Source organism: Ranitomeya imitator, chromosome 5 (genome assembly GCF_032444005.1).
Source record: "Ranitomeya imitator isolate aRanImi1 chromosome 5, aRanImi1.pri, whole genome shotgun sequence".
In the NCBI taxonomy this organism is placed as follows: Eukaryota; Metazoa; Chordata; class Amphibia; order Anura; family Dendrobatidae; genus Ranitomeya; species Ranitomeya imitator.
In genome coordinates, this window is record NC_091286.1 from 449700791 (window position 1) to 449844969 (window position 144179).

A 144179-nucleotide genomic window follows, 5' to 3' on the forward strand; every position below is an offset into this window, starting at 1 on the left:
CCTCTTGGAGTTGGTTTCTAACCGTTTGTGCAGACACATGCACATTTGTGGCCTGCCGGAGGTCATTTTGCAGGGATCTGGAAGTGATCCTCCTGTTCCTCCTTGCACAAAGGCTGAGGTAGCGGTCCTGCTGCTGGGTTGTTGCCCTCCTACGACCCCCTCCATGTCTCCTGGTGTACTGGTCTGTCTTTTGGTAGCACCTCCAGCCTCTGGACACTACGCTGACAGACAGAGCAAACCTTCCTGCCACAGCTCGCATTGATGTGCCATCCTGGATGAGCTGCACTACCTGAGCCACTTGTGTGGGTTGTACAGTCCGTCTCATGCTACCATGAGTGTGGAAGAACAACCAACATTCAAAAGTGACCAAAACATCAGCCAGAAAGCATTGATATTGAGGTCTGTGGTCCCCACCTGCAGAACCACTCCTTTATTGAGTGTGTCTTGATAATTGCCAATAATTTCCATTTGTTGTCTATTCCATTTGCAAAACAGCATGTGAAATTGGTTGTCAAACAGTGTTGCATCCTAAGTGGACAGTTTGATTTCACAGAACTTTGATTTACATGGAGTTATATTCTGTTGTTTAAGGGTATGTGTCCACTTTCAGGACGGCCGGCGGTATCGTCGGAGCGGCTTTGCCGCTCTGCGCTAAGCCCCGCCCCCTTCTGGGACACGATGATGCCAGATGTGTTCATAGCACACATCCGGCATCATCGCACCCATCGCATAGGGCCCTGTGCTATATCTTGCGGCGACGCAGCGTCGCCGCAAGATATACGGACATGCTGCGATCTGAAAAGACGCGCAGTGTGTCCGGAGTCGCAGGGCCGGCGCGTGTGTGTTACCACGCATAGTGGAGACGGGATTTCATTCAATCCCCTCCACTATGCTGTAACATCTGGACGCTGCGTGTCTGACGCTGTGGCTCTATGCAGCGTCAGACACGCAGCGTTTCCTGCACGTTGAAACATACCCTACAATGCCTACAAGTAGTATTCAACCCCCTGCAGATTTAGCAGGTTTAATAAGATGCAAATAAGTTAGAGCCTTCAAACTTCAAACAAGAGCAGGATTTATTAACAGATGCATAAATCTTACAAATCAAAAAGTTTTGTTGCTCAGTTAAATTTTTATAAATTTTAAACATAAAAGTGTGGGTCAATTATTATTCAACCCCTAGGTTTAATATTTTGTGGAATAACCTTTGTTTGCAATTACAGCTAATAATCGTCTTTTATAAGACCTGATCAGGCCGGCACAGGTCTCTGGAGTTATCTTGGCCCACTCCTCCATGCAGATCTTCTCCAAGTTATCTAGGTTCTTTGGGTGTCTCATGTGGACTTTAATCTTGAGCTCCTTCCACAAGTTTTCAATTGGGTTAAGGTCAGGAGACTGACTAGGCCACTGCAACACCTTGATTTTTTGCCTCTTGAACCAGGCCTTGGTTTTCTTGGCTGTGTGCTTTGGGTCGTTGTCTTGTTGGAAGATGAAATGACGACCCATCTTAAGATCCTTGATGGAGGAGCGGAGGTTCTTGGCCAAAATCTCCAGGTAGGCCGTGCTATCCATCTTCCCATGGATGCGGACCAGATGGCCAGGCCCCTTGGCTGAGAAACAGCCCCACAGCATGATGCTGCCACCACCATGCTTGACTGTAGGGATGCTATTCTTGGGGTCGTATGCAGTGCCATCCAGTCTCCAAACGTCACGTGTGTGGTTGGCACCAAAGATCTCGATCTTGGTCTCATCAGACCAGAGAACCTTGAACCAGTCAGTCTCAGAGTCCTCCAAGTGATCATGAGCAAACTGTAGACGAGCCTTGACATGACGCTTTGAAAGTAAAGGTACCTTATGGGCTCGTCTGGAACGGAGACCATTGCGGTGGAGTACGTTACTTATGGCATTGACTGAAACCAATGTCCCCACTGCCATGAGATCTTCCCGGAGCTCCTTCCTTGTTGTCCTTGGGTTAGCCTTGACTCTTCGGACAAGCCTGGCCTCGGCACGGGAGGAAACTTTCAAAGGCTGTCCAGGCCGTGGAAGGCTAACAGTAGTTCCATAAACCTTCCACTTCCGGATGATGCTCCCAACAGTGGAGACAGGTAGGCCCAACTCCTTGGAAAGGGTTTTGTACCCCTTGCCAGCCTTGTGACCCTCCACGATCTTGTCTCTGATGGCCTTGGAATGCTCCTTTGTCTTTCCCATGTTGACCATGTATGAGTGCTGTTCACAAGTTTGGGGAGGGTCTTAAATAGTCAGAAAAGGCTGGAAAAAGAGATAATTAATCCAAACATGTGAAGCTCATTGTTCTTTGTGCCTGAACTACTTCTTAATACTTTAGGGGAACCAAACAGAATTCTGGTGGGTTGAGGGGTTGAATAATAAATGACCCTCTGAAAAGACTTTTCACAATTTAAAAAAAAAATAAACAAAGAAATAACATTCTTTTTTGCTGCAGTGCATTTCACACTTCCAGGCTGATCTACAGTCCAAATGTCACAATGCCAAGTTAATTCCAAATGTGTAAACCTGCTAAATCTGCAGGGGGTTGAATACTACGTGTAGGCACTGTAAGTGTTCCATTAATTTTTTTGAGCTGTGTATATATATATATATATATATATATATACCAATTTATGCACAAATAACTGTTCTACTTATGCACCTCCTTGTCTTTCATGCAAGAAATCACAGTTATTTTTTATGTTGGCTATTCCCTCTGGCTACTTCACAGTGTAACACTTAGCAGTCAGCAGGGGGAGCTTCTCCATTCTGGCTACAAGAAGGTTCCGCTTTTCTATTCAATCCTGTCACAAAACGCTGCCTCCTGGCCTTTCATATAGTATCGCGTAAATAATTCATTTATCACCGATGTGTTTTTGATTGCGTCAGTAAAGAACAGGGACAATCTGTGCCTCAGCTGCTCTATTGGATTGTCTTTGCTGCTGATGCAGACTAGGATGGGGATAAACGTGAGTGGATTGTCATCCTCTAAGGCTCTCCCTGGTCTTCAGCATCACAATGCATATGTAGTTTTTATATTACTATTCTGCACTCATTCATTGGATCATCCCTTTTCTCCACAGCCTTGTTGTTGGTAGTTCGGTGGCATGGAAGTCATGAATGGAAATGTAGAATAATGAAATGCACTTAATTCAAGGACAAAGCTTAAAGGCAGAGCACCGACGGTATTACTGAAATGGAGATAATGGACTGTTCCCACGTCCATTAACACACTGGAGGAGGTAGGCAAAAAGATTTTGAAGGAGTCACATAAAATATATTCCTATGTACAGTTGTACACACGAACAAATCATGTATATTTAGGGATAGATTTATGTCAATGGTGATATCAGTGAATGTGTTTGATGTACATCACACAGCATCAAATGCATAGTACAATTGCTAGAAGACCCAGCATAAATGTGGTTAAAACCTTCCATCTGTATCTCCTGTGGGATTTGCAGCAACCTCTAGTGGTCAAAATTAAGTATAATCTGATTTAATCTTGTTATCCTCTAACACCCCCACTAATACTAACTATTTTATGTTTATTGCCTGTTACAGTGAAGATAGATAGATAATAGATAGATAGAATATAATGACATTATTGTACAAATAATTGATACTGTACTAACAATTATGTTTTAATCATATTATAAATCAGAAGCTGCGACTTTGAGACCTGATTTATAGAAGGACATATGGCTGCTAAGATGATTATGCTCGATAATTAACTCCAGAGAAAATTCTTTGGGGCGGTTTTACACACGTTATTTTTTTGGTTTGCAATTTTTGATGCATTTAGATCACAAAGCGGATACAAAAGGAATGGGAGCTAAAAATAAAAAATATATATACTTCTTTTGGCTCAAAAAGCTACATGTAAAACATGCTGTGTGTGTAACCACCCTAAAGTTGTATTTTTCCACAATAACCATTTTGATGATTGGATCCGAGGTCCCATCATGTTCCTCATTTCTTTTTAAAATTCCATCATCTCATTTGAAGGCATTGGGGAATGATAGAAGTAACTGAGCTGTTTTCTTAAAGAGATGATCCACTGCAATGTATAATGCGCCATTAATTTAAACCTTTTAAATAAGTTACATGACCCCCTGCTGCAGCCGCTGCCGACATCCGCTGATGTCAGCTTGTTTGCGGCCAATGAGAGCAAAGCAGAGTGGGAAAGCGCACGCTGGCTACTGGGTTGTGACGTGAGGTGAAACACCACCCACAGCCCAGTCAATCAGGGGGAGTGCGTGCGACTGGCTAAATGCCTCGGTGATACAAGGGAGTCCAGAAGTTGACATGACATTTGTGGATGTCAGTGGTGGTTGCAGCCGGGGGGGGGGGGGGGTGGAGTCACATGAGCAGGACTAAGCAAGCACCGCTCACAGGCAAATATGGCAACATAACGTATTTACAAAAATACTATAGGAGCATTATACATTGTAGTGGACGAGCTCTTTAACTTCCATAATATTATTTAATCATTTTCGAAAGCTTGGATGTTTCCAACACCAAAACATATCAAGGTGGTTTGTGAAGTATTTGCACCTATAATCTTGGGGGTCCCTGCCTGTTTCATCTTTACGATTATTGTGTATTCTATGGATCTACCAAAATATGGCAATGGTCAGCATACCCTTTATGCTTGAAATATTTTAGACTAATGTGATGATTAGGCTGTATATGGGAAGGTGAATGTGTTTACACGGCCTCATTCAGACATACATTTTTCACGTAGAGGTTCTATCCGTAGGTTTCCCAGATAGAACATGTACCCATTGTGATCTGTGCTGATATTCACATGTCCTTATTTTTTTCACGGATTGTGTGTCTGAGCAAAACTCAGAGACAAGTCAAAGAGTCATCCATATGCAGTCCTTGTTTAACATTGCAAAGGGTAGGAGAAGCTTTGTAATTCATTTATTTATCCATATGGGAAAAATACTGATTACATACTAACCAAACACCGATGACACTCGGATCAAAATCACTGATGACAACTGTATTTTTTTTGAGTACATGAAAAATATTCCCATTTTTCCCAGTGGACTAGGTCCCATTATTTGTGACCTAGTCCACTATTTGTATTTAGATACAGTTGCATACTTATATGTGTGTATACCACTTAATACCTAAAACAAGTGTGCCTTCCACATTTTAAATGCACATATCCTATATGTTATAAAACAAAATCACACCCTAAACCCCAAATCATAAAATGCTTAAATTAACCCCTTAACCCCCAAGCGTGGTTTGCATGTTAATGACCGGGCCAATGTTTAGAATTCTGACCACTGTCCCTTTATGAGGTTATAACTCTGGAACGCTTGCATAGATCCCAGAGATTCTGACATTGTTTTCTCATGACATATTGTTCTTCATCTTAGTGGTAAAATTTCCTTGATATTACTTGCGTTTATTTGTATTAAAAAAATGGAAATTTGTCGAAAATTTGGAAAATTTTGCAATTTTCAAACTTTGAATTTTCATGCCCTTAAATCTCAGAGATATGTCAAACAAAATACTTAATAAGTAACATTTCACAAGTCTACTTTACATCAGCACAATTTTGGAACCACATTTTTTTTTCTTAGGGAGTTTTAAGGGTTAAAAGTTGACCAGGAATTTCTCATTTTTACACTACCATCACATTTGAAGTCACTTTGAAGGGTCTATATGATAGAAAATACCCAAGTGTGACACCATTCTAAAAACTGCACCCCTCAAGGTGCTCAAAACCACATTCAAGAAGTTTATTAACCCTTCAGGAGTTTCACAGGAATTTTTGGAACGTTTAAAAAAATGAACATTTTTTTTTTCACAAAAAATTTACTTCAGATCCAATTTGTTTTATTTTACCAAGGGTAACAGGAGAAATTGGACCCCAAAAGTTGTTGTACAACTTGTCATGAGTATGCCGATACCCCATATGTGGGGGTACGCCACTGGTTGCGCACATGGCAGAGCTCGGAAGGAAAGGAGCGCCATTTAACTTTTCAATGCAAAATTGGCTGGAATTGAGATAGGACACCATGTCTCGTTTGGAGAGCCCCTGATGTGCCTAAACAGTGGAAACCCCTCAAAAGTGACACCATTTTGGAAAGTAGACCCCCCACAAGTGACCCCATATTGGAAACTAGACCCCCAAGGAACTTATCTAAATGTGTTGTGAGAACTTTGAACCCCAAGTGTTTCACTAAAGTTTATAATGCAGAGCCGTGAAAATAAAAAAATCTTTTTTTTCCACAAAAATGATTTTTAGCCCCCAGTTTTGTATTTTCCCAAGGTTAACAGGAGAAATTGGACCTCAAAAGTTGTTGTCCAATTTGTCCTGAGTACGCTGATTCCCCATATGTGAGGGGAAAACACTGTTTGGGCGCACGGCAGAGCTCGGAAGGGAAGGAGCATCGTTTTACTTTTTCAACGCAGAATTGGATGGAATTGAGATCGGACATCATGTTGCGATTGCAGAGCCCCTGGTGTGCCTAAACAGTGGAAACCTCCCAATTCTAACTCCAACCCTAACCTTAAAACATCCCTAACCCTAATACCAACCCTAACCACACCCCTAACCCCACCACACTCCTAACCCCAACACACCCCTAACCCTAATTCCAACCCTAACCACACCCCTAACCTGAACACATCCCTAACCCTAATCCCAATCCCATCACACCCCTAACCCCAACACATCCCTAACTCTAATCCCGACCCTAACCATACCCCTAATCCTGAAACACCCCTAACCCAACCGTAAACGTAATCCAACCTTAACCCCAACTCTAGCCCCAACTGTAACTTTAGCCCCAACCCTAAGCCTAAGGCTTCTTTCACACTTCCATCTTCCAAATCTGCACAGAATCCGTCAACACGTTGAAATGACGGATCCTGTGCAGATTGTGGAAAACGTGTGCACTGGGCCTGTCTTTCTGACGGACCCGTCGAGGCTATGTGCACCTGTTGTGTATGCGTCTTCGTAGCGGTTTTCCGCAGTGCACGACGGATGAAATGGATGGCCATCCGTCACAATCCGTCGCTAATACAAGTCTATGAAAAAATGCAGGATCCTGAGGTGCGTTCTTTCTCTTCTTTCCGCAGGAGGTCCGGATTCATCGTCGGTGAAGGGTGCAGTTCTTGCAGGCCCTGGCTGGGAGAGTCCTCGTGCTCCATCCCACGCTCCGGGGTCCGCTCACCTCTCTCCGCCATGTTGCTTTTCGGCACCTCCTCCTTCCTCACATCACAGTCTTGGCAGGGGTCGGGCATTTTTTTTTTTGCGCCTCTCAGCTGGACTCACACACGATGGCACGCCCTTCTTCGTCAGCAATCCTCGTGGTGCTGTAATGGAGGCAATTTTGGCGGTATTTCACAGTGCACAATCTCACAGCATAAATCATGGTTAGGCACAACACAGTCTCTAAGGCACACATGACCCGATTTACGGGGTTTAGTCCATCCTGTTCATGATGCCAAAGTTTGGAGCGCCCCGTCAGGGCAAGGGGTTACTCAGTACCGGGTCCGGTCTGCTCAAAGGGGGATGTCACGGTGGCTGACCCGGTCCGTGGCCCTGGGATGTCCGTATAAAAGGGAAAGGTCTTTAAAGTGATAAAGCTTATGTTCGTGACGCCACCTGTGGTATTCGGTCAGGGTGACCGATGCTGCTTTAAGGGGTCTGCTGGGGTGATGTTATGGCAGCTAGATGGTATACCTTCCCACAGGTGAAGTATATCTCCAGGGTTTCCCAGTGTGGAGATGGTGAATAGTGAATGGCGTAGTGAAGAACGAGGACACAAGGTTGCAGTCTCTTTACCTTTACTGAAGACTTCAGCATCCACAGTCCAGGGCACCAGACCACAGGGCAGGCAGAGTCCGGCCGGTTCGGAGCCAAGTCCAGAGTCCCCTTATCCAGGTGGAAATCAATAGCCTTCCCTTGCGCGGTAGTGGTGTAGTCTCTTAGGCTGGTTTCACATTTGCATTTTTTGGGGTGCGTTTTTGCGGTAAAAAACGCAAAAAAATGCATGGTGAAAAAATGCGTTTACATGCGTTTTTCATGCGTTTGCGTTTTTTAAACGCATGCTGAGAAATGTGTGACAGCTGCCAATCATCAAAATAAAGTAAAAAACCCACTATAAACAGAAATAGTTAGGGTTAGGGTTAGGGTTAGGGGTAGGGATCATAACGCTAACCCTAACCCTACCCCTAACCCTAAGTGATCCTAACCCTAACCCTACCCCTAACCCTACCCCTAACCATAAAGGGATTAGGGTTAGGGGTAGGGTTAGGGGTAGGGTTAGGGTTAGGGGTAGGGTTAGGATCCCTTAGGGTTAGGGTTAGGGGTAGGGTTAGGGGTAGGGTTAGGGTTAGGATCCTTTAGGGTTAGGGGTAAGGTTAGGGTTAGGGGTAGGGTTAGGGTTAGGATCCCTTTATCACCTTTATGTTGGGGGGTGGCATATCAGTGTGTTTTCTGTTTTTTTAATACAAAAACGCATGCGTTTTTAACGCAAAAAAACGCATGCGTCCCCATTGACTCCAATGTATTTTTTGACCGAAAAAAAACGCATGAAAACGCATGCGTTTTTTTTGGTCCAAAAAACGCCTCTCAAAAATACTACAAGTTGCATTTCTGAAAATGAACGCATGCAGTAAAAAAATGCATGCGTTGCAAAACGCGACCAAACGCGTACAAACAAAAACGCATGCGTTTTCAATGTTAAATATAGGAAAAAAAACGCATGCGTTTTTTTGAAAAAAAACGCTGCAGACAAAAACGCAAGTGTGAAACCACCCTTACTGCATAAGCTTCAAATACGGTCCTTACAGATGTAGTGTCTCTCTCTCTGTCCCCCGTATAGGATAACGCAAAACCCGTATGACTGGTGACTTGAGCCTGTTTATAGGGTCTCTTAGATAACCCGGCTCTGTGGGGTGTCACCGTGCCTCCTGGGTGTAGGTGCGGACAGGTAACATGCACTAGGCAGTCTTACTCATGACTAATGGTCAAATAACATGCAGTCATTTATATATTCTTTTACAAGGTATATCACAGATGTTCTTAAATCACTTAACAATTGGGTGTTACATTTAGCAAGCGATGTAGCAAATACTAGAATTACATTACAAAACTGCAAATTATTGATGTCCATGAATTTTTCCACGGCGCAGGTGAAAAAAATTATATATAAAAATAAAGTCACACACCAAAATTTAAAAAAAACAAACAGATGCAATAGTGTGATGTTGAAATAAGAAAAATGCAATCATATTCCAGAATAAAAACCCCAAAGTGTATTTAATAATGACATGATATAATTATACCATGTTATGAAGGGGAATGTGAATTCTACCAAATATTTTTTTTTTAATAATTAAAAAATTATTTTTTATTGTAAATATATAAAAAATGTGTACCTTTGGTGTTTCAATTATTATTGTAACTTTTCTAATTCCTTATTTCAACATTATTAAGAAAGATTATAAATTGAAAACATAATACAAGCATTTATAAATAAATATGAATGCCTCCCATCAAAAGGAAAACATTCTTACAAGGCAACATGATCAAGGAACTTTTAGGCTATGTGCACATGTTGCAGAATTGCCGTGGAAATTTCTGCGGCAATTCTGCAACTTCCTGCAACGGGTATAACGCATTCAGAAATGGGATGTTTATTCCCGCTAAACACTAGCGTTTTGCAAGCGTAATTAGCTTGCAGAATGCTAGCGTTTTCCAAGCAATCTGTAGCATCGCTGGGAAAACTGATTGACAGGTTGGTCACACTTATCAAACATAGTGTTTGACAAATGTGATCAACTTTTTACTATTAATGCTGCCTATTCATCATCAAAAGTAAAAAAAGATATAATGTTAAAAATAATAATTAAAAAAAAATTGTGATATTCTCACCTTCCGGCAGCTCCCGTTCCCAGTGATGCCTCGCGATAATGACCCCAGATGATGTAGCATCACACGAGACAGCTACGTCATCACAGGTCATTGTCGCAAAGCATCACTGGTAATGATACCTGCCGGGAGCATCGCTAAGGCCTGGGCTGGATTCGGGGGCTGTCGGAAGGTGAGTATATAACTATTTTTTATTTTAATTCTTTCTTTAACAGGGATATGGTACCCAGGGAATGGAAGAAAGTCTCCTCTCTTCCACCCTGGGTACCATCCGCACATGATCCGCTAACTTCCCGCATGGTGGGCATAGCCCCATGCGGGAATTAAGCGGATCAATGCATTCCTATGTGTGCAGAATTGCCGTGATTCCGCACAAAGAATGAGCATGCTGCGTATTTTTCCGCGATGCAATTCCACCGCGGAAAAATACGCAGCATTAGCACAACATTGCAGAATCCCATTTAATTCAATGGGCTGTGTTGCCTATGCGTTTTCACAGTGAAAAAACGCGCTAAAAATGCATACAATCTGCAACATGTGCACATAGCCTTAATACACTAGCCGCAAAAAAAAAAAACTTGCTGAAGTACCTTATGCAATAAATGTATCATATACAGTATATATATGCTATTGAAACATACAAAGTTGACACTATGCTTTTCAATATTGTTGAATTACACAAATGTAACATAACATACTGTACATATAATACTGCTCTTTAAAACACAGTTTAGAAATTATTTACATCTTTCTCAAAAAGCTTCATGATTCCATACTCGACTTAAGACGTGCCTTGTAAAAGGTTGCAACATCTCATTTACTATGCCGTTCCAGCGGATTTTTAAAGAGAATTGCTTCTACACAGAAAAAAAGAAAAGAAATACAAATTCTGTCTCATATTTTAAGGTTAAAAAGTGATAAATTAGCAAGCTTAAGTTCTATAGACCGTAATTGAAAAAATCAAAAACAGGAGGAAAGAAGGGGATTTTGAGAAAATACTGCGGCACAGAGAAGCTTGGTGGATATTTCGATTGGACACACGTTCACCTAAGGGATTCAATTTACGAAAGGATATTATATTCCACTATTGAGAGGAAAAAAAAGGGGGGGTAATGTTTTTTTCTTTCTTTTTTTTGGATGGCACATATGGCATTAATGTTTCATTGATACGCAATGCACAATTTTTGTTTAAGATAATGTTATGTCATTTAATTATTTATGACGCAATTGTGTATCAGGTTAATTTGTAACACTTACACTAATTTTTGAACAATAAATTTTTATTGAAAGTTTACATTTTACAAATAAGGTGATAGCAAATCCCAATACAGAGCTGTATTTGCAATATGCATAAGAGAGCATGTAAACGGTTGACAAACAAACAGACAAACTAACAACAGGGTAGGAGGCAAGGGAGGGGAGGAGGGATGCCCAAGGAGGGGGGTATGTTGTGTCCAAATATTGTTAATGATTTAATCAGAATCAGGGGGATCTGGGTTGGTTAGATGAAATACTGGTGTGGCAAAGGGGGTGTGGTTGGTGTACTCCGCCCAAGGAAGCCATATTTTCTCAAATTTACCGACTTTATCTGTAAGTATGGCAGATAATTTTTCATTGATCATATACCAAGAAAGGCGTGTTTTAACCGCAGCTAAATTTAAATTTGTTTTTTTTCCATGCCAAAGCTACAGTTTGTTTGGCTGCCAGGAATATGAATGCAATGAGGGTTTGAGTGTGTTTAGGGATGTTTTTTTAAGGTTTATATTTGTTATAGAGGAAACCAAATAGTAGATTCTGATCCAAAATCTACGTACAAACGGGCATAGCCACCATGTATGAAACATATCTCCTGTGGAATTGCACCCTCTAAAGCAATTTGGAGAGTAGTTAGCGACTGCCTTAGCCACTCTGGCTGGGGTCAGGTACCATTGGGTTAACACCTTATAGTTAGTTTCCAGCATAAGGGTATTTAATATTCCTCCAGTAGAGGAGGACCAAATTTGGGACCACTCCGAATCTGTCAAGGTGGAACCAATATCGGACTCCCAGCGAGAAGTGTAATTTAAGCAGCGCCTATGAGAGGAGGAGTTGATATGCGAGTAGAGGAGAGTTATAGTACCTGGAGCATGTGGATTTTGACAGCATTTTTGTTCGAAGGGAGTAAAGGAGTAGGAAGGGGTAGAATTTTTTAGTAACGAGTTGACAAAGTTTTGAAGTTGTAGATAGCGAAATACCTCTCCAGGGGGGAAATTATATTTTTCACTCAGGACCAAGAATGGAATAATCCCATTGACGTTAAAAATATGGTGGACTTTGGTTATCCCTGCAGCCACCCATAAACGAAAATTCCTAAGGGATTCCATGCCTGGGGGAAACTGGAGATTGCCCCAAAGGGGGGCGAGGGGTAAAAATGGTGAGATTAGCTGCGAGGAATATTTCAATGAGTCCCAAATCCTAAGAAAGTGCGTTATAATAGGATTCGAGATGTGTTTACACTGGGCTGGGAGAATCCATAGTAGTGTGTCGAGGGTACTTGAGTGAAATTCAGGGGCCTTTAGACATAGCCACAGTGGGGGTTCGGAGTAGGCATGATATAGGGTCAGTTGCCCCAATTGGGCTGCATGGTAATATTTAGAAAGATTGGGAACTCCCAAGCCTCCTTTCAAACGGTGACAGTAGAGGGTAGCGCTATTAACCCTGGGGAGGCCACCCCTCCAAACAAAAGCATCCTCTAATCGTTGGGTAATTTTGAGGTAGTGTGAAGGGACAGGGACTGGCAAGATACAAAATAAGTAAAGTAATTTGGGGAGAATGGTCATCTTTAGTGCACGTACCTGGCCGAGCCAGGAGATGTAGCTTCTCCCATGACTGAAGTAGTAGACGAAGTTTGCGGAGCATGTGAGGATAATTGGCTGCATAAAGGGAGTCTAAACTGTCAGTCAGTTTCACCCCTAGGTAGTCCAGGTGGTTAGTGGCCCACTGAAATGGAAAGTCGTGTTGGAGCTGTGAAACAATAGGTGAAGGGAGGGATATATTCATGACATAAGATTTTGAAGGATTAACCTGCAGACAGGAGAGATTCAAAATTACTGAGGGTTTGAAGTGGGGCCAGCAAGGATGTCTGAGGAGTTGATAGAAGACGTAGCATGTCATCTGCGAACAAAAAGAGCTTGTGAGAAACTGACGCTATTTTTACACCCTGTATATTAGAGTTGAGGCGAAGATGAATAGCTAATGGTTCGAATGCCAAAAGGAATAATAAGGGTGAAAGAGGGCATCCATGCCGAGTGCCTCTACTAATGGGGAAAAGCGCAGAGGAAAAGCCGTTGTAGCATACGTAAGTGGATGGGGAGCTATAAAGAGCATAAATCCAAGAAAGAAAGTAGTCAGGGAACTTCCACTTCCGCAAGACCGCAAACGGATAAGGCCAAGAAATGGAGTCAAAGGCTTTTTCAATATCCAGTGACAGTAACATGCTTGATATGTTGCGTTGTTTGCAGAGGTGCAGCAGGTGGGAGACCCTCCGTATGTTGTCTGAGGCTTGTCTACAAGGATCTCTATGTATTAGAGTTCCCAAACCTGAGTTCAACCGCTGAGATAGAATTTTAGCTAGTATTTTAAGGTCTATGTTAATAAGGGATATTGGTCTATAATTAGACCAGAGTAAGTGGTCTGAGTTGGGTTTTGGTATCATGGATATAGCGGCTATTAAAGAGGCTCCTCCTGATTTGTTACCATCCCTTAAAGAGTTAAAGTAGTTAGTGAGGTGGGGAATTAGTACTGATGCGTATTTTTTATAATAGAGGGCCGTAAATCCATCGGGACCTGGTTTTTTATTAATTTTCAGGTGCTGAATAGTTAGTTCTATTTTACTAGGAGTAATGGCTTGATTTAGGAGTTTGATCATGTTAGAGCTAAGGGCTGGGAGGGGGTAGAATCTAAAAAAGCATCTAACATTTCTGAGTTTATAGTGGTAGAGACGTTATATAACTGCCTAAGTTGTTGTTGGAACATATGAGCAATCTGTTGTGGGTTGGATGTAATGCCCGAAGGTGTACGTAAATGTATGGGGGGTCAGGGTAGGGGTAGGCATTTTAAGCAACAAGCTAAGTTACAATTATTCTTACCATTAAGGGCATAGAAGCGATGTTGTGACCAGCGTATGGCCCGTTCCGCGTCCTCAGAAAGACAGAGGTCAAGTTCTGTACGAACGTGGGAAAGGTCTTGGTACGTAGCAGGTGAGGGCGAGTACTTCATCCGGGACTCTAAAACTGATACCTTGCTCTCTAATTCAGCTACACTTGCACATCTTTCTTTTTTCTTGCACGAGGCCTCTTGAATACAGAAGCCTCTTAGCACTGTTTTGTGTGCTTTCAATAGGGAGATTGGCGAGGAAGCTGATTGTTGATTCAAGGAGAAGTAATCATCAAGATGATTTTTCAGTTTTTGAGCGATATCAGGGTAAGAGAGCAATGAATCGTTCAGAGTCCAGTTGAATGATCGGGGCCGTGGGTGGAGAGTAGAGCATGTGAGTTGAATTGGAGAGTGATCTGACCATGGACTAGATTGAATAGAAATATTTGACACATTTGGAATGAAGGGTGGATGAACAAAGATATGGTCAATTCTAGTGTACACTAAGTGGCGTGAGGAGAAATAAGTGTAGTCTTTATCTGAGGGATGCAAGTCTCTCCATAAGTCCACCCAATGATGTTGGGAGAGGAGCTTGTTAAGGGCAGCTGAGTCCGCAGAAGAATATAATAGCAAGGGAGTAGGGGATTGAGGGCTTGTGGACTTGTCAAGGCTGGCTTTAAGTATACAATTGGAGTCTCCACATAATAGCGTGGTCCCTTGGGCATGTTCGGAAACTAGTTCCAATAATTGGGAAAAAAAAGGCAGCTTGATGAGTGTTAGGAGCATAGTAGGAAACAATAGTCACCAATTCATCTGAAATTGAGCCCGTCACCACTAAATAAAGGCCTTCTTTGTCTTCGACCAAGGATTTGAAAATGAAGGGAACGGATTTTTAAAGCAGATAGCGACGCCTTTGGTTTTGTTTGGGGCGTTCGCTAAATAAAAAAGCGGGTAAGAAGTGGACATTAACTTAGGGTAAGAGCTAGTTGAGAAGTGTGTCTGTGTGTCTCTTGGAGACATACCACGTCTGCTTGTTGAGATCTGTAGTAGCGGAAGGCCTTAGTGCGTTTGTGCGGAGAATTGAGGCCTCGCAAGTTGTGTGATAAGATTGTTAGTGGCATGGTGAAAAGATGTTAGACACACCTTTGATAGCTGTTAAAAGGAACCTGTCACCTGAATTTGGCGGGACCGGTTTTCAGTCATATGGGCGGAGTTTTCAGGTGTTTGATTCACCCTTTCCTTACCCACTGGCTGCATGCTGGCCGCAATATTGGATTGAAGTTTATTCTCTGTCCTCCGTAGTACAGGCCTGCGCAAGGCAAGATATGTAGGTAAAAGTAGAGGTATTAATATGGAATGGACTAAATTGGTGGAATTCACTCGGGCAAGTAGTAGGAATGGGAGATTGGGTAGATGGAACAATACATGTAGTTTGAATAGGACAGGAGAAACCTATAGGGGAAAAAGGGGTAACTTTAACATTGGCTAAGCACGACGTGCTGAGCGGCAGTGTGTAAAAACACTGTGGGGTCTGTTGTGAATTCTGTGGCTGAGTTCACTTCTGTGGTCACAAGTGGTATTGCAGTCTCTGGGCTTCCTCCCTCAGGTGTTTTGGTGAGCTCGTAGCCTGCCTTGCTATTTAGCTCCACCTGAGTCTGTCTTCCTTGCTCCTTGTCAATGTTCCAGTGTTGGATCTGAGCTACTGCATCTTTCCTTGGGCCTGCTGCTCTGCTAGATAAGTTCTTCTAGTTTGTTTTCTGTTTTTTCTGTCCAGCTTGTTATTATCTTTTGCTGGAAGCTCTGAGAAGCAAAGGGGTGCACCGCCGTGCTGTTAGTTCGGCACGGTGGGTCTTTTTGCCCCTTTGCGTGGTTTTCGTTTTAGGGTTTTTTGTAGACTGCATAGTTCTCTTTGCTATCCTCGCTCTGTCTAGAATATCGGGCCTCACTTTGCTGAATCTATTTCATTCCTACGTTTGTCTTTTCATCTTGCTAACAGTCATTATATGTGGGGGCTGCCTATTCCTTTGGGGTATTTCTCTGAGGTAAGTCAGGCTTGTATTTCTATCTTCAGGCTAGTCAGCTCCTCAGGCAGTGCCGAGTTGCATAGGTAGTTGATAGGCGCAATCCACTGCTGCTTCCAGTTGTGTGAGGATAGTTCAGGTACTGCAGTCTACAGAGATTCCACGTCTCAGAGCTCGTCCTATTGTTTTGGGTTATTGCCAGATCTCTGTATGTGCGCTGATTACTGCACGCTGTGTTGCCTGATTGCCAGCCATAACAGTACAAGGAGCCATTCAATGATTTCCAATAGAGGGAAAAAAGAAATCCTGACATCATTTTTTTTTCTTAGCTCTGTCTTCAGTCTTTTTTTTCCCCTAGACATTAGAGTGCTTCAGGACACAGCTGTGGACATGGATATTCAGGCTCTGTGCTCCTCAATGGATAATCTCGTTGTAAATGTACAAAAGATTCAAGATACTATTGATCAGAAATCGATGCTAGAACCAAGAATTCCGATTCCTGATTTGTTTTTTGGTGACAGAACTAAATTCCTGAGCTTCAGAAATAATTGTAAGCTATTTTTGGCCTTGAAACCTCATTCTTCTGGTAATCCTATTCAACAGGTTTTGATTATTATTTCTTTTTTGCGCGGCGACCCACAGGACTGGGCGTTTTCTCTTGCACCAGGAGATTCTGCATTGAGTAATGTTGATGCATTTTTCCAGGCGCTGGGATTGCTTTACGATGAGCCTAATTCAGTGGATCAAGCTGAGAAAAATCTGCTGGCTTTATGCCAGGGTCAGGATGATGTAGAAGTATATTGTCAGAAATTTAGAAAATGGTCAGTACTCACTCTGTGGAATGAATCTGCACTAGCGGCTTTGTTCAGAAAGGGTCTCTCTGAAGCTCTTAAGGATGTAATGGTGGGATTTCCTATGCCTGCTGGTTTGAATGAGTCTATGTCCTTGGCCATTCAGATCGGTCGTCGCTTGCGCGAGCGTAAATCTGTGCACCATCTGGCGGTATTGTCTGAGAGTAAGCCTGAGCCTATGCAGTGCGACAGGACTATGACTAAAGTAGAACGGCACGAACACAGACGTTTGAACAGACTGTGTTTCTATTGTGGTGATTCTACTCATGCTATTTCTAATTGTCCTAAACGCACTAGGCGGTTCGATAGCTCTGCCGTTATTGGTACTGTACAGTCCAAATTCCTTTTGTCCATTACCTTAATGTGCTCTTTGTCATCATATTCTGTCATGGCGTTTGTGGATTCAGGCGCTGCCCTGAATCTGATGGATTTGGATTATGCTAAACGTTGTGGATTTTTCTTGGAGCCTTTGCGGTGTCCTATTCCGTTGAGAGGAATTGATGCTACACCTCTGGCCAAGAATAAGCCTCAGTACTGGGCCCAGCTGACCATGTGCATGGCTCCTGCACATCAGGAAGTTATTCGCTTTTTGGTACTGCATAATTTGCATGATGTGGTCGTGTTGGGGTTGCCATGGCTACAAACCCATAATCCAGTATTGGATTGGAACTCTATGTCGGTAACCAGCTGGGGTTGTCAGGGAGTACATGGTGATGTTCCATTTTTGTCTATTTCGTCATCCATTCCTTCTGACATCCCAGAGTTCTTGTCTGACTTTCAGGATGTATTTGAAGAGTCCAAGTCTGATGCCCTTCCTCCGCATAGGAATTGTGATTGTGCTATCGATTTGATTCCTGGTAGTAAATTCCCTAAGGGTCGTTTATTTAATTTGTCCGTACCTGAACACACCGCTATGCGCAGTTATGTGAAGGAGTCCCTGGAGAAGGGACATATTCGCCCATCGTCGTCACCATTGGGAGCAGGGTTCTTTTTTGTAGCCAAGAAGGATGGTTCGCTAAGACCGTGTATTGATTACCGCCTTCTTAATAAGATCACTGTTAAGTTTCAGTATCCCTTGCCATTGATTTCTGACTTGTTTGCTCGGATTAAGGGGGCTAGTTGGTTTACTAAGATTGATCTTCGTGGTGCGTATAATCTGGTGAGAATCAGGCAGGGAGATGAATGGAAAACGGCATTTAATACGCCCGAGGGTCATTTTGAGTATCTGGTGATGCCGTTCGGACTTGCCAATGCTCCATCTGTTTTTCAGTCTTTTATGCATGACATTTTCCGTGAGTATCTGGATAAATTCTTGATTGTTTACTTGGATGACATTTTGATCTTCTCAGATGATTGGGAGTCTCATGTGAAGCAAGTCAGAATGGTTTTCCAGGTACTGCGTGTTAATTCCTTGTTCGTGAAGGGATCAAAGTGTCTCTTCGGTGTGCAGAAAGTTTCATTTTTGGGGTTCATCTTTTCCCCTTCTACTATCGAGATGGATCCGGTTAAGGTTCAGGCCATCCAGGATTGGACTCAGCCGACATCTCTAAAAAGTTTGCAGAAATTCCTGGGCTTTGCTAATTTTTATCGTCGCTTCATCTGTAATTTTTCTAGCATTGCCAGACCATTGACCGATTTGACCAAGAAGGGTGCTGATTTGGTTAATTGGTCTTCTGCTGCCGTGGAAGCTTTTCAGGAGTTGAAGCGTCGTTTTTGCTGTGCCCCTGTGTTGTGTCAACCTGATGTTTCTCTTCCGTTCCAGGTCGAGGTTGATGCTTCTGAGATTGGTGCAGGGGCGGTTTTGTCACAGAGAGGTTCTGGTTGCTCAGTGTTCAAACCATGTGCTTTCTTTTCCAGGAAATTTTCTGCTGCTGAGCGTAATTATGATGTGGGCAACCGAGAGTTGCTGGCCATGAAGTGGGCATTCGAGGAGTGGCGTCATTGGCTTGAGGGTGCTAAGCATCGCGTGGTGGTTTTGACTGATCATAAGAACCTTACTTATCTTGAGTCTGCCAAGCGCTTGAATCCTAGACAGGCCCGTTGGTCGTTATTTTTTGCTCGTTTTGATTTTGTGATTTCATACCTTCCGGGCTCTAAAAATGTGAAGGCGGATGCTCTGTCTAGGAGTTTTGTGCCCGACTCTCCGGGGTTATCTGAGCCGGCGAGTATCCTCAAGGAAGGAGTCATTGTGTCTGCCATCTCCCCTGATTTGCGGAGAGTGTTGCAGAAATTTCAGGCTAATAAACCTGATCGTTGTCCGGCCGAGAAACTGTTCGTCCCTGATAGGTGGACTAGTAAAGTTATCTCTGAACTTCATTGTTCGGTGCTGGCCGGTCATCCAGGAATCTTTGGTACCAGGGAGTTGGTTGCTAGATCCTTCTGGTGGCCATCTCTGTCACGGGATGTGCGTGCTTTTGTGCAGTCCTGTGGAATTTGTGCTAGGGCTAAGCCCTGCTGTTCACGTGCCAGTGGGTTGCTTTTGCCCTTGCCGGTCCCGAAGAGGCCTTGGACACATATTTCGATGGATTTCATTTCTGACCTTCCCGTTTCTCAAAAGATGTCTGTCATTTGGGTGGTCTGTGATCGTTTTTCTAAAATGGTCCATCTGGTGCCCTTGGTTAAATTGCCGTCCTCCTCTGATTTGGTGCCTTTGTTCTTCCAGCATGTGGTTCGTTTACATGGCATTCCTGAGAATATTGTTTCTGACAGAGGTTCCCAGTTTGTCTCGAGGTTCTGGCGAGCCTTTTGTGGTAGGATGGGCATTGACCTATCTTTTTCCTCGGCCTTCCATCCTCAGACTAATGGCCAGACCGAACGAACCAATCAGACCTTGGAAACATATCTGAGATGTTTTGTTTCCGCTGACCAGGATGATTGGGTGTCATTTTTGCCGTTGGCTGAGTTCGCCCTTAATAATCGGGCCAGCTCGGCTACCTTGGTCTCTCCATTTTTCTGCAATTCTGGGTTCCATCCTCGTTTCTCTTCAGGACAGGTTGAGTCTTCGGACTGTCCTGGTGTGGATTATGTGGTGGACAGGTTGCAGCAGATCTGGACTCAGGTAGTGGACAATTTGACCTTGTCCCAGGAGAAGGCTCAGCTTTTCGCTAATCGCAGACGCCGTGTGGGACCCCGACTTCGTGTTGGGGATCTGGTTTGGTTATCTTCTCGTCATATACCTATGAAGGTTTCCTCTCCTAAATTTAAACCTCGTTTTATTGGTCCGTATAGGATTTCTGAGATTCTCAATCCGGTGTCTTTTCGTCTGACCCTCCCAGACTCCTTTTCCATACATAATGTATTCCATAGGTCGTTGTTGAGGAGATACGTGGCACCTATGGTTCCATCTGTGGAGCCTCCTGCCCCTGTTTTGGTGGAGGGGGAATTGGAGTATATTGTGGAGAAGATTTTGGATTCTCGTGTCTCTAGACGGAAACTCCAGTATCTGGTCAAATGGAAGGGTTATGCTCAGGAAGATAATTCCTGGGTTTTTGCCTCTGATGTCCATGCCCCAGATCTTGTTCGTGCCTTTCATGTGGCTCATCCTGGTCGGCCTGGGGGTTCTGGTGAGGGTTCGGTGACCCCTCCTCAAGGGGGGGGTACTGTTGTGAATTCTGTGGCTGAGTTCACTTCTGTGGTCACAAGTGGTATTGCAGTCTCTGGGCTTCCTCCCTCAGGTGTTTTGGTGAGCTCGTTGGCTGCCTTGCTATTTAGCTCCACCTGAGTCTGTCTTCCTTGCTCCTTGTCAATGTTCCAGTGTTGGATCTGAGCTACTGCATCTTTCCTTGGGCCTGCTGCTCTGCTAGATAAGTTCTTCTAGTTTGTTTTCTGTTTTTTCTGTCCAGCTTGTTATTATCTTTTGCTGGAAGCTCTGAGAAGCAAAGGGGTGCACCGCCGTGCTGTTAGTTCGGCACGGTGGGTCTTTTTGCCCCTTTGCGTGGTTTTCGTTTTAGGGTTTTTTGTAGACTGCATAGTTCTCTTTGCTATCCTCGCTCTGTCTAGAATATCGGGCCTCACTTTGCTGAATCTATTTCATTCCTACGTTTGTCTTTTCATCTTGCTAACAGTCATTATATGTGGGGGCTGCCTATTCCTTTGGGGTATTTCTCTGAGGTAAGTCAGGCTTGTATTTCTATCTTCAGGCTAGTCAGCTCCTCAGGCAGTGCCGAGTTGCATAGGTAGTTGATAGGCGCAATCCACTGCTGCTTCCAGTTGTGTGAGGATAGTTCAGGTACTGCAGTCTACAGAGATTCCACGTCTCAGAGCTCGTCCTATTGTTTTGGGTTATTGCCAGATCTCTGTATGTGCGCTGATTACTGCACGCTGTGTTGCCTGATTGCCAGCCATAACAGGGGTCATGTGGAATTGTTAGGGACAACGCAATATAATATATAATAAGTAAAATTAGATGCAGGGGGTGTATAAGAGTGAGGTGGGTCAAGGTGAGCTGGATATATAAGTCAACGGACTTAGGAGTATTCAAACAATTACCAGGATTTTGGACTAAGTATGTTTATAAAGTAGGGAATGTGGTACGGGTAAATGAGAGAGTGGATCTAGTTATGGTCTAGTGTCCATGGAAAAAGAATTAGACAATGCAATTGCAGAAGAGGGGTAATCCTATTGAGTAGTTACGTACCCAAAGTGGAGTGTAACATAGCATAGCATATTACTGGATTAACAAGAGAACAATAGAATTAGAAAAAGTCACAGAGAGGTAACATTATTAATTACAAACATAACCAAAGTAAATTGTTATAAAGCATTGTATATTATTTGGTTTGCAACAGTATAGTAAAATATAGAACAAATCTCTATATAATGGATGGAGTAAAAACCATCGACATGTATATTGAGCATAGTCACTTATCCTTCTTGGAGATCGAGTCGAGGGGCAATCACCAGTCCAGATCGCCAGAAAAAACGAAGAACTCGACTACCTCCAGTGGAATGAATGTTGGAACTGCGTGCTCTGAAGATATCTGAAAAAAAATAAACTGAGAAACCATATATAACGACTTTGTCAAAGAGGACGTTGAGATATTTCTAGAACTCGGGTGCATGTGCACAGTCAAAGTTTCTAAGCAAAAAAGAAGAATAGGCTGACAGTTTGTATATAAGGCCATAGAGACATCATGTAAAGTAGCCTATTAAATGTCTTAAACTCAAAGTAGAACTAATGTTTATATAGATTATCAAGGGGGAATAGGTGGATCTTGTGGACTGGGCCGAGGCTGTGAAGAAGATGGTGGGGGGGGGCGAAGGGGAATCCATGAGCTGTAGCTTAGTGAGGCAGCAGCTCGCCCCTTCAGGGGAGAGGACTGTGTGGACTATTTCGAGATGAGTGAACATCAGTTTAAAGGGGAATCGATACTTAATGTTCTTGGAGCGGAGAATGTCTAGGTATGGTTTCATAGCTTGCCTTTTGGCGATGGTAGTAGGGGCCAGGAGTTGTGAATTCCGCTCTTGGGCTCCCTCCGGTGGTTGTAAGTGGCACTTTTGTGAGTTCTGCTCTTGGGCTCCCTCTTGTGGTTTCTAGTGGTATGGCTGCTCCTTGGATTTAGCTGTCTTCAGCTGCTTCCACTGATCGTCTTTTCTGCTCAGCTATTTATGCCTGGCCAGTGCCACTTGTAAATGGTTTCTGGTTGGATTCACATTTCTTTAGATTTCCCTGTTATCCTGACCAGTTCAGCAAAGCTAAGTTTTTGCTTGCTCTTTTCTGTCCATAGATTGTGGACTTATCCGTTCTGTGCTTTCTATGTTAGTCCAGCTTATCAGTATGAATTAATTCTGTATTGCTTGAAGCTCTGGGAAGCAGATTTACCCTCCACACCTTTAGTCAGGTGTGGAGATTTTTTGTAAACTCTGCGTGGATTTTTTGTAATGTTTTATACTGACCGCACAGTATTCCTTCCTGTCCTATCTATTTAGCTAGACTGGCCTCCTGTGCTCATCCTGGTTTCATTCTGTGTATGTCTTTTCCCTCTCCACTCACAGTCATTATTTGTGGGGGGCTAATCTATCCTTTGGGGATTTTCTCTGAGGCAAGATAGTTTTTCTGCTTCTATCTTTAGGGGTAGTTAGCTCTTAGGCTGTGACGAGATGCCTAGGGAGAGTTAGGAGCATTCCACGGCTAGTTCTAGTGTGGTGTTGAGCTTAGGGACTGCGGTCAGTACAGTTACCACTTCCTTCAGAGCTCGTTCCATGTTGCTCCTAGACCACCATATCATAACAGTACAAGTGGCCGAAAATGAATTAAATGCATCTCAAAAGAAGGAAAAGAAAGTTCTGAACCATTTTTTTTCTGTGCGCTGGTTTGTCTTTTTTTTTCCTCTTGATATCTGGGTGGTTCAGGATATATGCTTTGGCATAGATGTTCAGGGTTTGCTTTCCCGTGTGGATCAACTTGCTGTAAGAGTACAGAGTATCCAGGACTATGTTGTCCAGACTCCGGCTTTAGAGCCTAGAATTCCTACTCCTGATTTGTTTTTTTGGGACAGATCCAAGTTTTTGAACTGTAAAAATAACTGCAAATTGTTTTTTGCTTTGAAACCCCGTTCTTCTGGTGATCCCATTCAGCAAGTAAAAATCATCATATCCTTGCTGCGTGGTGACCCTCAAGACTGGGCTTTTCCTCTTGAAACAGGGGATCCGGCATTATTGAATGTAGACGCATTTTTTCAAGTGCTCGGATTATTGTATGACGAACCTAATTCTGTGGATCATGCAGAAAAAACCCTGTTGGCCTTGTGTCAAGGTCAGGAAGCGTCAGAATTATACTGCCAGAAATTTAGAAGATGGTCTGTGCTCACTAAATGGAATGAGGAGGCTCTGGCTGCTATTTTCAGAAAAGGTCTTTCTGAAGCCCTTAAAGATGTTATGGTGGGCTTTCCTACGCCTGCCGGGTTGAGCGAATCTATGTCTCTAGCCATTCAGATTGATCGGGAGCTGCGCGAGCGCAAATCTGTGCACCATATGGCAGTGTCCTCTGAGCAGAGTCCTGAACCTATGCAATGTGATAGGATTTTGACTAGAACAGAACGGCAGGAATTCAGACGTCAGAGTGGGCTGTGTTTCTACTGTGGTGATTTTGCTCATGTTATCTCTGATTGCCCTAAGCGTACTAAGAGAGTCGCTAGGTCTGTTACCATTAGTACTATACAGCCTAAATTTCTCTTATCTGTGACCCTGATTTGCTCATTGTCGTCCTTTTCTGTCATGGCATTTGTGGCATCTGCCCTGAACTTAATGGACTTAGAATTCACCAAGCGCTGTGGTTTTTCCTTGCAGCCTTTGCAGAGCCCTATTCCTTTGAGGGGTATTGATGCTACACCCTTGGCCAAGGATAAACCTCAGTACTGGACGCAGATGACTATGTACATGACTCCTGCACATCAGGAAGATTGCCGTTTTCTGGTGTTGCATAACCTGCATGATGTTGTTGTACTGGGTTTTCCATGGTTACAGGAGCATAATCCGGTGCTGGATTGGAAAACTATGTCGGTGACTAGTTGGGGTTGTCAAGGGGTACATAGTGACGTCCCTTTGATGTCAATTTCCTCTTCCCCCTCTTCTGGGGTCCCTGAGTTTTTGTCGTATTTCCAGGATGTATTTGATGAGCCCAAGTCCAGTTCCCTTCCACCACACAGGGACTGTGATTGTGCTATTAACTTGATTCCTGGTTGCAAGTTCCCTAAGGGCTGACTTTTCAATCTGTCTGTGCCAGAGCATGCCGCCATGCGGAATTATGTTAAGGAGTCTTTGGAGAAGGGGCATATTCGGCCCTCCTCGTCACCATTGGGAGCGGGTTTCTTTTTTGTTGCTAAGAAGGATGGCTCCTTGAGACCCTGTATTGATTATCGTCTTCTTAATAAGATCACGGTCAAATTCCAATACCCCTTGCCTTTGCTTACTGATTTGTTTGCTCAGATTAAGGGGGCTAGTAGGTTTACTAAGATTGACCTCCGAGGGGCATATAATCTTGTTCGTATTAAACAGGGTGATGAATGGAAAACTGCATTTAATACGCCCGAAGGCCATTTTGAATACCTTGTGATGCCATTTGGGCTCTCTAATGCTCCATCTGTGTTCCAGTCTTTCATGCATGATATTTTCCGCAATTATCTTGATAAATTCATGGTCGTATATTTGGATGATATTTTGATTTTTTCCGATGATTGGGAGTCTCATGTGAAGCAGGTCAGGATGGTGTTCCAGATCCTTCGTGATAATGCTTTGTTTGTGAAGGGTCTAAGTGCCTGTTCGGAGTTCAGAAGGTCTCTTTTTTGGGTTTTATTTTTTCTCCCTCGTCTATAGAAATGGATCCTGTTAAGGTCCAAGCTATTCATGACTGGATTCAACCCACATCTGTGAAGGGCCTTCAAAAAATTTTGGGCTTTGCTAATTTCTATCGCCGTTTCATTGCCAACTTTTCCAGTGTGGTTAAGCCCCTTACTGATTTGACGAAGAAAGGCGCTGATGTGACAAATTGGTCCTCTGAGGCTGTTGAGGCCTTTCAGGAGCTTAAACGCCGATTTACTTCTGCCCCTGTGTTGCGTCAGCCGTATGTTTCTCTTCCTTTTCAGGTTGAGGTCGACGCTTCTGAGATTGGGGCAGGGGCCGTTTTGTCTCAGAGGGAGTCTGATGGTTCTTTGATGAAACCGTGTGCTTTTTTTTCCAGAAAGTTTTCGCCTGCGGAACGCAACTATGATGTCGGCAATCGGGAGTTGTTGGCTATGAAGTGGGCGTTTGAGGAGTGGCGACATTGGCTTGAGGGAGCTAAGCACCGCGTTGTGGTCCTGACCGATCATAAGAATCTGATTTACCTCGAGTCGGCCAAGCGGCTGAATCCTAGACAGGCTCGATGGTCCCTGTTTTTCTCCCGTTTTGATTTTGTGGTCTCGTATCTTCCGGGATCTAAGAATGTTAAGGCTGATGCCCTCTCTAGGAGTTTTTCGCCTGATTCTCCTGGAGTCCTTGAGCTGGTTGGCATTCGTAAGGAAGGGGTGATTCTTTCTGCCATCTCCCCTGATTTGCGGCGGGTGCTTAAGGAATTTCAGGCTGATAGGCCTGACCGCTGTCCTGTGGGGAAGCTGTTTGTTCCTGATGGATGGACAAGTAAGGTGATTTCTGAGGTTCATTGTTCAGTGTTGGCTGGTCATCCTGGGATTTTTGGTACCAGAGATTTGGTTGCTAGGTCCTTTTGGTGGCCTTCCTTGTCGCGCGATGTCCGTGCTTTTGTGCAGTCCTGTGGGACTTGCGCCCGAGCCAAGCCTTGCTGTTCCCGTGCTAGTGGGTTGCTTTTGCCTTTGCCGGTCCCTGAGAGGCCCTGGACGCATATTTCCATGGAATTTATTTCGGATCTTCCTGTTTCCCAGAAGATGTCTGTTATCTGGGTTGTTTGTGACCGGTTCTCTAAAATGGTCCATCTGGTACCTTTGCCTAAGTTGCCTTCCTCCTCAGATCTGGTTCCATTGTTTTTTCAGCATGTGGTTCGTTTGCATGGCATTCCGGAGAATATTGTGTCTGACAGAGGTTCTCAGTTTGTCTCTAGATTTTGGCGGGCCTTTTGTGCTAGGATGGGCATTGATTTGTCTTTTTCTTCGGCGTTTCATCCTCAGACTAATGGCCAAACTGAGCGAACTAATTAGACCTTGGAGACCTATTTGAGATGCTTTGTGTCTGCTGATCAGGATGATTGGGTGGCTTTCTTGCCGTTGGCCGAGTTTTCCCTTTATAATTGGGCTAGTTCGGCTAATTTGGTTTCACCTTTCTTTTGTAATTTTGGTTTTCATCCTCGTTTTTCTTCGGGGCAGGTTGAGCCTTCTGATTGTCCTGGTGTTGATTCTGTGGTGGACAGGCTGCAGCAGATTTGGACTCGTGGTGGACAATTTGATGCTGTCTCAGGAAAGGGCTTAACGTTTTGCTAACCGCCGTCGGTGTGTTGGTCCCCGGCTTCGTGTGGGGGATTTGGTTTGGTTGTCTTTTCGTCATGTTCCTATGAAGGTTTCTTCCCCTAAGTTTAAGCCTCGGTTTATTGGTCCTTATAAAATTTCTGAAATTATTAATCCGGTGTCTTTTCGTTTGGCTCATCCAGCCTCTTTTGCCATTCATAATGTTTTCCATAGATCTTTGTTGCGGAGATATGTGGTGCCCGTTGTTCCCTTGGTTGACCCTCCTGCCCCGGTGTTGGTTGAGGGAGAGTTGGAATATGAGGTTGAGAAGATTTTGGATTCTCGTTTTTCGAGGCGGAGGCTTCAGTATCTTGTTAAGTGGAAGGGTTATGGCCAGGAGGATAATTCTTGGGTTGTTGCCTCCACTGTCCATGCCACCGATTTGGTTCGTGCTTTTCACTTGGCTCGTCCTGATCGGCCTGGGGGCTCTGGTGAGGATTCGGTGACCCCTCCTCAAGGGGGGGGTACTGTTGTGAATTCCGCTCTTGGGCTCCCTCCGGTGGTTGTAAGTGGAACTTTTGTGAGTTCTGCTCTTGGGCTCCCTCTTGTGGTTTCTAGTGGTATGGATGCTCCTTGGATTTAGCTGTCTTCAGCTGCTTCCACTGATCGTCTTTTCTGCTCGGCTATTTATGCCTGGCTCTGTCCTTCAGCCAGTGCCACTTGTAAATGGTTTCTGGTTGGATTCACATCTCTTTGGATTTCCCTGTTATCCTGACCAGTTCAGCAAAGCTAAGTTTTTGCTTGCTCTTTTCTGTCCATAGATTGTGGACTTATCCGTTCTGTGCTTTCTATGTTTGTCCAGCTTATCAGTATGAATTAATTCTGTCTTGCTGGAAGCTCTGGGAAGCAGATTTACCCTCCACACCTTTAGTCAGGTGTGGAGATTTTTTGTAAACTCTGCGTGGATTTTTTGTAGTGTTTTATACTGACCGCACAGTATTCCTTCCTGTCCTATCTATTTAGCTAGACTGGCATCCTGTGCTCATCCTGGTTTCATTCTGTGTATGTCTTTTCCCTCTCCACTCACAGTCATTATTTGTGGGGGGCTAATCTATCCTTTGGGGATTTTCTCTGAGGCAAGATAGTTTTCCTGCTTTTATTTTTAGGGGTAGTTAGCTCTTAGGCTGTGACGAGATGACTAGGGAGAGTTAGGAGCATTCCACGGCTACTTCTAGTGTGGTGTTGAGCTTAGGGACTGCGGTCAGTACAGTTACCACTTCCTTCAGAGCTCGTTCCATGTTGCTCCTAGACCACCGTATCATAACAGCCAGGTCAGGGAAAAATTCGTAGGGGTGGCCTTGGAATACCAAAGGTGCTAACTTTCTCGCCGCCTGTAAGAGTTGTTCTTTTGTTTTGTAGAAATGCAGCTTAAGAATTATGTCCCTTGGTGGGTCTTCTGGCTTGCGTTTGCTCAAAGCTCTGTGGATGATTCTAATGATACTCCGAAGGGCTCGATTTTCAAAATCTTCCAATCTATTATTGAGGGTGCAGATCTCATCATGGAGCAGCTCGATATCTTTTTCATGAGTGGCAAGATTTGTGAGGGTAGAGTCCATCTTGTCTTCAAGGTCGGAAGTATGGGAACTTAGCTCTCTGATCTCTTTAGTTAGGTCTTTAGTCAATTTGTCCGACATTTTGAGTCATTCGGAGTGTAAAATAGACTGGAACTGTGAGAGTAGAGCTGTTTGGTCTGAAGTTGGGGTGTTAGGGATTCTGGTTGTAGAAGCTGGAATCAGACACTGTGCAAATTGAGATTCTGGTTTGGCTATTATCCTAAGTCATGTGACAAGGCTCGGTAAAGGGTCGACATTGACTGTTAGGATTGCTACTTCCAATAGGTGGCAATAGAGTTCTAGTTCTCTTCCTCTCTGAAGAGACAATTTGCATATTTCCCAGAGGAGCATTGCGGCTTTAAGTCTCCTCACCTCGACATGCTTATCATGTCACTCTCCGCAAGGAGAAACGATACTTCTTGGATCCCGGTCAGACGCCTCTCAATCAGCCAAACCAGATCTCCACTTTGCACTGACGAATGGCAGTACCCCGAAACACAGTGTCTGCAAATTGAGATTCTGGTTTGGCTATTATCCTAAGTCATGTGACAAGGCTCGTTAAAGGGTCGACATTGACTGTTAGGATTGCTACTTCCAATAGGTGGCACTAGAGTTCTAGTTCTCTTCCTCTCTGAAGAGACAATGAGCAAGTTATATGGAATGGACACTAGGTGTTGCTGTAGAATCATTGGAAAGGGATATGAATGCCGATCTTGCAAAACAAATAAGATGCAGGTATAATGTTTTTAAAATCTTTGTATCCAAAAGATAATATAGTCTGTCCTTCTGCAATAATAAAATGACTTTTATATTTCACAGGTTCTGTGAGTCTCTCCTGCTCAGAGCCTGAGGCAATATGGCTTCACAAACACTGCAGGGACTTTATTTTTAATTTTTTTGTGTGTGCAGGGGAAGCGCTACTCAGCACTTAATAATACCCTTGTTTTAGCTGTGTCTCTATGAGAGCGGCTTTGTGGCTAATTTAATTCAGGGATTCAGGGGGGATGCTGATCTTGTCCCACTGCCCTGTATGGATGGCACTACTGGTCGTTACAGCAGAGGATACAAGGAGAGAGCTTGTGATGCTGAAAACGTCCGGAACTATGTATATCCCTCCGCCTGTAGATACAAAGCAGCTCACCAAGTTTTGCAGGTAATCCCTTGTTGGTGCCACCCCCGGTCAGTTATCAGAGGGTCTCGCGAGGTTGGGGTAAGTGCCCACAGGTACCTTAATGTGCCAGTAGGGTGGCACACCTCGTTTCTCACACTTACATTAATTAATCACTTTTTAACCTTAACTCCTCCTAAAGTTGGATAAGAAATGCATGAAAGAGAGAACACACATTTTTTTTATGAGTATGTATCAATTAACTGCTAGTGTTTTACCTGTGAAAATGTGCAGCTGTTTGCTAATTTGTTATGCCTTATAACTAACTCACCATGGTCTCATAGGAGACAGAAGGTTTTTTTCTCTTCTTTTTTTCTGTGTAGAAACAATCCTCCTTAAAACGCCACTGGAACGGCATAGTAAATGAGATGTTGTAACCTTTTGCAAGCCACGTCTGAAGTCGAGTATGCAATCATGAAGCTTTCTCAGAACGACGTGAATAATTTCTAAACTGTGTTTTAAAGAGCAGTATTAAACTTCTGTGAAATCAAACTGTCTACTTAGGAAGCAACACTGTTTGACAATCAATTTCACATGCTGTTGTGCAAATGGAATAGACAACAGATTGAAATTAGTGGCAATTATCAAGACACACTCAATAAAGGAGTGGTTCTGCAAGTGGGGACCACAGACCACATCTCAGTACCAATGTTTTCTGGCTGATGTTTTGGTCACTTTTGAATGTTGGTTGCGCTTTCACACTCGTGGTAGCATGAGACGGACTCTACAACCCACACAAGTGGCTCAGGTAGTGAAGCTCATCCAGGATGGTACATCAGTGTGAGCTGTGGCAAGAAAGTATACTGTGTCTGTCAGCGTAGTGTCCAGAGGCAGGAGGCACTACCAGGAGACAGGCCAGTGCACAGGAGACGTGGAGGGGGCCATAGAAGGGCAACAACCCAGCAGCAGGACCGCTACCTCAGCCTTTGTGCAAGGAGGAACAGGAGAAGCACTGCCAGATGACCTCCAGCAGGCCACAAATGTGCATGTGTCTGCACAAACGGTTAGAAATTGACTCCATGAGGATGGTCGGAATGCCTGACGTCCACAGATGGGGGTTGTGCTCACTGCCCAACACTGTGCAGGACGCTTGGCATTTGCCACAGAACACCAAGATTGGCAAATTTGCCACTGGCACCTTGTGCTCTGCACAGATGAAAGCAGGTTCACACTGAGCACATGTGACAGATGTGACAGAGTCTGGAGATGCTATGGAGAGCGATCTGCTGCCTGCAACATCCTTCAGCATGACCGGTTTGGCAGTGGGTCAGTAATGGTGTGGAGTGGCATTTGTTTGGATGGCCGCACAGCCCTCCATGTGCTCGGCAGAAGTAGCCTGACTGCCATTAGGTACCGAGATGAGATCCTTAGACTCCTTGTGAGACCATATGCTGGTGAGGTTGGCCCTGGGTTCCTCCTAATGCAGGATAATTCCAGACCTCATGTGGCTGGAGTGAGTCAGCAGTTCCTGCAAGATGAAAGCATATGACTGGTCCACCCATTACCCAGACCTGAATCCAATTGAACACATCTGGGACATCATGTCTCGCACCATCCACCAATGTCACGTTACACCACAGACTGTTCAGGAGTTGGCGGATGCTTTAGTCCAGGTCTGGGAGAAGATCCCTCAGGAGACCATCCGCCGCCTCATCAGGAGCATGCCTATGCATTGCAGGGAGGTCATACAGGCACATGGAGGCCACACACACACACAACAGAACATAATTTCCTTGTCTTGAGGCAATTCCACTGAAGTTGAACCAGCCTGTAATTTGATTTTCCACTTTGATTTTGAGTATCATTCCAAATCCAGACCTCCATGGGATATTAATTTAGATTTACATTGATCATTTTTATGTTTTACTAGATGGTAGCCCGATTCTAACGCATCGGGTATTCTAGAATATGTATGCGTAGTGTGTAACAGCCCACGTAGTGTATAGCACAGCACACGTAGTATATAGCACAGCCACGTAGTATATTGCACAGCCCACGTAGTATATTGCACAGCCCACGCAGTACATTGCACAGCCCACGCAGTACATTGCACAGCCCATGTAGTACATTGCACAGCCCATGTAGTACATTGCACAGCCCACGTAGTACATTGCACAGCCTACGTAGTACATTGCACAGCCCACGTAGTACATTGCACAGCTCACGCAGTATATTGCACAGCCCACATAGTATACTGCACAGCCATGTAGTATATTGCACAGCCCATGTAGTATATTGCACAAGCCACGTAGTATATTGCACAGGCCACGTAATATATTGCCCACGTAGTATATTGCACAAGCCACGTAGTATATTGCACAGGCCACGTAATATATTGCACAGCCCACGTAGTACATTGCACAGCCCACGTAGTACATTGCACAGCCTACGTAGTACATTGCACAGCCCACATAGTACATTGCACAGCCCATGTAGTATATTGCACAGCCCACATAGTATACTGCACAGCCATGTAGTATATTGCACAAGCCACGTAGTATATTGCACAGGCCACGTAATATATTGCCCACGTAGTATATTGCACAAACCATGTAGTAAATTGCACAGGCCACGTAATATATTGCCCAGCCCACGTAGTATATTGCCCAGCCCATGTAGTACATTGCACAGCCCACGTAGTACATTGCACAAACCACGTAGCACATTGCGCAGTCCACGTAGTACATTGTGCAGCTCACGTAGTACATTGCGTGGCCCACGTAGTACATTGCTCGGCCCATGTAGTACATTGCGCGGCCTACGTAGTACATTGCGCGGCCCACGTAGTACATTGCGCGGCCCACGTAGTACATTGCACAACCCACGCAGTACATTGCGCAGCCCACGTAGTATATTGCGCAGCCCATGTATTACATTGCGCAGCCCACGGAGTATATTGCACAGCCCACGGAGTTTATTGCGCATCCCACGGAGTATATTGCGCAGCCCACTGAGTATATTGCGCAGCCCAAGGAGTACATTGCTCAGCCCACGTAGCATATTACACAGCCCACGTAGTATATTGCGCAGCCCACGGAGTATATTGCGCAGCCCACGGAGTTTATTGCGCAGCCCACAGAGTATATTGCGCAGCCCACAGAGTATATTGCGCTGCCCATGGAGTATATTGCGCAGCCCATAGAGTACATTGCTCAGCCCACGTAGTATATTGCACAGCTCACATAGTATATTGTGCAGTCCATGTAGTATATTGCGCAGCCCATGGAGTATATTGTGCAGCCCATGGAGTATATTGCGCAGCCCACGGAGTATATTGCGCAGCCCATGGAGTACATTGCTCAGCCCACGTAGTATATTACATAGTCCATGTAGTATATTGCACAGCCTTCGTAGTATATTACATAGTCCATGTAGTATATTGCACAGCCCTCGTAGTATATAGCAATGTGGGCATCATATCCCTGTTAAAAAAATAATTTAAATAAAAAATAGTTATATACTCACCCTCCGTTGGCCCCTGGATCCAGGAAGCGGTTACCGACGCTCCTCGTGCACTTTGGTCTCAAGACTGCATTGCGGTCTCGCGAGATGATGACGTAGCGGTCTCGCGAGACCACTACGTCATCATCTCGCGAGATCGCAATGCATGGCGCGGTCACCGGAGCATCGCGAGGAGGGGCCGACAGACGATGAGTATTTAACAATTTTTTATTTTTTTTTAACTATTTTTAACATTAGATCTTTTTACTATTGATGCCGCATACGCAGCATCAATAGTAAAAAGTTGGTCACACAGGGTTAATAGCAGCGGTTACGGAGTGCGTTACCCGCGGCATAACGCGGTCTGTTACCACCGGCATTAACCCTGTGTGAGCGGTGAGTGGAGGGGAGTATGCGGGCCCCGGACACTGACTGCGGGGAGTAAGGAGCGGCCATTTTCTTCCAGACTGTGCCCGTTGCTGATTGGTCGTGGCTGTTTTGCCGTGACAGACAGAGGCCGCGACCAATGAATATCCGTGACAGACAGACTGACAGAAGGACAGAAAGACGGAAGTGACCCTTCGACAATTATATAGTAGACTAGACGGTGGCCCGATTCTAACGCATCGGGTATTCTAGAATATGTATGTCCACGTAGTATATTGCACAGCCCACGTAGTATATTGCCCAGCCACGTAGTATATTGCCCAGCCACAAACTATATTGCCCAGCCACGTAGTAAATTGCCCAGTTACATAGTATATTGCCTAGTGACGTAGTATATTGCCCAGTTACGTAGTATATTGCCTAGTGACGTAGTATATTGCGCAGCCACGTAGTATATTGCCCAGTTACATAGTATATTGCCCTGCCACGTAGTATATTGCCCAGTCACGTAGAATATTGCCGAGCTACGTTGTATATTGCGCAGCCACGTAGTATATTGCCCAGTGACGTCGTATACTGCCCAGTCACGTAGTATATTGCCCAGTGACATAGTATATTGCCCAGTGACGTAGTATATTGCACAGCCATGTAGTATATTGCCCAGTCACGTAGTATATTGCCCAGTCACGTAGTATATTGCCCAGTCACGTAGTATATTGCCCAGTGACATAGTATATTGCCCAGTGACGTAGTATATTGCCCAGTCACGTAGTATATTGCCCAGTGACGTAGTACATTGCCCAGTGACGTAGTATATTGCCCAGCCACGTAGTATATTGCCCAGTCACATAGTAAATTGCCCAGTGACGTAGTATATTTCCCAGTCACATAGTATATTGCCCAGTGACATGGTATATTGCCCAGCCACATAGTATATTGCCCAGTCACGTAGTATATTGCCCAGTGACGTAGTATATTGCCCAGTGACGTAGTATATTGCCCAGTGACGTAGTATATTGCCCAGTCACGTAGTATATTGCCCAGTGACGTAGTATACAGCACAGAGCCACGTAGTATATTGCCCAGTGACGTAGTATATTGCCCAGTGACGTAGTGTATTGCCCAGCCACGTAGTATATTGCACAGTGAAGTAGTATACAGCACAGAGCCACGTAGTATATTGGCCAGTCACGTAGTATATTGCCCAGCTACGTAGTATATTGGCCAGTCACGTAGTATATTGCCCAGCTATGTAGTATATTGCCCAGCCAGGTTTGTCACAGGTGAAAAAATAAAAAATAAACATAAACCCACCTTTCCGAGGGAGCCTTTGTAGTCCACGGCAACTTCCGGTCCCGGGGTTGGTATTAGCGCAGGACCTGTGATGACGTCATGGTCACATGACCATGACGTCATGGCAGGTCCTTGTCGCACAGGCGCGCAGGGCCTGTAATGACGTCGCGGTCACATGAACCACCGGAACCTGCAACGGAAGATGGCGGCCGGTGCAAGCTGCTACGGAGGGTGAGTATAGCAGTTTTTTTTTTTTAATTATTATTTTTAACATTACATTTTTTACTATTGATGCCGCATAGGCAGCTTCAATAGTAAAAAGTTGGGGACACACAGGGTTAATAGCGGCACTAACGTAGTGCGTTACCCACGGCATAACGCGGTCCGTTACCGCCGGCATTAACCCTGTGTTAGCTGTGACCGGAGGGGAGTATGCGGGCGACAGGCACTGACTGCGGGCGCGGGGAGTAAGGAGCGGCCATTTTCTTCCAGACTGTGCCCGTCGCTGATTGGTCGCGGCAGCCATGACAGGCAGCTGGCGAGACCAATCAGCGAATGAATAACTGTGACAGACAGACAGACAGAAGGACAGACGGAAGTGACCCTTAGACAATTATAGAGTAGATTGTTCTCAACACGTTCTACTATGTAATGAATAAAGATTTGCAACTGAAATATTTAATTCAATGATATCTAGGATGTGGTATTTTAGTGTTCCCTTTATTTTTTGAGCAGTGTATATGATACATTTATTGTATGAGGTACTTAAGCAAGTTTTTTTTGCAGTTAGTGCATTAAAAGTTCCTTGATCATGTTGCCTTGTAAGAATGTTTTCCATTTTATGGGAGGCATTCATATTTATTTATAAACGCATGTATTATTTTTTCACTTTATAATCTTTCCTAATAATGTTAAAATAAGGAATTAGAAAAATTACAATACTAATTGAACACCAAAGTTACACATTTTTTATACAGTTATTTACAATAAAAAAATTATTTTGTAGAATTCACATTCATCTTCATAACATGGTATAATTATATCATGTCATTATTAAATACACTTTGGGATTTTTATTCTGGTGTATGATTTAATTTTTCTTACTTCAACATCACACTATTGCATGTGTTTTTTTTATAATTTTGGTGTGTGACTTTATTTATATATAATTTTTTCACCTGCACTGTGGAAAAATTCATGGACACCAATAATTTGCAGTTTTGTAATGTTATTCTAGTATTTGCTACATTGCTAGCTATATGTTACACCCAATAGTTAAGTGAATTAAGAACATCTGTGATATACCTTGTATAAGAATGTATAAATGACGGCATGTTATTTGACCATTAATCATGAGTAAGACTGCCTAGTGCAGTCGAAACGCCTCGACTGGCTCATGTCGACCATGTAAATTTTTCTTTTGTATGCGCTATAGTTTCTTCTGAAATATAAAAAGAAAAGGAAAATCCAGTCCTGTTGAGCCGGACTCCAATTTTTTCTAGTTTCCATAATGGCAACCCACTGAGTATAGTGGTCCATTATAGTAAGGGCATATGTGTAGCCTGAACAAGTTGGAGCTAGCTTCACGTGATCAAGAGCAACTATCTTGTTCAGTTTCTGAGAATGGATTGGATGAAGAGTAGCTCTGGCATCTTTCTTACCAGATTTAGTGAGGTTGCAAGCTGAACATGCGCTACACCAATTCTCTATGTCCCAATGCAATAGAAACGTTGACGTATGGTGGCTTCAGTTTTCTGTACTCCAAAGTGCCCAGACTGGTCGTGGTAGGCATCGAGAACAATTCTGACATATCGCCGTGGGATTAGAATCTGATATAATCTTTCACCTGAAACGGGGTCCAGAGAATTGCACAAGATCCAGCCCTTTTGAATGAAGAGTCTTTTGCGCTGTCTCCATAGACAATTAAGCTCAACATCAGGACATCGTCTGCATCGTCGGGCAGGTATTCTCCTAATATTCAGGTATTTATAGATCTCTTCTAGGACACGAGACTCATTTTGAAGGGTTTGCCATCTCAATGGATCTTGGGACAAATCCGGTTTTGGTTGAGAGGCTTCATCAGTTTGTGTAGCAGCAATGGTGTTCTGTGTAGCAAATCTTTGATAGAAAAGAGGCATCTCAACATCCTCCCACAGATCTTCCTCTGGAGTCTCTTCTCCTATGGGCAAACAAGATAACACATCTGCATTGATGTTGATCTTGCCACTGTGATACTTAATGTCAAAGCAGAAACTCACCAATCTTGATGCCCATCTCTGTTCCAGAGCACATAGCTGTGCAGTATTAAGGTGAGTGAGAAGATTATTGTCCGTGTAAACAGTGAAGGGGTAGCCGCGAGGTAATCTTTGAACCTCTTGGTGACTGCCCATACAAGAGCTAACAGCTCTAACTTGAATGAGCTGTAATTGTTATCGTTCCTCTCGGCGCCTCTCAATGCTTCGGCTGGCATAGGCAATGACTCTCTCTTTGCCATTCTGGACTTGTGATAATACCACCCCAAGGCCTTGATAGCTGGCATCCTTGTAGAGAAGGAAAAGGTGAACATGGTAAGGATACGCCAGAATTGGAGGGGAAGTTAGTAAGCCTTTCAGTATCTGAAAGGCAGTTTATTGTCATTCAGATCAATCAATTGGAAGTCTTCTGTCGTACTATTCTCTAGGGCAACCTCGTAGCAGTTCTGTAAGGGGTTCTCCTATCTGCGCAAAATGAGGGATGAAGCGGCAGTAGTAGCCCGCAAAACCTAGGAAACTCTTGACTTCTTTCACGGTTCTTGGAATATCCCAGTCGTTCACAGCAGAGATTTTGTCAGGATCAGGCTGGATGCCTTTTTCACTTACAGCATCAACCAGGTATTTGACCTTTGGCTTGAGCAGATGGCACTTGGATGGTTTTAGTTTCAGGCCATGTTCAATGAGTACCTGGAATACTTCTGCAAGATGGAGTAAGTGCTCTTCATAAGTACGGGAATACACAATCACATCATTGAGATATAACAGAATGCTTTGGAAGTTGAGGTGACCAAGACATCTATCCATGAGTCGCTGAAAACGTAGCAGGGGCAGTGCATAACCCAAACGGCATACCGTCGAACTCGTAGAGTCCCATAGGGGTGGTGAAGGCTGTCTTCCCTCTATCTTCAGGAGCCATGGGTACCTGCCAATAGCCACTGTCAAGAGTAGAGAAATATGCAGCTGAGCCAAGAGCCGTGATGGATTCTTCAATCCGTGGAAGAGGATAGGCGTCTTTGTGCGTAGCATTGTTCAGCTTTCTGTAGTCGACACAAAACCCTATGTTATCATCCTTCTTCTTCACCAGGACGATTAGTGCAGCCCACGGGCTTTGACTTTCTCGAATGACTTTAGAATCTTTCAACTCCTTTAACAGCGTCTTTACTTGCTGATAGTTAGCAGGAGATACTGGACGGTGTCTTTCCTTGATAGGAGGATGATCACCTGTTTCGATTCTGTATTGTATCATGGAAGTCCTGCCAAAGTCAATTTGGTGCTTGCTGAACGCTTGGCTGTGTCGTTTAACAACTTTGGTGACACCCTGGATGTGTTCGATGGGAGTGTTAGCATCTCCAACATTAGGTTAATTCCACCAGAAGGTAGTGCGTGTATAAGTGCCTTTGGGAGCGGCTTTCATCGACTTTTGATGAGCGAGTGTCTTGTCATCTAGGATGTCTTCAGGATCAAGGCTCTACAGTTGAGCGACTGAATTAAACTTGTATAGCTCGATGGGTGCATCACTCAGATTGATTAGCCGTATGGGTACTCTACCATTTGAGCCAGTGATGATACTTCTGGCAGCTTTTACCAGGGGCTGTCATTCAATTGGGATGGAGTCGAGAAGTGCTTCATGGTGTTCATTGTTAATTCCTGGTGGGGCTCAGCACCAAACTAAAGTCTCGTTGTTGGCCGACAGGGCAACTGGCCATGCGTCGGTGATATGCACATGCAAGATCTCACCTTTACAGTTGGCAAAGTTCTGTTGGGCGCAGAGCAGTTTGATGGTCCATTGAATAGCTTTCCTGTAAAGAGAAGAAGCAGAAGGGAGAGAAGCATGCAAGACAGTGGGCAATTCAGGAAACACATGTCACATAACATTCATGTCTAGCACTACTGCTGTTGTATCTCCCTTAGCCTCAGTAGCAATTACGCCTTGACCTGGTAACTTACAATCCCCAATTTGGATGATGGGTTCTCAGTAGCCTAGCTGGGAAACAGATTGACCATCACTTGCAATCACACGTAACTTCGCTTCGCCCACTGGATTTAGAATATCATAGTCCCAATTCTTCTTAAAGGATCGGCGGTCACTGGTGTTGACTTGTGAATCAGTGTCTAATAACGCTTCCAAGGGTACACCATCAATCCATATGGTTATATACGGGCATTTGGAGATGAACCGGGAGACCCATTGTGACGGTCCCTCTGGGCCCTTGGATTCACCACCCGGGGGGTGGCCCTTGGCCTCAGGGGTGGCCCATTTAACCTATAGCATTGATACTTATAGTGCCCATGACGCTCACAGTAAGTACAGTAGACACAATCTCCAGATGGAAGCCCTCCAGCATATGGTGACCAGAACGTGGTTCTGGGGACACTGCCCGACTTATGGATGACTCGCGTGGTGCAGGGGATTGGCTTTTTAGTTCCTTCAAGGTTTGACATACAGAGTCAAGGACTTAGACAAGTGCATCTGTGGTTATAGAAGTATGACTGAGAGTAGGGGCTGGCTTGCACTGTGTGGCCTGCATAAGTGGAGCAGGTGAAAGTGGAGATACTGTGGATATTCCGGTAGCCAGGTCTAGCGAACAAGGAGCATAGCGGGGACAAGGTGAGTCATTACCCACTAACTGCAAGGCTAGAGCTTTAAAGTCTAAGAAAGTCATGTTGGTGTTTTGTGCTGCTAACATGCGGAGTTGACTTTGTACGAGTCTGGAATCCACACCTTCTAGGAATCTGTCAGTGATTATGTTTTCTGTAGCAGCAGGATCTAGATTGTCTATTTGCTGTAAAGCCCTGTATGCAGACTGAAGGGCTAATGTGTAGTCCCGGAGGGTCCCACCTGGTTCCTGACGTCAGTTGTAAAATTTTAGACGAACTCCGGTTGGCAACTGGTGCTCAAATTCTTTTCTCAGGTGAGTGAAGATCTGTTCTATGCAGGTCTTTTCAGTAGATGGCCAGGAATGGACCCACTGATCGGGGAGTGAGGTGAGAGTGAGGTGTACATTAGCTTTTCTTTGAACCCAGCGAGTGTATGGGGATCTCCTCTGTAGATTGGGAGACTAGAGGTTCCTATGAAGAATGGCATGCCAGTGGCCATGACAGGGGCTGGAACCGGGTTGTCGCCATTAGCCTGTGAAACTGGAACACTAGCTGATGATGATGATGGTGCAGAGTTAGTGGTCTCTGCCTGGTCATAATCTTCCCTGACGAAGCCTGGTCCGCCGGGCGATACGCGTGGGGCATCACCACACCAGGTTGTATCTTTGTGGGAGGTTATCTCCCGTTTACCTTCTGTGACCCAGTGATTTCACCATATATAGGTTTCCCATTAGCCATTGTTTGGGCTTGCCTCTTTTTACTTCTGCTTGGGACATATTGTTGTGCCTACTATTGTTTTGTTGGCCTGGCACTGTGTGCATCCTGGCTTACTATTTTGGCACCGTCCCGCTATTTACAATTTTGCGCTGTACCCCATGAGCCATTTGGGTTAATTTTGGGTTACCTTATTACACTGTATTATGGTCCGTTTTTCCTGTGTGTTTTTGATGGTGCTTATATGTTTTTAATTATGTTTTTATTGTTTATGGTGTGTTTTTTCTTTGATTTGTCAATAAAATCAGCTTGTATTTTATGTATTTTGTTGCTCATTAATTGCAGGTGTGCGACTTGTTGCAGTAATGCTTTTCTCTTTGGATTCTCAGTATAGTGTTTATTACTGTTACTGCACCCTCATAAATGTCTTTATATAATTATATGGCAGTGCGCCCAATCCCCTTTTAGCTCTGCCTGGTCATTATGAAAAGGGTCAGACATTTTGGTGTTAATATCGGTACTGTCTCTTTAAGAATAAGGACGACACTGTAGCTTTAAGAAATGCACAATTATACAGCAACACAGTTTGTGAAATGGAGGGCTCCCCCTCTTGAATATAGCACTGCTGGAAATGAGAATTTGCACTTATCTTGGTGGGCAGGAGAGGAGATAAGCTGTTGCAGAAGTTGGTCGCAGTGTGTTCCAAGAGCTCGGTTTTAACCTGCGAGACTCGGCCGTATCTCGCTGTAGTGTGATCCCGGCCTTAAAGTAGGAACTCAGGCTCTTAGGCCTGCAGGAGATCTTGTAGTGAAAACAGCCTCCACGTGTATTCTGCTCTCCCTGAAGGCATCCCTCAGACTAAAGAACATTCTAGACTTGCCTGTAAAACAGCTCCTCCTATTGACCATGTGACCAGCAGCTGGCCAATAGGACACCGAATTCACATCTTAGATCCTTACAAAACAATAATTCTGAGTCATTGTACACTCTCACCATTAGATGGCGCCAGAATACAGCAAATGAGAAATACATTGCATCTAAAATGGAGGTGACTTGAAGTGAAGAATAACAGCTCACAAATGCAGGGGATAATGTAGAGGGGCAGTTAGAGAGTGAGCTGTAGTGCACCGAAGCTACTCAAAATTCAGGATTACTTAAAGGGAAGGACACACTCTGGACTGGGTCACTACACACTAACCCAGTAAAAATGTTTCAAATGAAAAGGGACTTAACTGTAGCATTAAAGCATAGCTTCCAACAGTCCCCTCATTTAGCGGGACTTTCCTTCTTTAAGGGCTCAGTCCTGGCTTCTATACTCACCTCTCCGACATTTTCATCACTCCTCCTCCTCCAGGAGCGGGACACATCCTCTCTGCTAAGTGCATAAATTAAATTTAAATTATTCACTCCTCCTGCCATCAAATCTTCTGTGGACTTGGAACTCTCTTTTCTATGCTAGCAGTTGGCAGCTTTAGCTAGAAGCCAAAGCACATATCTCGCGGTTGAAGAAATCACAGCACCAGGGGCTAGGTGAGTCAGGGGTGAATCGCACCACCTTTCCCAAATTCTATGAAATTTCTGGGGACGTCCTCTGTTCCTGTATAATATGTTCTCATATGGAATTATATCGTTCACTAATTTTTTCCACTGATTGATTGAAGGAGACTTTCCCCCATCCACCTCAGCGCTACCGCTTTCCTAGCCATAAACATAGCCTCTCTGAGAAATATTCTGTCATAATGAGTGCACATTTCTTCATCCACAACACCCAACACATAGTTTTTAATGCTTTTTTTAACCTCTTTACGCCCTATGACATATACGTATATCACAGGTATCCTCCCCTTCTGTGATACGGGCTCTGGCGCTATTGATTATGGCATTTAGAGAATGAAACAGTCAGTTATTGGTACTGGCATGGGTGTTCAATAAGCCACTATTCTTTAAATCAACTTTTGGATTGACATTTTCATACTATCAGCAGCGCGGAATCACTCTACAGAAATCCTCCTGACATCAACATTTTCTACAGGAAAATAGATGCAAAAAAGTATTGTTTCATACAATGGTCCAGTCATTTTTAACTCCTTCACCCCTGGGTGATTTTCCATTTTTCATTTTTTCCTCCCCTTCCTCCAAGAGACAAAACTTTTTTATTTTTTCATCAATATGGCCATATGAGGGCTTATTTTTTGAGGGACAAGTTGTACTTTTAAATGACAACATTGACTTTACCATATAGGGTACTGGAAAACCGGAACAAAATTCCAAGTGCAGTGAAATAGCAAATAAAGTTCAATTCCATAATTGTTTTTTAGGTTTTTTTATTTACCATATTCATTATATGGTAAAGCTGACATGTCATTATGATTCTCCAGGCCAGGACGAATACGCAGATGTCAAATATGTAGAGGTTCTTTTTTACTTAAGTGTGGGGAAAAAAATCTGAAATTTGTATGAAAAAAAGTTTTTCATTTGTCGCCATTATCCAAGATCTGCAGCGTTTCCATTCTTCGGGATCTGGGGTTGGGTGATCGTGTCAGTGTATAGGTAACCAGTGACGTCTCTAGGTGAAGTCCTTCATTTTTCAACTTTCATCCAGCACAGACCGCCGTCACTTCTTCCAGCCAGGACTTGTCTCTGCAGGAAATAACAAGCTCTGCTTGCAGAACACATTACTTAATTTTTCCCAATTTCTACATTACACCACATGAAGAAAAAAAGGCGACATAGTATCACTCTACACAATAACAGGACCGCCCCCCCATTTAAAACAGTATACTCAAAAAATGAAATAAATACGTCACTGCAGTAATAATATCCCTTAATTAGCCCCTATGGTAATAATATCACCCATCCTGGCCCTGGTGTGTCTCATTCCTGGCTCCAGCCATATGTTCTCACATCCTGCCCTCATGAGTAACCATTCTGCCCCATATGATCTCCCCATCCTGCCCCATATGATCGCCCTATCCTGCCCCATCTGTCTCCATCGTATCCATCCTGCCCCATGATCCTGCACGATCTGTCTCTAATCCTGCCCCCAGTGTCTCCAATCATGTCCCCATGTCTTTCATTCAGCCCCATGTCTCCAATCATGCCCGTATCTCCATTCCGCCCCCAGTGTGTCCAGCATCTCTGCCCCGTGTGTCCAGCATCTCTGCCCCAGTGTGTCCAGCATTTCTGCCCCAGTGTGTCCAGCATTTCTGCCCCAGTGTGTCCAGCATCTCTGCCCCAGTGTGTCCAGCATCTCTACCCCAGTGTGTCCAGCATCTCTGCCCCAGTGTGTCCAGCATTTCTGCCCCAATGTGTCCAGCATCTCTTCCCCCAATGTCCATGTTGGCCTAATGCATATTGATCTGTATGTATTGCAACAACTATTGTTTGTTTAATATGATGTGATTTATATATCTGCATGCATATTGTTCACATGTCAACAAAGTTAAAAAAAAAAAGAGTCCTCATTTACAGACAGGATGTTCCTCCTCCCCTTCCCTGTGAGCACATTTCTTGTGTGTAGCTGAAGCAGAAGGACTCACAGCAGATCTCTCTCTCTCAGAAACCAGATTGATCCTGTTCTCATATTTTAAGCTGGATATTCTTAATTCTTAATAAATGAACATTCTCTGTTGCTTGTTGTGGACATCACGCTGATTAACCAGCTGCTAACAGGTTATGGGCCCAGGAGTCAAAGCAATCCCAAACCTCCAGAGCACAGAGATAGAAAGACAACAGCAAACTGAGAAGAAGTAAAATGGCCACCAGCAGCAACTCAACAAAGTTTACAGTGCCAAGCCTAAATAACCAGAACTACCAATCCAGGAAATTCAAGTTGAAGATGCTGCTGATAAGAGAAGGTATGTGGAAATACACTCAGGACCCTAAGCCTGACCCAGTACCACAGGAATGGCTAGAAATGGATCAGAAAGCACAGAGCACCATATCACTCAGTATAGAGGATGATCAGATTGTGCATGTGTGTAAGTGTGAATCTGCAAAGGAAATGTGGGAGCAGTTGCATAAAGTACATGAGAGAATAAATTTAAGTAATAAACTCTATCTAATGAGAAAGCTGTATCAGTCTAAGCTACACAATGACCAGGACATGCAGGACTACATTAGAAATACTCTGGAGACCGTAGAGCTCCTTCGGGGCATTGGGGAAGATATGAAGGACTTCCATGTAGCAGCACTATTACTTAGTGGTCTCCCAGAAAGCTATGACACTCTGGTAACTGCACTAGATGCACGCCCAGATGATGAGCTGACATTGGAATACGTCAGAGGAAACCTTATAGATGAATATAAGAGAAAGACAGAAAATGTGAGCAGCAAGATATGTAACAAGGAAACTGCTTTACAAACACATGATGTACCCACCAGCAGAAACCACCTTAAAGAGACACGTGAATGTTTTGTATGCAAGAAGCCAGGTCATTTAAAAGCTGAATGCAGAGTCTGGAAAGCTAAAATGAGTCAGCTGAAAAAGCAAAACAGCCAACAGAGAGTTAAGAGTGCTGTATCTGGAAACAATGATTCGGCAAATACTGAAGCTGCATTCACATCAGTCAATGCATTTAAATCAAAGCATGCGTGGTGTATAGATTCTGGTGCAACCAGTCACATGACCAATGACAGAGACTTCTTTACTAAGCTTAACCAAAATAAGTCAGAGAAAGTGATAATGGCAAACGGTCAGTGCATGAACTCAGAAGGCATAGGAGACAGTTATATTGATTGTAACATCTCTGAAACACAAAGTAGAAGGATCCATGTAAAGGATGTACTATATGTGCCTAGTCTTGAAAGTAATCTATTATCTATGAAAAAGCTCACAAAACAAGGTAATGAAGTTACATTTAAGGAAGATAGCTGTATCATCTCAAAGGAGGGTCACACATTAGCAAAAGGAAAAATCAGAGATGAACTGTATCAGTTGAAACGTAAAGAGTGTGTATGCACAGCTAAGCAAGAACTGCACAAGAACTGTATTCATGTATGGCACAGGCGGCTTGCGCATAGAGACCCAGAAGCAATAAGAAAGTTATTTCAAGAACAATTAGCTGATAATATTACAATTGATTCATGTAATCAGACAATGAGGTGTTCCAGCTGTATCAAAGGGAAAATGTCCAGAAAGGCCTTTCCTAAGAAAAGTACTACAAGAACAGAACAACCACTAGATTTAGTACACACGGATATCTGTGGTCCAATGCGTACTCAGACCCCTGGAAAGAAGAGATATTTTCTTACATTTATTGATGACAATTCAAGATATACAGTTGTCTATTTACTTCACAGCAAAAATGAAGTTCCAGAGAAACTTGGAATATATCTAGTTGAAGTACACAACAAGTTTGGAAGAATGCCAAAAACTTTACGTGCAGATAATGGAACTGAGTATACAAGTAATGAAACACAGAGCATTTTAAAGAAAAATGGAATCATATTTCAAACTACTGTACCATACAACCCTGAGCAAAATGGTGTAGCAGAAAGAAGGAGCCGGACACTCTGTGAAAGCGCAAGGAGTATGTTATTTGATGCTAATTTTCCTACAGTATATTGGGGCGAAGCTATTATGACGGCTTGTTATCTTCAGAACAGACTACCAAGTAAAGCGACAGAGAAAACTCCATTTGAGCAATGGAATGGTACAAAACCAAAACTACAACACATAAGGATTTTTGGAAGTAAAGCATTTGCACATGTTCCCAAAGAAAAACGAACTAAGTGGGAATCTCATGCCAAGGAAGGCATCCTGGTAGGCTACAGTGAAACCCAGAAAGGTTATAGAATTTTACACCCAGAGACAAACAAGGTCACAATAAGTAAAGATGTAGTGTTTGATGAAAACTTCGTGTCACCCAAGTTTTCTGACATTATGCCAGTAGTCCAGATGAAGCAACAACAACAATCTCAATCACAATTACAAGACAATGAAGAAAAGAATGTAGAAGTCTGGCTGGACTCTTCAACCACTGAAGGAACAACAAAAGGCCTAAGTGAACCTGAAATTAGACGGTCGTCAAGATCAAACAAAGGAATACCAGCTAAACGTTTATCTTACATTGTGAAGACACTGCCTGAGTCAGAACCACAGTCATGGGATGCAGAAACTACCCGCCCATGAAAGAACAAAGTGGATCAATGCCGCGAATGAAGAAATGAACTCGCTTCATCAACTTCAAACTTGGAAACTCACTGAGTTACCACAGGATAAAAAGGCAATTAAGTGTAAATGGGTATTTAAAACCAAATATGATTCTGAAGGTAAAGTCCACAGATTTAAAGCGAGGTTGGTCGCAAAAGGATATTCTCAAAAATATGGCGAAGACTATGATGCTACTTTTTCCCCGGTCGCTAAGCAGACAACATTTAGAGCATTGTTGGCGGTAGCTGCAGTACAAAGGATGTTTGTCAGACATTTGGATATCAAAACTGCATTTTTAAATGGTGACATTGAGGAGGACTTATACATGACTCAACCTGAACGTTATGTAAAGGAAGGTGAACAGAATCTTGTTTGCAAACTACAAAAATCTCTTTATGGTCTTAAGCAATCGGCGAGAGCATAGAACACAAAAATGAACAAAGTCTTGTTAGAAGAAGGATTTAAAAGAGGTCAAGCGGATCCATGCCTGTACACGAGATATACAGATGGAAAATGGATGTATATTCTCTTATATGTGGACGATGTAATTGTAGTTCATCAAGAAGAAGCTGAAATTGGGAATATTACTAAAATTTTGAACCAGCATTTTGAACCGAAAGACCTAGGAAATGTGACATATTATCTAGGAATCCACATCGAGAGAAAGGAAGATGGAAGTTTTCTTTTAAATCAAAGTGCAAAGATTAATTCAATTTTGGATCAGTTCGGAATGACGGAAGCCAAAGGTGTATCAACGCCAATGGAATCATCCTACCTGAAACTGGAAGAAGATGACCTGTTGCCTAACAATGAGAAATATCGACAGGCAGTGGGGGCACTTCTATATATATCAACTACGACTCAACCGGATATTACAACAGCAGTTGGAATATTGTGCAGATATGTGGAGAAACCGCGCCAAAAGGACTGGAATGCCGTTAAAAGAGTTCTCCAATATTTAAAAGGGACACAAGGTGTAAATTTAAAAATATCTGCAGCAGGAAATCTAAAACTCACCGGCTATGTTGACTCAGATTGGGCTGGTGATTCGCAAGATCATAAATCCACAAGCGGATATGTATTTAAACTTGGAGAAAGTTCAATCTCCTGGTCTGGTAGAAAACAAGTGTCTGTTGCTTTGTCATCTACAGAAGCTGAGTATGTATCCGCAGCCTATGCAAGTCAGGAGATCATTTGGCTAAGAAAACTGATGGAAGATCTTGGTAAACCGTTAACTCAGCCAACGGTGATATATGAGGACAACCAAGGATGCATTAAACTTGCATGCAGTGAAAAGATCAGTGCTAGAACTAAGCACATCGACGTCAGATGTCATCATCTACGTGATTTAATAGATCGTGGCGTAATTCAATTTGTTTATTGTGAAACTGATAAAATGTTAGCTGATATTTTGACCAAGCCATTGCCACGACCTATGTTCCAAGAATTGAGAACCACTATGGGACTGACAGAATAAGTAGTTGTTGAATGGGGGTGTTGGCCTAATGCATATTGATCTGTATGTATTGCAACAACTATTATTTGTTTAATATGATGTGATTTATATATCTGCATGCATATTGTTCACATGTCAACAAAGTTAAAAAAATGGATGTTCCTCCTCCCCTTCCCTGTGAGCACATTTCTTGTGTGTAGCTGAAGCAGAAGGACTCACAGCAGATCTCTCTCTCTCAGAAACCAGATTGATCCTGTTCTCATGCTTTAAGCTGGATATTCTTAATAAATGAACATTCTCTGTTGCTTGTTGTGGACATCACGCTGATTAACCCGCTGCTAACAGTCCAGCATCTCTGCCCCAATGTGTCCAGCATCTCTGCCCCAGTGTGTCCAGCATCTCTGCCCCCGTATGTCCAGCATCTCTGCCCCAGTGTGTCCAGGCAGCATTTCTGCCCCCAGTGTATCCAGCATTTCTGCCCCCAGTGTGTCCAGCATCTCTGCCCCAGTGTGTCCAGCATCTCTGCCCCAGTGTGTCCAGCATCTCTGCCCCAGTGTGTCCAGCATCTCTGCCCCAGTGTGTCCAGCATCTTTGCCCCAGTATGTTCAACATCTCTGCCCCAGTGTGTCCAGCATTTCTGCCGCAGTGTGTCCAGCATCTCTGCCCCAGCGTGTCCAGGATTTCTGCCCCAGTATGTCCAGCATCTCTGCCCCAGCGTGTCCAGCATTCTGCCCCGGGGCCCCCTGGATCACCGCTCTCAAAAAAAAAAACAAAACCATGAGTTCTTACCTGGCTGCGCACCTGCGGCTGGTGAAGCTCACTCCCTCCATGCAGGTGAAGCGCGCACTCGCCGGCGGCTGACAATGACGTCAGACACCGGCGAAGTGCGCTCTGCGGTTCACGTCAGCTGCCAGCCTCCGTTTGGCTGGCGGTTGTTAACTATTGACATGCGGGCGCGGGCTCACACGTCAATAGCGTGCCACAGTGCCTATGGGGGGCCCGGTGAGCAGATGAGACGGGGCCTGATGTGGGACCCCTCTGCCCACCGGGCCCCATACGCCAGTCAGGGCAGTAATGCCCTGATGGTGGCCCTGCCCGTCGTGTAGTGTGGGAGTAGTCCCGTCTCCGGACGATATAATACACTCAGGAACAGACACTGTATTCTTCTTTTAACACTATAACTTTACTTGATAACAAACAATCCATGGCAGTTTCAGTACAGTACAAGTTCATATTTTCAGCCTCAGCTTTCCTTCTCAATGCTGGCTCCTCTAGCCTCTGAGATGCTTGTCCGGGCTCTGGGGTCCCCATATTCCTGCACCCACTTTCCCATACTGGTTTCCACTCCGGCTCCCCTTCACTGGAAGATGAAAAAGGTTCCTCTGCCCTGATTCGAACCATAGGCTCTGGATTCTCTAAGGCAGTGGTCCCCAACCTTTCTGACCTAGAGAGCCACATTCCGCTCTGTGAGAGTGTCGCGAGCCACATTCCGCTCTGAGAGGGCGTTGTGAGCCACATATTGCTCCCTCACCCTCACAGTAGTGGCAACCAGAGCCCCCATTATGGGTATAATGATAACCAAAGCTTTTCCACAGAAATCACCCCGAAGCAGTATAACAAGATCCAGCAGTCCCCACAATACTCCCATTCAGTATTCACCCATACAGCACTCTCATATGTGCATCAGATCAGCTCTTCTGTTCAGGGCTACACACAAAATTCATCATTTTTAGATTTTCTCCTCATATCTGTTTGCTAGACCTTCAGCTAATGCACCAAGCTGGCAGACAGCCGCGAGCCACAATTCATGGGACCGCGAGCCACATGTGGCTCTTGAGCTACAGGTTGGGGACCCCTGCTCTAAGGGATACTATCGTACCAAGTGGCGATCAACCACATTCTGCTTTTCCCAAGCATCTGTGCCTTTCTGTACCGTGTGGCACTCTGGCCTGTTCTGCCTTCTCCCAAATCACTACTAAACCCAATCCTATCCTAATTTATAGCTACCCTTCTATCTTATCCTTTACATCGTTCCCTATTCACTATGCATACATTACATTTATAATCACTATATAATAACATTAAGCAAATACAGTAATTTTCATAAAATTCTATGCAGCAGCACATAGTATGACATTGACTACCAGCACACATTTAATACCTACCCTGTGTGGAGAGGGAGAGGAACATGACAGCCTCTGTCACACCCTTACACAGCCATGGGTGGATCTCGGATCCTTGCTTACTGTGCATGTAAGGCCTCTTTCACATTTCCATCGGTACGGGTCTGTCACTATGCGTCGGGCCGACGTACCGACGGACGTTGTGAAAATTATGCATGACGAGGGCAGCGGATGCAGTTTTTCAACGCATCCGCTGCCCAGTCTGAAGTTGGGCGGAGTTTCGACCACGCATGCGAGGTAGAAAATGGCGGACGCGACGGACAAAAAAGTTACTTTGAACTTTTTTGTCCGTCGCGTCCGCCAAAACACGACGGATCCGTCGCACGACGGACACGACGTGTGGCCATCCGTCGCTAATACAAGTCTATGGGCAAAAAACGCATCCTGCGAGCACATTTGCAAGATCCGTTTTTTGCCCAAAACGATGGATTGCGACGGATGGCAACAGACGGAAGGATGAAAGAGGGCTAACTGATTTGTTTTGCACTGTGGATGGCCTCTGTTTGCTGGACTGTCATGACTTCTGCAATCTTATAGTCCTGGGGAGGAAAATGTGTGCGTATGGCTGTCAAGACTGTGGTAGAATTTATAGATCCTATGGTGCAAGCTAAGATAAGGGTTCAAGAAATAAGGCACCTAAAAAGGTAAACCCAACTGGCTGCTGAAATGACTGACCATAAACAGATCTAGACTCTGGTGGTAATACATTGACACTGGTAGTAAGGGCTACTACTATATTACCTACTTATTATTGGATGTTTATTTCGGACTCCTTAAGTCTTGTGTTAATAGTATTTTACATGAAAATGTGACACCCCAGACACAGTAACGGATAGAGCCCGGGTCGTGATAGAGATCCTGTAGGAAGGCTTGAGTTACCTGTCATACAGGTATTGTCCTACCTAAAGGGGGACAGAGATAATGTGAGGACCTTGTGTTAGGCCTAAGGCAGCAAGGGACTACAACACCACAGCGCTAGTAGGAAGGCTTCCAACCCCACCTGGTAAGGGGGATTCCAGATTCGCTTCCAAGGCGGCCAGACCACACCTGCACCCGGGATCTGGTACCCTGAACTGTGGCTGCCTGAACCTTCAGTAAAAAGGTAAAGAGACTGCAACCCTATGTACTTCGTTTCTTTCTACACCACCTACCACCTGTCCCCACTACACTGAGAGCTCTGGGGACCCAGCTTCACCTGTCGGAAGTCATACCATCATTGCTGCCATAACATCACCCCAGAGGACCCCTTTAAGCAGCGTCGGTCATAGTAACATAGTAACATAGTTATTAAGGTTGAAGGAAGACTATAAGTCCATCTAGTTCAACCCATAGCCTAACCTAACATGCCCTAACATGTTGATCCAGAGGAAGGCAAAAAAAAACATGTGGCAAAGAGTAAGCTCCACATTGGGGAAAAAAAATCCTTCCCAACTCCACATACGGCAATCAGTCTAGTTCCCTGGATCAACGCCCTATGTTACTATGTTACTATGAGTACCACGTTCCAAAAATCTCTGACATCCTTCAGCTGATCAGGAACACCAGGAACCATTTGCTAAATAATTTGCATTGTTGTTTATGTACAATCATTTTATGGAGATGATCAAACCTACAATATATAATTTCTAAACAAAAACTGATGATTATGTTATGTTGAGTGGCCAATTAAAGCAATTTTAAATGTGGTTATAAATGCCATTGTTGTTGGTAATGTCAGAATTCCAAATAAACTGCGATTTGTCTCCATGATTAATAAGAGGTGGTTATATTGCTACGGATAGCTTGGTCTTTTGTCAGTTGAATTGAGCATTGAGACAATATTTCATTAGATTGTGGCACAGAATCTACTGACCATACTGCTAAGTTCTTTGATGGAAAAAATGCATAATCAGCTAAGTCTAAGATATGGCAGTGAATTAGGACTGAACTGGTTCTGTGGGATTTTTGTAGTGTGCCATGAGCAGTATATGAATTCTTTGAAAGGCTTCACAATTATGAATAATAATACTGTATACGTGCACTAGTTTATAAGAGGTTTATGTAATATCAGAAGAAATACTCAAAAGGACAGTAAACATTTAATAATTTCTAATTGCTAAAACAGTATGCCTCCACCAGGTTGAAGATCAGGAATAAACAGCCCCCCTAAGGATAAAACTACTGCAAAAAATACTTTGCCTCTCTAAAGGTACTGTCACACTAGACGATATCGCTAGCGATCCGTGACGTTGCAGCGTCCTGGCTAGCGATATAGTCCAGTGTGACAGGCAGCAGCGATCAGGCCCCTGCTGTGATGTCGCTGGTCGGGGAAGAAAGGCCAGAACTTTATTTCGTCGCTGGCTCTCCCGCTGACATCGCCGATTCAGCGATGTCTTCGCTGGTAACCAGGGTAAACATCGGGTTACTAAGCGCAGGGCCGCGCTTAGTAACCCGATGTTTACCCTGGTTACCATCGTTAAAGTAAAAAAACAAACACTACATACTTACCTACCGCTGTCTGTCCCTGGCGCTCTGCTTCTCTGCTATAAAGGCACAGATGATTGGCCTCGGGGAGACCAAAACATCCAACACTGCGGAGACACCATCACGTGTTTCTCAACGCAGTGATTCCAGAACACTGCCCCCATCCCTTATGGGAAATATGCAGATGCATGTAAAGAAGCTGCGGAGACACCATCACGTTTTTCTCGACGCAAGCAGTGAATAGCCAGGCCTTTCCCCGGGAAGGAACAACCACGGGAAGGGCAGCATCCTATGAAGGAAAGCCACCTATGCCAAGCATGGTATCCATCCACAGACTGCTTCTCAGCACTGGCTGTGAGCGCCGGGCAGCCGGAAAGCACAGCGGTGACATCACCGCTCTGCTTTCCGGCCGCTGTGCTCACAGCCAGAGCAGAGAAGCAAAGCGCCGAGGACAGACAGCGGTAGGTAAGTATGTAGTGTTTGTTTTTTTACTTTAACGATGGTAACCAGGGTAAACATCGGGTTACTAAGCGCGGCCCTGCGCTTAGTAACCCGATGTTTACCCTGGTTACCGGCATCGTTGGTCGCTGGAGAGCGGTCTGTGTGACAGCTCTGCAGCGACCAAACAGCGACGCTGCAGCGATCCGGATCGTTGTCGGAATCGCTGCAGCGTCGCTTAGTGTGACGGTACCTTAACAATGGCATGAAAGACAAGTAAAACCTGTAAACTGAAACATGACGCAGTTAAGGTACCGTCACATTAAGCGACGCTGCAGCGATATAGGCAACAATGCCGATCGCTGCAGCGTCGCTGTTTCGTCGTTGTGTGGTCGCTGGAGAGCTATCACCCAGACAGCTCTCCAGCGACCAACGATGCCGAAGTCCCCTGGTAACCAGGGTAAACATCGGGTTACTAAGCGCAGGGCCATTGTAAATGTAAAAAAAACCAAACAGTACATACTTACATTCCGGTGTCTGTCCCCCGGCGTCAGCTTCCCTGCATTGTGTCAGCACCGGCCGGCCGTAAAGCAGAGCGGTGACGTCACCGCTGTGCTCTGCTTTACGGCTGGCGCTCACAGTCAGTGCGGGAAGCTGATGGCGAGGGGACAGACACCAGAATGTAAGTATGTACTGTTTGTTTTTTTTACATTTACACTGGTAACCAGGGTAAATATCGGGTTACTAAGCACGGCCCTGCGCTTAGTAACCCGATGTTTATCCTGGTTACCAGTGAAGACATCGCTGAATCGGCGTCACACACGCCGATTCCCCCATGTCTGCGGGAGATCCACCGACGAAATAAAGTTCTGGACTTTCTGCTCCGACCAACGATGTCACAGCAGGATCCAGAGCGCTGCTGCGTGTCAAACACAACGATATCGCTATCTAGGACGCTGCAACGTCACGGATCGCTAGCGATATCATTGTTAAGTTGTTCAGTGTGAAGATACCTTTAAACAGGGACCAGCACACACCTGGATATCCAGTTAACTCCCCGATGACTGAGCTGTATGCTGTATATTAGAACTAGCAGAGCTCGCATAAAGTAGAAAATACGAATGCTGTAGAAAAATGCAGAGTGGCATTCACCAAGTTCTGTAGTAAAAGTCCAATGTAATCCAATGTGCAGGACTTTACAGCAGTGGGTGTGCGGGAGAGGGAAACAGAGCACAACGGCCATTTTGCATCTATAAACAGCGCTTGTATGGGTACACACCCCCTGCCTACCGCTGTGATGTCCGGTACATTGGATTAAAGGATTTTTACTACTGGGTTGATATTGGGACATTATATTGTCTATACTTTTTTGCGGGTATATTATACTGGGTATAAAGGGCTTGTGGGCAGAATTACTCTATATAGGGAGCTGTGGGGGCCATCATATTGTGTATAGGGAGCTGTGGGGACCCTCATAATGTATATAGCGATTTGTGACCCATCATACTTTATCTAGGGAGCTGTGGGGATATCAAACTGTATTTACAGAACTACAACATGCTATATATAGGGGAGCTAGAAACCCATCATACTGTATATAGGGGCTGTGGGGCCATCTTAATTTATACAGGGAACTATGGCGACATCATACTGTATATAGAGAGCTGTAGGAGACATCCTGTTGTATACAGTGAGCTGTGGGAACATCATACTGTTTTTAGGGACTTGCGGGAACATTATGCTATATATAGGAAACTGTCAGGACATCATATTGGATTTGTAGTAAACTGTGGCGACATCATACTGTGCATTGGGGAAGAACTGAGCCATCATACTGTATATAGGGAGCTATAGGGACATTATATTGTATATAGTTGAGCTGTGCAGACATCATATTGTCAATATAAAAATGTGGTTTCATCATACTATGTACATGGAGCTGTGGGGACATCATACTGGGTATAAAAGGATGTGGGGTCATCATACTGTGTATAAAAGGATGTGGGGTCATCATACTGTGTATAGTAGAGCTGTGGTGGCATCATCCTCTGCATAGGGGAGCGGTAGGGGAATCAAACTGTATATAGTGGAGCTATATATGGGGGGCTCGGGACATTATTACTGCATGTGTGAGGACTCAGGGGACATTATTACTATACTTAGGGGGAACTCAGGGGTCATAATTAATGTGTGTGGGAGGACTTAGGGGACATTATTAAATAATAAGTTGCCACTTAAGAAGCAGCAGGATGAGGAGGTTGGGTATTTTAGGAATAGAAGGGGATGATGCTGGAAATGTAAGAATTTGTTTTGTTGTAAACGGCAGATGAGTTGTGGTTGGAAGAAATTGTCATTGCGATCTGGTACACATGGTTTTGATGAAAAAGGGAATAGCTCCACCAATAAGAACGTCAGTTGTATGTCACTTTATGTAAATGTACTGTAATCTCTTAATATATTCTGTTCTGCAGTATTTGTATCTACTATTGCATAGTTGCCGTATGGCTGTTAATAACAGTATTGGTCTTTATATAGGTAATTATTTTCAGTAACAGCATGGTCATCTGCTGAGGTTCCCACTATAACCACAATTAGGATACAGCACCATAGCTGTGAACATGCTTACCTGGTTAGTGACCCACTCTAAGGCCGGCGTCACACACAGCGTATGAAAAAAAGGTCCGTATATTACGGCCGTAATACGCTGAAAAGTCCCGAAAATAGTGGTCCGTAGCTCCTCCATAGGCAGGGTGTGTCACCGTTTTTTGCGCATGGCATCCTCCGTATGTAATCCGTATGGCAGCCGTAATGCGTGTTTATATCGCAGGCTTGCAAAACCGACATACCGCTATACAAGGGATCCATGTGTTAAAAAAAAAAAAAAAACATATATACTGTCTCTCTCTCTCTATATATATATATGTCAGGGAGACACATATATGTATATATATTATTACTTCATACAGCGCGAGATAGCAGAAAGCCGGTAATTCAATTGCCGGCTTTTGCTTTCTCCTTCCTAAACCCGACATGATATGAGACCTGGTTTACATACAGTAAACCATCTCATATCACCTTTTTTTTGCATATTCCACACTACTAATGTCAGTAGTGTGTATATGCAAAATTTGGCCGTTCTAGCTAGTAAATTAAGGGGTTAAATGGCGGAAAAAATTGGCGTGGGCTCCCGCACAATTTTCTCCGCCAGAGTAGTAAAGCCAGTGACTGAGGGCAGATATTAATAGCCTGGAGAGGGTCCATGATTATTGCCCCCCCCCCCCCCCGGCTAAAAACATCTGCCCCCAGCCACCCTAGAAAAGGCACATCTGGAAGATGCGCCTATTCTGGCACTTGGCCACTCTCTTCCCATTCCCGTGTAGCGGTGGGATATGGGGTAATGAAGGGTTAATGCCACCTTGCTATTGTAAGGTGACATTAAGCCAGATTAATAATGGAGAGGCGTCAATTATGACACCTATCCATTATTAATCCAATACCAGTAAAGGGTTAAAAAAAAACACACAAACATTATTAAAAATTAATTTATTGAAAAAATCACAAAGGCTGTTGTATTAATTTATTCTACTCTCAATCCACTCACTGAAGACCCTCGATCTGTAAATCAAAAAAAAAATAATAAACCAACAATATACATACCTTCCGAGGATCTGGCACGTCCAACGATGTAGATCCATCTGAAGGGGTTAAAATATTTTGCAGACACGAGCTCCGCTAATGCAGGATGGTCATTTCTGCAAAACCCCGGCGAATGAAGCTAAATATAGGTCAATGATCTATATTTAGCTTCATTTGCGGTGAGGCGCCCTCTGCTGGCTGTTCCTAGATCGTGGGAACTTTCCTAGAAAGCTCCCAGGCTCGAGTTCATATGAGGACAACCAGCAGAGGGCGCCCTCTTATGATCTCGAGCCAGGGAGCTTTCTAGGAAAGTTCCCACGATCTAGGACCAGCCAGCAGAGGGCGCCTCACCGCAAATGAAGGTAAATATAGGTCATTGACCTATATTTAGCTTCATTCCCCGGGGTTTTGCAGAAATGAGCATCCTGCATTAGCGGAGCTCGTGTCTGCAAAATATTTTAACCCCTTCAGATGGATCTACATCGTTGGACGTGCCAGATCCTCGGAAGGTATGTATATTGTTGGTTTATTATTTTTTTTTGATTTACAGATCGAGGGTCTTCAGTGAGTGGATTGAGAGTAGAATAAATTAATACAACTAGCTTTGTGATTTTTTCAATAAATTAATTTTTAATAATGTGTGTGTTTTTTATAACCCTTCACTGGTATTGGATTAATAATGGATAGGTGTCATAATTGACGCCTCTCCATTATTAATCTGGCTTAATGTCACCTTACAATAGCAAGGTGGCATGAACCCTTCATTACCCCATATCCCACCGCTACACGGGAATGGGAAGAGAGTGGCCAAGTGCCAGAATAGGCGCATCTTCCAGATGTGCCTTTTCTGGGGTGGCTGGGGGCAGATGTTTTTAGCCAGGGGGGGCCAATAACCATGGACCCTCTCCAGGCTATTAATATCTGCCCTCAGTCACTGGCTTTACTACTCTGGCGGAGAAAATTGTGCGGGAGCCCACGCCAATTTTTTCCGCCATTTAACCCCTTATTTTACTAGCTAGAACGGCCAAATTTTGCATAGACACACTACTAACATTAGTAGTGTGGAATATGCAAAAAAAATGGGGATATGAGATGGTTTACTGTATGTAACCATGTCTCATATCATGTCGGGTTTTAGGAAGGAGAAAGCAAAAGCCGGTAATTGAATTACCGGCTTTTCTCTCTAACAGCGCTGCGTATTCCTCGCAAGTCACACTGCTGGTCCGTGTGTAATCCGTATTTTTGGGGCTTCCATAGACTTTCATTGACGTTTTATTTGCGCAATATGGTGACAAACGCAGCATGCTGCGATTTTCTATGGCCGTAGAAAGCCGTATAATACGGATCAGTTTAATACGGCAGATAGGAGCAGGGGCATAGAGAATAATTGTGCCGTATTTTTTGCGAGTTTTACGGACGTAGTTTCTGCGCTCTTACGTCCGTAAAACTCGCAAGTGTGATGCCGGCCTAATGTGTTTCACCCCCTAAGCTGAATACCTAACTACACCTCTGGGTATTACAATAGTATCCATAGAGCATCTCTAGAGGAGATTTTACAGGCAACAAATAGGCATAATTCCTCAAATAATAACGTTTCTACCAAAGACAGAAAAACTGTCTTTTGTAAGGTGTGGTGAGTCGACTCAATCAGCTTCTTAAAGAGGTAGACACAAGAATCCTTTCTATTTAAAGTCCAGCTGGTTTATTCCAGTCCTCTTAATCCCTTAGTGACAGAGCCAATTTGGTACTTAATGACCGAGCCAATTTTTGCAATTCTGACCACTGTCACTTTATGAGGTTATAACTCTGGAACGCTTCAACGGATCCCGCTGATTCTGAGATTGTTTTTTCGTGACATATAGTACTTCATGTTAGTGGTAACATTTCTTTGATATTACTTGCGATTATTTATGAAAAAAACGGAAATATGGCGAAAAATTTTAAAATTTTGTAATTTTCAAACTTTGTATTTTTATGCCCTTAAATCAGAGAGATATGTCACGAAAAATAGTTAATAAATAACATTTCCCACATGTCTACTTTACATCAGCACAATTTTGGAAACAAAATTTTTTTTTGTTAGGGAGTTACAAGGGTTAAAAGTTGACCAGCAATTTCTCATTTTTACAACACCATTTTTTTTTAGGGACCACATCACATTTGAAGTCATTTTGAGGGGTCTATATGATAGAAAATAATGAAGTGTGACACCATTCTAAAAACTACACCCCTCAAGGTTCTCAAAACCACATTCAAGAAGTTTATTAACCCTTTACGTGCTTCACAGGAACTGAAACAATGTGGAAGGAAAAAATGAACATTTAACTTTTTTTTGCAAACATCTTAATTCAGAACCATTTTTTTTATTTTCACAAGTGTAAAAACAGAAATATAACCATAAATTTTGTTATGCAATTTCTCCTGAATACGCCAATACTCCATATGTGGGGGTAAACCACTTTTTGGGCGCACCGCAGAACTTAGAATTGAAGGAGCGCCGTTTGACTTTTTCAATGCAGAATTGGCTGGAATTGAGATCGGACGCCATGTCACGTTTAGAGAGCCCCTGATGTGCCTAAACAGTGGAAACTCCCCACAAGTGACACCATTATGGAAACTAGACCCCTTAAGGAACTTATCTAGATGTGTGGTGAGCACTTTGAACCCCCAAGTGCTTCACAGAAGTTTATAACGTAGAGCCGTGAAAATAAAAAATCGCTTTTGTTTACAGAAAAATGATCTTTTCGCCCACAAATTCTTATTTTCACAAGGGTAACAGGAGAAATTAGACCACAAAAGTTGTTGTGCGATTTCTCCTGAATACGTCGATACCCCATATGTGAGGGTAAACCACTGTTTGGGCGCACCGCAGAGCTTGGAAGTGAAGGAGCGCCGTTTTACTTTTTCAATGTACAATTGGCTGGAATTGAGATTGGAGGCCATGTCGCGTTTGGAGAGCCCCTGATGTGCCTAAACAGTGGAAACCCCCCACAAATGACACCATTTTGGAAAATAGACCCCTTAAGGAACTTATCTACATGTGTGGTGAGCACTTTGAACCCCCATGTGCTTCACAGAAGTTTATAATGTAGAGCCGTGAAAAAAAAAATCACATTTTTTCTACAAAAATGATCTTTTTGCCCACAAATTTTTATTTTCACAAGTGTAACAGGAGAAATTAGACCACAAAAGTTGTTGTGCAATTTCTCATGAGTACGCTGATACCCAATATGTGGGGGTAAACCACTGTTAGGGCGCACCGCAGAGCTTGGAAGGGAAGGAGTGCCGTTTTACTTTTTCAATGTAGAATTGGCTGGAATTAAGATTGGACGCCATGTCGCGTTTGGAGAGCCCCTGATGTGCCTAAACAGTGGAAACCCCCCACAAGTGACACCATTTTGGAAACTAGACCCTTTAAGGAACTTATCTAGATGTGTGGTGAGCACTTTGAACCCCCATGTGCTTCACAGAAGTTTATAACGTAGAGCCGTGAAAATAAAAAAATCGCATTTTTTCTACAAAAATGATCTTTTTGCCCACAAATTTTTATTTTCACAAGGGTAACAGGAGAAATTAGACCACTAAAGTTGTTGTGCAATTTCTCCTGAGTACGTCGATACCCAATATGTGGGGGTAAACCACTGTTTGGGCGCACCGCAGAGCTTGGAAGAGAAAGAGTGCCGTTTTACTTTTTCAATGTAGAATTGGCTGGAATTGAGATCGGACGCCATGTCGCGTTTGGAGAGCCCCTGATGTGCCTAAACAGTAGAAATCTCCCACAAGTGACCCCATTTTGGAAACTAGACCCCCATGGAACTTATCTAGATGTGTGGTGAGAACTTTGAATGCCCAAGTGCTTCACAGAAGTTTATAATGCAGAGCCGTGAAAATAAAAAATATTTTTTTTTCCACAAAAAAGATTTTTTTAGCCCCCAAGTTTTTATTTTCACAAGGGTAACAAGAGAAATTGGACCCCAAAAGTTGTTGTCCAATTTGTCCTGAGTATGCTGGTACCCCATATGTGGGGGTAAACCACTGTTTGGGCGCACGGCAGAGCTCGGAAGGAAGGAGCGCCGTTTTGGAATGCAGACTTTGATAGAATGGTCTGCGGGCATTATGTTGCGTTTGCAGAGCCCCTGATGTACCTAACCAGTAGAAACCCTCCACAAGTGACCCCATTTTGGAAACTAGACCCCCCAAGGAACTTATCTAGATGTGTGATGAGAACTTTGAATGCCCAAGTGCTTCACAGAAGTTTAGAATGCAGAGTCGTGAAAATAAAAAATATTTTTTTTTCCACAAAAAAGATATTGTAGCCCCCAAGTTTTTATTTTCACAACGGTAACAGGAGAAATTGGACTGCAATAGTTGTTGTCCAATTTATCCCGAGTAAGCTGATGCGCCATATGTTGGGGTAAACCACTGTTTGGGCGCACGGCAGAGCTCGGAAGGGAAGGAGCGCATTTTTGAACTGCAGACTTTGATAGAATGGTCTGTGGGCATTATGTTGCGATTGCAGAGCCCCTGATGTACCTAAACTGTAGTAACCCCCCACAAGTGACCCCATTTTGGAAACTAGACCCCCCAAGGAACTTATCTAGATGTGTGGTGAGAACTTTGAATGCCCAAGTGCTTCACAGAAGTTTAGAATGCAGAGTCGTGAAAATAAAAAATATTTTTTTTTTCACAAAAAAGATATTGTAGCCCCCAAGTTTTTATTTTCACAAGGGTAACAGGAGAAATTGGACCACTAAAATTGTTGTCCAATTTATGCTGAGTATGCTGATGCCCCATATGTGGGGGTAAACCACTGTTTGGGCGCACGGAAGAGCTCGGAAGGGAAGGAGCGCCGTTTTGGAATGCAGACTTAGATAGAATGGTCTGTGGGCGTTATGTTGCGTTTGCAGAGCCCCTGATGTACCTAAACAGTAGTAACCCCCAACAAGTGACCCCGTTTTGGAAACTAGACCCCCCAAGGAACTTATATAGATGTGTGGTGAGAACTTTGAATGCCCAAGTGCTTCACAGAAGTTTATAATGCAGTCATAAAAATGTATATATATATATATATATATATTTTTTTTTTTTTTTTTTTTTTTTTTTTCCACAAAAAAGATTTTGTAGCCCCCAAGTTTTTATTTTCACAAGGGTAACAAGAGAAATTGGACCCCAGAAGTTATTGTCCAATTTATCCCGAGTACGCTGATGCCCCATATGTGGGGGTAACCCACTGTTTGGGCGCACGGCAGAGCTCAGAAGGGAGGGAGCACCATTTGACTTTTTGAGCGCAAAATTGGCTGTCGTGTTTGGAGACCCCCTGATGTACCTAAACAGTGGAAACCCCCCAATTCTAGCTCCAACCCTAACCCCAACACACCCCTAACCCTAATCCCAACCTGATCCATAATCCTAATCACTAACCCTAACCATAATCACAACCCTTACCCCAAAACAACCCTAATGTCAACCCTAACCATAACCCTAATCAAAACCCTAAATCCAACACACCCCTAATCCTAATCTCAACCCTAACCTCAAACCTAACCCTAATCCCAATACACCACTAATCACAACCCTAACCTTAACCCTAATCCCAAACCTAACCCTAATCCCAAGCGTAACCCTAATGCCAACCCTAACCCTAATACCAACCCTAATCCAAACCCTAATCCCAACTCTAACCCTAACTTTAGCCCCAACCTTAGCCCTAACTTTAGCCCCAACCCTAACCCTAGCCCTAAGGCTACTTTCACACTTGCGTCGTTTGGCATCCGTCGCAATCCGTCGTTTTGGACAAGAAACGGATCCTGCAAATGTGCCCGCAGGATGCGTTTTTTGCCCATAGACTTGTATTGCCGACGGATCGTGACGGATGGCCACACGTCGCGTCCGTCGTGCACTGGATCAGTTGTGTTTTGGCGGACCGTCGGCACAAAAAAAGTTCAATGAAACATTTTTTTGTACGTCGCATCCGCCATTTCTGACCGCACATGCGTGGCCGTAACTCCGCCCCCTCCTCCCCAGGACATAGATTGGGCAGCGGATGCGTTAAAAAACTACAGCCGCTGCCCACGTTGTGCACAATTTTCACAACGTGCATTGGTATGTCGGGCCGACGCATTGCGACGGCCCCGTACCTACGTAAGTGTGAAAGAAGCCTAACCCTAAATTTAGCCCCAACCCTAACCCTAAATTTAGCCCAAACCCTAACCCTAAATTTAGCCCCAACCCTAGCCCTAACCCTAGCCCTAACCCTAACCCTAGCCTTAACCCTAAACCTAGCCCTAACCCTAGCCCTAACCCTAACCCTAGCCCTAACCCTAACCCTAGCCCTAACCCTAGCCCTAACCCTAACCCTAACCCTAGCCCTAACCCTAGCCCTAACCCTAACCCTAGCCCTAACCCTAACCCTAACCCTAGCCCTAACCCTAACCCTAGCCCTAACCCTAGCCCTAACCCTAGCCCTAACCCTAACCCTAGCCCTAACCCTAACCCTAACCCTAGCCCTAACCCTAGCCCTAACCCTAACCCTAATTTTAGCCCCAACTGCTGTTCTCCTGCCGGCCAGCAGATGGAGACAGATGGCGGGCGCACTGCGCATGCGCCCGCCATTTTCTTTTGCCGGCGGCCAGGAGGAGCAGCAGGAGGATCCAGGGACACAGGTGAGTATGATAGGGTCCCCAAATCCCCCTATTTCTCTGTCCTCTGATGTGCGATCACATCAGAGGACAGAGAATTACACTTTACTTTTTTTTTTTTTTGCGGTCGCCGGTAAACAGTTAATTACCGGCGATCGCAAAACAGAGGTCGGTAAAACCGACCCCGATCATGCTCTTTGGGGTCTCGGCTACCCCCGGCAGCCGAGACCCCAAAGATTCTCGCGGAGCCGGCCAGCGGGCGCACTGCGTATGCGCCCGCTATTTTGAAGATGGCGGCGCCCTCCGGGAGCCACGAGGAGCACCGGGGGAGATAGGTAAGTATTGGGGGGCTACCTGGGACCCCTTTTCTCTGTCCTCCGATGTGCGATCACATTGGAGGACAGAGAAATTAAAAAGAGATCGCGTTTTTTTGCGATCGCCGGTAAACGGTTAATTACCGGCGATCGCAAATGCGGGGTGGGTAAAAAAAACCCCGAATCATGTTCTCTGGGGTCTCGGCTACCCCTGGCAGCCGAGACCCCGGAGAAAATCCAACTCTGGGGGGCGCTATTTACTTTTTCCACAGCGCCATTAATTAACGGCGCTGTGGTTTAAGTACCCTTAGCGGCCGCCGTTAAACGGCGTATCGGCGGTCGCTAAGGGGTTAAACCACGTCAACAGAAAACGTAAATACGGCCTTTTTCCAGCACAAGGTAAAACATAAGTAACAATAGTGCTGGTTAGACCAACAGGGTTAGAGTCCAGCTTCTCAGTCATTTCAGCAAAGGCACTCAATCCAGGAGATTTGTAAACTCCACACACACAGGTCTCTGTGAGACAAAACAGCTTTAACTTTTACCAAGTGAACCACACCAAGGGGTAGAGAAATGGGGAGTATCAGTCACTTCCAACTTATCGGCTGCTCAGTCACGATCAGTCATGGCCGAGAAACCCCTCTGTGCTAGAGAATTTTCCTATATGTACTAAAGCATTATTTCAAGTTTATCTCTCAACCACTAGATGTTTGACAGCCCCCTTAAAGGGATGACCACTAAAAATTAAAAAATAGGAGTCAGGGAGCTGAGCCTAAGGCAATTTTACACATTGTGTTTTTGCTGCATTTGTGGCTGCATTTTTTTATGCAAATTAAAAGCTGCTTTTTACAGTACCAGCAAAAGATATTCGATTTCAGAAAGCTCATGACCCCGCTTCTTTTTTTTTTTTTTTTAAACTGCAGCATGTCAGTTCTTTCAGCATTTTTTTCATCCATAGAAAGCAATGAGTAAGAATTAAAAAGCAGCAAAAAACATCGCCATCAGTTTTTGCGGAGTTTTTAGTAACCAAAAAGCTGGTACAGCAGGATGTGAATCTCATTTATTTTTGTGATTTCCCCAAGCTTAAATCAAAGTCTTGAGGTACCGTCACACTAAACGACGCTGCAGCGATACCGACAACGATCCGGATCACTGCAGCGTCGCTGTTTGGTCGCTGGAGAGCTGTCACACAGACAGCTCTCCAGCGACCAACTATGCCGGTAACAAGGGTAAACATCGGGTTACTAAGCGCAGGGCCGCGCTTAGTAACCCGATGTTTACCCTGGTTACCAGCGTAAAAGTTAAAAAAAAACAAACATTACATACTTACCTTCAGCTGTCTGTCCCTCGGCGCTCTGCTTCTCTGCCCTGTGTTAACACAGCGGCCGGAAAGAACAGCGGTGACGTCACCGCTCTGCTTTCCGGCCGCTGTGCTTACACAGGGCAGAGAAGCAGAGCGCCGAGGGACAGACAGCGGAAGGTAAGTATGTAGTGTTTTTTTTTTTTTAACTTTTACGCTGGTAACCAGGGTAAACATCGGGTTACTAAGCGCGGCCCTGCGCTTAGTAACCCGATGTTTACCTTGGTTACCAGCGAAGACATCGTTGAATCGGCGTCAAACACGCCGATTCAGCGATGTCAGCAGGAAGTCCAGCGACGAAATAAAGTGCTGGACTTTCTGCAGCGACCAACGACATCACAGCAGGATTCTGATCGCTGCTGTGTGTCAAACTGAACGATATCGCTAGCCAGGACGCTGCAACGTCACGGATCGCTAGCGATATCGTTTAGTGTGACGGTACCTTTGGTCTCCTCACCTGAGCATGGCTGTTAGGATTAGTACAATTTAATTAAATTAGTGATATGTGCAAAAGTAAACAATGACCGACCAATGTGTGAAATTGAACAATGTCTATTAACTCCATGCATTGCCGATGTCTTAGGTAAACTATGCCTGACCAATTCAACTCCCCCCTGCTGTTGATACATTTGCAGTTGTTTATTTTTTCAGCATTTTTTGTTCAGAATAGTCACTGTTTTTTCTACACATAAAAAAACTTGTTCCACTAAATAATTTGATTAAATTGCAAAAATATTTTATAGTTTCACATATGTCTAGGATTAGTGGCCTAACACCTCATAGCTGAACTTTTGGATCTTGAAAAATGCAGCAAAAAGCCAGCAATCCCTGATTTGTGTCTGCAACTTTTTTACTGCCAATAGATCAGGCTTTGGCTGCAGAAAACTAGCAGTAAAAAAGCAACGTGTGAACTTACACGTAGAACCAACCAAGAACGTGGCTCTAAATATTGCAATATGAAAATCATTATATTACTAAAAGGAGTGAAGGACAATGATCCACTGTTATTCATAAATAATTGAATAAAATCTAATATTGGTGCAGATAATGTATCCTCATTGTTTGCATTTAAAAGGGCACACAGGATCCTACTTAGATATTTTTTCCTATGATCATAAGGGTCCTATAATTTAAACTTACTTTGATTATTTCTCAGACACCTAAAGAAAAAAGGGGTTACAATTTGAGAGCCTTTATGACAAAGCTGTATTGTGTATCGGGAGAAGGTTTTCATCTTTACTTCATCATCAGAAGTTTCTAATGGGATGAACACCCAGGGAACTAAGCACGATATAAAGCATTGCAGTGATTTGTGGGAATTTGTAGTAAGTAAATTAAAGGTGATGTTAATGGTCTTGTATAGAAGGCAAATATAGTAATTATAGTGCTTTGGGACAAAGCACTATATTGTTATTCCACCGTAGTCAACTTATTCTTCTTCTTATTATTATTCAGTCCGCAATTAATGCGGCCCGAACCGCTGCACGCACAGACTCCAGTGAGGTGTCATTTCGAAGCCAGCGTTCCTGGCAGGTGTGCTAAGTATTTTTCGTGTCGATCGGATTTGTAGTTTTGGCGCAATTGGCGTTTGAAAATTTCGTCTCAATGCATTTCAATGGGAAATTGTTCCAACAATAAGGGATAATGGCTGATTTCTGAGGCAATTTCAAAATAACTGCCAACTGCCACCTGGCTGATTAGCTCATTGCGATGTGCAGTCAGACCCAGTTACTATGCCAACGCCTACGAACTCTACATGACCCCACCAGGACACAGTTTTGCCAGATAATATCAGCTCTTAAAGTGACCCGCGCACCAAATTGGCACCTGAGGTGCGCAGCCCACCAAATCGGACCCGAGTGGCCCCGCCCACCAAATCGGACCCCGAGTGGCCCCGCCCGCCAAATCTGACCCAGAGTGACCCCGCCCGCCAAATGTGACCCAGAGTGACCCCGCCCACCAAATGTGACCCAGAGTGACCCCGCCCACCAAATGTGACCCAGAGTGACCCCGCCCACCAAATGTGACCCAGAGTGACCCCGCCCACCAAATGTGACCCAGAGTGACCCCGCCCACCAAATGTGACCCAGAGTGACCCCGCCCACCAAATGTGACCCAGAGTGACCCCGCCCACCAAATGTGACCCAGAGTGACCCCGCCCACCAAATGTGACCCAGAGTGACCCCGCCCACCAAATGTGACCCAGAGTGACCCCGCCCACCAAATGTGACCCCGCCCACCAAATGTGACCCCGCCCACCAAATGTGACCCCGCCCACCAAATGTGACCCAGAGTGACCCCGCCCACCAAATGTGACCCAGAGTGACCCCACCCACCAAATGTGACCCAGAGTGACCCCGCCCACCAAATGTGACCCAGAGTGATCTCGCCCACCAAATGTGACCCAGAGTGACCCCACCCACCAAATGTGACCCAGAGTGATCTCGCCCACCAAATGTGACCCCGCCCACCAAATGTGACCCCGCCCACCAAATGTGACCCAGAGTGACCCCACCCACCAAATGTGACCCAGAGTGACCCCGCCCACCAAATGTGACCCAGAGTGATCTCGCCCACCAAATGTGACCCAGAGTGACCCCGCCCACCAAATGTGACCCAAAGTGACCCCGCCCACCAAATGTGACCCAGAGTGACCCCGCCCACCAAATGTGACCCAGAGTGACCCCGCCCACCAAATGTGACCCAGAGTGACCCCGCCCACCAAATGTGACCCAGAGTGACCCCGCCCACCAAATGTGACCCAGAGTGACCCCGCCCACCAAATGTGACCCAGAGTGACCCCGCCCACCAAATGTGACCCAGAGTGACCCCGCCCACCAAATGTGACCCAGAGTGACCCCGCCCACCAAATGTGACCCCGCCCACCAAATGTGACCCAGAGTGACCCCGCCCACCAAATGTGACCCAGAGTGAACCCGCCCACCAAATGTGACCCAGAGTGACCCCGCCCACCAAATGTGACCCAGAGTGACCCCGCCCACCAAATGTGACCCAGAGTGACCCCGCCCACCAAATGTGACCCAGAGTGACCCCGCCCACCAAATGTGACCTAGAGTGACCCCGCCCACCAAATGTGACCCAGAGTAACCCCGCCCACAAAATGTGACCCAGAGTGACCCCGCCCACCAAATGTGACCCAGAGTGACCCCGCCCACCAAATGTGACCCAGAGTGACCCCGCCCACCAAATGTGACCCAGAGTGACCCCGCCCACCAAATGTGACCCAGAGTGACCCCGCTCACCAAATGTGACCCAGAGTGACCCCGCCCACCAAATGTGACCTAGAGTGACCCCGCCCACCAAAGGTGACCCAGAGTGACCCCGCCCACCAAATGTGACCCAAAATGACCCCGCCCACCAAATGTGACCCAGAGTGACCCCGCCCACCAAATGTGACCCAGAGTGACCCCGCCCACCAAATGTGACCCCGCCCACCAAATGTGACCCCGCCCACCAAATGTGACCCCGAGTGGCCCCGCCCACTAAATCGGACCGCGAGTGGCCCCGCCCACCAAATCAGACCCAGAGGTGCCCCGCCCACCAAATCGAACCCAGAGTGACCCCGCCCACCAAATAGGACCCAGAGTGACCCCGCCCACCAAATGTGACCCAGAGTGACCCCGCCCACCAAATATGACTCAGAGTGACCCCGCCCACCAAATGTGACCCAGAGTGACCCCGCCCACCAAATGTGACCCAGAGTGACGCCGCCCACCAAATGTGACCCAGAGTGACCCCGCCCACCAAATGTGACCCAGAGTGACCCCGCCCACCAAATGTGACCCAGAGTGACCCCGCCCACCAAATCGGACCCAGAGTGACTCCGCCCACCAAATGTGACTCAGAGTGACCCCGCCCACCAAATGTGACCCAGAGTGACCCCGCCCACCAAATGTGACCCAGAGTGACCCCGCCCACCAAATGTGACCCAGAGTGACCCCGCCCACCAAATGTGACCCAGAGTGACCCCGCTCACCAAATGTGACCCAGAGTGACCCCGCCCACCAAATGTGACCCAGAGTGACCCCGCCCACCAAATGTGACCCAGAGTGACCCCGCCCACCAAATGTGACCCAGAGTGACCCCGCCCACCAAAGGTGACCCAGAGTGACCCCGCCCACCAAATGTGACCCAAAATGACCCCGCCCACCAAATGTGACCCCGCCCACCAAATGTGACCCCGCCCACCAAATGTGACCCCGCGTGGCCCCGCCCACTAAATCGGACCGCGAGTGGCCCCGTCCACCAAATCGGACCCAGAGGTGCCCCGCCCACCAAATCGGACCCAGTGACCCCGCCCACCAAATCGGACCCAGAGTGACCCCGCCCACCAAATCGGACCCAGAGTGACCCCGCCCACCAAATCGGACCCAGAGTGACCCCGCCCACCAAATCTGACCCAGAGTGACCCCGCCCACCAAATGTGACCCAGAGTGACCCCGCCCACCAAATGTGACCCAGAGTGACCCCGCCCACCAAAAGTGACCCAGAGTGACCCCGCCCACCAAATGTGACCCAGAGTGACCCCGCCCACCAAATGTGACCCAGAGTGACCCCGCCCACCAAATGTGACCCAGAGTGACCCCGCCCACCAAATGTGACCCAGAGTGACCCCGCCCACCAAATGTGACCCAGAGTGACCCCGCCCACCAAATCGGACCCAGAGTGACTCCGCCCACCAAATGTGACTCAGAGTGACCCCGCCCACCAAATGTGACCCAGAGTGACCCCGCCCACCAAATGTGACCCAGAGTGACCCCGCCCACCAAATGTGACCCAGAGTGACCCCGCCCACCAAATGTGACCCAGAGGTGCCCCGCCCACCAAATGTGACCCAGAGGTGCCGCGCCCACCAAATCTGACCCAGAGGTGCCCCGCCCACCAAATCTGACCGAGGTGCCCTGCCCACCAAATCTGACCCAGAGGTGCTCTGCCCACCAAATCTGACCCAGAGTGGCCCCGCCCATCAAATCTGACCCAGAGTGGCCCCGCCCACCAAATCGGACCCAGAGTGGTCCCGTCTACCAAATCGGACACAGAGTGGCCCCGCCCACCAAATCATCCCCTGAGGGGCCCCGCCCACCAAACCAGCGCCTGAAGGGCACCCAAGTGTGAAAGTCTTGCAGGGGTAGCGCGGGCACCATTCCAAAGCACTATCTGTAGTTCCTTCAGGAAATACACATCTAGTATTAACTTTGCAATCTTTAGTTATAATTATTAGGCTTTTTTCCGCAATTAATGCGGCCCGAACCGCTGCACGCACAGACTCCAGTGAGGCGTCGTTTCGAAGCCAGCGCCCATGAGAGGTGTGCTAAGTATTTTTCGTGTCGATCCGATTTGTAGTTTTTTTTTTAAATCGCATTTTTAAAAAAAAATTTCCCATAGGAAATAATTGCGAACTTTCCATTACCCCCAACTTGACCTTCCAAAGATGGCAGCTATGCAAATGTACGGTGTCCATTTTAGGACATGATCATTTATCAAAGTCAAACATCAGAATAAAGTGACTATGACACCCTCTCATCCCGTGTGTGAAAAGTAAGTGCACCCCCGGTCCCGTGGGTGAAAAGTAAGTGCACCCCTGGTCCCATGTGTAAAATGTAAGTGCACCCCCGGCCCCCAAATCGGACCCCGAGAGACCCCGCCCCACAAATCGAACCCCGAGTGACCCCGCCCCCCAAATCAGACCCTGAGTGAATCCGTCCCCCAAATTGGACCCTGAGTGACCCCACTCCCCAAATCGGACCCCAAGTGACCCCACCCCCCAAATCGGACCCCGAGTGACCCCACCCCCCAAATCAGACCCCGAGTGACCCCGCCCACCAAACCAGACCCAGAGTGACCCCTCCCACCAAACCGGACCTAGAGTGGCCCCGCCCACCAAATCGGACCCAGAGTGGCTCCGCCCACCAAATCAGACCCAGAGTGGCCCCGCCCACCAAATCGGACCCAGAGTGGCCCCGCCCACCAAATCTGACCCAGAGGGGCCCCGCCCACCAAATCGGACCCAGAGGGGCCCCGCCCACCAACTAGGACCCAGAGCGACCCCGCCCACCAAAGCGGACCCAGAGCGGCCCCGCCCACCAAATTGGCCCCTGAGGGGCCCCGCCCACCAAATTGGCCCCTGAGGGGCCCCGTCCACCAAATCAAACCCTGAGGGGCCCCGCCCACCAAATCAGACCCAGAGGTGCTCCGCCCACCAAATTGGACCCTGAGGTGCCCCGCCCACCATTCAGATCCAGAGTGATCCCGCCCACAAAATTGACCCCTGAGGGGCCCTGCCCACCAAATTGGCCTCTGAGGGGCCCGTCCACCAAACCAGCACCTGAGGGGCACCCAAGTGTGAAAGTCTTGCAGAGGCAGCCCGGGCACCATTCCAAAGCACTATCTGTAGTTCCTTCAGGAAATACCCATCTAGTTTAATGTGTTATTCTTTTTTTCTTTGTCTATTTTTCTTTATTATACATATACTTCACTGTAAATAAGGAAAGTTTTTATTATTATTATTATTATTAGTAGTAGTAGTAGTAGTAGTAGTAGTCTCTGCCACTATTTATTTTCATACTACAACCATAACTAACAGTGAAAGGAGATCCAATATTCTTTGAGTGGACTAAAATCTTTAAGTTTTTTTCAGGAACATAAATGTAGACAGAACAACCCAGTCAGCAAAACCAACAAATTTCGTCCAGAGGGTTTTAATCATGTTTAACCCCTTCATGACCCAGCCTATTTTGACCTTAAAGACCTTGCCGTTTTTTGCAATTCTGACCAGTGTCCCTTTATGAGGTAATAACTCAGGAACGCTTCAATGGATCCTAGCGGTTCTGAGATTGTTTTTTCGTGACATATTGGGCTTCATGTTAGTGGTAAATTTAGGTCAATAAATTCTGTGTTTATTTGTGATAAAAACGGAAATTTGGCGAAAAGTTTGAAAATTTCGCAATTTTCACATTTTTAATTTTTATTCTGTTAAACCAGAGAGTTATGTGACACAAAATAGTTAATAAATAACATTTCCCACACGTCTACTTTACATCAGCACAATTTTGGAAACAAAATTTTTTTTTGCTAGGAAGTTATAAGGGTTAAAATTTGACCAGCGATTTCTCATTTTTACAACAAAATTTACAAAACCATTTTTTTTAGGGACCACCTCACATTTGAAGTCAGTTTGAGGGGTCTATATGGCTGAAAATACCCAAAAGTGACATCATTCTAAAAACTGCACCCCTCAAGGTGCACAAAACCACATTCAAGAAGTTTATTAACCCTTCAGGTGCTTCACAGCAGCAGAAGCAACATGGAAGGAAAAAATGAACATTTAACTTTTTAGTCACAAAAATGATTTTTCAGCAACAATTTTTTTATTTTTCCAATGGTAAAAGGAGAAACTGAACCACGAAAGTTGTTGTCCAATTTGTCCTGAGTACGCTGATAACTCATATGTGGGGGTAAACCACTGTTTGGGCACACGGCAGGGCTTGGAAGGGAAGGAGCGCCATTTGACTTTTTGAATGAAAAATTGGCTGCACTCTTTAGCGGACACCATGTCACGTTTGGAGAGCCCCCGTGTGCCTAAAAATTGGAGCTCCCCCACAAGTGACCCCATTTTGGAAACTAGACGCCCAAAGGAACTTATCTACATGCATAGTGAGCCCTTTAAACCCCCAGGTGCTTCACAAATTGATCCGTAAAAATGAAAAAGTACTTTTTTTTTGACACAAAAATTCTTTTAGCCTCAATTTTTTCATTTTCACATGGACAACAGGATAAAATGGATCCTAAAATTTCTTGGGCAATTTCTCCTGAGTACACTGATACCTCACATGTGGGGGTAAACCACTGTTTGGACACATGGTAAGGCTCGGAAGGGAAGGAGCGCCATTTGACTTTTTGAATGAAAAATTATCTCCATCGTTAGCGGACACCATGTCGCGTTTGGAGAGACCCTGTGTGACTAAACATTGGAGCTCCCCCACAAGTGACCCCATTTTGGAAACTGGACCCCCCAAGGAACTTATCTAGATGCCTAGTGAGCACTTTAAACCCTCCGGTGCTTCACAAATTGATCCGTAAAAATGAAAAAGTACTTTTTTTTCACAAAAAAATTTTTTTCGCCTCAATTTTTTCATTTTCACATGGGCAATAGGATAAAATGGATCCTAAAATTTGTTGAGCAGTTTCTCCCGAGTACGCCGATACCTCATATGTGGGGGTAAACCACTGTTTGGGCACACGGCAGGGCTCGGAAGGGAAGGCGCGCCTTTTGACTTTTTGAATGGAAAATTAGCTCCAATTGTTAGCGGACACCATGTCGCGTTTGGAGAGCCCCTGTGTGCCTATGCATTGGAGCTCCCCCACAAGTGACCCCATTTTGGAAACTAGACCCCCCAAGGAACTTATCTAGATGCATACTGAGCACTTTAAACCCCCAGGTGCTTCACAGAAGTTTATAATGCAGAGCCATGAAAATAAAAAATAATTTTTCTTTTCTCAAAAATGATTTTTTAGCCTGGAATTTCCTATTTTGCCAATGGTAATAGGAGAAATTGGACCATAAATGTTGTTGTCCAGTTTGTCCTGAGTACGCAGATACCCCATATGTGGGGGTAAACCACTGTTTGGGTGCACGGCAGGGCTCAGAAGGGAAGGCACGCCATTTGGCTTTTTAAATTTAAAATTAGCTCCAATCATTAGCGGACACCATGTCACGTTTGGAGAGCCCCTGTGTGCCTAAACATTGGAGATCCCCCACAAATGACCCCATTTTGGAAACTAGACCCCCAAAGGAACTAATCTAGATGTGTGGTGAGCACTTTGAACCCTCAAGTGCTTCACAGAAGTTTATAACGCAGAGCCATGAAAATTTAAAAAAAAATTTCTTTTCTCAAAAATGATTTTTTTTGCCCGCTATTTTTTATTTTCCCAAGGGTAACAGGAGAAATTTGACCCCAAAAGTTGTTGTCCAGTTTCTCCTGAGTACGCTGATACCCCATATGTGGGGGTAAACCACTGTTTAGGCACATGCTGGGGCTCGGTGACGTAGTGACGTTTTGAAATGCAGACTTTGATGGAATGCTCTGCGGGCGTCACGTTGCGTTTGCAGAGCCCCTGATGTGGCTTAACAGTAGAAACCCCCCACAAGTGACCCCATTTTGGAAACTAGACCCCGAAAGGAACTTATCTAGATGTGAGGTGAGCACTTTGAACCCCCAAGTGCTTCACAGAAGTTCATAACACAGAGCAGTGAAAATAATAAATACGTTTTCTTTCCTCAAAAATAATGACTTAGCCCAGAATTTTTTATTTTCCCAAGGGTTACAGGAGAAATTGGACCACAAAAGTTGTTGTCCAGTTTGTCCTGAGTACGCTGATACCCCATGTGTGGGGGTAAACCACTGTTTGGGCACACATCGGGGCTCAGAAGGGAAGTAGTGACTTTTGAAATGCAGACTTTGATGGAATGGTCTGCGGGCGTCACGTTGCGTTTGCAGAGCCCCTGGTGTGCCTAAACAGTAGAAACCCCCACAAGTGACCCCATTTTGGAAACTAGACCCCCAAACGAACTTATCTAGATATGTGGTGAGCACTTTCAACCCCCAAGTGCTTTACAGAAGTTTATAACACAGAGCCGTGAAAATAATAAATACGTTTTCTTTCCTCAAAAATAATTATTTAGCCCAGAATTTTTTATTTTCCCAAGGGTTACAGGAGAAATTGGACCCCAAAAGTTGTTGTCCAGTTTCTCCTGAGTACGCTGATACCCCATGTGTGGGGGTAAACCACTGTTTGGGCACACGTCGGGGCTCAGAAGGGAAGTAGTGACTTTTGAAATGCAGACTTTGATGGAATGGTCTGCGGACGTCACGTTGCGTTTGCAGAGCCCCTGGTGTGCCTAAACAGTAGAAACCCCCCCACAAGTGACCCCATTTTAGAAACTAGACCCCCCAAGGAACTTATCTAGATATGTGGTGAACACTTTGAACTCCCAAGTGTTTCACAGACGTTTACAACGCAGAGCCGTGAAAGTAAAAAATAATTTTTCTTTCCTCAAAAATGATGTTTAGCAAGCATTTTTTTATTTTCACAAGGGTAACAGGAGAAATTGGACCCCAGTAATTGTTGCGCAGTTTGTCCTGAGTATGCTGGTACCCCATATGTGGGGGTAAACCACTGTTTGGGCACACGTCAGGGCTCGGAAGTGAGGGAGCACCATTTGACTTTATGAATACAAGATTGGCTGGAATCAATGGTGGCGCCATGTTGCGTTTGGAGACCCCTGATGTGCCTAAACAGTGGAAACCCCTCAATTCTAACTCCAACACTAACCCCCCCTCACCCCTAACACTAATCCCAACTGTAGCCACAACCCTAATTCCAACCCTAACCCCAACACACCCCTAACCCTAACCACAACCCTAACCCTAAGGCTATGTGCCCACGTTGCAGATTCGTGTGAGATTTTTCAGCATCATTTTTGAAAAATCCGCGGGTAAAGGGCACTGCGTTTTACCTGCGGATTTCCAGTGTTTTTTGTGCGGATTTCACCTGTGGATTCCTACTGAGGAACAGGTGTAAAACGCTGCGGAATCCGCACAAAGAATTGACATGCTGCGGAAAATACAACGCAGCATTTCCGCGTGGTATTTTCCGCACCATGGGCACAGCGGATTTGGTTTTCCATAAGTTTACATGGAACTGTAAACCTGATGGAACACTGCTGCGAATCCGCAGCGGCCAATCCGCTGCGGATCCGCAGCCAAATCCGCACCGTGTGCACATAGCCTAATTCTAAAGGTATGTGCACACGCTGCGGAAAACACTGCGGATCCGCAGCAGTTTCCCATGAGTTTACAGTTCAATGTAAACCTATGGGAAACAAAAATCGCTGTACACATGCTGCGGAAAAACTGCACGGAAACGCAGCAGTTTACATTCCGCAGCATGTCACTTCTTTCTGCGGATTCCGCAGCGGTTTTACAACTGCTCCAATAGAAAATCGCAGTTGTAAAACCGCAGTGAAATGCGCAGAAAAACTGCGGTAAATCCGCGATAAATCCACAGCGGTTTAGCACTGCGGATTTATCAAATCCGCAGCGGAAAAATCCGCAGAGGAACAGAATACGTGTGCACATACCGAAACCCTAACCCTACCCCTAACCCTACCCCTACCCCTACCCCTAACCCTACCCCAAACCTCACTTTGGAACGAATCTGCCGGCCGGCAGATTCGGCGGGCCCACTGCACATGCGCCCGCCATTTTGGAAGATGGCGGCGCACAGGAAAGAAGACGGACAGACCCCGGGAGGTAAGTATAAGGGGGGGGAAGATCAGGGCATGGGGGGGGGTCGTCGGAGCACGGGGGGGTGGATCGGAGCATGGGGGGGTGGATCGGAACACGGGGGGTGGATTGGAGCACGGGGCGGGGGATCGCTGTGCAGGGGGGTGGATCGGAGCACAGGGGGGGGATCGCTGTGCGGGGGGGTGATCGGAGTGCGGGGGGGTGTGATTGGAGCACGGGGGGTGTGATTGGAGCACGGGGGGAGCGGACAGGAGGACGGGGGAGCGAAGCACAGGACGGAGGGGAGCGGACCACAGATTGCAGCATCGGCTATGGCTGGATTGTAATATTTCACCAGTTTTTTAGGTGAAATATTACAAATCGCTCTGATTGGCAGTTTCACTTTCAACAGTCAATCAGAGCGATCGTAGCCACGGGGGGGGTGAAGCCACCCCCCCTGGGCTAAACTACCACTCCCCCTGTCCCTGCAGATCGGGTGAAATGGGAGTTAACCCTTTCACCCGATCTGCAGGGACGCGATCTTTCTGTGACACAGCATATGCGTCACAGGTCGGATTGGCACCGACTTTCATGACGCATACGCTGTGTCACAGGTCGGGAAGGGGTTAACAATGTGAGCAAAAAGAAACATATAAAGTCATGGCCAAAAGTGTTGGTACCCTTGAAATTGTTCCAGAAAATTATTGCAATTACATGTTTTGTTATACATATGTTTATTTCCTTTGTGTGTATTGGAACAACACAAAAAAAAAAAAAAAAGGCAAATCGGACACAATTTCACACAAAAACTCAAAAATGGGCATGACATACCAAACAGAGACAAAAAACGCAAAGTCAAAACCACAATAAAAATGCATGTTAAAAATCACACACAAAAACGCAATGAAGAAACACAAGTAACCTAATTTACATAATAGGCACAGAAATGGTGCGGAAATTTTGCTAAGTCAAAAACTCACCAAATACTGATCGCGACAAAGTAACCTTATGAGCCTGTCGTATAGCAATTCTGTTATTTTGTTAAATCAAATAATGTAGTTCATTGTTCCCTTGCCAAATTATATTTATGTACAGTATCATTGTATGTCTCATAAAACAGAGAGGTTAAATCAAATTCTATTAGGTCCTGGAAATTATCCAATGCCTCCACTCTATACTGTATAGAGTAAAAAAAAATGGGTTCTTAATTTTTATACTGTTCCAAACATGTTATCAACCCTTAAAACTTCTGGAACAAGGTAATTTGGAGAGATGACATCATAATTGAACATTTTGGTCACAACCATAAATGTTACATTTGTAGAGAGGTCAACAAGGTCTATGATGAAAGGAAAGCCATTCCTACTGTAAAGCACGGAAGTGGATTGCTGATGTTTTGGGGATGTGTGAGCTGCAAAGGCACAGGAAAATTGGGCAAAGTTGAAGGAAAGATGAATGCAGCATGTTATCAGCAAATACTGGAGGCAAATTTGCACTCATCAATCCGGAGGCTACGCATGGGACGTAGTTGGACATTTCAACATGACAACGATCCAGAACACAAGGCCAAGTCGACCTGTCATTGGCTACATAAGAACAAAGTGAAGATTCTGGAGTGGCCATCTCAGTCTCTTGACCTCACTGTCATTGAGCCACTCTAGGGAGATCTCAAGCATGCAGTTCATGCTAGACAGCCCAGGAATTTACAGGAACTTGAGGCTTTTTGCCAAGAAGAGTGAGCAGCTTTACCATCTGATAAAATAAAGAACCTCATCCACAACTACCACAAAAAACTTCAAGCTGTCATTGCTGTTAGAGGGGGCAATACACAGTATTAAGAAATGGGGTATGTGAAGTTTTGATCAGGGTCATTTGGATGTTTTGGAATGTCATTATGATTTAAAAAGAAAAAACACAGTAGTTTAACAATATATGGCTTGACGCAACCACTAACCAAGAGTAGAGAAAAAGTTTTGGTGGTATCATTTGTATTCTCTGAAAAAAGGCAAAGAAAGAAAAAATTCTGCTGGGATATGTAAATTTTTTAGCACAACTGTACAAGAGCACATGAGCTCCTCAGACATTAATGGTGAAAGGAGATCTGGCGCTTCTTGAGTGGAGCTCAATATATTCAAGTTTATTTCAGGAACATAAATGTAGACAGGACAGCTCACTCAGCAAAACCTTGACTGTTGTGAATTCTGTGGTCAAGCTCCCTCCTGTGGTCATGAGTGGTAGTTCGGCTGGTTCTGTCTATGAGCTTTGTTATGATAGGCAATTCAGTACCACAATGGACATAGCGGTCAGAGCACATACAGTGATCTGACAATAACCCAAAATCATAGAACGAGCTCTGAGACGTGGGAACTCTGCAGACCGCAATCCCTAATCCTCTCCAAACAACACTAGAGGCAGCCGTGGATTGCGCCTATCTCTGCCCATGCAACTCGGCACAGCCTGAGAAACTAACTAGACTGAAGATAGAAAATAAGCCTACCTTGCCTCAGAGAAATACCCCAAAGGAAAAGGCAGCCCCCCACATATAATGACTGTGAGTTAAGATGAAAAGACAAACGTAGGGATGAAATAGATTCAGCAAAGTGAGGCCCGACTTTCTTAACAGAGCGAGGATAGGAAAGGTAACTTTGCGGTCTACACAAAACCCTAAAGAAAACCACGCAAAGGGGGCAAAAAGACCCTCCGTATCGAACTAACGGCACGGAGGTACACCCTTTGCGTCCCAGAGCTTCCAGCAAAACAATTAGACAAGCTGGACAGAAAAAATAGCAAACAAATAGCAAAGAAGAACTTAGCTATGCAGAGCAGCAGGCCACAGGAATGATCCAGGGAAAAACAAGTCCAACACTGGAACATTGACAGGAAGCCAGGATAAAAGCATTAGGTGGAGTTAAGTAGAGCAGTACCTTACGACCTCACTACATCACCTGAGGTAGGAAACTCAGAAGCCGCAATACCACTTTCCTCCACCAACAGAAGCTCACAGAGAGAATCAGCCGAAGTACCACTCGTGACCACAGGAGGGAGCTCTGCCACAGAATTCACAACAGTCCTCCCCCCTTGAGGAGGGGTCACCGAACCCTCACCAGAGCCCCCAGGCCGACCAGGATGAGCCACATGAAAGGCACGAACAAGATCGGGAGCATGGACATCAGAGGCAAAAAACCAGGAATTATCTTCCTGAGCATAACCTTTCCATTTAACCAGATACTGGAGTCTCCGTCTTGAAACACGAGAATCCAAAATCTTCTCCACAATATACTCCAACTCCCCCTCCACCAAAACCGGGGCAGGAGGGTCAACAGATGGAACCATAGGTGCCACGTATCTCCGCAACAATGACCTATGGAATACGTTATGAATGGAAAAAGAATCTGGAAGGGTCAGACGAAAAGACACAGGATTAAGAACCTCAGAAATCCTATACGGACCAATGAAACGAGGTTTAAACTTAGGAGAGGACACCTTCATAGGAATATGACGAGAAGATAACCAAACCAGATCCCCAACACGAAGTCGGGGACCCACACGGCATCTGCGATTAGCGAAACGTTGAGCCTTCTCCTGGGACAAGGTCAAATTGTCCACTACATGAGTCCAAATCTGCTGCAACCTGTCCACCACAGTATCCACACCAGGACAATCCGAAGACTCAACCTGTCCTGAAGAGAAACGAGGATGGAACCCAGAATTGCAGAAAAACGGCGAAACCAAGGTAGCCGAGCTGGCCCGATTATTAAGGGCGAACTCAGCCAAAGGCAAAAAGGACACCCAGTCATCCTGATCAGCAGAAACAAAGCATCTCAGATATGTTTCCAAGGTCTGATTGGTTCGTTCGGTCTGGCCATTAGTCTGAGGATGGAAAGCCGAGGAAAAAGACAAGTCAATGCCCACCCTACCACAAAAGGCTCGCCAAAACCTCGAAACAAACTGGGAACCTCTGTCAGAAACGATATTCTCTGGAATGCCATGTAAACAAACCACATGCTGGAAGAACAATGGCACCAAATCAGAGGAGGAAGGCAATTTAGACAAGGGTACCAGATGGACCATCTTAGAAAAGCGATCACAGACCACCCAAATGACTGACATCTTTTGAGAAACGGGAAGATCTGACATAAAATCCATAGAGATATGTGTCCAAGGCCTCTTCGGGACCGGCAAGGGCAAAAGCAACCCACTGGCACGAGAACAGCAGGGCTTAGCCCGAGCACAAATCCCACAGGACTGCACAAAAGTACGCACATCCCGCGACAGAGATGGCCACCAAAAGGATCTAGCCACTAACTCTCTGGTACCAAAGATTCCAGGATGACCAGCCAACACCGAACAATGAACCTCAGAGATAACTTTATTCGTCCACCTATCAGGGACAAACAGTTTCTCCGCTGGACAACGATCAGGTTTATTAGCCTGAAATTTTTGCAGCACCCGCCGCAAATCAGGGGAGATGGCAGACACAATTACCCCTTCCTTGAGGATACCCGCCGGCTCAGACAAACCCGGAGAGTCGGGCACAAAACTCCTAGACAGAGCATCCGCCTTCACATTTTTAGAACCCGGAAGGTACGAAATCACAAAGTCAAAACGGGCAAAAAACAGCGACCAACGAGCCTGTCTAGGATTCAACCGCTTAGCAGACTCGAGATAAGTCAAGTTCTTATGATCAGTCAAGACCACCACGCGATGCTTAGCTCCTTCAAGCCAATGACGCCACTCCTCGAATGCCCACTTCATGGCCAGCAACTCTCGGTTGCCCACAACATAATTTCGCTCAGCAGGCGAAAATTTCCTGGAAAAAAAAGCGCATGGTTTCATCACTGAGCAATCAGAACCTCTCTGCGACAAAACAGCCCCTGCTCCAATCTCAGAATAATAATAATAATAATAATAATTTTTTATTTATATAGCGCCAACATATTCCGCAGCGCTTTACAAATTATAGAGGGGACTTGTACAGACAATAGACATTACAGCATAACAGAAATACAGTTCAAAACAGATACCAGGAGGAGTGAGGGCCCTGCTCGCAAGCTTACAAACTATGGGGAAAAGGGGAAACACGAGAGGTGGATGGTAACAATTGCTTTAGTTATTCGGACCAGCTATAGTGTAAGGCTCAGGTGTTCATGTAAAGCTGCATGAACCAGTATGTAGCAGTACAGACACAGAGGGCTAATACTGCATAAAGTGTATGAGAACATGATGCGAGGAACCTTTTTTTTTTTTTTTTTATTATAAATAGGCCACACAGGGATCGTTAGGTTAATGCATTGAGGCGGTAGGCCAGTCTGAACAAATGAGTTTTTAGGGTACGCTTAAAACTGTGGGGATTGGGGATTAATCGTATTAACCTAGGTAGTGCATTCCAAAGAATCGGCGCAGCACGTGTAAAGTCTTGGAGACGGGAGTGGGAGGTTCTGATTATTGAGGATGCTAACCTGAGGTCATTAGCGGAGCGGAGGGCACGGGTAGGGTGGTAGACTGATACCAGGGAGGAGATGTAGGGTGGTGCTGAGCCATGGAGTGCTTTGTGGATGAGGGTAGTAGTTTTGTACTGGATTCTGGAGTGGATGGGTAGCCAGTGTAATGACTGGCACAGGGTAGAGGCATCGGTGTAACGGTTGGTGAGGAATATGATCCTGGCTGCAGCATTCAGGACAGATTGGAGCGGGGAGAGTTTTGCAAGAGGGAGGCCGAAGACCACCACGCGATGCTTAGCTCCTTCAAGCCAATGACGCCACTCCTCGAATGCCCACTTCATGGCCAGCAACTCTCGGTTGCCCACATCATAATTTCGCTCAGCAGGCGAAAATTTCCTGGAAAAAAAAGCGCATGGTTTCATCACTGAGCAATCAGAACCTCTCTGCGACAAAACAGCCCCTGCTCCAATCTCAGAAGCATCAACCTCGACCTGGAACGGAAGAGAAACACCTGGCTGACACAACACAGGGGCAGAAGAAAAACGACGCTTCAACTCCTGAAAAGCCTCCACAGCAGCAGAAGACCAATTGACCACATCAGCACCCTTCTTGGTCAAATCGGTCAATGGTTTGGCAATACTAGAAAAATTGCAGATGAAGCGACGATAAAAATTAGCAAAGCCCAGGAACTTTTGCAGACTTTTCAGAGATGTCGGCTGAGTCCAATCATGGATGGTTTGGACCTTAACAGGATCCATCTCGATAGTAGAAGGGGAAAAGATGAACCCCAAAAATGAAACCTTCTGCACACCAAAGAGACACTTTGATCCCTTCACAAACAAGGAATTAGCACGCAGGACCTGAAAAACCATTCTGACCTGTATCACATGAGACTCCCAATCATCCGAGAAGATCAAAATGTCATCCAAGTACACAATCAGGAATTTATCCAGGTACTCTCGGAAGATGTCATGCATAAAGGACTGAAACACTGATGGAGCATTGGCAAGTCCGAATGGCATCACTAGATACTCAAAATGACCCTCGGGCGTATTAAATGCAGTTTTCCATTCATCGCCTCGCCTGATTCGCACCAGATTATACGCACCACGAAGATCTATCTTGGTGAACCAACTAGCCCCCTTAATCCGAGCAAACAAATCAGATAACAATGGCAAGGGGTACTGAAATTTAACCGTGATCTTATTTAGAAGGCGGTAATCTATACAAGGTCTCAGCGAACCATCCTTTTTGGCTACAAAAAAGAACCCTGCTCCTAATGGCGACGATGACAGGCGAATATGCCCCTTCTCCAGGGACTCCTTCACATAACTGCGCATAGCGGCGTGCTCAGGCACGGATAAATTAAACAGTCGACCTTTTGGGAATTTACTACCAGGAATCAAATTGATAGCACAATCACAATCCCTATGCGGAGGTAGGGTATCGGACTTGGGCTCATCAAATACATCCCGGTAATCAGACAAGAACTCTGGAACCTCAGAAGGGGTGGATGACGAAATTGACAGAAATGGAACATCACCATGTACCCCCTGACAACCCCAGCTGGACACCGACATGGATTTCCAATCTAATACTGGATTATGGGCTTGTAGCCATGGCAACCCCAACACGACCACATCATGCAGATTATGCAACACCAGAAAGCGAATAACCTCCTGATGTGCAGGAGCCATGCACATGGTCAGCTGAGTCCAGTATTGAGGCTTATTCTTGGCCAAAGGCGTAGCATCAATTCCTCTCAACGGAATAGGACACTGCAAGGGCTCCAAGAAAAACCCACCACGCTTAGCATATTCCAAGTCCATCAAATTCAGGGCAGCGCCTGAATCCACAAATGCCATGACAGAATACGATGACAAAGAGCAGATCAAGGTAACGGACAGAAGAAATTTTGACTGTACTGTACCAATGGTGGCAGACCTAGCGAACCGCTTAGTGCGCTTAGGACAATCAGAGATAGCATGAGTGGAATCACCACAGTAGAAACACAGCCCATTCTGACGTCTGTGTTCTTGCCGTTCAACTCTGGTCAAAGTCCTATCGCACTGCATAGGCTCAGGTTTAAGCTCAGGTAATACCGCCAAATGGTGCACAGATTTACGCTCACGCAAGCGTCGACCGATCTGAATGGCCAAAGACATAGACTCAGTCAAACCAGCAGGCATAGGAAATCCCACCATGACATCCTTAAGGGCTTCAGAGAGACCCTTTCTGAACATAGCTGCCAGCGCAGATTCATTCCATTGAGTGAGCACGGACCACTTTCTAAATTTCTGACAATATACCTCTATCTCATCCTGAGCCTGACAAAGAGCCAGCAAATTTTTTTCTGCCTGATCCACTGAATTAGGCTCATCGTACAGCAATCCGAGCGCCAGGAAAAACGCATCGACATTACTCAATGCAGGATCTCCTGGCGCAAGAGAAAATGCCCAGTCCTGAGGGTCGCCACGCAAAAAAGAAATGACGATCCTAACCTGTTGAACTGGGTCACCAGAGGAGCGAGGTTTCAAAGCCAGAAATAGTTTACAATTATTTTTGAAACTCAGAAATTTAGTTCTATCTCCAAAAAACAAATCTGGAATAGGAATTCTCAGCTCTAACAAAGAATTCTGAACCACAAAATCTTGAATATTTTGAACTCTTGCCGTGAGCTGATCCACACATGAAGACAGACCTTTAATGTCCATTGCTACACCTGTGTCCTGAACCACCCAAATGTCTAGGGGAAAAAAAAGGCAAAACACAGTGCAAAGAAAAAAAAAATGGTCTCAGAACTTCTTTTTTCCCTCTATTGAGAATCATTAGCACTTTGGGCTTCCTGTACTGTTATGATAGGCAATTCAGTACCACAATGGACATAGCGGTCAGAGCACATACAGTGATCTGACAATAACCCAAAATCATAGAACGAGCTCTGAGACGTGGGAACTCTGCAGACCGCAATCCCTAATCCTCTCCAAACAACACTAGAGGCAGCCGTGGATTGCGCCTAACTCTGCCCATGCAACTCGGCACAGCCTGAGAAACTAACTAGCCTGAAGATAGAAAATAAGCCTACCTTGCCTCAGAGAAATACCCCAAAGGAAAAGGCAGCCCCCCACATATAATGACTGTGAGTTAAGATGAAAAGACAAACGTAGGGATGAAATAGATTCAGCAAAGTGAGGCCCGACTTTCTTAACAGAGCGAGGATAGGAAAGGTAACTTTGCGGTCTACACAAAACCCTAAAGAAAACCACGCAAAGGGGGCAAAAAGACCCTCCGTATCGAACTAACGGCACGGAGGTACACCCTTTGCGTCCCAGAGCTTCCAGCAAAACAATTAGACAAGCTGGACAGAAAAAATAGCAAACAAATAGCAAAGAAGAACTTAGCTATGCAGAGCAGCAGGCCACAGGAATGATCCAGGGAAAAACAAGTCCAACACTGGAACATTGACAGGAAGCCAGGATAAAAGCATTAGGTGGAGTTAAGTAGAGCAGTACCTAACGACCTCACCACATCACCTGAGGTAGGAAACTCAGAAGCCGCAATACCACTTTCCTCCACCAACAGAAGCTCACAGAGAGAATCAGCCGAAGTACCACTCGTGACCACAGGAGGGAGCTCTGCCACAGAATTCACAACAGAGCTTCCTCTGCTCGATGTGAGTGGGGCTGCGGCTTCTGAGTTTCCTTCCTCAGGTGACGAGGTTAAGTCGTTAGGTGCTGCTCTATTTAACTCCACCTAGTTCTTTGTTCCTGGCCTCCAGTCAATGTTCCAGTATTGGTCTTGCTTTCTCCTGGATCGTTCTTGTGGCCTGTCTGCCCTGCATAAGCTAAGCTTTGCTTGTGTTACTTTTGTTTTGCTATATTTTCTGTCCAGCTTGCTATATTGGTTTTTCTTGCTTGCTGGAAGCTCTGAGACGCAGAGGGAGCACCTCCGTACCGTTAGTCGGTGCGGAGGGTCTTTTTGCCCCCTCTGCGTGGTTGTTTGTAGGTTTTTGTGCTGACCGCAAAGCTATCTTTTCTGTCCTCGGTCTATTCAGTAAGTCGGGCCTCGCTTTGCTAAAGTCTATTTAATCTCTGTGTTTGTATTTTCATCTTAACTCACAGTCATTATATGTGGGGGGCTGCCTTTTCCTTTGGGGAATTTCTCTGAGGCAAGGTAGGCCTATTTTTCTATCTTCAGGGCTAGCTAGTTTCTCAGGCTGTGCCGAGTTGCATAGAGAGCGTTAGGCGCAATCCACGGCTACCTCTAGTGTGGTATGATAGGATTAGGGATTGCGGTCAGCAGAGTTCCCACGTCTCAGAGCTCGTCCTATGTTAGTAACTATCAGGTCACTTTGTGTGCTCTTAACCACTAGGTCCATTGTGGTTCTGAAGCACCTGTTCATAACAGTACTGGAGGCCCAAAGTACTAATGCTTCTCAATAGAGGGAAAAGAGAAGTTCTGAGACCATTTTTTTTTTCTCTGTACTGTGTTTTGTCTTTCTTTTCCCCTAGACATTTGGGTGGTTCAGGACACAGGTGTAGTGATGGACATTAAAGGTCTGTCTTCTTGTGTGGATCATCTCACTGCAAGAGTACAAAATATTCAAGACTTTGTGGTTCAGAATTCTATGTTAGAGCCAAGAATTCCTATTCCTGATTTGTTTTCTGGAGATAGAGCTAAGTTTCTGAGTTTTAAGAATAATTGTAAACTGTTTCTGGCTTTGAAACCCCGCTCCTCTGGTGACCCAGTTCAACAAGTTAAGATCATTATTTCTTTATTACGTGGCGACCCTCAAGACTGGGCATTTTCCCTTGCGCCAGGAGATCCTGCATTATGCGATATTGATGCGTTTTTTCTGGCGCTCGGATTGCTGTATGATGAACCTAATTCAGTGGATCAGGCAGAGAAAAATTTGCTGGCTCTGTCTCAGGGTCAGGATGAGGTAGAGATATATTGTCAGAAGTTTAGGAAGTGGTCTGTGCTCACTCAATGGAATGAATGTGCGCTGGCAGCAATTTTCAGAAAAGGTCTCTCTGAAGCCCTTAAGGATGTCATGGTGGGATTTCCTATGCCTGCTGGTCTGAGTGAGTCTATGTCTTTGGCCATTCAGATCGGTCGACGCATGCGGGAGCGTAAAACTGTGCACCATTTGGCGGTATTATCTGAGCATGGACCTGAGCCTATGCAGTGCGATAGGACTTTGACCAGAGCTGAACGGCAAGAACACAGACGTCAGAATGGGCTGTGTTTTTACTGTGTTGATTCCACTCATGCTATCTCCGATTGTCCTAAACGCACTAAGCGGTTCGCTAGGTCTGCCACAATTGGTACGGTACAGTCGAAATTTCTCTTGTCCGTTACTTTGATCTGTTCTTTGTCATCCTATTCTGTCATGGCATTTGTGGATTCAGGTGCTGCCCTGAATTTGATGGACTTGGAGTATGCTAGGCGCTGTGGGATTTTCTTGGAACCCTTGCAGTATCCTATTCCATTGAGAGGAATTGATGCTACGCCTTTGGCCAAGAATAAGCCTCAGTACTGGACCCAGCTGACCATGTGCATGGCTCCTGCGCATCAGGAGGATATTCGCTTTTTGGTGTTGCATAATCTGCATGATGTGGTCGTGTTGGGGTTGCCATGGCTACAAGTCCATAACCCAGTATTGGATTGGAAATCAATGTCTGTGTCCAGCTGGGGTTGTCAGGGGGTACATGGTGATGTTCCTTTTCTGTCTATTTCATCATCCACCCCTTCTGAGGTCCCAGAGTTCTTGTCGGATTACCGGGATGTATTTGATGAGCCCAAGTCCAGTGCCCTACCTCCGCATAGGGATTGTGATTGTGCTATCGATTTGATTCCTGGTAGTAAGTTTCCTAAAGGTCGACTGTTTAATTTGTCTGTGCCTGAGCACACCGCTATGCGGAGTTACGTAAAGGAATCCTTGGAGAAGGGTCATATTCGCCCGTCGTCGTCGCCATTGGGAGCAGGGTTCTTTTTTGTGGCCAAGAAGGATGGTTCGCTGAGACCTTGTATTGATTACCGCCTTCTAAATAAAATCACGGTCAAACTTCAGTACCCCTTGCCGCTGTTGTCTGATTTGTTTGCTCGGATTAAGGGAGCTAGTTGGTTCACCAAGATAGATCTTCGTGGTGCATATAATCTTGTGCGTATTAAACAGGGCGATGAATGGAAAACAGCATTTAATACTCCCGAGGGCCATTTTGAGTACCTGGTTATGCCATTCGGGCTTTCTAATGCTCCATCAGTGTTTCAGTCCTTTATGCATGACATCTTCCGAGAGTACCTGGATAAATTCCTGATTGTATACTTGGATGATATTTTGGTCTTCTCGGATGATTGGGAGTCTCACGTGAAGCAGATTAGAATGGTGTTCCAGGTCCTGCGTGCGAATTCTTTGTTTGTGAAGGGGTCAAAGTGTCTCTTTGGTGTTCAGAAGGTTTCATTTTTAGGTTTCATTTTTTCCCCTTCTACTATCGAGATGGACCCTGTTAAAGTTCAGGCCATTTATGATTGGACTCAGCCGTCATCTCTGAAGAGTCTGCAAAAGTTCCTGGGCTTTGCTAATTATTATCTTTCAAAAAACCTGATCTGCACATCCAAACATAGACTGAGTGTGAACAGGTGCTGATCCCAGAGTCGCCAACTCGTATATAGTTAAATAAATAGGGCAGCACACTGCAGCGCCAAAACATGCAAACTTGAAAAAACGAAATTTGAACTGCATTACTGCACTAGAAATATGAAAAATGAGAGCTTTTAGCGCACAAAAATGGCCAATTTTATGTGTACCTCGTAGCCACGTTAAGGCATCTCTCTTATACGAGGTCCTACGTTTGACCTACCTCACTGAGAATAAACGTCTCCATCTGAATGGGTACATGTAAAAACCTCTTCTTGGACTCAAATTCTCTCTCTATGTGGAGGGGTATTGGACCTACTATAATTAAAACACCTGAAGCTAGGAGGCGGGGAGTGCACGATCAGAAGGCTAGAGAATACATTTCAAAAAACCTGATCTGCACATCCAAACATAGACTGAGTGTGAACAGGTGCTGAACCCAGAGTCGCCAACTCGTATATAGTTAAATAAATAGGGCAGCACACTGCAGCGCCAAAACATGCAAACTTGAAAAAACGAAATTTGAACTGCATTACTGCACTAGAAATATGAAAAATGAGAGCTTTTAGCGCACAAAAATGGCCAATTTTATGTGTACCTCGTAGCCACGTTAAGGCATCTCTCTTATACGAGGTCCTACGTTTGACCTACCTCACTGAGAATAAACGTCTCCATCTGAATGGGTACATGTAAAAACCTCTTCTTGGACTCAAATTCTCTCTCTATGTGGAGGGGTATTGGACCTACTATAATTAAAACACCTGAAGCTAGGAGGCGGGGAGTGCACGATCAGAAGGCTAGAGAATACATTTCAAAAAATTTGCCATTTTTGTGCGCTAAAAGCTCTCATTTTTCATATTTCTAGTGCAGTAATGCAGTTCAAATTTCGTTTTTTCAAGTTTGCATGTTTTGGCGCTGCAGTGTGCTGCCCTATTTATTTAACTATATACGAGTTGGCGACTCTGGGTTCAGCACCTGTTCACACTCAGTCTATGTTTGGATGTGCAGATCAGGTTTTTTGAAATGTATTCTCTAGCCTTCTGATCGTGCACTCCCCGCCTCCTAGCTTCAGGTGTTTTAATTATAGTAGGTCCAATACCCCTCCACATAGAGAGAGAATTTGAGTCCAAGAAGAGGTTTTTACATGTACCCATTCAGATGGAGACGTTTATTCTCAGTGAGGTAGGTCAAACGTAGGACCTCGTATAAGAGAGATGCCTTAACGTGGCTACGAGGTACACATAAAATTGGCCATTTTTGTGCGCTAAAAGCTCTCATTTTTCATATTTCTAGTGCAGTAATGCAGTTCAAATTTCGTTTTTTCAAGTTTGCATGTTTTGGCGCTGCAGTGTGCTGCCCTATTTATTTAACTATATACGAGTTGGCGACTCTGGGTTCAGCACCTGTTCACACTCAGTCTATGTTTGGATGTGCAGATCAGGTTTTTTGAAATGTATTCTCTAGCCTTCTGATCGTGCACTCCCCGCCTCCTAGCTTCAGGTGTTTTAATTATAGTAGGTCCAATACCCCTCCACATAGAGAGAGAATTTGAGTCCAAGAAGAGGTTTTTACATGTACCCATTCAGATGGAGACGTTTATTCTCAGTGAGGTAGGTCAAACGTAGGACCTCGTATAAGAGAGATGCCTTAACGTGGCTACGAGGTACACATAAAATTGGCCATTTTTGCGCGCTAAAAGCTCTCATTTTTCATATTTCTAGTGCAGTAATGCAGTTCAAATTTCGTTTTTTCAAGTTTGCATGTTTTGGCGCTGCAGTGTGCTGCCCTATTTATTTAACTATATACGAGTTGGCAACTCTGGGTTCAGCACCTGTTCACACTCAGTCTATGTTTGGATGTGCAGATCAGGTTTTTTGAAATGTATTCTCTAGCCTTCTGATCGTGCACTCCCCGCCTCCTAGCTTCAGGTGTTTTAATTATAGTAGGTCCAATACCCCTCCACATAGAGAGAGAATTTGAGTCCAAGAAGAGGTTTTTACATGTACCCATTCAGATGGAGACGTTTATTCTCAGTGAGGTAGGTCAAACGTAGGACCTCGTATAAGAGAGATGCCTTAACGTGGCTACGAGGTACACATAAAATTGGCCATTTTTGTGCGCTAAAAGCTCTCATTTTTCATATTTCTAGTGCAGTAATGCAGTTCAAATTTCGTTTTTTCAAGTTTGCATGTTTTGGCGCTGCAGTGTGCTGCCCTATTTATTTAACTATATACGAGTTGGCGACTCTGGGTTCAGCACCTGTTCACACTCAGTCTATGTTTGGATGTGCAGATCAGGTTTTTTGAAATGTATTCTCTAGCCTTCTGATCGTGCACTCCCCGCCTCCTAGCTTCAGGTGTTTTAATTATAGTAGGTCCAATACCCCTCCACATAGAGAGAGAATTTGAGTCCAAGAAGAGGTTTTTACATGTACCCATTCAGATGGAGACGTTTATTCTCAGTGAGGTAGGTCAAACGTAGGACCTCGTATAAGAGAGATGCCTTAACGTGGCTACGAGGTACACATAAAATTGGCCATTTTTGTGCGCTAAAAGCTCTCATTTTTCATATTTCTAGTGCAGTAATGCAGTTCAAATTTTGTTTTTTCAAGTTTGCATGTTTTGGCGCTGCAGTGTGCTGCCCTATTTATTTAACTATATACGAGTTGGCGACTCTGGGTTCAGCACCTGTTCACACTCAGTCTATGTTTGGATGTGCAGATCAGGTTTTTTGAAATGTATTCTCTAGCCTTCTGATCGTGCACTCCCCGCCTCCTAGCTTCAGGTGTTTTAATTATAGTAGGTCCAATACCCCTCCACATAGAGAGAGAATTTGAGTCCAAGAAGAGGTTTTTACATGTACCCATTCAGATGGAGACGTTTATTCTCAGTGAGGTAGGTCAAACGTAGGACCTCGTATAAGAGAGATGCCTTAACGTGGCTACGAGGTACACATAAAATTGGCCATTTTTGTGCGCTAAAAGCTCTCATTTTTCATATTTCTAGTGCAGTAATGCAGTTCAAATTTCGTTTTTTCAAGTTTGCATGTTTTGGCGCTGCAGTGTGCTGCCCTATTTATTTAACTATATACGAGTTGGCGACTCTGGGTTCAGCACCTGTTCACACTCAGTCTATGTTTGGATGTGCAGATCAGGTTTTTTGAAATGTATTCTCTAGCCTTCTGATCGTGCACTCCCCGCCTCCTAGCTTCAGGTGTTTTAATTATAGTAGGTCCAATACCCCTCCACATAGAGAGAGAATTTGAGTCCAAGAAGAGGTTTTTACATGTACCCATTCAGATGGAGACGTTTATTCTCAGTGAGGTAGGTCAAACGTAGGACCTCGTATAAGAGAGATGCCTTAACGTGGCTACGAGGTACACATAAAATTGGCCATTTTTGTGCGCTAAAAGCTCTCATTTTTCATATTTCTAGTGCAGTAATGCAGTTCAAATTTCGTTTTTTCAAGTTTGCATGTTTTGGCGCTGCAGTGTGCTGCCCTATTTATTTAACTATTTTGCTAATTATTATCGTCGCTTCATCAATAATTTTTCTAGTATTGCTAAGCCGTTGACTGAGTTAACCAAGAAGGGTGCTGATGTGGTCAATTGGTCTTCTGCTGCTGTGGAAGCTTTTCAAGAGTTGAAGCGTCATTTTTCTTCTGCCCCTGTGTTGTGCCAACCAGATGTTTCGCTCCCGTTCCAGGTCGAGGTTGATGCTTCTGAGATTGGTGCAGGGGCTGTTTTGTCGCAAAGAAGTTCTGATGGCTCGGTGATGAAACCATGCGCCTTCTTTTCCAGGAAGTTTTCGCCTGCTGAGCGTAATTATGATGTTGGCAATCGAGAGTTGCTGGCCATGAAGTGGGCATTCGAGGAGTGGCGTCATTGGCTTGAAGGAGCTAAGCATTGCGTGGTGGTCTTGACTGATCACAAGAATTTGACTTATCTCGAGTCTGCCAAACGGTTGAATCCTAGACAGGCTCGTTGGTCGCTGTTTTTCTCCCGTTTTGACTTTGTGGTTTCGTACCTTCCGGGCTCTAAAAATGTGAAGGCGGATGCCCTGTCTAGGAGTTTTGTGCCCGACTCTCCGGGTTTGTCTGAGCCGGCGGGTATTCTCAAAGAGGGGGTAATTTTGTCTGCCATCTCCCCTGAGTTGCGGCGGGTGCTGCAAAAATTTCAGGCTAATAGACCTGACCGTTGCCCAGCGGAGAAACTGTTTGTCCCTGATAAATGGACGAGTAGAGTTATCTCTGAGGTTCATTGTTCGGTGTTGGCTGGTCATCCTGGAATCTTTGGTACCAGAGATTTGGTGGCTAGATCCTTTTGGTGGCCGTCTCTGTCGCGGGATGTGCGTTCGTTTGTGCAGTCCTGTGGGATTTGTGCTCGGGCTAAGCCCTGCTGTTCTCGTGCCAGTGGGTTGCTTTTGCCCTTGCCAGTCCCGAAGAGGCCCTGGACACATATCTCTATGGATTTTATTTCGGATCTCCCCGTCTCTCAAAAAATGTTGGTCATTTGGGTTGTTTGTGATCGCTTCTCTAAGATGGTCCATTTGGTACCCTTGTGTAAATTGCCTTCCTCCTCTGATTTGGTGCCATTGTTCTTCCAGCATGTGGTTCGTTTACATGGCATTCCGGAGAACATCGTTTCTGACAGAGGTTCCCAGTTTGTTTCGAGGTTTTGGCGAGCCTTTTGTGCTAGGATGGGCATTGATTTGTCTTTTTCCTCGGCTTTCCATCCTCAGACAAATGGCCAGACTGAACGAACCAATCAGACCTTGGAAACATATCTGAGATGTTTTGTTTCTGCCGATCAGGATGATTGGGTGTCCTTTTTGCCTTTGGCTGAGTTCGCCCTTAATAATCGGGCCAGCTCGGCTACTTTGGTTTCGCCGTTTTTCTGCAATTCTGGTTTCCATCCTCGTTTCTCTTCAGGGCAGGTTGAGTCTTCTGACTGTCCTGGTGTGGATACTGTGGTGGATAGGTTGCAGCAGATTTGGACTCATGTGGTGGACAATTTGACATTGTCTCAGGAGAAGGCTCAACGTTTCGCTAACCGCAGGCACTGTGTGGGTCCCCGACTTCGTGTTGGGGATTTGGTTTGGTTGTCATCTCGTTATACTCCTATGAAAGTTTCCTCTCCTAAGTTTAAGCCTCGTTTTATTGGTCCGTATAGGATTTCTGAGGTTCTTAATCCTGTGTCTTTTCATTTGACCCTTCCAGCTTCTTTTTCCATCCATAACGTATTCCATAGGTCATTGTTGCGGAGATACGTGGCACCTGTGGTACCATCCGTTGATCCTCCTGCCCCGGTTTTGGTTGAGGGGGAGTTGGAGTATATAGTGGAGAAGATTTTGGATTCTCGTATTTCGAGACGGAAACTCCAGTACCTGGTTAAGTGGAAGGGTTATGGTCAGGAAGATAATTCCTGGGTCTTTGCCTCTGATGTTCATGCTGCCGATCTGGTTCGTGCCTTTCATTTGGCTCATCCTGGTCGGCCTGGGGGCTCTGGTGAGGGTTCGGTGACTCCTCCTCAAGGGGGGGGGGTACTGTTGTGAATTCTGTGGTCAAGCTCCCTCCTGTGGTCATGAGTGGTACTTCGGCTGGTTCTGTCTATGAGCTTCCTCTGCTCGATGTGAGTGGGGCTGCGGCTTCTGAGTTTCCTTCCTCAGGTGACGAGGTTAAGTCGTTAGGTGCTGCTCTATTTAACTCCACCTAGTTCTTTGTTCCTGGCCTCCAGTCAATGTTCCAGTATTGGTCTTGCTTTCTCCTGGATCATTCTTGTGGCCTGTCTGCCCTGCATAAGCTAAGTTTTGCTTGTGTTACTTTTGTTTTGCTATATTTTCTGTCCAGCTTGCTATATTGGTTTTTCTTGCTTGCTGGAAGCTCTGAGACGCAGAGGGAGCACCTCCGTACCGTTAGTCGGTGCGGAGGGTCTTTTTGCCCCCTCTGCGTGGTTGTTTGTAGGTTTTTGTGCTGACCGCAAAGCTATCTTTTCTGTCCTCGGTCTATTCAGTAAGTCGGGCCTCGCTTTGCTAAAGTCTATTTCATCTCTGTGTTTGTATTTTCATCTTAACTCACAGTCATTATATGTGGGGGGCTGCCTTTTCCTTTGGGGAATTTCTCTGAGGCAAGGTAGGCTTATTTTTCTATCTTCAGGGCTAGCTAGTTTCTCAGGCTGTGCCAAGTTGCATAGAGAGCGTTAGGCGCAATCCACGTCTACCTCTAGTGTGGTATGATAGGATTAGGGATTGCGGTCAGCAGAGTTCCCACGTCTCAGAGCTCGTCCTATGTTAGTAACTATCAGGTCACTTTGTGTGCTCTTAACCACTAGGTCCATTGTGGTTCTGAATCACCTGTTCATAACACTTGACCATACGGTCTTAATCATGGTTAGCATTGTGAGAAAAAAGAAACATACAGTGGCATGTAAAACTTTGGGCACCCCTGGTCAAAATTACTGTTATTGTGAACAGTTAAGCAAGTTGAAGATGACAGGCAAATCAGAACTCCTGCTTGACTGCAGAAGACCTTCAGAAAGATTTAGCAGACTCTGGAGTTGTGTGATACATTGTTCTACTGTTCAGAGACACCTGCACAAATATGGAAGATTCATATATTCTATTACTAAGGACAGGTATGCCAGAAACGCATAAGAATCATCTATTTTTTTAACTACGGATAGCCCTGTCAGGGTCGGCTCCAGGTTTTTGAGGGCCCCGGGCGAAAGAGTCTCAGTGGGCACCCCCCTTTAACACATACCATGATTCATGATGCACAGATACAGCAGAGAAATATAGGTATAGTACAATGCCAGATTTCACTTCTTACATGAGTGTGCAATATCATACAGCAGAGGGGCTTTATATAAGTCAACACCTTATATGCCAATTTTTGTGACCTACTCCCTCTTCCTCAGTTACCAGTAGGGATTTTATTGTAAAAAACTGCATACATTGAATATGTCAATTTTTTAATGGAAAACTTTTCAAAGTAAACATTAGAAAGTATTAACGTAGAACACTTGTAAAAGTGCAAAATGGGTAGCATATAGCACAGCCAGGTAGTATATAGCACAGCCACGTTGCATATAGCACAGCCATGTAGTATATAACACAGCCCACATAGTATATAGCTCAGCCACATAGAATATAACACAGCCACGTAGTGTATAGCACAGCCCACGTAGTATATAGCAAAGCCACGTAGTGTATAGCACAGCGATGAAGCATATAGCACAGCCACATAGTATATAACACAGCCCACGTAGTATATAGCACAGCCACATAGCATATAGCACAGCCACGCAGTGCATAGCACAGCCCACGTAGTATATAGCACAGCCACATAGTGTATAGCACAGCCACGTAGCATATAGCACAGCCACGTAGCATATAGCACAGCCACGTTGTATATAACACAGCCCATGTAGTATATAGCACAGCCACATAGCATATAGCACAGCCCACGTAGTATATAGCACAGCCACATAGTATATAACACAGCCCACGTAGTATATAGGAGTCAGATAGTATATAGTACAGCCACGTAGCATATATCACAGCCACCTAGCATATAACACAGCCCATGTAGTATATAGCACAGCCACATAGCATATCGTACAGCCACGTAGTATAGCACCCGGGACTGGGCACCATATCCCTGTAATTAAAATAAAAAATAGTTATATACTCACCTTCTGGTGGCACCCAAATCCAGCCCTGGCCTTAGCGATGCTCCAGGCAGCTCCGATTCCCAGTAATGCCTCGCGACAATGACCTATGATGACGTAGCGGTCTCGCATGATGCTACGTCATCTGGGGTCATTTCGCAAGGCATTACTGGGAACGGGAGCTGCCAAGAGCATCGTGAAGATTGGGTATTTGAGAATACAATACAGGACTTTTTTTCCACATTTTTTTCTACTTCGATTTCATTCTCCAATGTAGACATCAGAAGATTGTGCTGACATCCCAAATGTGTTGTTGTGCGTGCATATAGAGGAAGAGAAATAACTCAAATTAAATGCTTCTTACCTTGAATAAAAGGCAGCATGTATCCTCATACAAATAAGCTCAATTTTGGATTAGGTAGGTGTTACATGCTGGATGACTGTAATTGTGTTTTATGGTGTTGGATGGTATACAGTATATTGCTTCATAGCCTGTATTATATGTTAGGCTATGTTACCTGCTGCCTTTTGGGTATGTTTGTCCTAGATTGGGTCACAACTAAACATTGAGTGTACTGCCTTATACTTGTGGAAAAGATTATACAGTAAGTACATTTTCTCCTCTACTTCAAAGTGGCTGTTAGTAAAGAAAATAGGAGCAGAAATGGAAGAAGGAATTCTCCAGCGCAGAAGGAATGGTAAAACTTAACATTTAGGCTGCCGTCACACTAGCAGTATTTGGTCAGTATTTTACGTCAGTATTTGTAAGCCAAAACCAGGAGTGGGTGATAAATACAGAAGTGGTGCATATGTTTCTATTATACTTTTCCTCTATTTGTTCCACTCCTGGTTTTGGCTTACAAATACTGATGGAAAATACTGACCAAATACTGCTAGTGTGAGTGCAGCCTTATTCTGTACTTGTTAAAAGAAAGACATGTTGGGTACACCAATTAATATTGCATGGGGTACAATACCAACGCGTTTTGACTAGATAGTCTTTCTTTTAACAAGTACACAATAAATGTGAAGTTTTACATTTCCTTCAGTACTGGAGATTTCCTTCTTTCATTTCTGTTTCAAGAATCACCCAGGACCAGGGCTGCTCAAAGTGTGGACTTTATTCCTTATCAGGTGAGCTATTTCCCCCTCTACCTTAGTAAAAAATAGGTTTACATTTACAGTGAATATAAAACATCTACAAACACCTTTTAAAATGAAAGGTTTTTGCCATGTAAAATATCTTACCAAGAACAATCATTTCAGAACTTTTTCCACCTTTAATGTCACCCATAATCTGTACAAATCCATTGAGAAACAAACTGAAATCATTTTGAAGTGGAAAATGAAAAAATAAAACCAAAAGAATATGATTGAACAAGTCTGAACACCCTCTTATACAGTGGCGAAAAAGTATTTAGTCAAGCACCAATTGTGCAAGTTCTCCCACTTACAAATATGAGAGAGGCCTGTAATTGACATCATAGGTAGACCCCAACTATGAGAGTCAAAATGAGAAAACAAATCCAGAAAAACACATCATATGATTTGGCAAGATTTATTTAGCAAAATATGATGGAAAATAAGTATTTGGTCATTAACAAAAGGTCATCTCAATATTTTTTTATATATCCTTTGCTGGCAATGACAGTTGTCAAACGTTTTCGGTAAGTCTTTGCAAGGTTGGCACACACTGTTGGTGATATGTTGGCCCATTCCTCCATGCAGATCTCCTCTAGAGCAGTGATGTTTTGGGCATGTTGCTGGACAACATGAACGTTCAACTCCCTCCAAAGGTTTTCTATGGGGTTGAGATCTGGAGACTGGCTAGGCCACTCCAGGACCTTCGTATTATTCTTATGAAGCCACTGCTTTGTTGCCGTGGCGGTGTGCTTGAGATCATTATTATGCTGAAAGATCCATCCACGTTTCATCTTCAATGCCCTTGCTGATGGAAGGAGGTTTGCACTCAAAATTTCATGATACATGGCCCCATTCATTCTTTCATGTACACGGATCAGTTGTCCTGGTCCCTTTGCAGAGAAACAGCCCCAAAGCATGATGTTACCGCTCCCATGCTTCACAGTAGGTATGGTCTTCTTTGGATGCAACTTAGCATTCTGTCTCCTTCAAACACGACGAGTTTTGTTTCTACCAAACAGTTCTACTTTGGTTTCATCAGACCATATGACATTCTCCCAATACTCTTCTGGATAATCCAAATGCTCTCTAGCAAACCTCAGACAGGCCTGGACATGTACTAGCTTAAGCAGGGGGGCACATCTAGCACTGCAGGATCTGAGTCCCTGGCTGCGTAGTGTGTTACTGATGGTAGCCTTTGTTACAGTAGTCCCAGCTATATGCAAGTTCAAACAGGTGCCATTACTACAGGTAATGAGTGGAAGACAGAGGAGCCTCTTAAAGAAGAGGTTACAGGTCTGTGAGAACCAGAAATCTTGCATGTTTTTAGGTGACCAAATACGTAGTTTCCGCCATAATATGCAAAATAAATCATGCCAAATCAGACAAGGTGATTTTCTGGATTTTCTGGATTTGTTTTCTCATTTTGACTCTCATAGTTGTGGTCTACCTATGATGTCAATTACAGGCCTCTCTCATATTTTTAAGTGGTAGAACTTGAACAATTGGAGGCTGACTAAATACGTTTTTCCCACTGTATTTGGGGCTGTGGTTGTGTTCAGAATTACTCAATCACATTTAAACTCATGACAAATAATAGTCAGTACGCAGCTGCCAAAATGTAAAATGATTCTGATTAACCCCATATACGTTCAGCTGTTCTAGGATTTTCCTGGCATTTTCTTAGTTATTTTTTACAGCAAAATAAGTAATCTATAAACAATTTACAACACAGCAAATGGATCTAATTGTTGTACAGATTATGGGTGACATTGAAGGTGGAAAAAGTTCTGAAGTGATTCTTCTTGGTATAATTAGAATGACAAAATCTGGCATTTTAACAGGGGTGTGTAGACTTTTTAGATTTGTCTATGTGTACAATCTCCACATGTATTGTGTAGATTAAGTATAAGTATGTACTGATGCACCAAGTTTTTACATGTTCTTTATTAAAAATTAAGCACAGGTAGTGCTCATATACTTTCCTATTTAGCCATCTTGTATGTTTTGTTTTTCATTTTAGTGCAACAGAAATGGATTTGAAACAGAAACAAAATACCTTAGGTATGCAAGAGCAAGTGCAATATAGCGCTAAAGTGAACATACAGTAATATTACTAGGAAATGATGATCTCACTGATTTGCTTTTTTCCTCATTTCATGAAGTAGTGACGTTTTGAAATGCAGACTTTGATGGAATGCTCTGCGGGCGTCACGTTGCGTTTGCAGAGCCCCTGATGTGGCTAAACAGTAGAAACCCCCCACAATTGACCCCATTTTGGAAACTAGTCCCCGAAAGGAACTTATCTAGATGTGTGGTGAGCACTTTCAGCCCCCAAGTGCTTCATAGAAGTTTATAATGCAGAGCCGTGAAAATAATAAATACGTTTTCTTTCCTCAAAAATAATTATTTAGCCCAGAATTTTTTATTTTCCCAAGGGTTACAGGAGAAATTGGACCCCAAAAGTTGTTGTCCAGTTTCTCCTGAGTACGCTGATACCCCATGTGTGGGGGTAAACCACTGTTTGGGCACACGTCGGGGCTCAGAAGGGAAGTAGTGACTTTTGAAATGCAGACTTTGATGGAATGGTCTGCGGGCGTCACGTTGCGTTTGCAGAGCCCCTGGTGTGCCTAAACAGTAGAAACCCCCCACAAGTGACCCCATTTTAGAAACTAGACCCCCCAAGTAACTTATCTAGATATGTGGTGAGCACTTTGAACCCCCAAGTGCTTCACAGACGTTTACAACGCAGAGCCGTGAAAATAAAAAATCATTTTTATTTCCTCAAAAATGATGATTTAGCAAGCATTTTTTTATTTTCACAAGGGTAACAGGAGAAATTGGACCCCAGTAATTGTTGTGCAGTTTATCCTCAGTATGCTGGTACCCCATATGTGGGGGTAAACCACTGTTTGGGCACACGTCGGGGCTCGGAATTGAGGGAGCACCATTTGACTTTTTGAATACAAGATTGGCTGGAATCAATGGTGGCGCCATGTTGCGTTTGGAGACCCCTGATGTGCCTAAACAGTGGTAACCCCTCAATTCTACCTCCAACACTAACCCCCCCACACCCCTAACCCTAATCCCAACTGTAGCCATAACCCTAATTATAACCCTAACCACAACCCTAATTCCAACCCTAACCCTAAGGCTATGTGCCCACGTTGCGGATTCGTGTGAGATTTTTCAGCATCATTTTTGAAAAATCCGCGGGTAAAAGGCACTGCGTTTTACCTGCGGATTTTCCGCGGATTTCCAGTGTTTTTTGTGCGGATTTCACCTGCGGATTCCTATTGAGGAACAGGTGTAAAACGCTGCGGAATCCGCACAAAGAATTGACATGCTGCGGAAAATACAACGCAGCGTTTCCGCGCGGTATTTTCCGCACCATGGGCACAGCGGATTTGGTTTTCCATAGGTTTACATGGTACTGTAAACCTGATGGAAACTGCTGCGAATCCGCAGCGGCCAATCCGCTGCGGATCCGCAGCCAAATCCGCACAGTGTGCACATAGCCTAATTCTAAAGGTATGTGCACACGCTGCGGAAAACACTGCGGATCCGCAGCAGTTTCCCATGAGTTTACAGTTCAATGCAAACCTATGGGAAACAAAAATCGCTGTACACATGCTGCAGAAAAACTGCTCAGAAACGCAGCGGTTTACATTCTGCAGCATGTCACTTCTTTCTGCGGATTCCGCAGCGGTTTTACAACTACTCCAATAGAAAATCACAGTTGTAAAACCGCAGTGAAATGCGCAGAAAAAACGCGGTAAATCCGCCATAAATCCGCAGCGGTTTAGCACTGCAGATTTATCAAATCCGCAGTGGAAAAATCCGCAGAGGACCAGAATACGTGTGCACATACCGAAACCCTAACCCTAGCCCTAACCCTAACCCTAGCCCTAACCCTAACCCTAGCCCTAACCCTAGCCCTAACCCTAACCCTAGCCCTAACCCTAACCCTAGCCCTAACCCTAACCCTATTCTAACATTAGTGGAAAAAAAAATTCTTTATTTTTTTATTGTCCCTACCTATGGGGGTGACAAAGGGGGGGGGGTCATTTATTATTTCTTTTATTTTGATCACTGTGATAGATTATATCTCAGTGATTAAAATGCACCTTGGAACGAATCTGCCGGCCGGCAGATTCGGCGGGCGCACTGCGCATGCGCCCGCCATTTTGGAAGATGGCGGCGCCCAGGGAGAAGACGGACGGACCCCGGCAGGATCGGTAAGTATGATGGGGTGGGGGGGGAGCACGGGGGGGGGGGGGATCGGAGCATGGGGGGTGGATCGGAGTGCGGGGGGGTGGAACGGAGCACGGAGGGGTGGAACGGAGCACGGGGGGGGTGTGGAACGGAGCCTGGGGGGTGGAACGGAGCACGGGGGTGGATCGGAGTGCAGGGGGGGTGATTGGAGCACGGGGGGGGGTGATTGGAGCACGGGGGAGCGGACAAGAGCACGGGGGGAGCGGAGCACAGGACGGAGGGGAGCCGGAGCAGTGTACCGGAGAGATCGGAGGGCTGGGGGGGCGATCGGTGGGGTGGGGGCACATTAGTGTTTCCAGCCATGGCCGATGATATTGCAGCATCGGCCATGGCTGGATTGTAATATTTCACCAGTTTTAATAGGTGAAATATTACAAATCGCTCTGATTGGCAATTTCACTTTCAACAGCCAATCAGAGCGATCGTAGCCACGGGGGGGTGAAGCCACCCCCCCTGGGCTAAACTACCACTCCCCCTGTCCCTGCAGATCGGGTGAAATTGGAGTTAACCCTTTCACCCGATCTGCAGGGACGCGATCTTTCCATGATGCCACATAGGCGTCATGGGTCAGATTGGCACCGACTTTCATGACGCCTACGTGGCGTCATGGGTCGGGAAGGCGTTAAGTGCTTTGGGCATGATGAAGCACCTAACACTTCATCTGCATATTCATAAAATCATCAATTTTTGTGTAATGATATAACGGACAGTAAATAGAAATGTATCAATGCATTTAGCTTTCATTGATCTACATGAGCATATAAACAGTTTAGAGAGGTTCGACTTGTTGATAGATTATTTTACGGCTAGCCTCTTAAATTCTAAATTATGGACTATGCTGATAGCAGGTCAAGTAGGACTAGATAATATATTTCTAAAAAAAACATATATTAGTTACTCTCACTTAAAGTCATTCAATACTAATTCATTAATACTCTAATGGACACTTTGTAATGGATCTCGTTAAACAGAAATCATGCCATTACCATTACAACTTGTTGCCTAAATGCTTTTAGTTGCATAGTTAGCCACATATTTTACAAGTCTCTGCTCATCGTTGAAGGTAAAAATAGAATAATGTCAGTACATGTGGTGGAAATTATGGCATGCAGATATTTACATTTTAAGGCATTGAATATCTTAGCTAATACAATGCAATTGCTCCTGACACATGGAAACAGTCGTGCTTTTAGCTTTGGATGCATTCACTTACATATCTGCATTAACAAACCATTATAGGAAGGAAAACATGATGATGGCTGCTGCAGAAGAATCAGAACTGTGTCCTCCTGAACATTTGTGACAAAGTGTCCTCATTTATTCATCAGTGATGACCCTCATTTGCAAACCAAAGTGACCTTCAGGCGATTCTTCTTACTCATGATATAAATAAAAATGTTCCTTCATAAGACATGCTTGCCATTTGAGATGAGTGAATCATTTGAAATTAACATTTACCAGCATCTCGAAAAATTTTCAAAAAAATTTAATTAAAGGGAATCTGCCACCTATTTTGGCCCTATAAACTGCGGCCACCGCCATCTGGGGCTTATCTACAGCATTCTGGAAAACAAGTTAGATTATACTCACCCAGGGGCGGTCCCGGTGCGGTCCGGTTCGATGGGCGTTGCAGGTCCGGGTGTGGCGCCTCACATCTTCATATAATGTCGTTCTCTTATTTGCTACCTGTTGCAGCTCCTGCGCAGGCATACTTTATCTGCCCTGTTGAGGGCAGAGCAAAGTACTGCAGTGCGCAGGCATCGGGAAAGGTCAGAGAGGCCCGGTGCCTGCGCACTGCAGTACTTTGCTCTGCCCTCAACAGGGCAGATAAAGTACAAGTGCGCAGGAGCCATGGCAGGAAGCAAAGAAGAGGAAGACATCATATGAGGATGGGAGGCGCTGGACACGGACTTGCGACGCCCATTGGACCAGACCACACTGGGACCGCCCCTGGGTGAGTATAATCTAACTTGTTTTTCTTATCTTTCAGGTTACATCGGGGGCTTATCTACAGCATTACAGAATGCTGTAGACAAGCCTCTGATGGCGGTGGCCGCAGTTTATTGGGCCAAATGAGGTTACAGATTCTCTTTAACACTACTCCAAAGACTCCAACTGCCCTGAAAAAGTGTGTATGACACCCTGAGATCTCATAGGACTGTCCACAACAGTTTTCAAGCCCCTTAACATAAACACAGCCTTAGTAACGTTGAAGTGTTTGACCAACCTTATCATGTATGACTATGGCAAACCAGGCACAGGTGGTAACAGCCAGTATAATAACATGTTGCACTGACAGATTTTTATGCTTTTTTAAATTTATAAAATAGAACAATTTATCTCTTTTGTAATCAGACAGACAGTTCTGTTGCTTCCTGTAGGAGAATAACCCAAATTTCTGATACAGGGGCCTACTGAGTGATTTTCTTTCAGTTTACATTTCTGATTGAAGGATTAAAAAAATGTATAATTGAACTGTGTAGAAGGGAATTTCACCCAAAATGTATATCTTTACATAGAGATGTGTTTAGTGCATGTTTTGGGTCTATCCCCCACATGTATACCACATGGAGCAAAGCCCCCCCTCCAGCCTGCTGTAAAACAAAGCTGCCATGACCTGGTATATCAGGTTTCATTTAGGACTTAAGCCAGTGGACAATAGATTTGTGACCTCATCCCCACACACTTGGGGCTGGACACACCTCTTCTAGCTGGACATAAAAGGCACAAGACACAGGTGCTCTGTCTCTTTTGCTGTGCCTGCATTGTCTAGAATAGTGATGGACCCACATGGCTTAAGTATACTCTGTATCCCCTTTTCTTAATAGGCCCAGTACTTTTTATTAGGGTTAGCTAGCCATAGGTGGGAGGGCTGATATTGTATGTGTGATTTGGGTAATCATGCAGTTAATTGTGTTTTTTTATATTGTATGATATTGTTGTGATATTACTGGTTATTGTGGGTTATTACTTTGTGATGCTGTTGGGATATCACTGTATACTGTAGTGATATTACTATATCAGAGTTGTGATATCCGTATATATATATACGCCAGCTTGGGTATAAATATATATGTATGCTATAGACTGTAGACTTGTGTGTGTGTAATAAATACCCTTTATTGTTACACTGTTTTGTCTCAGTTAGTATATAGCATAAGGTAAAGATAACGTTGTGGTATTAAGTGGATATTAATTATTAGTAGTCAATTTTGGCGTTAATAGTTGATATCGGACCTCAATAGAGGTGTAAGGAGAGTTCCCCTCTTTGATAAGCATAAGGTTTAATATTTTGTGGAGGAATACCCTGTTCCTTTTGCAAACTGCAGCAGCACTATAACAAATGTGATGAATTACTTCCAGTCTCCTATCTCACTCACTATCAATTGAATCTCTTTATTCTTCATGTTTCTTCTCACATTATACACTAATCCTCTTCACTGCTGTGCCACAACACACACTAATTGTAGAATTTGTTCACTAGTTTATGGCTGTCTTTCCCTATCTCTATGGCTAAGCAATGCGATATGGCGTTCTTTCACTTTCCAGATTCACTGCTAAATGGCTGCTTCATTTCCTGCCTTGGTTTTTATACAGACTATGGGAATTTTTCTGACTGGCTGTGCTGTACCATGTGATGTCATAGCTGCCCAGTTGCACCTGAGGTCATGTGAGCCTTGTCAAGGTGATACAGTATTCTGCATTGTGTAAAATGCTTGCTAGCAAATTCTTAAAAAAATAAAACATGTTAAATTGACATCAAATTGACTTGCTCATCTACACTTGCAATAAATCCTTAGATTGAATTTAATTAATTTTTTTTAACTCAAAATGAGACCACCATTAGGAATTATTTGTATCCTGTATTAGATATTAATTTATTTGGACCCATTCCTGTGGGCCCCTATGGGAAGGTACATTGTAATTTAATGTCTACAATACAAATTATTGAAATGGCAACAACATATAACAACACTGGCTTATACATGCAACAGTCTAATAAAATGCTAAGTAGCTATGTCATGAACTCTCCTAGTGTATCCTTACCCATCCCCTGTAGACTGTGAGCCTTCTCGGGCAGGGTCCTCTCTCCTTTTGTATGTGTGTGTGCCTTGTATTGCTCATGTTTATTGTACTTGTCTTTGTATGCCCCTTTTTACATGTAAAGCGCCATGGAATAAGTGACGCTATAAAAATGAATAATAATAATAATAATAATAACTATTTAATGTGTAACACCTTATGATAGCAAAATAAAATAGGTACAAAGTAATCCAGTGACAAAAATAGTCCGCACATATCAGGAACTGGGCCACATACCTTGCTAAGCTTCTAAATAAGTCCTTATCTGTCCCATTCCCCACCCAGGGAAGTGTGGAGTAGATGTATATAAGAATAAACAAACCATACTACCAAGGGAAGACGTACAGGGATAAATGAAAATACCAATCATTTAAATATGCACTCACAAACAACAGAGTGTAACACAGGCAAGTACGTAATGTGAAGGAACAACCAAATAGGAGATGATGAGGATATGCACACAGAAAAATCACCAAGCAACTGTCTTTAGATAAACACTCCAAACGCCTCCTTAACAAACACCTACAACTCCACACCAGTGTTATGTTTGCTAATGACAGGTGTTATGAAGGCAATCCAGAAACACAGTGTGCTTAGCGATCAGAGCGCACACAGTGATCTGACAAATACCCAAAAATACAAGAACGAGCTCTGAGACGTGGAAACTCTGTAGACTGCACACCTGATCCTATCCTAAACACAACTAAAAGCGGCTGTGGATTGCGCCTAACAACTACCTAGGCAACTCGGCACAGCCTAAGAAACTAGCTAGCCTGAAGATAGAAAAATAGGCCTGACTTGCCCCAGAGAAATTCCCCAAAGGAAAAGGCAGCCCCCCACATATAATGACTGTGAGTAAGATGAAAAGACAAAACGTAGGGATGAAATAGATTCAGCAAAGTGGGGCCCGATATTCTAGGACAGAGCGAGGACAGTAAAGCGAACTTTGCAGTCTACAAAAAACCCTAAAGCAAAACCACGCAAAGGGGGCAAAAAAAACCCACCGTGCCGAACTAACGGCACGGCGGTACACCCTTTGCGTCTCAGAGCTTCCAGCAAAACAAAAGACAAGCTGGACAGAAAAAAAGCAACAAAAAAGCAAAAAGCACTTAGCTATACAGAGCAGCAGGTCACAGGAACAATCAGGAGAAGCTCAGATCCAACACTGAAACATTGACAAGGAGCAAGGATAGCAGCATCAGGCGGAGTTAAGTAATGAAGCAGTTAACGAGCTCACCAGAACACCTGAGGGAGGAAGCTCAGAAGCTGCAGTACCACTTGTGACCACAGGAGTGAATTCAGCCACAGAATTCACAACAGTACCCCCCCCTTGAGGAGGGGTCACCGAACCCTCACCAGAGCCCCCAGGCCGACCAGGATGAGCCGCATGAAAGGCACGAACAAGATCAGAAGCATGAACATCAGAGGCAAAAACCCAGGAATTATCTTCCTGAGCATAACCCTTCCATTTAACCAGATACTGGAGTTTCCGTCTAGAAACACGAGAATCCAAAATCTTCTCCACAATATACTCCAATTCCCCCTCCACCAAAACCGGGGCAGGAGGCTCAACAGATGGAACCATAGGTGCCACGTATCTCCGCAACAACGACCTATGGAATACATTATGTATGGAAAAGGAGTCTGGGAGGGTCAAACGAAAAGACACAGGATTGAGAACCTCAGAAATCCTATACGGACCAATAAAACGAGGTTTAAATTTAGGAGAGGAAACCTTCATAGGAATATGACGAGAAGATAACCAAACCAGATCCCCAACACGAAGTCGGGGACCCACACGGCGTCTACGATTAGCGAAAAGTTGAGCTTTCTCCTGGGACAAGATCAAATTGTCCACTACCTGAGTCCAGATCTGCTGCAACCTATCCACCACAGAATCCACACCAGGACAGTCCGAAGACTCAACCTGTCCTGAAGAGAAACGAGGATGGAACCCAGAATTGCAAAAAAATGGAGAAACCAAGGTAGCCGAGCTGGCACGATTATTAAGGGCGAACTCAGCCAACGGCAAAAAGGACACCCAATCATCCTGGTCTGCAGAAACAAAACATCTCAGATATGTTTCCAAGGTCTGATTGGTTCGTTCGGTCTAGCCATTAGTCTGAGGATGGAGAGCCGAGGAAAAGGATAGGTCAATGCCCATCCTACCACAAAAGGCTCGCCAAAACCTTGAAACAAACTGGGAACCTCTGTCAGAAACAATATTCTCAGGAATGCCATGCAACCGAACCACATGCTGAAAGAACAAAGGTACCAAATCAGAGGAGGAAGGCAATTTAGCCAAGGGCACCAGATGGACCATTTTAGAAAAGCGATCACAGACCACCCAAATGACTGACATCTTTTGAGAAACGGGAAGGTCAGACATGAAATCCATCGAAATATGTGTCCAAGGCCTCTTTGGGACCGGCAAGGGCAAAAGCAACCCACTGGCACGAGAACAGCAGGGCTTAGCCCTAGCACAAATCCCACAGGACTGCACAAAAGTACGTACATCCCGTGACAGAGATGGCCACCAGAAGGATCTAGCCACTAACTCTCTGGTACCAAAGATTCCAGGATGACCAGCCAACACCGAACAATGAAGTTCAGAGATAAGTTTATTAGTCCACCTATCAGGGACGAACAGTTTCTCTGCTGGACAACGATCAGGTTTATTCGCCTGAAATTTTTGCAGCACCCGCCGCAAATCAGGGGAGATGGCAGACACAATGACTCCTTCCTTGAGGATACCCGCTGGCTCAGATAAACCCGGAGAGTCGGGCACAAAACTCCTAGACAGAGCATCCGCCTTCACATTTTTAGAGCCCGGAAGGTACGAAATCACAAAGTCGAAGCGGGCAAAAAATAACGACCAACGGGCCTGTCTAGGATTCAAGCGCTTGGCAGACTCGAGATAAGTCAAGTTCTTATGATCAGTCAATACCACCACGCGATGCTTAGCTCCTTCAAGCCAATGACGCCACTCCTCGAATGCCCACTTCATGGCCAGCAACTCTCGATTGCCCACATCATAATTACGCTCAGCGGGCGAAAACTTCCTGGAAAAGAAAGCACATGGTTTCATCACTGAGCAATCAGAACCTCTCTGTGACAAAACCGCCCCTGCTCCAATCTCAGAAGCATCAACCTCGACCTGGAACGGAAGAGAAACATCTGGCTGACACAACACAGGGGCAGAACAAAAACGACGCTTCAACTCCTGAAAAGCTTCCACAGCAGCAGAAGACCAATTAACCAAATCAGCACCCTTCTTGGTCAAATCGGTCAATGGTTTGGCAATGCTAGAAAAATTACAGATGAAGCGACGATAAAAATTAGCAAAGCCCAGGAACTTTTGCAGACTTTTCAGAGATGTCGGCTGAATCCAATCCTGGATGGCTTGGACCTTAACTGGATCCATCTCGATAGTAGAAGGGGTAAAGATGAACCCCAAAAATGAAACTTTCTGCACACCGAAGAGACACTTTGATCCCTTCACAAACAAAGAGTTAGCACGCAAGACCTGAAAAACCATTCTGACCTGCTTCACATGAGACTCCCAATCATCTGAGAAGATCAAAATGTCATCCAAGTAAACAATCAGGAATTTATCCAGATACTCACGGAAGATGTCATGCATAAAAGACTGAAACACAGATGGAGCATTGGCAAGTCCGAACGGCACCACTAGATACTCAAAATGACCCTCGGGCGTATTGAATGCAGTTTTCCATTCATCTCCTTGCCTGATTCTCACCAGATTATACGCACCACGAAGATCTATCTTAGTGAACCAACTAGCCCCCTTAATCCGAGCAAACAAGTCAGATAACAATGGCAAGGGATACTGAAATTTAACAGTGATCTTATTAAGAAGGCGGTAATCAATACACGGTCTCAGCGAACCATCCTTCTTGGCTACAAAGAAGAACCCTGCTCCCAGTGGTGATGACGATGGGCGAATATGTCCCTTCTCCAGGGATTCGTTCACATAACTGCGCATAGCGGCGTGTTCGGGCACGGATAAATTAAATAATCGACCTTTAGGGAATTTACTACCAGGAATCAAATTGATAGCACAATCACAATCCCTATGCAGAGGTAGAGCATCCGACTTGGGCTCTTCAAATACATCCTGATAATCAGACAAGAACTCTGGGACCTCAGAAGGGGTGGATGACGAAATCGACAAAAATGGAACATCACCATGTACCCCCTGACAACCCCAGCTGGATACCGACATGGAATTCCAATCCAATACTGGATTATGGGTTTGTAGCCATGGCAACCCCAACACGACCACATCATGCAGATTATGCAACACCAGAAAGCGAATAACTTCCTGATGTGCAGGAGCCATGCACATGGTCAGCTGGGCCCAGTATTGAGGTTTATTCTTGGCCAAAGGTGTAGCATCAATTCCTCTCAATGGAATAGGACACCGCAAAGGCTCCAAGAAAAACCCACAACGTTTAGCATAATCCAAATCCATCAGATTCAGGGCAGCGCCCGAATCCACAAACGCCATGACAGAAAACGACGACAAAGAGCATATCAAGGTAATGGACAGAAGGAATTTGGACTGTACAGTACCAATGACGGCAGACCTAGCGGACCGCTTAGTGCGCTTAGGACAATCAGAAATAGCATGAGTGGAATCACCACAGTAGAAACACAGACCATTCAGACGTCTGTATTCCTGCCGTTCAACTCTAGTCATAGTCCTATCGCACTGCATAGGCTCAGGTTTAACCTCAGGCAGTACCGCCAAATGGTGCACAGATTTACGCTCGCGCAAGCGTCGACCGATCTGAATGGCCAAAGACAAAGACTCATTCAAACCAGCAGGCATAGGAAATCCCACCATGACATCCTTAAGAGCCTCAGAGAGACCCTTTCTGAACAAAGCTGCCAGCGCAGATTCATTCCACTGAGTGAGTACTGACCATTTCCTAAATTTCTGACAATATACTTCTATATCATCCTGACCCTGGCACAAAGCCAGCAAATTTTTCTCAGCCTGATCCACTGAATTAGGCTCATCGTACAGCAATCCGAGCGCCAGGAAAAACGCATCGACACTACTCAATGCAGGGTCTCCTGGCGCAAGAGAAAATGCCCAGTCTTGAGGGTCGCCGCGCAAAAAAGAAATAATAATCAAAACCTGTTGAATAGGATTACCAGAAGAATGAGGTTTCAAGGCCAGAAATAGCTTACAATTATTTTTGAAACTTAGAAACTTAGTTCTATCTCCAAAAAACAAATCAGGAATAGGAATTCTTGGTTCTAACATAGATTTCTGATCAATAGTATCTTGAATTTTTTGTACATTTATAACGAGATTATCCATTGAAGAGCACAGACCCTGAATATCCATGTCCACACCTGTGTCCAGAATCACCCAAATGTCTAGGGGAAAAAAAAAAAGTGAACACAGAGCAGAAAAAAAAAAAAAAATGATGTCAGAACTTTTTCTTTCCCTCTATTGAGAATCATTAGTTAGGCTCCTTGTACTGTTATGTTTGCTAATGACAGGTGTTATGAAGGCAATCCAGAAACACAGTGTGCTTAGCGATCAGAGCGCACACAGTGATCTGACAAATACCCAAAAATACAAGAACGAGCTCTGAGACGTGGAAACTCTGTAGACTGCACACCTGATCCTATCCTAAACACAACTAAAAGCGGCTGTGGATTGCGCCTAACAACTACCTAGGCAACTCGGCACAGCCTAAGAAACTAGCTAGCCTGAAGATAGAAAAATAGGCCTGACTTGCCCCAGAGAAATTCCCCAAAGGAAAAGGCAGCCCCCCACATATAATGACTGTGAGTAAGATGAAAAGACAAAACGTAGGGATGAAATAGATTCAGCAAAGTGGGGCCCGATATTCTAGGACAGAGCGAGGACAGTAAAGCGAACTTTGCAGTCTACAAAAAACCCTAAAGCAAAACCACGCAAAGGGGGCAAAAAAAACCCACCGTGCCGAACTAACGGCACGGCGGTACACCCTTTGCGTCTCAGAGCTTCCAGCAAAACAAAAGACAAGCTGGACAGAAAAAAAGCAACAAAAAAGCAAAAAGCACTTAGCTATACAGAGCAGCAGGTCACAGGAACAATCAGGAGAAGCTCAGATCCAACACTGAAACATTGACAAGGAGCAAGGATAGCAGCATCAGGCGGAGTTAAGTAATGAAGCAGTTAACGAGCTCACCAGAACACCTGAGGGAGGAAGCTCAGAAGCTGCAGTACCACTTGTGACCACAGGAGTGAATTCAGCCACAGAATTCACAACAACCAGGCAGTATAAAACTAACACAGGTAATTCTGATTGCCAGAGATGAGTATGAATAGCAGAGGGGAGTGGCCAACACTAAACAACTGAGATCATCAAAGCAGGAAAACTTCAGAGACTCTCAACTGAACAGATTTACCCCCTGCAGTGCTAGCAGAAACCTGGTGAAGTGCTTCTAATGAGTGCAGGAGTATTTGGAATAAGATACTCCAGCCTTCTGGCTCCTCTCGGTCACAATAAACATGTGACACAATTTGTATATTATGTCCACCTCAGAGGAAGGACAGCCACATCCTTACCTGCGCTAAATGCAAAACCTTAAAACTGAACTGAAAAAAATGAACTGGAGTATAACTTGGTATGTATGCAAAATAGGAACATGTTCACATTGGCCATCAAACAGACAAAACCCAAGACAGAAACAAAATGCTATACTATATGACAAGTTTGTAGTCAACTCATAGCAGAATAAACTGCTGACTTGTAGTTTCATCTTAAGGATACAGTTGTGACGATAGATGATCATTTTGCAAATCGGACAGTGTATACCAGACAGTTGGGTAAAATTATCTTTTACCCATTTGTTACATCATCAAGGCACAGCATTTAGGAGACAAACTGGGTAAATTGAGAAATATTTGTCATTTTAGGATGTACTTCCATTACATATGGTGAGGCCCAGACACTACCATGGTCTATCTGGTGGGGTCGCAATAGAAAATGGTTGAGAAGCCCTGCTTTGCCCAAGCATGAAATCGAGTGCTTTACAGTTAGATATGAGAATACACTCTAAGTTACTTTTGTGGAAACACTTGTAAACTATAGCCAGTCAGTTACTTTACTGTTGAAGGCAGATATATTGAGAACTTCAGCATTGATTGATTTTTCTTGATGGTTTAACTTTATTTTGCTTCAGAAATGAAAGAAAAAATGCTTTGGGGAGCCTTGAGTGCTCTACGTGTCATGTGGTGCCTTGCTCCGCAGAATGGCTACCTGCATCCTGACGAATTCTTCCAGTCTCCTGAAGTAATGGCAGGTATGTATTGCCTGCAAACTTTCAAGCTCTCTTCTCACTTATAACTAAAGGACACCATACACATTAGACTAATGTTGTCCGAACCTGACAATATTGATGGATGCGGATGAAAGTCTAATGTTTATGGAGGTGCTGGCCAACTGATGGTTGTGAAACACTGCGGATTGCATTGTTCTCCCGGAGATAAGTTGCCACTTATTTCTTGTGTCAGCCGGAGGCTTTTTCATAGACAACACAGGAGTGCTTGGCTGAACGAGCCCTCCTGTGTATGGGAGAGTTGGCTGACAGCTATCTTTACGAACAACATTAGAAACATGCAACAGAAGCTGATCAGTATTTTCCCAACACTGCTTAGAGCTTTTGTTTGGCTTATACAAATAGATTTTTCTGCTAATCTAAATAATCATGATTTATTTGATTGATCTGTTGAGATGAGAACATTGATTGTAATAGAATGGAATTTACTATGAATTTTTCCAAAGCTATAGATTTTAAGAAATCAGAATTTTTTGAGATTTCATCCTTGAGATTCCAATCAGCTGCCATTATGCTCGATTCTGATGATTGGAGGGGGGTAAAATAAATAAAATCAATAAAACATTATGCTTGTAGAGGGTTGTAGCCAGCTGACTGATGGTTGAGACAAATGTTGAATAGGCATATCCGATTTTAGACTGCCGATTGTATTTTTCTCCCAGAGATAAGCAACTGCTGATGTGTCAGCTGGCGGCTTTCTCATAGAGAAGACAAAAGTGCTTGGCCGTATTAACCCTCCTTTGTATGGGAGAGTCGAGTGACAGCCATAATTTTGGCCAGCTTTAGAAGCATGTAACAGAAGCTATCAGTGTTTATTATCAGCGTTTGCCCACCACCTTGAGACTCCACCCAGACTCCACTTCAGCAATGCCTCCACTCCTTGAACTTTCCATAGTCCTACAGCCCACTCTTGGAAAGACTCCACTTCTGCACCGTGTCCTTACCAATCACAATTCCCATCAAACACCATATCCCACATACATATCACATACATAGCTATCAGTTTTTGTTTCGACCTAAAGATTTTTTTTAAGCCACCACCATGACAAGGTAGACTCTTTTGGCTGGGAATGTGTCAAATACATTTTTTAAAATGACCAATAATATCACATGCAAGGGACAAATACTGTCACACCATGACCAAACCACAAATTACCACCACGTAGTGACTGAATAATACCATGTACAAGGGATAAATACTGTCACACTATGACCAGATGACATATTACCACCACATAGTGACAGAATAATACTACATATAAGGAGCAAATACCACCTCACCATTTACCAGACCACATATTACCACCACAAAGTAACCGAATAATACCACATACAAGGAACAAATACTGCCACAACCACATCATGACAAGACAGCATATTACCAGCATACAGGTGCTCTGCACATAGTGTCGTAGCTGTTTTCTCACTGACCCAGAATCAGATAGCCAGATCACAAGTGAGGCCAAATTGTGAAATTACGCCCTTAATTGACAAGCGCTTGGAGAAAAGGGAAACTGCACACACGTTTGTGAGCAAGTCACTTTTATCTGATATACTGAAACACAAGGCAACACTTTATACCATTTACAACAAATGTAACTCAATTTAACCAATGTAGCCCCCACCGTTACCCAGGGGCATACGTTATTTACCATGTACCCAGAACATGTTGTGACTGACTATTGAGAACATATATGATAAGAAGTATAGTCTCCTTGATGAGGTCTCCTCTACTGCATCATGAGAACAAAATCTAACAATTCTAGTAATTAAAAGCAAAAGGCAAATTAAAGGCAAAACATTAACCCTTCTATATCAATAGTATACAGTGAATAGTTTAAGTGTACAGGTAATACAGTGATCACCAGTGACATTATACATAGGAGCTCTGTATATAGTGTATAGTGTAAAGGTAATACAGGGATTACCAGTGACATTATACACTGGAGCTCTGTATATAGTGAATATTGCACAGTTAATACAAGAATCACCAGTGACATTATACATAAGAGCTTTGCAAATGGTGTATAAGGTACAGGCAATACAGGGATCACCAGTGACATTGTACATAGGAGCTCTATATATAGTGTCAGTGTACAGAAAATAAAGTGATCACCCGTGATATTATACACAGGAGTTCTGTATATAGTATACAATGTGTAGTGTAAGTGTACAGGTAATACACAGACTCACCAGTGACATCTCTAGTTGAAGTCCTTCAACTTTGCTTTTCTTCTTCATCCAACACAGACTGCCATCAATTCTTCCAGCCAGGAGTCATCTCTACTAGTGATGAGCGAGTATACTCGTTGCTCGGATTTTTCCGAGCACGCTTAGGTGGTCTTCGAGTATTTGTGAGGGCTCGAAGATTTAGTTTTTGTTGAGGCTGCTGCATGATTTACGGCTGCTAGCCAGCCTGAGTACATGTGGGGGTTGCCTGGTTGCTAAGGAATCACCACATGTATTCAAGCTGTCTAGCAGCCGCAAATCATGCACCTGCGGCGACGAAAACTAAATCTCCGAGCACTCACAAATACTCAGAGACCACCCGAGCATGCTCGGAAAAACCCGAGCAATGAGTATATTCGCTCATCACTAGTCTCTACATAAAATAACACACTAATCTAGAGCACCGCTTTCAGAGCACATTCCCCATTTTTTCCCCACCTTCTACACTATGCAGCTGAATACAGACGTGCACTCACCGTTAATATATAATTAGTTATGCAACCCACCATTCCAAATATAAATTGTAATCCATCACTGTGCATTCACTAACAACAAATAGCCACTTTTCATACCCAATAAAAATATAAATTAATTAGAACCTGAACTTTTTCCCCCAATACATTACCAGTCACACACCTGTATCCCCAATGCGCCCCACTCTGTACATTCTGCTCCCCTGATTCATTATACTTACATGCCCCCCTCCATCCCAATTCATTATGTAATGCCCTCTCTCTCCCACCCCAACCCTCAATTCATCCTCCCATTTGGTCTTCCCATCCTCAATACAGCATAATTTCCTCTCCCCAACACTCAATTCATCATTTACATTCCCCTGCTCCCAATTCAGCATCATTTGTTGTTCCCATCCCTCAGTTTCAATACATCATCCTTTACTCTCCCCATCCTCAGTTCATTATTATTTGCTGTCCCCATCCCCCAGTTTCAATTCATCCTCATTTGCTCTCCCCACCCTCAATTCATTATCATTTACTGTACCCCACCCTCAATTCATCATTATTTGCTCTACCCACTCCCACCCTCAAGTCATCATTAGCTCTCCTCACACCCCACCTTCAAATTATCATTTGCTGTCTGCTGTCCCCACCCTCAATTCATCATTTGATGTCCCTCGTCCCCCACCCTCAATTCATCATTTGCTGTTCCACACCCACAATTCATTATTATTTGTACTCCCCCATCTCAATACATCATTCACTGTCTCTCATCCCACACTCTCAATTCATCATCATTTGCTTCCCTCAAGCCCATTTAATTCATTTTTATAAAAAAAAAAAATTATATACTTACCTCTCATACAATCCCCTGCAGCTCCACTTCTGGTATCCTGGTGAGTGGCGCGCATAAATGCCGCGCGTACGCGATGGCGTCATGGCATTCGTGCCATCACCAGCGCATCACAGAAGAGGCGGAGGGACTCCCTTGGAGCTAGGCTCACTGGGACAAAATTGCACCTCCTATGACGGATCACCGGTACACAGTGCTTCATTATACCCTGGGCACAGTGAGCAAAAGCATTAGAGGGGGGCCCCTTTTTACTTCTGCTCACCGGGTCCCATACAACAGTAAGGGCACTTGTCACAGCCGTGGGCTTGATGTCACCGGACAATACAAAGGTGACATCAATCCCACAAATATGAACCCCACTTGCCACTTCCACAGGGCAAGTGGGAAGAGCCAGGCAAAGTGCCAGAGTTGGCACATCTAATAGATGCACCTTTTCTGAGTATCTGCAGGCTGCTATTTTTGGGCGGGGGGGGCAATATCCATGGCCCCTTACAAGCCTGAGAATACCAGCCCCCAGTTGTCTACTTTAGAAAGGCTGGTTATCAAAAATGGGGGGACCCAACACCATTTTTTAAAATTATTTACTCACATCATTTAATAAAACGACGTGGGGACCCCTCTACTCTTGATAAACAACCTTCCTAAATCTGACAGCTGGGGGTTGCAGCCTGCAGCTGTCAGTTTTGCCTGGCTGGTTATCCAAAAATATAGGGGAACCTACCCCATTTTTAAAAATTATTTATTTAGAGCGCATGAGAACTCCCATTAGCCGCCACCTGCTCTCACTGCTATTAGCGGCAGCAGGCGTAGGCTGATGGGAGCAGTAGTCCCATCAGCCGACACGAGTGACTGGAGGAAAACTTTTGATCACCAATGACAGCTGCCAGGCTCACACTGTCATTTGACATCGTGTGAACCGCATTTGTCTGACCAGCGGTAATAATTTTACCGCTGATCAGAGGCAGTGTTTGCAGCTCTGTAATGCACATGATAGTGTGGCAAACATTGGATGTTCAGGCCCCCCCATTCAAGTTAATGGGGTCCAGGTTTGTGTTCGGGTCGGAGTACTGTTCTGGTACCCGAACTCAAACTTTTTTTTAACTGTACGGTCGAACCGCTGGACCCGAACATTTAGGGGTACACCCATTTTTAAACTCTGGTCAAAGAAATGTTTGATATAGCTTAATAAAAACCTCACTGTACATTTTTGGCCAATACACATAATACAATCCAATCACAAGTTGAATCTTGCTATAATTGCATCTTGTATGTGGCCAACATTAACAGTCCAATTTTAAAGTCTTACTAAATGTATATATGTTTTCTAGGTGACATATTGGATCTGGAAATCAATCGTCCTTGGGAATTTCAATCAGTCTCCCCCTGTAGGACAGTGCTTGTTCCCCTTCTAACATCTGGCACAGCCTTCTGGATTATGAACGTATTTCATAGATTTGGGACTGAGATGACTTCGAATTACAGTTACTTTCTTCTAGTACTTCCTCGTCTCATCATAACAATCCTTTCCTTCCTATTGGACTATACAGTATATCAGGTAGCATTTTCCTGGGGCTCCAACCCATGGAAAGCATTGGTGCTCCTGGCAATGTCTCCAGTGACGCTCGTGTTCTACACTAGAACAATCAGCAATGCTGTTGAGGGTGTACTGTTTGCTATTCTCCTGCTACTTATATCACCTGGTGAAAGAAGCCCTGTATTGAATTCTGGTAAAACTAAATCTTTTCATTTTATTGGCCTGGTCTTGACAGTTGGCTTTTTTAACAGACCCACTTTTCTTTGTTTCGCTTTTGTGCCAATATTATACTGGGTTGACAAAAGTGGCAGTCACAAGTCCTATTTCTCCCCGACATCCATTATTCTGGCTGTATTGAAGACCATGCCAAGTGTCATCCTCTACACAGTCTTATTTATAGCTGCAGACACCATATACTACACTGGACATTGGCCGCTTTCTATGAATGGCAAGGAAGGTTTCATTGAGCAGCTAGTGAAAAACACAATTCTAACACCTATTAATTTCCTGCAATACAACATGAACCCTGAAAATCTTGCTCAGCATGGGATTCACCCCCGAGTAACTCACATGGCAGTAAATGGTTTTATGCTTTTTGGACTGCTTCATCTGTTCGCTGTGTGCGCTGGTGTGACCATATTAAAAAACAAAATATGGAGTAACTCTGATAAAAGTCCCAATGAAAAGCCTTCTCCCCAGCAAACCAGCTTACTGTTAATGTTTTACTTTGTACCGCTCATGTTTCTATCATTTTTTAGCCACCAGGAACCTCGCTTCCTAATCCCCCTGTTAGTACCATTGGTATTATTAGTTTCCAATTATAATAGCACCATGAAAACAAAATGTGTTATCATCTTGTTTAATATCACTGGAGCCCTTTTCTTTGGCTGTTTCCATCAAGCTGGAATAATTCCCGGCTTGTTCTGCATCCAACAAATTGTGCAGTCTAATTCCGCCTCTGGCAACATGTCATACCGCTACACTGTCCTCTTCACACACACATACATGCCCCCGCTGTACTTGCTGAACCTAAAGAAAGGACAAACAGCGGTGAATATTATTGACCTTGCTGGCTGCACGGAAGATATCATGTGCCAAACATTTAGAGACTTACAATTAGAACTTTCAGTCAGAAATGCACAAGAGCTGGGGAAGACAATGCACCATTTGATAGCCGTATTCCCTGGGACTATTCAACCAGTTGTGGAGAGTTGCGGTCTAGCTTTTAAAGATGAAGTCTTGTTCACACCACATCTCACTATGGAGGATCCACTCAAAATGTCTCATTTGTTCACAGGCAGCTTAAAAAGTTACTTATCTCTGCACGTAATTGAGGTAGAAGTGGGGACAACGAGGAGGTAGCATTGAGCAAAGTTTTGCACTTGCCCCAAGATTAAAAAGAATGATTTTATAGAAACCGTCCAATCCTACTCTAGAATGATTTCAAATGAAATCTCTTTTCTGGTAGTGGTTGGTATTTGGTAATCAAATCACCAGAGTATTCTATTAAAGGGATTTTCCAGGCTTAAGACACAGGTGACCTATCCCTGGGATAGATCGTCATTATCAGAATTGCAGTGGTCTGACACGTGGCACACCCACCGACCAGGTGCTTGCTGTTACGAGGCAGTTGGATGTAGAGAGTGAACACAGCTGGAACAACACGGTTCTGACCAATGAGTAACAGCTGTTCTCGAATACTCCGGCTGATCTGGCCCTTTTACACCAGGGCAGCTACTACATAGTGAACTAAGCAGTTATGTTCTGATTCTGTACACTGTTTACATTCAGACACCAATAGAGCTGCAAACCAATACAGTTAATTGGTGGGGTTTTGAACCCACAACCATCTGATACTGCTGACCTATCCTAATGACTATCCTAGGATGTTATCCTAAAGACTCCTCAATATCATGACCAATATCGCTTGGTGGCAGAAGCACTGCCAAGCCAAAGATACTGCTGTGGCTGGGATCTGTGGTACTGAATAGCCAGGCAGAATGAGTGCTTGTTTTTCAACCACTCAATAGGTGACTGTCGCCGCTGGGACCAAAGGGTCAGTACCTGCTAAAACACCCAGCAAATTTATGGGAGTTGCCAGTTATTGCTAGGTTTTCTACTGGCAGGGCTGGCTCCAGGTTTTCGTGGGCCCTGGGCAAAAGAGTCTCAGTGGGCCCCTTTCACACATACCACGATTTATGATGCATGGATACGGCAGAGAAATATAGGTATAGTACAATGCCAAAGATTTCACTTCTTACATTACATGAGTGATATCAATAGCTCAGAAACTGAACAGATTAGTCCTCCAAACAGTATGATGGGCACCACATAGTGCCCCATACAGAATAATAATCCCCATATATTGCTCCATACAGTATTGTCGACACCACCTAGTCCTCCTTACAGTGTAATGAACCCCATACATTGCTCCAAACAGTATTATGGGCACAACATAGTCCTCCATACAGAATGAGTGACATATATTTCTCCATACAGTATTATGGGCATCTCATATTGCTCCATACAGAATAATGAGCCCCATATATTGCTCCATACAGTATTATGGGCACAACATAGTACTCCATACAGAATAATGAGCCCCATATATGGCTCCATACAGAATAATGAGCCCCATATATTGCTCGATACAGTATTATGGGCCCCATATATTGCTCCATACTGTATAATGAGCAACATAATGCTCCATAAGGGATAATGAGCCCCATATATTGTTCCATTCATAACACTGGTCTACAAAAAAAATAATTTTCTGCCATGGACTTTAAGAACAGTTTTAGACTAATTTGAGGGTGCTGAATTCAAATCTGGTCTTATAATTTCTCTATCACATCACGTTTTTGTGCTATGGGTATATAGCCCATTTTAATGAATTCCATGATAAATATAAGTAGTGTATGAAAAGTGCCGGTTTATACGGTTCACTAAGGTAAATTTTGTTTTCATTTAGTCTCCCAATAAATGTGAGAATATCTTTGTTTTCTTTGAACATGCATAATTCCCATTTGTTATGATAATACCCTTGCTTTCTGTGCTACTAGGACAGTAGAGCTACAGCAGAGCATTGGGTGAAAACTGAATGGTCTCAGCGACAGAGTTTGGCATCTGGCGATAAGAATGTCATCCATGATCCTCTAGTGGATAGGAAGGACATTGTCTTTCCTCCCTTACACATAAAACTTGATGAAGCGGTTCGTCAAAGCTCTCAATCACAGTGGAGAATGCTTTAAAGGGCCACTGTCACCCCCTCCAGCCGTTATAAACTAAAAGAGCCACCTTGTGCAGCAGTAATGCTGCATTCTAACAAGGTGGCTCTTTTAGTTTTAGGTTCAAGTATACCCCAAATAAAGCGTTTTTCTACTTAGCCACAATTCCTGTCTCTAGCCAGGGAGGCGGGTCCTCACTCCCCAGCTCTAACCGCTCCTCTGCCGTCACTCCAATCTTCCATAACACACATAATGCATAACACAGTGCGGGGCGGGGATTCCAAAGGTGGCTGGCCGCAATGCCCTCGCAGGCGCAGTCTGCAAGCCTGGCTGGGATGTCAGACGGCCAGAGCTTACTGCGTCTGCGCAGCACAGCAGTACACTGCTCAGGCGCCGGTTTTGAAACGTACACAGCGCTGAGGGGGCGGCGCCGACAGCGCAGGAAGATTGGATTGACGGCAGAGGAGCGGTGAGTGCTGGGGAGTGAGGACCCGCCTCCCTGGCAAGAGACAGGAATTGTGGCTAAGTATAAAAACGCTTTATTTTGGGTATACTTGAACCTAAAACTAAAAGAGCCACCTTGTTAGAATGCAGCATTACTGCTGCACAAGGTGGCTCTTTTAGTTTATAACGGCTGGAGGGGGGTGACAGTGGCCCTTTAACTATATATGTTCAACTTTTCCTGGTCTTAGTGAAAAGAAGAAAAAGGCTGGAATATTTGATGGACCTCAAATAAGAACACTTATGAGAGACCCAAATTTTATTACATCAATGAATGAGACAGAAGAAAGAGCTTGGAATGCATTTTGTAATGTGGTGCAGAATTTTTCTAGAGAATAAGAAAGCAGACAACTATGAAGAGATTGTGGAAGAGCTACTAATGAGTCTGCGAAATCTTGGATGTAGACTGAGTATCAAGATTCACTATTTACACAGCCATTTGGACTTTTTTCCAGAGAACCTTGGGGATGTGAGCGAGGAACAAGAGAAGCGTTTTCTTCAGGATAATAAAACAATGGATGAACGGTATCAAGGCTGGTGGGACTCACATATGATGGCTGACTATTGCTGGAGCTTGATGAGAGACAACCCAGAAGCTGTACATCACAGATCAGCCAAGAAAAGAAAGTTCAAATTACTGCCATTTGTCATTCATCTGTGTGCCATATATATGTGTTTTTATATTTTGTAGTTTAATTCTGTAAGTATATTTGATTTGCTGTATATAGACTTTGTAATCTTTGTTATTCCTTGATTAAAAATATACAAAATGTAGTGTTTTCATGTGTCTTTATCATAAAACATTAGCAGCCAAAATTGACTTAAAATATGTTTTAAAACCTTTTGCCAGAAAAATTGCGTTGACCAGTGTAATTGGTCCCATAGAATGTTCCATACTGTATAGCAGTGTTCCCCAAGTCCAGTCGTCAAGAGCCACCAACAGGTCATGTCTTCAGTATTTCCTTAGTATTGCACAGGTGATAATTGCATCATCTGCACAGGCAATAATTCCATCACCTGTGCAATGCTAAGGAAATCCTGAAAACATGACCTGTTGGTGGCTCTTGAGGACCGGAGTTGGGTAACACTGCTGTATAGAATGGGCCCCAAAGAGTATAATGAGCCCCATATATTGCTCCATACAGTATAATGAGTCCCATATAATGCTCCATACAGTATATGATGGGCCCCATATATTGCTCCATACCGAATGGGCCCTATAAAATGCTCCATACAGAATAACCCATGCTCCATATATAATGGGCCTCATATGATCCTCCATGATGAGCTTCATATAATACTCCATATATAATCAGCCCCATATATGATGCTCCATTGTATGATCGGCCCATATAAGGCTCCATATATAATCAGCCCCATATATGATGCTCCAGTGCATAATGGGCCCCTTATATAATGTTCCATACATGATGGACCCATACATGGTGCTCCAAAATGAAATACTCACCTCTCATCGCTGGCCACTGCTCTGCTCTGAACTCCTCAGCGTCACTGTCTTCTGACTCTCTGCACTGTGACTGCTCACGTAGAGAGGGCACCGATGTGACGTCATCATGCCCTGTGACCTGAATGTTAAAGTCAGTAGACTTTGTTTTCACTGATCACCTGGTATCTGACCCATGTTGTTTACTTGCCTTTGATTTTGTGTACTGATTCTGTCTCTACTCATGCTGACCCGGCTTTGGTTGATAAATCCTGCTTCAGGCTCGCTCCTCTGGCAAGCGGCTACTCCTCATATACAGCCTAGATGTCTTAGTAAGTCCAGATCCCTGTATAGGGGTTAAGGCCAGGGTTCCTCTCTGAAATGTCAGCTGAAGTGACTAGTGCTAAGTACGTCTGAGTTTGCCTTTTTGAGCGGATGGCCTTTGAGAAACTAAACACTGTTATAGCATTTACAATAGTAAAGTTTATATATAAATATTATCACAAACTTTGTATAAAGGTGCTCAGCCATAATAATGATAACCTGCAAGAACAGGTGCTTCTCACAAAATTAGAATGACATCAAAAGTTAGTTTATTTCAGTTCTTCAATACAAAAACTGAAACTCATATACAGCTATGGTAAAAATTAATAGACCACTGCAAAATGTTCAGTTTGTCTGATTTTTTCTCTTTATAGTTATATTTTTGAGTAAAATGTAAATTGTTCTTTTATTCTATAAACTTCTGACATGTCTCAGAATTCCCAAGCAATAAATTTTGTATTTTTTTTCCCGAAAAGGAGAAATGGTAAAAATGAAAAATAAAAAACAAAACAGTGCTTTCAGACCACAAATAATGCAAAGAAAACAAGTTCATAATCATTTAGAAGCAACAATACTAATGTTTTAGCTCGGGAAGAGTTCAGAAATCAATATTTTGTGGAATAACCATGATTTTTAATCACAGCTTTCATGTGTCTTGGCATGCCTTCCACCAGTCTTTCACACTGCTCCTGGCGCAAAAATATAAGCAGTTCTTCTTTGTTTGATGACTTGTGACTATCCATCATCCTCTTGATTACATTCCAGAGGTTTTCAATGGGGTTCAGGTCTGGAGATTGGGCTGTCCATGACAGGGTTTTGATGTGGTGGTCTCTTAATTTTTGCCAGAGCTGTATTATATAGAGTCATTACAAACAGAGTGATCTATTTGAAGTGTTTATTTCTGTTAATGTTGACGATAATGGCTTACAACCAATGAAAACCCAAAAGTAATTATCTCAGTAAATTAAAATACTTATTAACACCAGCTTGAAAAATGATTTTAATCCCTTTACGCCAAGAATGGTTTGCACGTTAATGACCGGGCAAATTTTTACAATTCTGACCACTGTCCCTTTATGAGGTTATAACTCTGGAATGCTTCAAAGGATCCCGATGATTCTGACATTTTTTCTCGTGACATATAGTGGTAAAATTTCTTTGATATTACTTGTGTTTATTTGTGAAAAAAAAAAGAAATTTGGCAAAATTTTGAATTTTGTTTCCAACTTTGAATTTTCATGCCCTTAAATCACAGAGATATGCTACACAAAATACTTAATAAGTAACATTTCCCACATGTCTACTTTACATCAGCACAATTTTGGAATTTTTGTTAGGGAGTTATAAAGGTTAAAAGTTGACCAGCGATTTCTCATTTTTACAGCAACATTTTTTTTTAGGGACCACATCACATTTGAAGTCACTTTGAGGGTGTCATGGCCACAACTTCTGCGGCCGTCCCTGCTGCCGGGACCACCGCGGCTCCCCCTGCTCATACTTACCCACTGCGGAGCGCTCTGTCTGCAGGTGCGTGTCCTCTCCTTCATTCTTCTCCACTCCCTGGTTCTCGTCCCATGCGCATGCGCACTGCCCACTCCAGCACTTCCTCTTTCTGATTTACAGGTGCTCTGTATCTCCTCTCTGTGATCCTGGAGGACCGTGACCCGGAGGTCCTTCAGCACTCCATGTATTTAAGGCGATTCCTTCCTCTGCTCCTTGCCTGTCTGTCATTTGTGCTTCTGTGAGTCAGGTCCTCCTTTGTCTTTGCTCTGCCTGTTCTGAGTCTCCGCTCTGTCTAGCCAGTTCAGCTTCTCTGCCTTTCCCAGGCTTCCTTGTCTCCTCGTCCAGTCCAGCCTTCCGAGTGTCCGCTCCGTACTCTGTTAGTCTGGTGTCTCTGTCCTGTCCTGCTTCCTTTGTGTCTTCCCCTTCCCAGTGCTCCTTTGGTCTCGTCTGTATTCAGCTCTTACCAAATTGTACTTCATCTTACGCCGCTCTGTCTGTCCTATGCCCAGCTTCTCTATTTTGTACCTCCTACTACCTGTCTCCGGGTTCCAGCTTCTGTGGCAATAGTCTCCCTTGGGTCTACCCCTAATGCTCCCTGTATAGGAGGTGGTCTACCTGGTCAGCTCACCCTTGAGAGGTTCGTTGTCGTGGATCTGCGGGTCCACTCCAGGTGTTCCAAAAGATCTTACAGTACAGACAGGCCATGGACCCCGCTGGTACCCACGACTCCTACCCAGAAGGAATTATTGTTCCTTAGGGAGAATCAGTCTAGGATTATGTCTTTTTTTGAAAACCTTGGAATCTCGTCTCTTGTCCCTGGAGGCCTCCGATCCTGGGAGCGCTTCGCAGTTAGCAAGTCTCCAATGGGAGCTGGCCCAACAGCGTGACACTCAAGCTCATATTCTAAATTTTATGGCTTCTGTGGATGATCGTCTTCGCGCCCTCCAGTCTTCGGCTCCCATCTCTTCTCTGGCCTCGGCTCCTCACCCACCTCCCTGTCTGGCTAAACCTCCTCGCTATAGTGGGGATCCAAAATTGTGTAGAGGGTTTTTAAATCAATGCCAACTTCATTTTGAGCTACTTCCCATGCAGTATCCCACTAACCGTTCTAAAGTGGCTTTTGTAATCTCTCACTAAGAGGGTGAGGCTTTGGCGTGGGTTAATCCTCTCTGGGAGTGGGATGATCACCTTGTTTCTCAACTCTCCACCTTCTTTGATACTTTTCGCAAAGTGTTTGATGAACCAGGTCATTTGGCCTCTACCACCGAGTCTCTGTTCAACCTTCAACAAGGTACGCTTTCGGTGGGCCAATTCGCTATCCGGTTTCGCACGCTTTCATCCGAATTAGGATGGAATAATGAGGCGTTGGTGGGAGCCTTCTGGCGGGGGCTTTCTCCTCGAATTAAGGATGAGGTGGCGGGTCGTGATACTCCGACTTCCTTGGAGGATCTCATCTCGTTGGCAACCCGCATTGACTTACATTTTCAAGAACGTTCTCGAGAATCCGCTAGAGAGAGGAGATTTCCTCGACTTCCTCCTGTTTCACCTAGCTCTTCCCATCCTTGGTCTGAGTCTTCTTCTGCTAATTCTGCCCAAGAACCCATGCAGGTGGATCATCTTAAGCCTGTGGAGCAACGTCGGAAAGAGAGACTAACTCAAGGTCTCTGTTTCTATTGTGGTAGTGCGTCTCATCTCTTGCGTTCCTGTCCTTTGAGGCCGGGAAACGCCTCCACCTAGGACTGGTAAGAGAGGGCTCCCTAGGTATCGCAAAACCCTCTCAATCCATCACTCTTTCTGCTCTTTTACATCTGGGTAATAAACGTTTCTCTGACTGTGCTTATATAGATTCCGGGGCAGCCGGGAACTTTATTCAACTCGAAGCAGTTAGGAGATTGCGGATTCCGGTCAGATCTTTGGAGACTTTTTGACAGATTGCATCAGTCGATGGCCAACCTCTGCGGGAGTCCATTACGTTGGTAACCGAAGAATTGGAACTCCAAATTGTAATCCTGCATCGTGAGAAGATCGTCTTTTATGTGCTGCCTCCTTTATCCCACACGTTTCTTCTTGGACTTCCTTGGTTGAGGACTCACGAGCCTTGTATTGACTGGCGGTCTGGCGAAATCCTGCATTGGGGACTCTTCTGCCAGAGTAACTGTCTGCTTCCTGTTTTGCCAAAAAAAACCTTCTGGACCAATTTCGGTGTCTTCAAATTTACCTTCTTTGTATTTGTCTTTCCTGGATGTCTTCAATAAGAAAGAGGCAGAGACTTTACCTCCTCATCGACCCTATGACTGCCCAATTGATCTTGTTCCGGGCTCTACTCCTCCCCGAGGTCGAATCTACCCTTTGTCTCCTACCGAGACTCAAGCCATGACTGAATACGTCCAGGAGAATTTATCCAAAGGTTTTATTCGCAAATCCTCCCCTGCAAGTGCGGGTTTCCTCTTCGTTAAGAAGAAGGATGGGTCCCTTCCTCCTTGTACTGACTACCGTTGTCTCAACAATCTCACGATCAAGAACAATTACCCGCTACCTCTCATTCCTGAGTTGTTTGATCGCCTGAGGGGAGCCCGAATTTTCACGAAATTGGATCTTCGCAGAGCTTACAGTCTAATCCGTATTCATTCAGGAGACAAATGGAAAACCGCTTTTAACACTCGAGATGGCCACTATGAGTATTTAGTCATGCCTTTCGACTTGTGTAACGCTCCAGCGGTGTTCCAGGAGTTTGTGAATGATGTTTTCCGTGATCTACTCTACTCCTATGTGGTGGTATATTTAGACGACATTTTGGTGTTCTCCTCAGATCTTGCTTCCCACAGAAGGGATGTCCGCCAAGTGCTGTCTCGTCTTAGAGAGAACCGTCTTTATGCCAAACTTGAGAAGTGCATTTTTGAGCAGTCTTCGCTACCATTCTTGGCTATATTATTTCTGACTCTGGCTTGCAAATGGACCCGGAAAAAGTGTCTGCGGTGCTTAACTGGCCACATCCTCAGGGAGTTAAAGGTATCCAACGCTTCCTCGGGTTCGCAAATTACTACCGGCAGTTTATCCCACATTTCTCCACTCTGGTCGCCTCAATTTCTGCTTTGACTCGCAAGGGGTCCAACCCCCACATCTGGTCTTCTGAAGCTGAAGATGCTTTTCGCTCTCTGAAATGAGCCTTTGCTTCGGCTCTTGTACTCCGTCGGCCTGAGGTCAACAAGCCATTCATTCTTGAGGTAGATGCTTGTGCCATTGGTGCTGGTGCGGTAATTTCCCAAAGATCCTCTTGCGGACATCTGGCTACTTGTGGTTTCTTTTCCAAAATCTTCTCCGCCTCGGAGAGGAACTACGCCATTGGTGACAAGGAACTATTGGCCATAAAATTGGCGCTGGAGGAGTGGCGTTATCTGTTGGAGGGAGCTGTTCACCCTTTCAAGATCTTCACAGATCATAAGAATTTGGAACATATCCGCTCGGCGCAAAGCTTGAATCCTCGACAAGTCAGATGGTTGTTGTTCTTTGCCCGTTTTGACTTTGAATTACATTTTCGTCCTGGAAACAAGAACTTCAAAGCCGATGCTTTGTTCAGGTCATTTCTCGCATCCGATGTTGAGGAGGAGCCGGCACACATCATGGATCCCAGCAAAGTTATTCTTGTGGCTCCGGTCAGCATGTCTTCTTTACTACCAAGTAAAACCTTTGTCCAGGTGAATGAAAGGTCTTGAGACCTACGTTGGGGCCATACCTCAAAACTAGCAGGCCATGTAGGATACAAGAAGACACTCGCTCTCATCACATGCCACTATTGGTGGCCGTTTCTTCTTCCGAATGTTCGAAGTTTTGTCGCCTCATGTCCTTCTTGTGCAAGAAACAAGATCCCCTGACATCTGCCCTCTGGTCTCCTACATCCGCCTCCAGTTCCTTCGGCTCCCTGGCAGCATATCGCTATGGATGTTATTACCGACCTTCCTCGGTCTTCAGGTCATACAGTCATTTTTGTAGTCGTGGATCGATTCTCCAAGATGGCTCATTTTGTCCCTTTACCAGGATTGCCTTCCGCTCCTGAATTGGCGAGAATCTTCATTGGTCATTTCTTCCGGATTCACGGTTTTCCATTGCACATAGTCTCTGATAGAGGAGTCCAGTTCACCTCTCGTTTTTGGCGAGCTACTATGCAAACTGATGAATGTTACCTTGGATTTCTCTACAGCTTATCATCCTCAGACCAATGGACAAGCTGAGAGCACAAACCAAATACTTATGACTTATCTCCGTCATTTTTCCAATAGTCATCAAAATGACTGGTCTGATTTGCTTCCGTGGGCTGAGTTCGCGTACAATAACCACAGCAATGAGTCTTCGTCCAAATCTCCCTTCTTCATCATCTATGGGCAACATCCTGGTATCCCTCTACCGGTACTTCCTGTCTCGGGTGTGCCAGCGGCTAATCTTCTGTCCGAGGAGTTCTCCAGGGTCTGGCAGGAGACCAAAATTGTCTTGGAACGGGCACAGGCCAGGATTAAGAGACATGCCGATAAGAGACTACTGGATCCTCCCTTATAAAGGCCAGGTGATAAGGTGTGGCTGTCCTCCAGGTTTATTTGTTTAAAGATCCCCTAGTATAAATTGGGTCAACAGTACATAGGTCCTTTCGAGGTCTTGTCTCGTATCAATGATGTTGCTTACAAACTGAAATTGCCCGCTTCTCTTCGCATGCCTAACTCTTTTCACGTTTCCCTTTTGAAACCAGTCATCTTCAATCAGTTCCATGTTTCTCCTGCTCAAACTCCTTTACCTGTCTCCAACCCAGATGTCTTTGAGGTTAAGGACATTCTTGCCATGAAAAAGTCTCGAGGTAAAACTCTCTTTTTGGTTGATTGGAAGGGTATTGGTCCCGAAGAGAGGTCTTGGGAGCCCCGTGAGAACATACAAGCTCCTCAGATTTTATCCAGGTTTCTGTCTGGTCTTAGAAAGGAGGGGAGTAAGGGGAGGGGTACTGTCATGGCCACTCCCCCGCTCATACTCACCCGCTGCGGCGCGCTCCTTCTGCAGACGTGCGTCCTCTCCTTCATTCTTTCCTGCTCCCTGGTTCTCGACGGGTACGCGTGCGTACCGCCCACTCCAGCACTTCCTCTTTCTGATTTACAGGTGCTCTGTATCTCCTCTCTGTGATCCTGGAGGACCGTGACCCGGAGGTCCTTCAGCACTCCATGTATTTAAAACGATTCCTTCCTCTGCTCCTTGCCTGTCTGTCATTTGTGCTTCTGTAATGTAGGTCCACCTTTGTCTTTGCTCTGCCTGTTCTGAGTCTCCGTTCTGTCCAGCCAGTTCAGCTTCTCTGCCTTTTCCAGGCTTCCTTGTCTCCTCGTCCAGTCCAGCCTTCCCAGTGTCCACTCCGTACTCTGTTAGTCTGGTGTCTCTGTCCTGTACTGCTTCCTTTGAGTCTTCCCCTTCCCAGTGCTCCTTTGGTCTTGCCTGTATTCAGCTCTTACCAAACTGTACTTCATCTTACCTTGCTCTGTCCGTCCTACGCCCAGCTTCTCTATTTTCTACCTCCTACTACCTGTCTCCGGGTTCCAGCTTCTGCGGCAATAGTCTCCCTTGGGTCTGCCTCCAACGCTCAATGTATAGGGGGTGGTCTACCTGGTCAGCTCACCCTTGGGAGGTTCGCTTTGTGGATCGGCGGGCACACTCCAGGTGTTCCAAAAGGTCTTACAGAGGGGTCTATATGATAAAAAATACCAAAAAGGTACACCATTCTAAAAACTGCACCCCTCAAGGTGCTCAAAATCACATTTAAGAAGTTTGTTAACCCATCAGGTGCTTCACAGGAATTTGTGGAATGTTTAAAAAAATGAACATTTAACTTTTTTTCACAAAAAAATTAATTCAGATCCAAATTATTTTATTTTACCAAGGGTAATAGAAATTGGACCCCAAAAGTTGTTGTACAATTTGTCCTGAGTACGCTGATACCCCATATGTGGGGGTAAACCACTGTTTGGGCGCATGGAAGAGCTCGGAAGGGAAGGAGCGCCGTTTGACTTTTCAATGCAAAATTGACAGGAATTGAGATGGGACGCCATGTTGCGTTTGGAGAGCCCCTGAAGTGCCTAAACAGTGGAAACCCCCCACAAGTGACACCATTTTGGAAAGTAGACCCCCTAAGAAACTTATCTAAATGTGTGGTGAGCACTTTGAACCCCCAGGTGCGTCACAGAAGTTTATAATGTAGAGCCGTAAAAATAAAAAATCATATTTTTTTCACAAAAATGATTTTTCGCCCCCAATTTTTTATTTTCCCAAGGGTAACAGGATAAATTGGACCCCAAAAGTTGTTGTGCAATTTGTCCTGAGTTTGCTGATACCCCATATGTGGGAGTAAACCACTGTTTGGGCGCAAGGCAGAGCTTGGAAGGGAAGGAGCACCATTTGACTTTTTCAATGCAGAATTGGCTGGAATTGAGATCAGACGCCATGTCGCATTTGGAGAGCCCCTGATGTGCCTAAACAGTGGAAACCCCCCACAAGTGACCCCATTTTGGAAAGTAGACCACCTAAGGAACTTATCTAGATGTGTGGTGAGCTCCTTGAACTCCCAATTGTTTCACTAAAGTTTATAATGTAAAGCCGTAAAAATAAAATATCATTGTTTTCACAAAAATTATCTTTTGGTCCCCAATTTTGTATTTTTGCAAGGGTATCTGGAGAAACTGGACCCCAAAAGTTGTTGTACAATTTGTCCTGAGTACGTTGATACCCTATATGTGAGAGAAAACTACTGTTTGGGCGCATGGCAGAGCTCGGAAGGGAAGAAATGGCGTTTTGGAATGCAGACTTTGATGGAATGGTTGTGCTGGTGTAACGTTGCGTTTGCAGAGCCCCTAATGTACCTATACAGTAGAAACCCCCATAAGTGACCCCATATTGGAAAGTAGACCCCCAAAGGAACTTATCTAGATGTGTTGTGAGAATTTTGAACCCCCAAGTGTTTCACTAAAGTTTATAACGCAGAGCCGTGAAAATAAAAAATCCTTTTTTTTTCCACAAAAATGATTTTTTAGCCCCCAGTTTTGTATTTTCCCAAGGGTAACAGGAGAAATTGGACCCCAAACGTTGTTTTCCAATTTGTTCTGAGTATGTTTATACTCCATATGTGGGAGAAAACTACTGTTTGGGCAGACATCGGGGCTCGGAAGGGAAGAAGTGGCAGTTTAGAATGCAAACTTTGCTGGAATGGTCTGCAGGTGTTAAGTTGCATTTGCAGAGCCCCTGATGTACTTAAACAGTATAAACTCCCCCAAGTGACCCCATATTGGAAACTAGACCCCACAAGGAGCTTATCTAGATGTGTTGTGAGAACTGTGAACCCCCAAGTGTTTCACTAAAGTTTATAATGCAGAGCTGTGAAAATAAAAAATAATTTTTTTCTCACAAAAATTATTTTGTAGCCCCCAAATTTTTATTTTCCCAAGGGAGAAATTGGACCACAAAAGTTGTTGTGCAATTTGTCCTGAGTACGCTGATACCCCATATGTGGGGATAAACCACTGTTTGGGCGCACGGCAGAGCTCGGAAGGGAAGGAGCACCGTTTTACTTTTGCAACGCAGAATTGGATGGAATTGAGATCGGACGTCATGTTGCGTTTGCAAAGCCCCTGATGTGCCTAAACAGTGGAAACCCCCCAATTCTATCTCCAACCCCTAACCCCAACACACCACTTACCCTAATCGCAACCCACCCCTAACCCCAACACACCCCTAACCTTAATCCCAACCCTAACCATAACCATAACCACACACCTAACGCTGACACACCCCTATCCCAACCATAAACATAATCCAAACCCTAACCCCAACTCTAGCCCCAACCCTAACTTTAGCCCCAACCCTAACTTTAGCCCCAACCCTAACCCTAAGTTTAGCCCCAACCCTAACTTTAGCCCCAACCCTAACCCTAACTCTAGCCCCAACCCTAACCCTAACTTTAGCCCCAACCCTAACCCTAATGGAAAAATGGAAATAAATACATTTTTTTATTTTATTATTCTTCCCTAACTAAGGCTTTGATAAAGGGGAGTTTTATTTACTATTTATAGAGGGTTTTTATAGTGGGTTTTTATGTTTGGCAGCTGTCACACACTAAAAGACGCTTTTTATTGCAAAACATAGTGTTACGTTGCCACATTTTGGGAGCTATAATTTTTCCATATTTTGGTCCACAGAGTCATGTGAGGTCTTATTTTTTGCAGGACGAATTGACATTTTTATTGGTACCATTTTCGGGCACATGACATGATTTGATCGCTTTTTATTCTGATTTTGGTTAGGCAGAATGAACAAAAACTTTCAATTCATGAATTTCTTTTGGGGGGGGGCGTTTATACCGTTCTGCGTCTGGTAAAATTGATAAAGCATTTTTATTCTTTGGGTCAGTACGATTACAGCGACACCTCATTTATATAATTTTTTAATGTTTTGGCGCTTTTATACAATAAAAACTATTTTATAGAAAAAATAATTAGTTTTGCATCGCTTTATTCTGAGGGCTATAACTTTTTTATTTTTTCGCTGATGATGTTGTATGGCAGCTCGTTTTTTGCAGGACAAGATGACGTTTTCAGCGGTACCATGTTTATTTATATCCGTCTTTTTGTTCGGCAGTATGATGATAAAGCATTGTTTTTTGTCTGTTTTTTTTTACGGCGTTCACTGAAAGGGTTAACTAATGGGATAGTTTTATAGGTCGGGTTGTTATAGACGTGGCGATACTAAATATGTGTACTTTTATTGTTTGTTTTTTTATTTACATAAAGAAAGTATTTATTGGAACAATATATATATTTTTTTCTTTATTTAGGATTTTTTTTTTACACGTTAATATATCTTTTTTTTACTTTTTTACTTTGTCCCAGGGTGGGACGTCACTGTATAGTGAACTGTATAGTGAACTTTGAAAAGCACTGTGTCAGATCAGCGAACTGACAGGCAGTGCAAGAGGCTTGCCGGCGCCTGTTCTCAGCAGGCGTTTGCAAGCCACCTCCCTGCAGGACCCAGAAGGACCCCCTCGGCCATCTTGGATCCAGGGCCTGCAGGGAGGAGACAGGAGGAGACACTCGTAACAAAGTGATCACATTGCGTTGTTCAAAGGGTCTCAGTGCATAGTGACATAGTGCCGGATGTCAGATGTGATAATCATCTGATACCTGGCCGCCATCAGCTGCGCTCCCCCCGGGAGGCCAATGTTATACAATTTAATAAATCGCCCGAGGGTTAAAAATGCTCACTGCACCCCTAGATAAATTCCTCAAGAGGTGTAATTTCCAAAATGGGGTCAGGGTTTCTGCTGTTTTGGCATGTCAGGGGCTCTTCAAATGTGACATTGCATCAGCAATCTATTCCAGCCAAAATTGTGCTCCAGAATTCAATTGGCACTCCTTACCTTCTGAGCCCTGCCGTGCACCCAAACAGTAGTTTTCCTCCACATATGGTGTATCGGCGTACTCAGGAGAAATCGCGCAACAAATTGTATGGTCTATTTTCTCCTGTTACCCTTGTGAAAATGTAAAATTTGGAGCTGAATCAACATTGTTGTGAAAAAGTTAAATCATCAGAAAATGTAAACTTTTTTTAAAAGTTTTGCGGTGTATGCTGTAATTCTGAAATCCTGCACTTGCACTCTGGCCACTGAGCCTTATAATAAGCTGACACTTCTTGTTCTTTAAAGATCACTTTTCAGTAATTATCACATGCAAGGTTACAAATAAATGTAGATGACAATTTTAGAAAAGGGCTTCAGAGATATTGGCATCCTCAAGCGTCTGTCTATTGTGCCCTACCTATAACCCAGACTCGCACAGAAAGAACACACACATGCACACACACTATAAAAGTAATAAGCATAAAATATATTGTAGATGATTCATTCCCAATCATTTTGTATGCAATAGTTCAATGAGATTGAAAGATTTATCTGAGACTTTCCTTATTTTTTATGATGTAGCTAAGATCTTACTGGCATGTAGCTGCTAACTAGTGGCCTGCTCTATAAAGCACTGATCTTTACCGGCTCAGAGTGTACAAGGACTTCTCCTGCTGGCAAATCTGCTACTTCATTTAACCTCACGTCAGTAGAGCAGATCTTAATCTTCTGGTCTCCTCAGTCGACAAGCCATCACTGTCGATGTCGTGCTGATTGACAGCAGGCTCCCCGAAGTTTAACAGTCGGATCACTGTCGCCATGACATCTAACTGTTCCGACTGGTGCCAATCTCAGCCAGCTCAGAGCAGTCACAGACCAGTCCTGCAGCAAACTCTGTGGCTTCATGTGACATCACGTCAAGAGAGCAGCTTCTACTTATTTGTCCTGCTCTGTTGATGGGGTGCTTTGGTGATGTCATGCTGATTGACACCTGGCTTTCCGCTGCTTAATTGCAGGGAGCCAGCTGTCAATCAATATAACATCAGCAGTGATGCCCCGTCGACACAACAGGCCAGAAGAGTAAGAGCTGCTCTGTAGACATGAGGTCAAATGAAGCAGCAGAATCATGGTGAGGAGCAGTTTGCCAGCAGAGATCAGTGCTTTGCCGAACAGGCAGGTAGATAGAGGTGAACTATGCTGGGTGAGCCTCATTATGTCTACATTATTTAATGCTCTATCTGCATCTTATTTGACTTAATCTAAAGGGAATTATATTTGCGGGAACTCCAATCTGTACCATGATATCACTTTAATGCTTGAACAAACTTTTTTACTTGCTATTTGAATGATTTACGTATACATATTTGTATATACTCTTTGCATACATTGGTCTTTATAGTTATTGGATATTGATTGGTGCCGCCATACTTTGGGGATTTCCTTTGTGACCAGTTATGTTTGCGTCTGTTATGTTGGATATATACTTGCTTTTTGATCTATATAATAAAAATATTAGTATTTGCAGCTACACTTGTCCTTGCACATTTTTTGTTGTATCGGTTTTCTAAGTTAAGGACATAGAAGAAGTTTTGATTCGTGAGAAACAGGTGGTGAGACCCCTATCTACTACTGAAACATAAAAGCCATCAGCTTCTCTTGTAGACAGTCTATGAGCCCTTCTTCAGTGTCAGAGGAGAATAAAGCCCAGCTGAGCACCTCTGCCCCTTCATTTTAGCAATCAATGGAGGTCTCACAGGGCACGTGCACACGTTAAGTATTTGGTGCAGAAATTTTGGCACTATTTCAGCATTTCTTGGCAAGAAAAACGCAGCAGCAAAAATGTATGTTTTTGGTGCACATTTTTCCCCACTCATTAGTATGAGTCAAAACTGCAGCAAAAAAGTATTGACATCCTGCCGAATTAAATCTGCACCAAATCTGCAAGTCACAAATAAGCAACGTGTGTACGAGACTTCAGGATTCTCAGTCACTTTGCTGGCATCAGGAAGCCCTACAGGTTTTGTGACATATCTGCAGAAGAAAAGCAACAAATCTACAACCTATGCAAAGTCCCTTACACTTTCATATACAAGGAAGTTGGAAAGCTCAGTGCAATATATAATACTAGCTATTGAACCCGTTCTACGCCCGAGTGGCGAGCATTTATACATTGGTATATGGTCTCCATCCTGCCATGTGCTGCTCCATCCTGCGTCCCCATCCTGTCATGTGCTGCACCCATCCTGCGTCCCCATCCTGTCATGTGCTGCACCCATCCTGCATCCCCATCCTGTCATGTGCTGCTCCATCCTGCATCCCCATCCTGTCATGTGCTGCACCCATCCTGCGTCCCAATCCTGCGTCCCCATCCTGTCATGTGCTGCACCCATCCTGCGCCCCCATCCTGTCATGTGCTGCACCCATCCTGCGTCCCCATCCTGGTATGTGCTGCACCCATCCTGCGTCCCCATCCTGCGTCCCCATCCTGTCATGTGCTGCACCCATCCTGCGTCCCCATCCTGTCATGTGCTGCACCCATCCTGCGTCCCCATCCTGTCATGTGCTGCACCCATCCTGCGCCCCATCCTGTCATGTGCTGCACTCATCCTGCATCCCCATCCTGTCATGTGCTGCACCCATCCTGCGTCCCCATCCTGTCATGTGCTGCACCCATCCTGCGCCCCCATCCTGTCATGTGCTGCACTCATCCTGCGTCCCCATCCTGGTATGTGCTGCACCCATCCTGCGTCACCATCCTGGTATGTGCTGCACCCATCCTGTGTCCCCATCCTGCGTCCCCATCCTGTCATGTGCTGCACCCATCCTGCTTCCCCATCCTGTCATGTGCTGCACCCATCCTGCGTCCCCATCCTGTCATGTGCTGCACCCATCCTGCGTCCCCATCCTGTCATGTGCTGCACCCATCCTGCGTCCCCATCCTGTCATGTGCTGCACCCATCCTGCGCCCCCATCCTGTCATGTGCTGCACTCATCCTGCGTCCCCATCCTGGTATGTGCTGCACCCATCTTGCGTCCCCATCCTGGTATGTGCTGCACCCATCCTGCGTCCCCATCCTGTGTCCCCATCCTGTCATGTGCTGCACCCATCCTGCTTCCCCATCCTGTCATGTGCTGCACCCATCCTGCGTCCCCATCCTGTCATGTGCTGCACCCATCCTGCGTCCCCATCCTGTCATGTGCTGCACCCATCCTGATATGTGCTGCACCCATCCTGCGTCCCCATCCTGTGTCCCCATCCTGTCATGTGCTGCACCCATCCTGCACCCCCATCCTGTCATGTGCTGCACCCATCCTGGTATGTGCTGCACCCATCCTGCGTCCCCATCCTGTGTCCCCATCCTGTCATGTGCTGCACCCATCCTGCTTCCCCATCCTGTCATGTGCTGCACCCATCCTGCGTCCCCATCCTGTCATGTGCTGCACCCATCCTGCGTCCCCATCCTGTCATGTGCTGCACCCATCCTGATATGTGCTGCACCCATCCTGCGTCCCCATCCTGTGTCCCCATCCTGTCATGTGCTGCACCCATCCTGCACCCCCATCCTGTCATGTGCTGCACCCATCCTGGTATGTGCTGCACCCATCCTGCGTCCCCATCCTGCGGGACCATCCTGTCATGTGCTGCACCCATCCTGCATCCCCATCCTGGTATGTGCTGCACCCATCCTGCGTCCCCATCCTGCGGGACCATCCTGTCATGTGCTGCACCCATCCTGCGTCCCCATCCTGGTATGTGCTGCACCCATCCTGCGTCCCCATCCTGTCATGTGCTGCACCCATCCTGCGTCCCCATCCTGTCATGTGCTGCACCCATCCTGCGCCCCCATCCTGTCATGTGCTGCACCCATCCTGCATCCCCATCCTGGTATGTGCTGCACCCATCCTGCGTCCCCATCCTGTTATGTGCTGCACCCATCCTGCGTCCCCATCCTGTCATGTGCTGCACCCATCCTGCGTCCCCATCCTGGTATGTGCTGCACCCATCCTGCGTCCCCATCCTGCGTCCCCATCCTGTCATGTGCTGCACCCATCCTGCGTCCCCATCCTGTCATGTGCTGCACCCATCCTGCGTCCCCATCCTGTCATGTGCTGCACCCATCCTGCGCCCCATCCTGTCATGTGCTGCACTCATCCTGCGTCCCCATCCTGTCATGTGCTGCACCCATCCTGCGTCCCCATCCTGTCATGTGCTGCACCCATCCTGCGCCCCCATCCTGTCATGTGCTGCACTCATCCTGCGTCCCCATCCTGGTATGTGCTGCACCCATCCTGCGTCACCATCCTGGTATATGCTGCACCCATCCTGCGTCCCCATCCTGTCATGTGCTGCATCCATCCTGCGCCCCCATCCTGTCATGTGCTGCACTCATCCTGCGTCCCCATCCTGGTATGTGCTGCACCCATCCTGCGTCTCCATCCTGCATCCCCATCCTGTCATGTGCTGCACCCATCCTGCGTCCCCATCCTGTCATGTGCTGCACCCATCCTGCGTCCCCATCCTGTCATGTGCTGCACCCATCCTGCGCCCCATCCTGTCATGTGCTGCACTCATCCTGCGTCCCCATCCTGGTATGTGCTGCACCCATCCTGCGTCCCCATCCTGCATCCCCATCCTGTCATGTGCTGCACCCATCCTGCGTCCCCATCCTGTCATGTGCTGCACCCATCCTGCGCCCCCATCATGTCATGTGCTGCACCCATCCTGGTATGTGCTGCACCCATCCTGCGTCCCCATCCTGCGTCCCCATCCTGTCATGTGCTGCACCCATCCTGCGTCCCCATCCTGGTATGTGCTGCACCCATCCTGCGTCCCCATCCTGCATCCCCATCCTGTCATGTGCTGCACCCATCCTGCGTCCCCATCCTGTCATGTGCTGCACCCATCCTGCGTCCCCATCCTGTCATGTGCTGCATCCATCCTGCGCCCCCATCCTGTCATGTGCTGCACTCATCCTGCGTCCCCATCCTGGTATGTGCTGCACCCATCCTGCGTCCCCATCCTGCGTCCCCATGCTGTCATGTGCTGCACCCATCCTGCGTCCCCATCCTGTCATGTGCTGCACCCATCCTGCGTCCCCATCCTGTCATGTGCTGCACCCATCCTGCGCCCCCATCCTGTCATGTGCTGCACCCATCCTGCGTCCCCATCCTGTCATGTGCTGCACCCATCCTGCGTCCCCATCCTGTCATGTGCTGCACCCATCCTGCGCCCCCATCCTGTCATGTGCTGCACCCATCCTGCATCCCCATCCTGGTATGTGCTGCACCCATCCTGCGTCCCCATCCTGTTATGTGCTGCACCCATCCTGCGTCCACATCCTGTCATGTGCTGCACCCATCCTGCGTCCCCATCCTGTCATGTGCTGCACCCATCCTGCATCCCCATCCTGTCATGTGCTGCATCCATCCTGCGCCCCCATCCTGTCATGTGCTGCACTCATCCTGCGTCCCCATCCTGGTATGTGCTGCACCCATCCTGCGTCCCCATCCTGCGTCCCCATCCTGTCATGTGCTGCACCCATCCTGCGTCCCCATCCTGTCATGTGCTGCACCCATCCTGCGTCCCCATCCTGTCATGTGCTGCACCCATCCTGCGCCCCCATCCTGTCATGTGCTGCACTCATCCTGCGTCCCCATCCTGGTATGTGCTGCACCCATCCTGCGTCCCCATCCTGCATCCCCATCCTGTCATGTGCTGCACCCATCCTGCGTCCCCATCCTGTCATGTGCTGCACCCATCCTGCGCCCCCATCCTGTCATGTGCTGCACCCATCCTGTCATGTGCTGCACCCATCCTGCGTCCCCATCCTGGTATGTGCTGCACCCATCCTGCGTCCCCATCCTGCATACCCATCCTGTCATGTGCTGCACCCATCCTGCGTCCCCATCCTGTCATGTGCTGCACCCATCCTGCGTCCCCATCCTGTCATGTGCTGCATCCATCCTGCGCCCCCATCCTGTCATGTGCTGCACTCATCCTGCGTCCCCATCCTGGTATGTGCTGCACCCATCCTGCGTCCCCATCCTGCGTCCCCATCCTGTCATGTGCTGCACCCATCCTGCGTCCCCATCCTGTCATGTGCTGCACCCATCCTGCGTCCCCATCCTGCATCCCCATCCTGTCATGTGCTGCACCCATCCTGTGTCCCCATCCTGGTATGTGCTGCACCCATCCTGCGTCCCCATCCTGTCATGTGCTGCACCCATCCTGCGTCCCCATCCTGTCATGTGCTGCACCCATCCTGCGTCCCCATCCTGTTATGTGCTGCACCCATCCTGCGCCCCCATCCTGTCATGTGCTGCACCCATCCTGGTATGTGCTGCACCCATCCTGCGTCCCCATCCTGCGTCCCCATCCTGTCATGTGCTGCACCCATCCTGCATCCCCATCCTGGTATGTGCTGCACCCATCCTGCGTCCCCATCCTGCGTCCCCATCCTGTCATGTGCTGCACCCATCCTGCGTCCCCATCCTGTCATGTGCTGCACCCATCCTGCGTCCCCATCCTGTCATGTGCTGCACCCATCCTGCGCCCCCATCCTGTCATGTGCTGCACCCATCCTGCGTCCCCATCCTGGTATGTGCTGCACCCATCCTGCGTCCCCATCCTGTCATGTGCTGCACCCATCCTGCGTCCCATCCTGTCATGTGCTGCACCCATCCTGCGTCCCCATCCTGTCATGTGCTGCACCCATCCCGCGCCCCCATCCTGTCATGTGCTGCACCCATTCTGCGTCCCCATCCTGCGTCCCCATCCTGTCATGTGCTGCACTCATCCTGCGTCCCCATCCTGGTATGTGCTGCACCCATCCTGCGTCCCCATCGGGTCATGTGCTGCACCCAACCGGGGGCCTGAGCAGGCGGGGACACCGGCGCGCTGTGGAGGTCAGGTGCCGGTATCGCCGCCAGCTCAGGCCCCCCAGCACTTACTATATTCACCTGTCCTGCGTTCCACCGCTGGGGGCCGCCATCTTCTCGGTCTCCTGGCTGTGACTGTTCAGTCAGAGGGCGGCGGCGGCGCGCATTAAGCGCGTCATCGCGCCCTCTGAACTGAAGGTCACAGGCCGAAGGCCGGGAAGATGGCGGCGCTCAGCGGTGGAACGCAGGACAGGTGAATATGGCCGATACTTACCCTCCTGGCGGTCCCTGCTTCTCTGTTGGAGATCGCGGTGTGCGTTCAGTGTGAACGCATACCGCGATCTCCCGGGAGCGTCACTCTGTGAGGCCCAGACTGCGCCGGCGCTTGCGCCAGCGCAGTCTATAAAGGCTTTGTACAGAGTGACGCTCCCAGCGTTATATTATAGATACTATACAGTCCAGGCTACTAAATAAAAAACATAAAAGCAATAAGAGAACTGTAAATTGCCAGTAAATATCTTATTTGATACATTTGATTCTTCAATAAGACTTTTATTTGTTTTTTAATATTGAATCATTTTTAGATAACAAATGTAGCTCTTAAAAAGCATAGTTCATTTCATAAAGCAAAGCTGTAATATTGTGAAGATATAGGCGGCGTGATGTCACCTGAACACTTCAAAATCTATCTATGTACATTGGGGGAAATAAGTATTTGATCCCTTGCTAATTTTGAAAGTTTGCCCACTGACAAAGACATGAACAGTCTATAATTTTACGGGTAGGTTAATTTTAACATTGAGAGACAGAATATCAAAAATAAAATCCAGAAAATCACATTGTATAAATTATATAGATTTATTTGCATTTTGCACTGAGAAATAAGTATTTGATCCTCTACTAACCATTAAGAGTTCTGGCTCATTACCTGCATTAAAGACAGCTGTCTTACATAGCCACCTTTATAAAAGACTCCTGTCCACAGACTCAATTAATCAGTCAGACTCTAACCTCTACAACATGGGCAAGACCAAAGAGCTTTATCATGATGTCAGGGACAAGGTCATAGACCTGCACAAATCTGGAATGAGCTACAAAACCATAAGTAATATGCTGGGTGAGAAGGAGACAACTGTTGGTGCAATAGTAAGAAAATGGAAGAAATACAAAATGACTGTCAATCAACATCGATCTGGGGCACCATGCAAAATCTCACCTCATGTATCCAAGATCATGAGGAAGGTGAGAGATCAGCCTAAAATTACACGGGGAAACTTGTTAATGATCTCAAGGTAGCTGGGACCACAGTCACCAAGAAAACCATTGGTAACACATTACGCCGTAAAGGTTTAAAATCCTGCAGTGCTCACGAGGCCCCCCTGCTCAAGAATGCACATGTACAGGCCCGTCTGAAGTTTGCCAATGAACACGTGGATGATTCTGTGAGTGATTGGGAGAAGGTGCTGTGGTCATATGAGACAAAAATTGAGGTCTTTGGCATTAACTCAACTCGCTGTGTTTGGAGGAAGAGAAATGCTGCCTATGACCCAAAGAACACTGTCCCCACTGTCAAGCATGGAGGTGGAACCATTATGTTTTGGGGGTATTTCTCTGCTGAGGGCACAGGACTACTTCACCGCATCAATTGGAAAATGGATGGAGCCATGTACCGTAAAATCCGAAGTGACAACCTCCTTCCCTCCGCCAGGACATTAAAAATGGGTCATGGCTGGGTCTTCCAGCACAACAATGGCCCAAAACATACAGCCAAGGCAACAAATAGTGAATCAAAAAGAAGCACATTAAGCTCATGGAGTGGCCTAGCCAGTCTCCAGACCTTAATCCCATAGAAAACTTATGGAGGGAGTTGAAGATCCAAGTTGCCAAGTGACAGCCTCAAAATCTTAATGATTTAGAGATGATCTGCAAAGAGGAGTGGACCAAAATTCCTCCTGACATGTGTGCAAACCTCATCATCAACTACAAAAAACGTTTGACTGCTGTGCTTACCAACAAGGGTTGGTATTTAGTCTTGTTTGCCAGAGGGATCAATACTTATTTCTCACTGCAAAATGCAAATACATTTATATAATTTATACAATGTGATTTTCTGGATTTTATTTTTTAATATTCTATCTCTCAATGTTAAAATTAACCTACAGTTAAAATTATAGAATGTTCATGTCTTTGTCAGTGGGCAAACTTACAAAATCAGCATGGGATCTAATACTTATTTCCCCCACTGTACCTACGTACCTATCTATCTATCTATCTATCTCTCTCTCTATCTCTCTATCTATCTATCTATCTATCTATCTATCTATCTATCTATCTATCTATCTATCTATCTATCTATCTGTCTATACCCTTTATGTGTCACAGGGTAACCACAACAGAGAGGAGCCAGAAGATCGCAGTATCTGATTGCTCCTACTCCTGCACTAAAAAGAAGCACTTCACCTTCTTTTTAAATGTTGTTTATTTCTTTATTTATTTTGGCAGATCAGGGGTTTATAGCTCATGTTGGGATCTCTGGGAGTCTAGGCTCTGAGCTGAGCATGTTAAGCCACTCCTATTCCATATATAATATGTGTCCTGATTCAAAAACATGTCAGAGCTAGGGTATGCTGCATGGCTTGGAGGAGGTTTGGAGAAGGAGGTTTGGAGAAGGAGTTTGGAGAAGTTATCTGTGACTGTTGCTTGGGTTTGTAAGTGTGATCATTCCCTTCCCCCCTCTTATTTTGTTCTTTTCCCCATCCTTCACTCCCTGGTGAATTCCTCTGATATATGTGAGTGAATATTTGTATGCCTGGTATTTTCAGTTGCAGCTTGTTCGTGTTGCTTTGTTTGTCGGGTTGGTGTACTGTGGTGCACGGCAGCTCCCCTCTTCCCTGGGTGGGGGAAGGGAACAGATGGAGGGCTGATTCAGAAGATAAAGCAAGGGTATTGACCCCGGCATCTTCACCTTCAGAAGTATCCCTGGGAA

The 144179-nt window shown here is 45.0% G+C and overlaps 1 protein-coding gene across 1 annotated transcript; it reads left to right on the forward strand.

The window, feature by feature from the left end:
* Nucleotides 1–2757: 2757 nt before the first annotated feature.
* Nucleotides 2758–120913, forward strand: PIGZ (phosphatidylinositol glycan anchor biosynthesis class Z). Its single transcript, XM_069727221.1, has 4 exons — nt 2758–2975; nt 3090–3248; nt 112680–112799; nt 117701–120913. The coding sequence occupies exons 3-4, from the start codon at nt 112682–112684 to the stop codon at nt 119266–119268; spliced, it is 1686 nt and encodes a 561-aa protein (XP_069583322.1). The 5' UTR covers nt 2758–2975; nt 3090–3248; nt 112680–112681; the 3' UTR covers nt 119269–120913.
* The last annotated feature ends 23266 nt before the right edge of the window (nt 120914–144179 follow it).

What these genes read in the sequence shown, in the direction of transcription:
- PIGZ (XM_069727221.1), top strand. Translation starts at nt 112,682, where the DNA reads ATGAAAGAAAAAATGCTTTGGGGAGCCTTGAGTGCTCTACGTGTCATG. An exon ending in GTCTCCTGAAGTAATGGCAG is followed by an intron (nt 112,800 to 117,700) that starts GTATGTATTGCC and finishes TATGTTTTCTAG; the next exon opens with GTGACATATTGGATCTGGAA.